Source organism: Vombatus ursinus, unplaced genomic scaffold (genome assembly GCF_900497805.2).
Source record: "Vombatus ursinus unplaced genomic scaffold, bare-nosed wombat genome assembly UNPS02014812.1, whole genome shotgun sequence".
NCBI lineage: Eukaryota > Metazoa > Chordata > Mammalia > Diprotodontia > Vombatidae > Vombatus > Vombatus ursinus.
The window spans coordinates 26,185,015-26,329,193 of record NW_020954590.1 but is presented as its reverse complement, the minus strand read 5'-3'; the positions used below and the strand labels follow the sequence as shown (position 1 = coordinate 26,329,193).

The 144,179-nt window shown below is 37.2% G+C and overlaps 1 protein-coding gene and 1 pseudogene across 1 annotated transcript; one reads left to right on the top strand and one right to left on the bottom strand.

Annotated features, from left to right (window-relative positions):
• The first annotated feature begins 33,137 nt into the window (after positions 1 to 33,137).
• On the top strand, positions 33,138 to 33,584 carry LOC114054259 (annotated as a pseudogene).
• A 19,469-nt stretch (positions 33,585 to 53,053) lies between these two features.
• Positions 53,054 to 127,614, bottom strand: LOC114054286 (cAMP-dependent protein kinase inhibitor alpha-like). Its single transcript, XM_027877480.1, has 3 exons — positions 127,550 to 127,614; positions 56,264 to 56,441; positions 53,054 to 53,805 (listed from the first exon to the last, which is right to left on the bottom strand). The coding sequence occupies exons 1-3, from the start codon at positions 127,562 to 127,564 to the stop codon at positions 53,726 to 53,728; spliced, it is 273 nt and encodes a 90-aa protein (XP_027733281.1). The 5' UTR covers positions 127,565 to 127,614; the 3' UTR covers positions 53,054 to 53,725.
• Between the last annotated feature and the right edge of the window lie 16,565 nt (positions 127,615 to 144,179).

Here is a 144,179-nt window from a genome sequence, read left to right as displayed (position 1 = left end):
TGGTGCAGACAAGTAGGAAGGAAACATCATTTAGTTCAAACCCTTCATTTTACAGATTAGGAAACTGAAGCCAAGACAGATTAAGTATTTTGTCCAGGGTGACACACAGGTAGTAAGTGTCTGAGACAGGATTTGAATCTTGATTTTACACCAAGCCAAACATTCCCTCTGTTATTTATTTGAATTGAACTGGAAGAGAGTATAATGAATCCAAAGGAGACAACCTTGAGGTGCATACACCCTAATAAGGTAGAAAGAAGACAATGAACTAACAAAAGAAACAGTACTTATTGAAGTAGGAAGAGAACTAAGAGTGTAGTGTCTCTGAAGCCCAGGGAAGGAAAAAGAATTTGGGAAGAAAGGAATAGCCAATAGTGCCAGATTCTATATAGAAGTCAATGAGGTTAAGTATCTTTGTCTTCCTTCTGGAAAAAAGAGGAAGAAAACAGAAAAAGAGAAAAAAATGTGGAAAGATCTAGACATTATATTATGTCTGCAGTATTTCTCTGATCCACCAACTTAGTAAGCCTTAAAGAAAAAGGGAATTAACTTAGAGGTTTAAAAATTTTTTTTGGCATGTTCTTAGTGTACTTATTTTAACTCTTCATCTGTTCTTCTGGGTTAGAGATTAATTGGACCATACATCAACAGCTGGAATCAACCTCAAACACCATCTAATCTAACTCTGTCATTTTACTGATGAAAAACCTGAAACCCAAAGTGTTAAGTAAGTGACTTGTCCAAAGTCACATAGGTTTATCCCAGGTTCTCTGACTGCAGAGATTTTCTTAAGAGTGCTAAGAAGCTCAGTTTCATTCTGAGACAAAATAAGATCTTGATCATATGATTAAGAGCCAATGCCAAAGAATAAACATGGACCTACATGCCATAAATGGAAGCATAAGTTACTCAGGAAGTAATCAGGAAGTGCCCCATAATAGTGGAAAGGCAACAGAGGTAAACTTATTGCAATGTGAATAAGACATGAATAGAAACTGCCTTGCCAAGGAGACAGATTAACTGACATGTTGCTTTGTGCTAGGAGGGTTCACTGACAATTTCTTCCTCCTTCCCTATCCAGAACCAAAAGCAAAGACTTAAAGTAGAATGGAAAGAGTAATAACTCTGGAGTGATATATACATATGCATACATATTTGTGTATTTATTCATGTGAACATATGTACATGGTTGTGTTTTATACATCATATGTATGTGTATATATACATATGTGTATATATGCATATATGTACATGTGTGTATATGTATAAAACTTATAAGTTTTTGAAGCATTTACATAGGATCACAGATCCAATGGAGCTGGATAAGACTTCCAAGGTCATTGAGTATAACTGCTTCATTTTAAAGTGAGAAAGTAACATTGCCATAGAAATATCAGAGATGATACACTGAATATAGCTCATCTGATTACACATTTTGCCCTGTATCATGCAAGTGCATATATTATATTATTTCTTTGAATACAAAACACTGTGAGGTAATTAGGTATTATGTGCATTATTGTCCCAATTTTATAAATAAGGAAACTGAACCTTGAAAAATTTTAGTGACTTGACCATGGACCCACAGCTAGTATGCATTCAAGGTGAGATTTAAACCAGACTACCTGAATTTAAGTCCAACACTCTATCCACTATGCCACAACATCTCTCCAAATCTCTAGATTTTACCCTTTCTGCTGTTCTCAAAATCAGTATAGCCATTTTCTGAAAATCAGGATAGTCACTTTCTTGATTTTTACCACTGGAGGGAGCACCTACATCAATGAACTCATGTAATCCATTAAAATAAATAAAGAACCTGATGTTTGGTGGTCAGGTTAAATTGAACATTGCTATGGCTCTTCTTGTTTCCCAAGGGTCCCTCACACACACACACACACGCGCGCACACACGCACACGCACATACACACACACACACTGAAGTGACTGTTTTCCCGGAAATGCTAATTTGTTTTGTGTATGTATGTGTATGTTATTATTCTTGTTAGTTTTTTTTTTTACCATTTTTATTATGTTATAAATGCTAATTAGAATTATTTTATTTTTCTAATGGTTATAGCAATTAATTTCAAAATACTTTGGCTTCTTTGGAATTATAGTTGGGTTGTTTTTTTTAAATACTGAATCCTATTTAAACAAGTGGGAAGTAACTTTGACTGAATAACATAATGTGAGAGCTGGAAGGGGCAATAGAAATCATCTAGCCCACCCTTTCTTTATTTCAAGTTTTTTTTAATGTTTTATACCTGTTTTTAAATATCACATTCATTTTCTATTGCATTGCATATCCCCCACCCACCTTTCCAAAAAATTATACCTAGAAACAGGGGGAAACAGGTTATTCATAGAATACTTATACATGGCGGTGTGTATCATTCTACACCTAAAGATTACCACCTCTCTACCATGAATAGAGCAGCATGTTTCATTATCTGTTCTATGGAATCAGTAATATCCAATGCCATTCTTCTGAGCTCTGATGCTTTTTCAATGGTGTTTTTCATTGCATTATACTATATATTGTTCTCCTGGTTCTGCTTTGTTTGCTCTATATAATTTCATACAAGTCTTGCCATGTTTTTCAGAATTCCTTGTAGTTTTTCATTTTTTAATATACAAATAAATTCTGTTTACATAGCAAAACTTGTTTAGCTATTTTCCAATCAATGAGCATCTTTGTTGTTTTCACTATTTTGTTCCCACAGAAATCAATCATGCAATATGTCAATCAGCAAGTATGTATTAAGCACCTACTATGTGCTAGGACCTGGTAGTACAAGTACAAAGAAGGAAATAATCCCTGGTACAATAATCTTACATTTTAGTGGATGAGACAAGTATGCATAAAAATATATAAAATATAAATATAAAGTTATAAACACATATATAGAAAATAGTTAAATACAAGGTAGTTTGAAAGAAAGTTCAATAGTAATTTGGAGGAATTGTGAAAGACTTCATGCAGAAGATAGTGTCTGATCTTTCTATTTAAAAAAGGAAGGGAATTATGAGAGATGAAAGTAAGGAGTAAGTAAATCTCACATATGACGGGACTTGCCAATGCAAAGGCAAAGAAATAGGCAATGGAATGTCTGTAATGAGGGGCCTAGAGAAGGCTAGAGATGCAGCTAGGTGGTGTAGTGGATAGAGTGCTAGGCCTAAAGTCAGAAAAATGAGTTCAAATTTGGCCTCAGACATTTACTACCTGTGTGGCACTGGGCAAGTCATTTAACCCTGTTTGCCTCAGTTTCCTCATCTGTAAAATGAGCTAGAGAAGGAAATAGAAAACCACTCCAGTATCTTTTCCTAGAAAACCCCAAATGGGGTCATGAAAAGTTGGACATGACTGAAACAACTCAACAACAACAACAAATAGAGAAGGCTAATTAGGCAGAGTGTGGAGAAAAAATGATATTCAATGAGACTGAAAAGATAAGCTGGATCTAAGTTGTACAGAATTTTAAAATTCTCTCTTAGCAGAGGTATTCATATATTATTGTAGAGGTAATAGGAAGCAACTGGTTTTGGTTGAGTAGGGGATTTGTGTGGTCAGATCAGTGCTTAAGGAAAATTACATAGGCAGCAGTGTGTGTGATGGACTGGAGAAGGGAGAGCTTTGGAATAGGGAGACTTTTTTTTAAGAGGATGTTATGATAATCTAGGCTGGAGATGATGGGGACCCAATCTAAAGTGGAGAAAAGACATTGGATATGTTGGGCAGAGCCAACATGGCAAAGTAAAGACAAGGATTTGCCTGAACTCTCCCAAATTCTCCTGCAAACAACTCTAAAACAATACCTCAAAACAAATTCTGGACCAACAGAGACAACAAAAGGATAGGGTGAAACAATTTTCTAGCCCAAGACAACTTAGAAGGTCAGGAGAAAAATTCTATATATAAGAACTACATGAAAAAAAAATTACAAAATGCTTTTCAAGCAAATAAAATCAGATTTGAACAATTGGAAAAATATTTATTGCTCATAGGTAGGCTGAGTCAATATAATAAAAATGACAATTCTACCTAAATTAATTTACTTATTCATTGTCATAACATTCAAACTACCAAAAATTATTTTTAAGAGCTAGTAAAAATAAAAAAAAATTATCTGGAAGAACAAAAGGTCAAGAATATCAGTAGAATCAAAGAAAAAATGTGAAGGAAGGTGTCTTTAAAAAGACAGTAGTACCCTTAACAGAAATATGGACATTTTGATAAGGAATGAGATAAGAGTTGAAAGAAAATGACTGCAGTTTTGGAAATGTGGAGTTTAGGATATCTCAAGTCATCCAGTCTGAAATATCCAATATGTAATAAGATATGCAGGATTTAAGTTCTCACTGAAGAGACTGGTGGTTGGATATGTACACCTTGAAGTCATCTTCCTAATTTGTTGTTGCTCAGTCCTTTCAGTCATGTCCAACTCTTCATGACCCCATTTGTGGTTTTCTTGGCAAAGATACTGGAGAGGTTTGCCATTTCCTTCTCCAGTTCATTTTTCAGATGAGGAAATTGAGGCAAACAGGGTTAAATGACTTGCCCAGGGTCACCCAGCTAGTAAGTGTTAGAGGCTGTATTTGAACTCAAGTTTTCCTACCTCCAGGTCTTACATTCTATCCAACACCATCTCACTGCCTCATCTTCCTAATAATGATAGTGGAACTTACATAGTTATTGAGAAAGAACAGAAGAAGAGAAGAAGGCCTAGGACTTAGGTATATATGGGACAATTTTTTCTGACCTTGACTTAATTAAAATTTATGTCTAGTAGCATTATAACCAGGTCAAAGAGTATGAAGTCTAGTGATTATTCTCTCATCATTCTAAATTATTTTTGAGAGTTGTTGAATCAATTCACTGCTCTACCAAGAGTGTATTATTAGCGTGCCTATATTTCTTACAGCCTCTTCAACATTGGTTACTTCTGTCTTTTATCATGTTTGTCAATGCTATGAATGTGAGATATAACCTCAGAGTTCTTTTAATTTACATTTCTCTTATTAATAGTGAATTGGAGATTTGGGGGAGGGGAAGTATAAGAGTGAGAGGTATGGTTATTGATCATTTTCATTTCTTATTTTGGCAATTAGACCAATGCAAAAACTTCTGTCCATAGTTTTCAATTGAGAAAATAAAATTTCACACTACATTAATTGTCAATGCAATTTCTTCTATCATTTTCTTTAGATTTATATACTTAGCTTTATATTTAGGTCCTAACATCTACTTCACTCTATTCTTCCTGGGCCTTTTCCCAGGAAACTGGTATTCTAGTGTTCATCCAATGCCATTGGAGAAGTGTGACAGAGTAGAAGGGCTTAAAGAGCTTTTTCTTCTTTCTAGTTTATTGCTTCATAGTTATAAGGCTGACAAACATAGCTTAGGGGCAAACAAGTATAAAGTTGGAAAGATGATTTAATGTCCTGTTTGGGAAAAAAAATATCATATAGTTCAAATACAACCTTATGTGATTAAAGGTTGTCCACATCCAGAATATCTCTTCACCCTAGTAATTCTCTAGGAATGACTGCCAGAGAACGCTACAAGATGTTTCCAGTTCCCCTAGGCCCATGATCCAACCAAGGAACTACTAATGTATCTACCCCAAGATTCTGTTTTCAGTTCCCTTATGTTTTGGTTTCATCTAAATATTATTTAAAGTTAACAGCTACCCATATCTATCTCAATCTACCTTGCTTTCAGGCTGGGGTTCCTTTGTGGGAAACCTTTGTCAAAATCCTATATTACGTAAATCTTTTAGAACCTGGGGAAAAGAACCACCCTCTTTCTGGCTTGCTCTCCTCTACCAAATAGCCCAATAAATTTATTTCTAAAATTATTTCAGTTTTGGGTGTCTGTTCTTGTGAACAACAATAACATTATAGGCTATAACATTTTCCCCTGTGTTTTAAAAAGCAAAGCCACACAAACACAGAGATAAAATAGTTTCACTGTTTTCTAAATTAAGTAAAATAATTTTACCTTATCTTAAGGAAGTTATGTGGTTCAATGCACAAATTATGGTTTTGTAATTAGAGGATCTAGGTTCTAATCTATTCAGAGCATTACAATTTACTACCTCTGTAAACTTGGGCAAGTCATTTCCCATCTTTGGACCTCAATTTTCTGCCTCTGTAAAATGAGAAGGTCAGATTAAATAACCTCCAAGTTCCATTCCAACTTTAGATCTCTAATAAAATACAATTTCTGCTTTTCTCCTTGATTTCTCAAAGATTGTTGACAATGATGCTAATTCTATATCTTCAAGCTCTTTCAGCAGGACTTGGGGCTCAAAATGCTTCCTATTCCAATTTGGCAGTCAAATAAAGAATAGAGTGTCAAATTTAGGGAGCCAAAATCCAAAACTGAGGGTCAAAATTGAAAGTCAAAACTCAGAACAGAAAGTCAAACACTTAAGACTTAAAGTGCTTCCCATCTAATAACAGCAATGAAATTTAGAATAGGGAGCCAAATTTAGAGAGTCAAAATTCAAAGCTGGGGGTCAAAATTTAGGCCTAATAGTCAAGCACTTGAGATCCCAAATGCTTCCTGTCTAAATCTGACGTTCAAATTTAGAATGAGACAATTTTAGGGAGTCAAAATTGAAAACTGGAGGACAAAATTGGGAATAAAAAACCAGGCTAGAGAGTGAAACATTTAAGATTCAAAATGCTTCTTTTTTCAATCTGGCAGTCAAGTTTAGAATGAGGAGTAAAATTTATAGTCAAAACTGAAAACTGGAAGTCAAAATTAGTAGTCAAAATTCAGGATGCCAAAAAAACCCAAAACCCTTATGACTTAAAAGACTTCCTGTCAAAATATGATGGTCACATTTAGAATGGTGAATCAAATTAAGACAAAATGACAGAGTAAATAGGTGACACAGTGACATGATGGCATGATGATAATGACATAAGGACAGGGACCATGGTGACAATGATAAAGTGACATGTTGACAATGACAAAGTGACATGAAAACAGTGTCACCAGGACATGGTGACTGTGAGAAGGTGACACAGTGACAAATTACCTGAAAGGGCAAAGTGACAATGACAAAAATTACAAAGAGACATAATGACATAGAATTTGTGACATGGTGGTCATGATGATGGTGACAATGATACAGTGACATGGCAACAGTGACAAAGTGACAAGGGGACATTGGCATGTCTTTAAAAACCATAGGAATGGTAAAGAGGTGGCACTTACCCTGGTAACTGTGGCAAAACAATCAAGTGACAAAGAGACGGAAAGCCTCCTTGCCAACATAGTTACAAAGTGAGAAAGAGACACAATGACATGGTGGCAGTGACCATAGTGACAATGACAAAGGGACATTTTGACAGTAACAAAGTGACATAAAAATGGCTCTGTTTAAATCAATCAGTCAAATTTAGAATGGGGAAGAGAATTTAAAGGGTCAAAATTCAAAGTCAAATTTGGGGATCAAAATTCAGGGTGAAGAGTCTAACACTTGAGACTCAAAATACTTCCTGTCCCAATTAGGCAGTCAGATTTGGAATGGAGAGGCAAATTTATAGAGACAAAATTCAAAATTGGAAGTCATAATTGGGAGTCAAATTTTAGATTATAGAGTCAAAAACTTAAGACACAAAATGTTTCCGGTCTAAATCTGGCAATCAGATTTAGAATGAGGAGTCAAATTTAGGGAGTTGAAATTCAAAATTGGCCATCAAAATTGGGAGTCAAAACTCAAGACAATCTGATGGTCAAAGTTAGAATGGGGAGTCAAATTTAGAGGGTCAAAATTCAAAACTGAGAATCAAAATTGGGAGCCAAAGTTCAGGCCAAAAAGTCAATCACTTAAGATTTAAAGTACTTCCTGTCTAAATCCAGCAGTGCAATTTAGAATGGGGAGTCGAATTTAGAGGGTCAAAATTAAAAACTAAGAATCAAAATTCAGGATTCAGAACCAAACCTTTATGACTTAAAATGATTCCTGTCCAAATCTGGTGGTCATATTCAGAATGTGGGGTCAAATTTAGACAAAATAACAGAAAGTCAGAGTGACCAGTTGACAATGACAATGTAACAAAGGGACATGATGGCATGTGACAATGACATAAAGATAGGACCATGGTGACAATGACAAAGTGACATAGGGACAGTTACAAGGTGACAGTGACTAAATTTTCTGTCAAATTGACAGGACAAGTTGACAATGAAAAAAATGACCTAGAGACACGATGACATGATGGCCATGATCATGGTGACAATGACACAGTGACACAGTGACAGTGGATAAAGTGACAAGGGGTCATTGGCATGTTGTCCAGAAAACCCATGAGGATCATTAAGAGGTGGCATTTACCCTGGAAACAGTGACAAAGTGATTGACAAAGTCATGGAAAGATAAAGTCACAAGGTGACAGTTACAAAGTGACACAAAAAGCAATGACATAGTAGGGTGACATGGTGGCAGTGACCATGCTGACAGTGACAAGTGACATAAAAATGGTTCTCTCTAAATCCAACTGTCAAATTTAGAACAGGAAGTAAATTTTAACAAGTGAAAATTCAAAAATTGGAATCAAAATTCAGGATGGAGAGTCCAACACTTGAGCCTCAAAACGTTTCCTGTCTCATTTTGGCAGTCAGATTTAGAATGGAGAGTCAAATATTAGATTGTCAAAATTGAAAACTGGGAGTCAAAATTGTGAGTCAAACTCTTTGAAATTGGTTTTGGGAGCATAGACTATTCCTAAGTTGTTGAAGATTTTTCTGGCCCAAGTCAGATAGTTGTCTGGGACAATGGATTTGAGTTGAGCCTCAGAGTTCACAGAAAAGACTTATTCTTAGCCTGGAGGCCCTCTAACTTTTTTGTTTTCATTTTACTGGGTTTGGTAGTTTACATCTTCTGATATGACTCAGACTTTTATCTCCATTCAGAGAGATAAAGGGCTGTGGGACTTAAGGTCCCAACAACCTTATGAAAACATACCATTAGAATTGTAGAACCAGAGTCAAGGCTCTGTTGTATTACAATGTTGAATTAGATAGGCCTATGAATGTTAGATGTACTCAAGAGAAGAATGTGGAGTTGGTGTGCCAGACACTGAATGAGACCAGACCAACTCCAGAAAATGAGGACAGGGTCTAGAACTGCAATCACCCCAAACTTTGAAGGCCCCAAGCCTGACCTCACCACCAACCATTCATGGATACTTTCCACCTAGATTCATAGGCATATAGAAGAAATGAAGGACTGAATATGTCTTGTCCTACTATGCTGGAGTGGATCTCAAGTGAAGGAGTACATTGAAGGAGCAGTGACTCCTCCATCACTAGAGTGAGGCCAGAAAAGTTTAACTTTGGTTGAACTCTCCTACAGTGGAAGAATGTAAGTTTTTTCTGAAGAAAAAGCTCAGCCTAAGGACTAGTGTTTTCTCACTGCATGAACAGAACCCACCCATCACTCCAGACATTACAAGAGCAATTTTGGAAGATTACTCTCTTTGAGATGAAGGACCTTTTAGTCAATAGCATCGTCACAGAGTCTAACAGTCTGTATATCTTGCCCTTAGTGATGGTGAGGAAGAGAACTGGGAAGATTTTGATGTGGTCAGATTATAGGACTTTGACCAAGAGATTTTCTAAAGTGAACCAGTACACCAAACCACAAATTCAAGACATGCCAAGCTGTTTCCTAGGCAATCAGTAGTTTTCAGTATTAAACTCATACAGTGAATATGATGGTTTTCCATGGCAAAGGAAAATGAGGAGAAAGTAACATTTATTTCTGCAGCAGGATTCTACCAATTTGTGCCCCTGAGGCACTTCAGGGGTACATACTGCTTTTTAATGACTTATAGAGGAGCAACCAAGAGAGTAGGGAAGGGAGAATAAGTATAACAAACACGGAGCTAAGAACTTTACAAATATCTCATTTGATCCTCACAATGACTGTAGGTAGGTGATATTATTATTCCAATTTTATAATTGAGGTAACTGAAGTAAACAAAGGTTAAGTGACTTACCCAGGTCACATAGCTAGTAAGTAAGGACAGCCCTGAATTCAGTCTTCTTGATTCCAGGCCCTGCACTCTATCCATTGCACAATCTAGCAACCTCTAGTGGAAAAATGAATTAGTTCTTTGAAAGTATTGATGTTCTTATATGATCACATTGTAATAGACATAGGAAAAATATAGGAAGTGCATAATAAAAAAAAGACCGATGAAGGTATTAGATCAGCTAGAAGACTCTGGTCTGAAGTTATAGATTGCCAGCACCAAGTTCTACAGAACCTCAGTAAGTATGGGATTCAAATTGTGTCTCAACAGGGAGTACTGTTCCAGAGAAGAGAGGAACACCAGACGGATACATCCAAAGAATTTTCAGGACAAAAGACTTTTATATGATTTGGAGACTGCATTTGAAAATCCATGAAGAATAATGCTAAACAACCATCCCCTATCTCCCTCTGATTGGAGAGAGTGGGAAGAGGACACCTAAGAGCACTTCCCTGATTCTCCTTCCCCAGGGAATGCTCCCCATCATTTCCTACCTGGTGACTTTTCTGGACTTCACCTCCAGAAACTCATCATTCTGCAAGATGAAATCAACTTCATTTCCTCAGATGTAGGACTTCATCATGCCCCTGCACCCAAGGAACTTCCTCTCCCCACTCCCTAACCTTCTCCCCCCGCTTTTCGGCTTTTTTTAACGTGTTGTCTGTCTCCTCCATTAGGTTGTAAGTACTTTCTGGATTAATCTTCCTAAATTAAAAATTATTTACTGGAGAAACAATATAGGGAGATGTTGAAGTTTTGCACTGGTCACTTCATTTCTGTCTACTAAAGTTCAGTGACTAGAAGGACTCCCCAGGATAAGGATAGGCTGACAACTCTTTAGACATGGCAGGGCCTATAAACCACCATACCCTGCTAAGGTCAGTCAGACAAAAGTAGGCAGACCAAATTGTCTTTGGACTTCCTATGCTTGGTGCCAGATTGAAGTATATTATCCCAAACAACTCTACAATTTAGGATTTTAAAAAGCCTTGTAACTGTCATTTAATTACTTATTGGATCATGGACCTGAATTTAAATACTACTTCTGTCATTTAGTTAGTCAACAAGCATTTATTAAGTGCCTACTGTGTGCCAGGCACAACATGTAAACAACTATGTAAAAACAAGCTATGTTCAGGATAAATTTGAAATAATAAAGAAAGGGAAGACACTAATATTAAGGAGATCAGGAGAGACTTCCTGTAGAGGGTGGAAATTCAGCTGGGACTTGAAAGAAACCAGGGAGGACAAGAGATGGAGAGGAGGTAAAGAATTCTAGAAATGGGGAAAAGAAGAGAAAGATGGAGTATCATATTCAAGAAGAAGTGGTGGGAGAATATAGGAAGGTTTCAAGGGAGGCAAATGAAGCTGTTCATGAGACTGATAAAAGAGAGTTTAAAAGAATGCAAAATTGGGGCAGCTAGGTGGCACAGTGGATAGAGCCCCAGCCCTGAAGTCAGGAGGACCTGAGTTCAAATCCAGCCTCAAACCAAACACTTGACACTTACTAGCTGTGTGACCCTGGGCAAGTCACTTAACCCCAATTGCCTCAAAAAAAATGTAAAATCTACAAACATACTATCCTGTGTCAAGTACTTTACAAATATTACCTCATTTTATTTTCATAACGATACTGGGAGGTAGGCATAACTATTATCTCCATTTTATAAATGAGGAAACTGAGGCAGATAGAGCTTAAATGATTTACTCATGGTCACATAGCTAATAAGTGTGTGAAGCTGGATTTGAACTCAGGTTTTTATGGCTCCAGGTCTAGAGCTCTATCCACTGCACCACCAAACTCAATTCTCAAAGCCTGTGTCTAGAAAGGACGAGCTCTCACAGTACTAGAGAGGTGTTTGATACTGTGGAAAGAGTGCTGGATTTGGAGTCATGGACTTGGATTCAAGTCCCAAGTACCCATAAGATCTTTGGTCATGTGACTTAATTGAACCTCTGTTTTCTTATTCTGTAAAATGAAGAGGTTGTTATAGAAGACTTTCAAAGTCCCTTCCAGCTCTAAATCTATGACCCTTGGTTCTCCAGGGCTAGAAAAGCTTTGGACATATTCCTCACAACAGAATCTATCACTTTTTCAAAGGCCAGTGTAACTATCTGCAGAGAGATTTATCATGAATGAAAAATGAAAATGAATGAATAGGGCTTACAGTGCCGGACACTTGGTAGTAAATTATATGGACAAAAAAGTATTCATTCATATGTGTCCTACTTCCATTTTGTGACTAATTATGGCAGTAGCAGAAAAGGGCAGGGAGGATGAGGAGGGAAGAAAGGTACTAAAAATCAGACATACTACACATATCCTACTTGTCCTGGTACTGGGGACTGTTTTTGACTTGGGTTTCAGCTAGAGGATATGGCCCATGGATAACATACATCTGTCCTAGGCAGTGAATCCAGCAGTACTAGAAGTGAAATGACCTTCCTTAAATCCCACACAAAGGCTGAATTGTGTAATGCCAGCCATCTGATCCATGTAGGGACTGACAGGACATTGTTTTCCTGAGAAAATTCTCTGGACCAAAGAGGAAGTGGTTTGATTGTTTTAACTACCAACAGAACTACATGGATTCTGTGAGTCCTGTTTCTGGCTCCATACAATTTACAGATGCTCCCAACTAACTCATAATACCTAGAAATAGAGAATATTTTAAGCTCAAAGGTAAAAAAATATGTAGATCATGGGACAAAATATGAGAATTTGTCAGTTGATTGATTAATCAATAATTATTATGATGTAGTCAATAAGAGTGTCAGGCTTCAAGTCAGTAGGATCCACTGAATGCTTTAGTTTTTCAAAATTTTTTAAATTAATTTATTTACTTTTAGTTTTCAACATTCACTTGCACAAGATTTTGAGTTCCAAATTTTCTCCCCATCTCTCCCCTCCTCCAATGCATGCATTCTGAATACCCCTTCCCCAAATCTGCCCTCCTTTCTACCACCATCCCCCTTCTCTTATCCCCTTCCCCTTCTATTTTCCTGTAGGGTAGGATAGATTTCTATACCCCATTGCCTGTATCTTATTTCCCAATTCCCAAAACAATTTTTAACATTTGTTTTTAAAACTTTGAGCTCCAAATTCTCTCCCTTCCTCCCTCCCCACCCACCCTCATTGAGATGGCAAGCAACTCGATACAGGTTATACATGTGTAGTCATGCAAAACACTTCCATAATAGTCATGTTGTGAAAAACTAAGTATATTGAGGGAAGTCTTCCTGAGCTCCTTTAAGGAACCCTTCTATATTGTCTAATAGGAGGCCTTTTCCTATGTGATAAGAGGTGACCTAGCAAGCAGTATGTCATACAAGATGTAGTACAATAAAGGCTTCCATGGTCCTGACTGTATATAATAGATGATTGGGAGTGGGGGACAGGGAGGAGTCATGGAATGAGGGAACCAGGTGATTAACAACTTACACTTGGCCAAGAATGTTAAGACATCTTCTACCCACACATTAAAGCCCCACATACTGTCAGTGAGCTAGGCAGATGACTCCATTTGTTGCCTGAGCTGCTACCAAAGTGACCACAAACATCATCAAGTCATCAGGCATTTGTTGCTACATACCTCTAGTCTGTTTTAAAGGAAAAGGGGTCTGCAATATGCCCAGGAGCCCTGATATTGTCTACTTCAAAGAGTTTCTTCAATGAATGGAATCAGGAAATACTATTGTATCCTTCACATGGTAGGGGATTAGAGAGGCTTGCAGCATATGGAGGAGAATAGAAGAATAATGAGGGTTGTTTGTTTTCTCCCAGTAAAATGTAAGCTCCTTGAGAGCAGGTTCTGTTGGTTCTGTTTGGTTTTGGTTTGGTATTCTCAGTATGTAGCATGATGCCAGACATATAGTAGGACTTAATAAGTGCATGTTGGAGGAATAAATAGGAAAAGAGGTCCAAGGTCTGAAAAAAGGTTCCGAATGAGTGAAAACTAACAGTCATGCTGGGTTGTAAACAGAATCTCTTTGTAATATCAATATCCAAATGCATAAGATGAAAATGGAAAGTTAGGTGAAGGAAGGAAAAAGTGTTCTGAGAAAACAATGGCAGAAGGGAAAATATAGTGAGTATCAATGAACTGAATATTTATATGGCTTAACTAATAGGCAAGTATTTTCCCCCAACAACTACTTATCAAGCTCCTCCTGCCAAGTATTATGTTACTACTATGTTAGTCACAGGAGAGGAATCAGAGGGGTAATAGTTAAACTTATGGAATATGATAATATTATCAAGAGAATAGAGGGAGAGTCTTAGAGGGAGAATTTTCCCTGTTGAAACTTCTACAACCTGGTATTCTGACATGCAGATATTTTACTGTGTTGGAAGAATATTAGTGTTCCTTCTTGTCCAGATAAATCAAAGGAGCTATGAGGATGGATAACCTAATCTAGCTCATGTTTCAGTAGCTCTCAATTTTGAGAATTCTAAAGTTCTATTATTCTCGTATTTCTGACAGAGGAGGGAAAGGGGATGTAAAAACTAAGCACATGACAGGAAAATCAATCAACTAACAAGCATATTGAGTAGCTGTATGTCCAACACTGTGTTAGACAGTAAGTGAGAAGCAAAAAGCAGCCAGGTGGCTCACTGAATAGAGTGCTATACTTTGAGTCAGGAAGACCTGAGTTCAAATCTAGCCTCACCTACTTCCTATCTCTGTGACCCTAGGCAAAAAAAAAAAAAAAAAAAAAAAGAGGAAAATAATGACATCTACCTCCCAGGATAGTTGTGAGGATAAAATGAAATCATGTTAAATGTTTTGTAAGCTTTAAAGTGTCATATAAATGCTATCTATTGTTGTTATTATTATTAAAAGCGGTATCTCATGTATGTAAGTTATTTGGCCAACATACCAGAAGTTATATAACCAAATAAATGTTGACTTTTCAAGATAATCACCTTGTTCACCTGTACACTTACTGTCTTAAATACTAGAAACATCTTAGGACTCCTAAATATTCTGGAAGGTTGTAGATCATCATTTTTATGAAGTGGTTGATTTGATTGTAGAAAAATCTCAAAATCAATTAAACGTATTTTTTGAATAAAAGGAGTAATCAAACTGTGTGATGCCATTGCTCAGCAAGAAGTATCAGGAAAATAATGGAACTGGTTTTCCAATGTGGTTCCAAACTGGATCTTAGGACAATTCCTAAAGAGAATTCCTAAAACTTAAACTCTGTTTGATTAAGAACAGTATCATTAGTGTATAGTTTCCCAAATAACTACTTTGAAAGATGTAATTCTTGCATATTTCTTAAAATCAAACAAAAGACACTGATGTTTTAGCAATAATGCTTATTTATTTTGTGAACCAGCCAGATCATGGTCATGAAATAAAAATGAATCTTTATATTTACATTTTATAGCTCCAACTGTTCCTAGGCTGAAGTGTTGTGGTATGACCAGTGCTATAAAATAATGCTTTTTGGTAATAAAATAACATGTTTGGAGATCATTCCAACATAATTGATTCATACCAGTGCCCTTAGTCTATACAGACTCCTTTTAACTTTGTAATAATGATGAATTTTTTTAAGAAATACAATTATCATTTTCCCATATAGAAATGTAAACTGTTCAACTTTATTGAGTTTCTCATGATTACAGTGTCATGTTTACCTTTTTGTGCTTCTCTTGACTCTTGTGTTTGAATGTCATATTTTGTATTCAGCTTTGGTTTTTTCATCAAGAAAGCTCAAAAGTCCTCTATTTCATTAAGTATCCATTTTTTCCCCTGAAGGATTACATTCAGTTTTGCTGAGTCCTTCTTGAATATCATATTCCATGCACTTTATTCCTTTTATATGGAAGCTGCTAAATCTTATGTGATCCTGACTGTGGCTCTACAATGTTTGAATTGTTTATTTTTAGCTACTTCCAATATTGTCTCCTTGACATAGAAATTCTGGAATTTGAAAATAATATTCCTGGGAGTTTTCATTTTGGGATTTCTTTTAGGAGGAGATCAGTGGATTCTTTCAATTTCTATTTTACCCTCTGGTTCTAGGATATCAGGGCAGTTTTTCTTGATAACTTCTCAAAATATGATGTCTAGGCTTTTTGTTTGATCATGGCTTTCAGGTGGTCCAATAATTCTCAAATTATCTCTCTTCAATCTGTTTTTATTACAATCAACAAGTCAGTTTATCAATGAGATATTTCATATTCTCTCCTATTTTTTTTTTCATTCTCTTGATTTTGTTTGATTGCTTTTTGATGTCTCATGGAGTCATTAGCTTTCACTTGCCCAGTTCTAATTTTTAAGGAATTATTTTCTTCAGTGAAATTTTATACCTCTTTTTCCATTTGGCCAATGCTGCTTTTTAAAGAGTTCTTTTCTTCAGTGAATTTTTGTGCCTCTTTTACCAAGCTGTTAATTCTCCTTTCATAATTTTCTTGCAGCATTCTCATTTCTTTCCTTAATTTTCATCTTTTTCTTTAACTGTTCCAGAAATTCTTATTAAACATGGGTTCAATTAGCATTTTTGAGGGTTTGTTTGTAGTTGTTTTCACATTGTTTTCTCTTGATTTGTGTCTTGGTCTTCTTTGCCACCATAGTAGTTTTATGGACAAGTTCTTTTTGTTTTTGTTTTTGCTCATTTTTCCAGCTTATTTCTCTACTTTGAACTATATGTAAAATTAGGTTCTATTCACCTGGATGTGGGGAGGCACTGTGCTAAACTTAAAGTTTTTTAATGATGCTGTTTTCAGAGATAGTTCTGGGGAATCTAAAGTTTTTGCTTCTAAGGTGCTATGATTCAGAGAAGGGTCACTTCTCTCCTTGTCTATGCTCTGGTCTTTACTCAGGAAGGCACTTCTTGGCCCTGGAACTGCCACCAGGTTCCCTGTTCTCACATGACAGACCACAGACCACAAGTGCTCCTCTTTATCCTAGAACTACCACTCAGAATTGCTTAGGGGCAATAGAGTTGCCAATCAGTGCCAGCTGCACCCAGTGCCAGCAAAGAGTCCCCTGTAATCTCATTCTGACCAATCATCCAAACCTCTTACCATCTCTGGGCTGAGAGCTCTTGAAGCTGCTATTCCAAGGCCCACAGCTAGTGCTGGGGCTGTGTGCTCTGCACTCCAAACAGGCCTCCATCCTGGTGTCCAAGACATCTCTTGCCGACCTCCTAAGTTGTCTTAGGCTGGAAAAAATGTCTCACTCTGACCTTTTGTTGACTCTGCTACTCCAAAATTTGATTTGAAGAGTTATTTTGAGGTTGTTTAAAGTGGAATGTTGGGGAAGTTTGGCTGGGTTGCTGCCTCTAATCTGCCAACTTGACTCCTCTCTTCTGTTATTTTTTCCTTCTTCCCCAGGAAATCCAATACTTTGTCTCTTCAATTATTTTAGATAAATCTACTTTAAGGCAATGCTGTTCCCATTGACTTTCTTCCCCTTTACCTGCAACCTCTTCCACACCTTTAATGCCCTTTATATGTATTCATTCCATCTTCTGTGAAAAGCATGCTTTTCTAGGCCTGTGAAGTGTTCTAGGCCAACAGCAATACTGATATCAAGTACCAGTACCTATAGTCTACCCACAAGGTGGCAAACATTACAAGTTTAGTTTCTATTTCTGCTATTTTATACTGTCTTCTTGGGTATAAAGAGAGGGTCTTAGAGTCAGGAAGACCTGTGTTCAAATCCTAATTATTTGACCCTTGGCAAGTCAATTAATCTGTCTATGTCCTAGAAAACTCTCTAAGATTATAAATTGCATCTTATTGTCCAATGAAATCATAGATCCATTCCTTATTCCTATCCTTTATTGCTTCATATTTCTGGAACTTACTTCTCTGTTCTACTTTGAGTTATCCCAAAGAGGTAGATGATAGTGCACAGGATAGAGGTGGATCTCAGATCTGGAAGACCTGAGCTTAAATTGGGTCTCATATACTTGCTAGCTGTGTGACTCTGGGCAAGTCACTTAACCTCTGTTTGCCTTGATTTCCTTAACTGTAAAATGATGATAATAATAGTATCTATCTTATAAAGGTGCTGTGAGGATCAAATGAGATGAAATTTATAAAAAATATTTAGCATAATGCCTGGCACATAGTAGGCATTACATTAATGCTTATTTCCTACCCTTCCTCTTCTCTATCCAGTGTTTTCATTGGCAAGGAAACAAGATGATATCCTTGCTTTATTTCTAAATGTATGCCATAGGGTCTTCGGGCATTAATCTTCATTTAATGAGGTGAGGAAGGAGGAAGACCCATGTCTCCAGACAAGGACCAACCTTGTAGAGTTATTATATGCTGCAAGTGTATGGAGCTCTTCCTACTCGCATGACCTTGCAGCTGGTTGCTTTACGTATAACACTTAGAATGAAACTCAGGAAGCCCTCACTTAGATTGAGCTCTGTCTTCATAATAATTGTCATGCCCTTTCCTATTATTTCCCTTGATGGAAAGAGGGAAAAACAAACATTTTGTCTACCAAAAATGATGATGATGATGATGATGTAATGTGTTAAAGTTTGTAAACTACTTCATGTATATTATCTCATTTGAGACTATAAAGAGATGAATGAGTAAGTAGATTTCTAGGATTTGATTCTGCCTAGTGTAAGGAATCACTCAGATTCCCAGAGTTCAGATAAATAATTCTTTAAACTAAAAAATGTATTCAACAACTCCCGAGTAAAAGCATACGTCAAGGTGGTAAAAAGTAGTCTGGGAAAATAAAACTCACAGGCAAGATTAAAAACAGTTGACAAGGAAGTTCCATGGTGTTTCAGGAGCTCTGAGAAAATTCTGAAATTTTGTATATCCTCCTCATCTAAAGGGCCCAATGGTTTGCTCCCAGATCATTCCACTTGAGGGCAAAGTTACTTCTATAGTCAACATAGGTCTGGTTGGTGTTGTGAGAGTGTGGGGCTTAATTCTTCTCCCCAGTTACACTATTATCCTGATCCATAACAGCATTTAAGACTCTCTATAAACTTGACCTTAATCCTATTTTGTAGACTTATCTTATATAGCTTCCTTTACTATACTATACAGCTTTGAAATAGGGCTACATTACTCTATGAGAAATAATCCATTTGGGTCTCTACTCAATTCCAATCAGTACTAATCAGTTTGATATTTTATATAAATCATGTAGGGATAATTAGATACATAAGGTCTTATAGTGGGCCTCAGACTTTAATGTAATGTTCACTACCTGTTTATCAAGTTATGATAACTTGTACAACCACAAGAATGCTGACAAAGATATCTCCATCTTGTTTTGCACAAATTCCATGCCCAAAAGCAGCATGGATGCTTTGGAAACACCCCCAACTTATTTTTTTTTTATCTCTGGACCATTTTTCCTTGTCCAGCTTGAGCAGGTGACCATCTTATGACCACTTAGTCAGTGGAGGTGCCCCTACTTCACCCAACCTGAGATCCCCCCTGCTAATATGTCATTTTTGGCCCTCAAGAGCAAGACCTATCAACCAGTGAGATTCTGTATTTTACCCTGCCTCTTTTGCATATTTGAGTATTAAACCCTATAAAAAAAACAAGGTCCTGGAGGAAGGAAGGATCTCAGATGATGAGGAAGATCTGAGGCCCACTTCATTAGAGGGGACCATGGCCCCTTTAATAAAGTGCCCTTGGCTCAGAGCTCTGTCTCTGTCTCTTTTATTGTAGGTTCAACCATTTTAATCGCCACAGTTCTCCAAATGCACCCCATACCTTTGGGCCTTTGTGCCTTTGCTCAGGCTGTTTTCCAGGGATAATAATCATATCTCTTATTTAGACAGCCTTTCAAGTTTCAGAAAATATCTTACAACAGTTCTGTGAGATAGGTAGTCCCAAAGATTACTCCCATTATACAAAATGAGAAAACCAAGGCCAAGAGAAATCAAGTGATTTGACTGATGGTCACATAACTACTAAGTTGTGGAACAAGACATTGAATATGGGTCTCCTTATTCCCAGTGCAGTGCAATTCTTACTACACTGAGCTGTCCCTACAGGGAAATACGTTTCTCTATCAGTTCCACCTGTCTCATTTTCACTCTTTCTTCAAAATCCAGTACAAGTGCCACCTCTTCCATGAAGCTTCCTTTGAGCCCTCCAAAATAGTCTCATGTTTACCATACTGGATTAGCATTTTGTATCTTTTACTATACTTTATGTTCTACATTGTTTCATAGCTTTTATGTGTATACATTTTATCTCCTTTACAAAATGATAAACTTTCTGGGAGTAGTGGTTCTTATCTGGTATTCTCCACAACACTTAGCATAGTGCTTTAAACATAGAGGGCAAGTGACAAAGAAAGAATGAAAGCATATAGCAAGAAGACAGGGCAAGAACAAGACCTTGAGGAATGCCTATATTTAGAGGATAACAGGAGAAAGAGGAAACAGTAAAAGAGACATAAAGCAAAGGTTCTGGGATTACAAAACATGGGTTCAAATTCTATCTCTGATACTTACATGGGCCCCAAATCCCTCATTTGTAAAATAAGGGGGTTGGACTAGATAGCCTCTAAAGTCCCGTCTGACCTCAGAGTATCTGTGACCTTATGATTCATTAGAGAGGAGGAAGGAAGCCAAGAAAAGAGAAAATTTCAAGGTTAAGTCAAATGTACAGAAAAGGCAGGAGGGAAGAAGGCTGAGATGCCAACATTGGATATAGCAATTAGGAGATTACCTTAATTACCTTCCCAGGGAGCAGTTTTTGTGAAATGGTGGAATAGATGCCAGACTGTAAGGGACTAAGGAGTGAGTAGGATTTGAGAAAAGTTTTGTAGAAAGTTTGTCTGCTAATTTAAGAAGTTTGGTGGAGGAGATGGAGCCAAGATGGCAGAGAAAAGCCAAGAAATTGCCTGAACTGTCTCCAGCTTGGAAACAACGTTAAATCAAGCTTCTAAACAAATGCTGGAGCAACAGAACCCACAAAAAAGATGGAGTGAAACAATTTTCAAGCTCAAGATAACTTAGAAGGACTTCAGGAAGGTCTGTTTCACTTGCTTAAAACGGGAGCCCAGCCCAGTGCAGGTAGTGTTTGGGTAAGCCTGGGGGAGGCTTTTAGCCACAGCACAGAGCAGCAACCAAGGCCCCACAGTCCTGGCTCAGCAGGCCAGTGGCACAGTGGGTCAGCTGTGAGGCCTCCAGTTCTAGTGAAGCAGGAAAACTGCCAGCCCCAGAAATTTGGGCACAGCAGATGTGAATAGTCCAAGCCACACTAGTACAGTGATCAAGTCACCAGCCCCTAAGGCCCCAGCACAGAAAGCCAGTGATCAGGACCCTGGAAGCTTGGGACAGTGGCCCTGCACCCCTGGAGCAGAGCTCAACTTTAAAAGTAATAAAACAGCCTAGAAAATGAGCATAAAATACCAACAACAAAAAAGAGCTCTAACCATAGAAAGTGACCACAGTAACAGGAACAATCAAAAAACAAACTTAGAAGAGGGCAACAATGTCAAAATGGATACATGCAAAGAAGCCTCAAAGAAGACTATGAATTAGTCTTAAGCCCCAAAAGCCTTCTTTGAAGAGCACAAAAAGAATTTTAAAAATCAAGTAAGAGAGATAGAAAAATATTTGGAAAAGAAATGAGAATCATGCAAAAGAATCACGAAAAAAGAAGTCAACAACTTGGAAAAAAGAAGCACAAAAATTGACTGAAGAAAACAATGCCTTAAAAAAATAGAATTAGCCAAATGGAAAGGAAAAATCCACAGAAGAAAACAACTTCTTAAAAACTAGAATTGGGCAAATGGAAAAGGAAAAAGCTAACTGAAGAAAATAATTCCTTAAAAATGAAAATCAAGCAAGTGGAAGCTAATGACTCTATGAGACATCAAGAATCAGTCAAACAAAATCAAAAGAATGAAAAAACAGAAGAAAATGTATTATATCTCACTAGAAAAACAACTGACCTGGAAAATAGATCCAGGAGAGATCATTTTAAAATTATTGGACTACCTAAAACCATGATCAAAAGAAAAAAAAAGAACCTGGACAGAATCTTTCAAGAAATTATCAAGGAAAACTGCCTTCATATCCTAAAACCAGAGGGTAAAAGAGTAGTTGAAAGAATTCACCAATTACCTCCTGAAAGAGATCCCAAAATGAAAATGCCAGGGAATATTGTAGTCAAATTCCAGAACTATCAGGTCAAAGAGAAAATATTGCAAGCAGCCAGAAAGAAACAATTTGAACATCAAGGAGCCACAGTAAAGATTACACAGGACTTAGCAGCTTCAATATTAAAGGGTCAGAGGACTTGAAATATGATCTTCTGCAAAGCAAAGGAGCTTAGATTACAACCAAGAATCAACTACTCAGCAAAAGTGAGCACAATCTTTCAGGGAAAATGGACATTCAATGAAATAGGGGACTTTCAAACTTTCCTGATGAAAAGATGAGCTCTGAACAGAAAATTTGATCATCAAATGCAAGACTCAAGAGAAGCATAAAAAGGTAATCGGGGGGAAAATGTTATTTAGCGAAGTTAAACTGTTTAAATCCCTACATAGGAATATAATATTTATATCTCTTAAGAACCCCACTTCTATCAGAATAGTTAAAAGGAGTATAGATAGACAGAGAGTGTGGACATAAGTTGACTTTGATGTGATAATATTAAAAAAATTAAAGGGTGAAAAAAGGATCATACTAGGAGAAGAGGAAAGGGGGAGGCAGAAAGGGCTAAGTTATATTACATGAAGAGGCATAAAATGCCTGTTACAATAGAGGGAAAGAAGAGAGCTCTTTAATTGTTTGAACCTTACTCTCATCAAAATTGGCTCAAAGTGGTAATAACATACACACTCAGTTGGGTAAAGAAATATATCTTACCCTATAGGGAAGTAGCAGGAGAAGTTTCTGCATCTATAAAATGAGGAGGTCGGACTAGATAATTTCCAATGTCTCTTCCAGTTCTAAATCCCATAATCTCCTATGAAATGACTGCTGAAGGAAACAGGCAAGGTAGGAAGTGAATGAAGCTTAAAGGCTGATTCACATTATATCTTCTGCTCCAAGTAGTGTACCTATTCCTCGCTTGTCCATCTTCTTGCTATGAATGGTCAGTTCAGTTATTTTTCAGTCATGTCTGACTCTTCATGATCCCATTTTGGGTTTTCTCGGCAAAGATATTAGAGTGGCTTGCCATTTCTTTACCCAGATCATTTTACAGATGAGGAAACTGAAGCAAACATGGTTAAGCGATTTGCAAAGGGTCACATAGCTAGTAAGTGTCTGAGGCTATTGTTGAACTCAGGTCTTCTTGACTTGAGAAGGCCCTGCTCTCTACCCACTGTACCACCTAGCTACCCTAGTTGCTATGAATGTAGCTTAAAACCAAACAGATAAAATCCTTTTTGATGTCATTAGGATTTTTCTCAAACTCCAGCTCACTCTAGATTTATAGTTTCTGACAACACTCTCAAGAGTCTGTGCCATTCATTTGTATTTGCTCCAGATTATATGGCCCTTTTTCTGTATTTTTTCTAAATGTTCTTTTATTATCTGATGCCCTCAGATAGCTCTCTGTACAGCCATATTGCTTTCTTTCAATATTTCTTGATTTTCTTCCTCAGTGGGATTATTATAATTGTACCATCAGAATTTCTTTCGTTTCTTTTTTCCTTTTAGAATCTCCAATTCCCTTTGTGCATTGTATTTTTCTGATTCTACTTGTGAAATTCCAAACAGGATTCCAACCTCTGGTTCATGTATTTCCATATGCTTCCTTACTCCCTGCACCTCAAAAGCAGTATGGCATAAGACAGGATTGGATTTGGAGTTAACCTGGTTCAAATCCTGCTACTGACCATGGTGCATGACCATGGCCAAATCATTAAATCTCTCTAAGGTTAGGGTTAGTCCAGAATCAGTGGGAGAGGGGACAAAGAAGATGGACTGCATGGCTGAGAAATGATAAGCAATCCTATTTCCAGGTAAGAGAAGTCAAAAGCTCATCTAGAGGAGCCCAGTGTCTCAGAGTCAGAATCTAGGATCCTGTGAGAGGAGAATGAAGAAGATGACTAGTGTACAGGGAGCATGGTTTAGAAATGTCTGGGTAATCTATTACTTAAAGTTTTTCTCTCCTAGCCCTGGCCCTGACTTCTAGATATCAAAACCACACTTCTACTGCTATATTATCCAAGAAATTATCTCAGCATTTGCAGTCTCCATGCCCTGGAACATCCAACCACTCCTGTGGACTTCTCAATCAGGAACATCACTCTGCAAGACCCCTCCCCTTCTCCCACTCGTGAGTTCTTTATGGCACTTGTATTTTGTGGAGGGGTCCAGGCTGACCTTTATTTCCCTCCTAGTCCTGTTCCTGGCTTTCAGACTTCAAAACCATAGCCCCTCACCAGGTGCCTTCTCTACCAATCCATCTCCCTTGCCCCCATTTTTTAGCGTCCTTTTGTGTCTTCCTCCATTAAATGAGCTGTGGGTACTCTTGTGGGTAAGGACTGTCTTTCTTTTTGCTTATATTTGTATCCCCAGTGATTAGCATACTACTTGACACATAGTAAAGGCTTAATAAATGCTTTTTTCATTCTTCTTTTGTTCCTTCCTTTATGTTTTTTTTTGGGGGGGTCCAGACAGTATAGACTTTTGATATAAGAAATGTGAAAAACTCCTTAAACTCCTTCCACTGATGTTTAGTGGTAACTCCTTGGCAAATTACAGTCAACACTTAGAACACTGAAAAGTTAAGTTACACAGTATGTGTTGAAGGCAGAATTTGAATACAAGTCATCCTGATTCAATGGCTGGCCCTCTATCCTTGCTACCTCTCTACTCAAGGTTATTAGTAATAATAGCTTTAATCACAATGGCCTCTCACAAGGAGCTACAAAGTATATATACCATATTGCTTCAATTTCAATGAAAGAAATTAAGATTTTCTCATGAAAGAAAAAATTCATTTTAGATTAATTTCAAAAAAAGAGATTTAGATAGCCTTGTGCATAGAAAAACCAAAAAAGGCTGGCCATGACCCACAGCTCTCCTTTCTACATTGTGATTTTCCCCATCATGGTTTTGACATATCATAGGTTAGCACAAGAAACTGCAGACAACAAGTAAAGATCAGCAGATGAGACAGAAAAAGTTTAGAAACTCAAAAATGCATAATATATGTATATTATATATGTATAATATTGTATACTATCAACCCAAATTTTACAATAAGGTACTATAAACACCCCATAAAAGAAAAAGAGAAAAAATTCAGACTTCTTCTTTGGTAAGAAGGGAGGGCCAAAAAACTTTACATTGATTTTCCAGATTCAACAATACCTGGGTTCAAATTCTGCTGCTGATGTATATAGGCTGTGTGACTTTTATAGTCACAACCTCTCAGTGCTATAGGAAATTCTCTATAATTATAACTTATAGAGAAGATGCCATCTTTTATTAGTAAAAGGAGATTTTTCACCTATGACTTCCCTATACCAGTGAAATCACGTCTCATCCCAATTCCCCATCTATTCCATCATTATCAACACTATAATGATGATTATAGGAATCAAAGTTAGGACTTAATACATTCTCAGGGCAGCTAAGTGGTGCAGCAGATAGAGCACCGGCCCTGGATTCAGGGAGACCTGAGTTCAAATCTAGCCTCAGACATATAATACTTACTAGCTGTGTGACCCTGGGCAAGTCACTTAACCCCATCGTCTAACAAAAAAAGAAAAGAAAGGACTTTATATATTCTCTAGTCCAATCCCTTCCTTTTGGGAAAACTGAAGCCCTAGATATGAAGTGACTTGTCAAAGGTTACACAAGTAGTAAATATCAGATCTCAGAGTTGAACCCAGGTCTTCTTATTCTAAAATCTATCACTCTTTTCACTACCACACTACTGAGAACAAAAATAATCAGTTATTTGAAAGAATGCATCATGAGCATTCCAGGAATGATTCTCCATTTTTGCAAGTGAATATATCTGATCATGTCAATTCGTGCAATACTACTTTCATGATGTAACCTACACTTGTCTAAGCATGCCCAGTTTGCTTAACATGGCGACTACTCTGTCTCCTTTTATATGGGTAGCCTCCTTGGATAGACTGCCTGCATCTTTAAAACTGTGAGACTGAGCCAGTCACCCTTTTTCCTCATTCAACCATTTTTATCTGCTGTGTCCATATGTGGATGAACTGGGATCTTTACCCTCTAGATACAGCAGGGGGGAAAAGGAGCAGAAAAAGAAAAAAAGACAACTGTTTCTGTCCCATCAGTTTTAAAGACACAGACAGCCAGTCAAAGGAGTATACTTTCTCTCATGTGGAAGGGGACACAGCAGCCTCTGTGTTAGACAACACAGTTAGGGCATGCTCAGACAAGCTCAGGTTAAAATGAGATACTGTGGTTAAATAAAAATGAACAAAAACATTAAAGTCTGGCAAAAATTATCATGGTTGTTTTTTTTTTAACAGTTTGAGGTTAAAAATATGTGATCTGTTGTAAAATCAGACATAAATAGGTCATGCTTTAGGCAGATCTCTGTGACTTATTTGAAATACTGGCACTTCCTCAGTTCAGGTAATGAAGAGCTTATTTCCTCCCCCAGGGTATGGCATACTGGAGGAAAAGAGGGAAGAATAATAAAGAGGGTGGTAAAGAAGTCTGAGAATAAAAAGATGACCAAAGGGAAAAAAAAGAGTAACACTGAATTCCAAGAAAGTGTTTTCAGATAATTTATGACCTGATTGCTCCAAAATGCAACACTTATCAGATATAACCCATAGCTCAGCACCCCAGAGTCTGGGTTTACACATACAGGTCTCAATCTTGGGGGTGATTCCAAGAATTATATTATTTGGCTTATTTTGTCTTCATTCAGAGTTTTTTGAAAAATGTTTAAGTATATTTCAATGTTGCTCTCATTTAAATGGGTAAAAGGGCCCACATCTCCTATAAAAGCATTCGAGGTAACAATGTACATATTGTGCATGGGAAAGGATCTATTTCACCCCATAGAAACCCATCCATCCATCTACCCATACATATATACATATATACATACATACATACATACATACAGGCATACATTAAACCTAGCAGGTTTAGCAAGTTTCCATAAATAATGCAAATTAAAAGCAAAAAAACAAAAACCCAAACATATAAAGACTCACAGTATCCTATGAATAACAAACACAGTTTTTCTTCCTTTCTGGTAAGCTCTCCAAACTCATACATTCTATGATTTGGTCTCTTCTTGGAAGAGAAATACACTTCAGGTTGCTAGACAGGTAATGCTCCAGAACAGTAGTGATTCCTACTTTGACCCTATAGAAAGAGATGCAGGCAGTCAACAAAGCTTGTGCTGCTATCCTGAAAACATAAACTCCCCCTGGAAAGAAGAATTGTTTGTTGTTGTTGTTATTGTTCAGTCATGCCCAACTCTTCCTGACCCCTTTTGGGGTTTTCTTGGCAAAGATACTGGAGTTGTTTACCATTTCTTTCTCCAGCTCATTTTACAGATGAGGAAACAGAGGTAAACAGGATAAAAGGACATGCTCAGAGTCACACAGCTAGTAAGTATCTGAGGTCAGATTTGAACTCAGGATGAGTCTTCCTGATTCCAGGCCCAGAACTCTAGCTACCAGAAAGAAAAATAGGAACTGCTAGCAGCACTGTCCTTTAGTCATTCCTGTAGTGTCTAAATAATGAGTAAAATATGATTGAGGATAAAGTTCAGATCTTTTGCTTCCTGATATTTAAGTTTTAGTCCCTCATTTATCCTCCAGTTCTGGCATTTCATGATGCAACCTACACTTGTCTAAGCACGCCCAGTTTGCCTAATATGGCAACTACTCTGTCTCCTTTCATATGGGTAGCATTGCCCCAGAACTCCCAACTCTGTCTAAACAGCTGGATTTAGGGTATCCTCGTCTTGCCCCAATAGTTAGGCACTGCTCACGAACCTAGATTGAGAAGTAGGAAACTTGTCAAGACCCAATAGCCTATATCAGAGATGGGATTTTTTACTATCTATAAAGGGAAAGTTGGGAAGCCATTTTATGGCTGTTATCCTGTGAAAGAGGCCTACCATTGTGCTGCAGGAGGACTAGATTTCTGGTTGGCATAGGACTTGAGAATTGCAAAGCCTGCTTACGGATATGTTTCATATGGGAAAGTATTTAAGAACCAGAAATCGTATTTGTTGCTTATTTGCTGCAGTATCTGAGGTCTGGTTATTTGTTATTCTAGATATGTGCCAATAGATTTATTTGGTGTCCCCAAATATTGTTCACACATGAATGGCCTTTCATTTCCTCGGCATGCTGACAGACTTTCTATAATCACTCATTTAGAGAGCATTTGCTACTTTCCAGTCTCTGAAAATAATCCCACCAAACCCAGAAAAACTTTTTATTGTACTTTTATGCTGTACCTTCTAGTACATTTTTTGTGTACCTGCTTTCTCTCATCAATTAGAATCGGATTTCCCAACTTGGAGTATGCATGTCTCCAGAGAGCATAAGAAGCTTGTCAAGGGGAAAGGGGAATATTTGATAAATAATTATATTCTGAAAGCAATTGTATTAGTGAAAAATGTGTAGCTTTGTTAAATCAATAAAAATTTAACAAATTTATGATGCTAAAAATGTTGCTATGTACTGAATACTTTCCTTTATGAATGTCAATTTATCTCTTAAATTCTTATATTCATATACATGACAAAGTATAGAATGTATTTCCTTTTATATTGAATAAGGGCTATACTGGAAAGATTTTAGTGAAAGTCTAGGGTTAAAGAGTCCTGGAAATATTAGTAACCCTTTCATTAGACAATAAGTTTCATAAAATCAGATATTTTGTCCTATAACACTAATAATAATAGTAGCTCACCTTCATGTTATACTTTACAATTTATAAAGCACTTTTCGAAAACTATAGCCTTTTAACGTAGGTAGTATAAATATTATTATCCCCATTTTCCAGATGAGGAAATAAGCTCAAGAGAGATTAAGTGACTTGGCAGTGGTGAATCAGAAAGTAAGAGACAGATCTGGAATTCTAGGTCCCTCAGTTCCAAATTCTGTTCTGTTTTTCTTCTTTAATTACTCCATACCACCTAACAGTGCTTTGCACATGGTAGACCCTTGGTAAATATTTATTGATATCAATTCATTGATGTGACTTTGATCAAGGCCTGAGTAGCATTATGTTTGTCTGTTGCCTGTTGCCTATCATTATCCTGGGTGCTAGAGTTACAAGTATAAGGGAGAAAAAACCCTACTTGCAAGGAACTTACATTCTAATGTGGGAAATAAGTGCATATAAAAATATATTTTGCAGAAATGTAATTTAAATAACTTTATATGCACCCAAATATTTATTCATAGCAGAAATTTTTGAAGTAGAAAAGAAATGGAAGCAAAGTAGATCCTTTTCAAACTGGGAATGACTTCATAAGATATGAGATATGAATGTAATGGAGTGGTACTATGCTATAAGAGTGATAAGTATGACTTACGAACTGATGTAAAAGGAAGGAAGCAGAATCAGAAAAAGGATCTACCAAATGACTATGACTACATAAATGGAAAGAACAAAAGGAGGAAAATTAATGAAAATGGATGCTGCTAAAATTTAAAGACCAAACCCCAAAGAAGAGATTTGAGAAACCACCCCTTCCACACACACTTTTTTAGCAGATATCAAGTGTGGTTATGGAAAGTTGCATATGTTGTTGCATCTTATCAGCAGGCAAATAAAGGAAAACCCATATACAGGACAACATCCCCCCAGCCTGAAGCTCCTATTAAAATATACAGTGATAAATGGCCATCTAAAATCTTATCCCTTAGGGAGAACCAAGATTTCAGATGAATCCAGTTCTGGGCAACACATTTTTGAAAGAACATTGACAACAGCCAAATCAATTAATCAATAAATTAATAAACATTTATTAAGCACCCACTATATGCCAGGCACTGTGCTAAATGTTGGGGATACAAAAAAGAGGCAAAACACACTCCTTGCCCTCAAGTGAGGGACACAACATGCAGGAGAAAATATGAGGATTGGTTTAAGAACCTAAGGGTACTTAAGCTAGACAACAGGAGACTTATGGAGGGATACGATTACTTTCTTCAAATGAAATTAAATTTAACAAAATACTTTTTTAATATTATATTCAAAGGTGCTGTGCCAGGTGCCAAGAATACAAAGATGCAAACAATACAGTCCTTGCTTTCGAGGACTTTATAGCTCAATAGAGGAGGTACAACATATGCACAAGTATGATATAGCACAGTACACAAAGACAAAAGGAGATGTATACCCAAAGTGCTGTGAAAGATGAGGGAGCACATAGATCATGGAAGCTCCATGGAAATTGTGGCTCCTGAACTAGAAGAATAGGATTTCAAGAGACAGAAATGAGGAAGGAATATTTGAAGCATTATTTTTATTAGACTAACGTTGCTTGGCTTCAGAGGAGAAAAGTAGGATCAATGTGTGGTGAGACCTGTCAGATCATCTGTTCTGACTTTAGTCGAGTGTGAGATAGAGGAGCATTTATAAAAGTTATTGTGGTTCCTTATGGCTAAACCATTCTTGGCACAGTAGGACAATTAATGCGGGTCCTTTAACTGTAGGGGATGTACTCTGCAAAGCTATGGGGACCACACAGTTTTATTAATGATTCAGTGAAACAAGAAAGAGTCTTAGCTGGTGCTTAAAAAAAAAAAAACCCAAGGAACTTTTATTCATACAATCATCCTATTGGGGCTGACTGACTTTCCTACTCTTTTTTAGACACACTTCTCCCTTTTTAAGGTACTCCCAATGTTCATTTTAGGTCACTTGGATAAAAAAGGTTACTGAAGAGAGGGAAAGAATGCGGTGTGACCTCCTCAAAGTCCTGGACCTCCCTAAAGCTGGCCCTGCCAACTGGTAAAGCTAACATGACCTATAGAAGATTAGCTCTGACATTGATGTCAAGGTGCAATTCTCAAATTTTCAAATCATCATAATCCCCTTAAATGTCTTTTACACATCTTCCACATTACTGGTGGAATAGCAAACTTTTGACGCAGCCATTTTCTTGGAAAACACGATACCCTGGTCAGTTACTCCACTCCACTAGAGCTGGGTCTGTATAGAATTGTTGGAATAGAGATTTCCTGCCCAAACTTTACTGCTCCTGACTGTCTATTTTTCTTCTTGTGGTAATTTTTAATAAAGGCTATGGCTGCATATCAGACCACCCTTTCTCCCTGGTGTCAGCTGCCACAAGGGAATGACATTGGACCCTGTTCATTGACCTGAATCTGGTATGGATATTAGGACTGGAATATGCCAAAAAGTGTCTTATTTCTTGTAACAACAGCAGACAACTGTGGAGCAGCTGGGATACAAGTTTAAAGCTTGTTAAGAATAGCTGTAGTATTTTGAATCCCAGCATCATATAGCCACTTGTGGGTTTGTTAGGAATAGAAATCAAGTCAACTCAAGCCCTTGGATTCTTGGAATGAGTGGAAACCAATCCTCCTGTCCCCTCTCTCTTTGGAATGCCAATATGTGCAATGTGTGCAGATTCAAGTATTTTCAAAAGCTCTAAACCCAAGCATTGACGTAAGCACTTGAAAAAGAGAAGCTATTTCAGCAGCAAAGCAGTGTCCAGTTTCTCATCTTTGGGTGAGGCATACATAGCATAAGTTCAGTGACATGTGAGAATTAGTCATAGCTCTTAGGCTAGCATATCTGCCTAGGTGTCATGATTGTCAGTATATTACATAGACTGCAATAATGGATGAATGGACATTAATATTTCTAAGGAGTGAAGGCATAACTTCAGTGGACTTGGCAGAGGTGATAGATGAGGGAGACCATGAATTACTAGCAACCGCATTAAAATGATATTATTTTTCAGTCCTTAAATCTAAAAATACAGATCTGAGCTACAGGTATATGAGTTTTGTGTCCTAGAATTTTAGCTGTATCCATGTCTATCAGTTATCAAGCTAACTAATGGCACAAACAGTCACAGAAATTGCCATCACTGATTTGTTTTCAATTTAAAAAATCAGACAATTTTGAGTGCCATGAAAACCTTGGAACAAGATGCTTCCTAGATTGTCATATAAGTCTTCCTCAAGTTAGGCCCTGTATTCTATCTACCCTGCCAGATTGTCTCTACCGTTGGAAATAAAGACTATAATAATTTACATACCTCTGCCAAGTCATGACCTATGCCAGGCACTCACTTCCTTGTAGCACTGTCTACAAATTATGTACCATACATTCTCTTTTTCATCATTCAAATAGCTCCTAGAATCCTACTTCCCTCAAGAACTTTTCATAATTTGTCATGAAGTATTAATATCACTGAAATTCCATTTCTATAATTTTGAAGTAAATGGCTTAATTTAATTCAACAAGCATTTTAGAGTGCCTATTATGTGCCAAGTATTGAGGATACAAAGAGAAAAAAAAATGTTTATTGCCATCAAGTAGCTTACAGTCTTCTGGAGGATACAGGATGTATACAGATAAGTAATTACAAGCTGGAGAGGTTGTTAATAACTGTGGGGGAAGGGGAGAGGAAAGGATTTATGTGCTCTAAGTCTATGAATCCATTGTAGCAAGATACTATGTGATACGATCAACTTCAGCAACTCTCAGCATGTCACTTAATTGATTGTTGTATTAATTTTATTTCTCATACCATAAGGCATTCCAGAGGCATGAATGTTTCATTTCTTTTTAATTAATGCACATATTCTTTTTTCATAAATAATGAATTAGTTGGTTTGGATTCTTACCCCAGTTTTTAGACAGCACTTTGAAAATAAACCAGAGAAACCATTGCTGTCAGTATTAGTTACTCATATACAACTAATTTATAAATAAAATCAACAATAAAGCAAGGCCATATAATGATTTACAATATTTTTGCCAGGAGAACATTTGTAAGCCATAGTCACCTCAGAGTCTCATCATAACAGGAGATGCTTTTCTTCACTCCCATCAACATAATTTCACTATTAAATTTACTCCAGATTCTGATTAAAGTCTCTTAAGAATTTTTATGTTCTGTCTTCCATGGTGGCTCTGAGGTCAAAATGAAGTTCAATCCCTTTGTGATCTCTGACTGAAGCAAGAACTGCAAGAGGTATTTCAATGCCCCTTTCCACATATGGAGGAAAATTATGTCTTCTCCTCTTTCTAAGGAGTTGAAACAGAAGCACAATGTTCGCTCCATGCCTATTTGAAAAGATGATGAAGTCCAGGTTGTTCAAGGACATTACAAAGGACAGAAAATTGGCAAGGCAGTCCAGGTTTCCAAAAAGAAACAGGTGATCTACATTGAGCGTGTGCAGTGGAAGAAGCCTAATGGTACAACTGTCCATGTGGGCATTCATCCCAGCAAGGTGGTTATTACAAGGCTAAAACTGGGCAAAGATCGCAAAAAGATCCTTGAGCAAAAAGCCAAATCTCACCAAGTAGGAAAGGAAAAGAGCAAATATAAGGAAGAAATTATTGAGAAAATGCAAGAGTAAAAAATTACATGGCTGTAATTAAATTTCTAGAATAAAAAAAAAGAATTTTCAGGTTCTCATGAAGAATAAGAAGCAAATATGAGGATATTTTACCTGACATAATAGTTAGGAAACTCTTCTTTGTCCTCTCTACAGCCATCAGATAAAGTAGTCTTTCCAGGATACATACTATAAACTGCCAGTTTCTTGCAAACTCCTCATAGAATTATTTTTATAATTTTTCTTTATAACACTACAGCCATAAAAACCATTTTGACAAGGAAGAAATTTTTCTACTTTTTTGTCTTCTATACATATAGATCATACATCCTCATAGATAAAAGATAAAATACCCACATGACTCCAGAGAAACATTTCATAGCAATTTGTTTTCAACTGAATTCAAAACTCTCATATCTGACTGCTTTTCTCAATATTCCATTTGAATCTGAAAGATATAATTACAGTATCTATACTCTCTATGTGAGCCTAGTAAAAGAAGTGTTGTACTACGAAAACTAATAAGCAGATGTTGGGATAAAGATGTTAATGTAGTTGTTTGATACATTACTAAATGACTCACTCATATACTTAGAAAATGGCAAATTTTTGCCATTTACATTGGTCAGATTAGCAACCTGCTATTTCAAAATATAAGATTCTTGCTTAAAGAGTGACTAGTTTGTCTGTTTCTTAGGGCAGCCAAACCACAGAATCTTTGTTGTCTTTTTTTTTTATCAGAAAAGTGATTTGATCATACAAAAATCCTCTTCTGCTTAATGTTTTTGGGAACAAGACCTGTGATTTCATTGATAAAGAGCAGAGATTCTCAAACTTTCAGCTCAGAACTCCTTTACACACTTAAAACTTATTGAACACCCCAAAGAGCTTTTGTTTGTGTGGGTTCTATCTATCAATATTTATCACATTAGAAGTTAAAACTGATAAATTTAAAAATATTCATTCATTTAAAAATAATAGTGAACTCATAACATGTTAATACAATAGCATATTTTATTAAAATAGTTGTATTTATTACAATAAAAATTCATAATGAGTAAGTAGTATTGCTTTACATTGTTTTTCCAAATCTCTTTAAATATCTGGTTTAATTAAAGCAGCTGGATTCTCATAGATGCTTCTGAATTCTACCTATTGTGATATGTTGTTTTGGTTGAAGTATATGAAGAAAATCCAGCCTCACACAGATATGTGGTTGGAAAAGAAAGAAGGATATTAGTAGGCAAATAATAGCTCTAGTATTATTATGAAAACAATTTTGACCACATGGACCCTCCAAAAGGGTCTCAGGGACCCCATAGGAATCCAGGAACCACACTTTGAATATTATTGGTAAAGAGAATTCTTGATGAGGAAATTTCCTTTCCAGTGAGAACAGCAACTGCTCTAGAACAGGTCTTAGTGCCTAGGGGCACTAAGGTAAACCACTTGCTCAAAGTCACATGAACAATACATGTCAGAAGCAGGACTTAACTGCCTAGTCTTTCTGACTCTGACACTAGTTCTCACTCTAGTAGCCTACGTTGCCTCTTCCATTTAATTTTCATGACCTAATTGCTATAATCTCACCAAAAGATGAACTATGGACTATTTTCTTTGCTGCACTTCATTTCACAAGCACCATCTCAAAAAAAAAAGGTCAAATTCAAGGTTCAGTTACATTCATACCATACATATATTTTCACTTCCTGTCTAAATATGATTCAAGCTATAGATAAAAAAAGTTCCAAAGGGTGATGCCCAAAGGAAATAACTAAATTCATATTTGCAAAATGAAGTCTAAATTTTTAAAATGTTGTTTCTATCTTTTTTTAGCTACAAGAGAAACACTTCAAAAATTAGCAACCATCTGATGTCACTAGTTGGAATAATTTTATTAGTTAATTATGCCTCAGGGAATTAGTATTTCAGCAGCATCTCTGGCATTTACATGATAGTAAATAAAGTAGCTAATGCAGTTTTCCCTGTCAGAGCATGTTTGAAACTACCCAGAAGGTTTTAATTTAAAACCAAATAGGGGCCTTATTCACAAAGAATGTCTCAAAGTTTCTGTTTTTCTTTTTGTGTATGGACTTGTGATTTCATCAGTACATGGAAGTCCCACTGTAGAAATTTTTTCGGCAATATGTTGTCCACTCAGGACACTGAGAGGTTATGTGACTTGCCCATGGTCATACAGCTAGAATGTCTAAGAGGGAGTGTAATAGGGGTCTGATGCAATCCCTCACATGGAAGACACTAGGGAGCCTGGTTCTAGAAAGTTATGATGGTGTGTTATGGAAGATCTCTGCTTTCCAATTTGGAGCATAAAGATGTTATGTATGAAACAAGAAAATGATAAATGTTGGAGAAGATGTGGGAAAATTGAAACACTAATGCATTGTTGATATTGTGAAATGATCCAACCATTTGGGAGAGCAATTTGGAACTATGCCCAAAGGGCTATCAAAATGTGCATACCCTTTGACCCAGTAATAGCATTTCTAGGGCTATATCCCAAAGAGATCACACAAATGGGAAAAGGACCCATATGTACAAAAATATTCATAGCAGCTCTTTTTGTGGTGGCAAAGAATAGGAAATTGAGAGGATGCCCATTGATTGGGGAATGGCTGAACAAGTGGTAAATGAATGTAGTGGAATACTATTGTGCTATAAGAAATGATGAACAGGTTGACTTCAGAAAAACCTGGAAAGACTTGCATGGTCTGATGCTGAGTGAAGTGAGCAGAACCAGGAGAACATTATACACAATAACAGCCACGTTGTGCAGTGACTAATATTGATAAACTTAACCTTTCCCCAGCAATGCAAGGATCTAAGACATCTTCAAAGGCCTTGTGATGGAAAATGCTATCCACATCCAAAGAAAGAACTATGGAGTTGGAATGCAGATCGAGGCATACTATTTGCTATTTTTTTTTCTTCTGTTGAGTTTTGTTTCCTCTTTCTGGTGGTTCCTCCTATTGGTTCTAATTCTTACTTACAACATCACTAATGTGAAAATATGTTTAATCGGAATGTATATGTATAGCCTATATCAGATTGTGTGCCATCTTGGGGAGGGTGGAAGGGAGGGAGAGGGAGAAAAAATTTAAACTCAAAAGCATATGGAAGTGATTGTTAATAAATAAAAATAAATTAATAAAAAACACTGGGAAAAAATGATGTTATGTAATTGGTTTTGCTCTGTTAGTCACATGATTGAGAGAAAGCTTTTTAATTGGTTTTAAAACAAAAGCTTTATGATTGGCTATAGAGCTGGAACTAGGGTGAATTTAAAAGGCTCTAGTAAGGACCTGTCCCTTTATCTGGTTCTTCCATTCCAATGAGAGATACAATAATGAAATGGACAGGCCTCTGGCCCTGTCTGTCTGATGTCAGTGTGGGGCCCATCAATATGTCACCTTAGTCCTTTACTTCTGCATTTATTCTTTCCTATTGTAGGTAAAAAAAAAAAAAGATTGCTCAGCAATCAATCGATAAACATTTATTAAGTGCCTATTATGTATCAGGAATTGTACTATGACTCTTTGAAAGGTCAGAAAGGGGAAAACCACCAGCATCTGAGCCCTAGAGTCTCTATTGGGATTTTCTGAAAGCCAGAGGAGTGAAGTCCTAAATGACCTGACTGTCCCAATTTAACAGCAGTAGAGATGCAGATTTATCTACCCATTGGATGTGCTGTATTTGGAAGCTAATTTGCTATATAGAAACCACATTGAGTCTGATTTTACTCTTTCCAGGGACTAAGATGGTATAGAGGAGAGTGTAATTCTAGTTGTTGAAGGGAACTTCTTGTTCTTGTTGTACTTCTTGAAGTGTCTTCTCAGTAAATGTGTGTGTGTGTGTGTGTGTGTGCATGAAGAATGTGATCAGGACATTCATTACATAATCCCTGTAACTATCCTAAATCCAGTCTACCAGGTTGCCACTACTTCTCTATTATCTGCATTCAAACATTTTACAAAATCTCAGAGCAGATATTTTTTATTAGAATTTTAAAAGTTCTTTTCTTATTTGAGTATTTGCTTATAGGCTCTAGAAGAGGTGATCATTCTTACTGAAGAAGTCACCCTAATATTCAACATTAATCTGCTCTAAGAGAAGCAATACTTTTAAGTCTCCTAGTTAAAGCAATATCAGCCTGGCCAACCAGACCCTTACAAGCCAGGAGTAGTGAAGTAACCTAAGTTTGTGGATAACGGACAGTAATAATAATGAACTACAAAATCATATAGAACACCCAGGCCAATTGGGTGGCAGAGGTGATATTTGTAACTAATTAGCCAGGAATCTTTGAAAGGGCTGTCAAGTAGAAAAATGATTCTTCTCTTTTCCCTTGACCTCAGAAGGTAGCTAGGATTAATAGGGAGTAGATGGAGAGAGGAAGATTTCAGCTTAGCACAAAGAAAAACTTCTTAATAATTATAGATGTCCAAAAGGAGAGAGCAGACTAACTTGGTGGCTAGATAATGAGCTCCTTATTCTAGAAGTTGTTTAAGAGGTGGCTGGAGGACCACTTGTTGAAGAAATCATGACAGGCGTAGGGGATTCCTGTTCGGGTATAGATTGGATTGGGAGACCTCTGAAGTCCTTTCTCACTGTGAGATTCTTTCATTTTAAGGTCAAATTTATCCAGTGTTTTCGTGTGTGTGTGTGTGTGTGTGTGTGTGTGTGTGTGTGTGAAAGCTCCATTGGAGGTCAAATTAGTTAACATATCCTGAGAGATAAATAATCTGTTGTAATAAAGAAAGGATTGTAGAAATACCAAAAGTCTTCTCCTGCACATTGAATGCCCCCCTCCCCGGAGGATTTATGGGAGAACATGGACAAGAATTGCATAGAGTTGAGAAGGCAGAGACAGGTTGTGTTCAGCATTGTGCAGGGAATGCTTACTTGGGGATCCATTGGAGTATGAACCATGCAGTATTCAGTAATGCCCCTGTCATTGAATTGGCTGCTACTGTCGGCTTTTTTCATTCTCTGACCAATACAAAACTACATCTCATCTGTAAAGAACTTTAGTCTAAGTTTATCAGGCAAGTTTGAAAACAAGAGGTATAGATTGCATCTACTTACAGAACTAAAGATGGCCACCAGGAGGCAGATATATATTGCTTGATATTATCACTATTTCTAGAAATAGAATCACAGAATTTTACATATGTTGGAACCTCTGAAATTATCTAGTGAAAATTCTGTCTTTTGCAGATGGTAAAATCAAGACCTGGAGAGGTTATGGAACTGGTCTTAGATTCTATATACTATGATATTCTGTTGGAAATTGATGAAAGATTCAATTATTTTTAAGTTGGTACAGTGAATAGATCACCACACCTGGAGTCAGGAATACCTGAGTTAAAATCTGACTTCATATACTTCTTAGCTGTGTGACCCTGGGGAAGGGTCACTTAACCACTTAGCTGGGCAAGTCACTTAACCCTGTTTGCCTCAGTTCTTCATCTATAAATGAACTGGACAAGGAAATAGCAAACCACTCCAGTATCTTTGCTAAGAAAATCCCAAATGGGATCATGAAGAATTGAACATGACTGAACAACAACAAAATGACTTGAATTTCACAAATGATTGAGACATTTATACAGTTTTAATAAGGAGTTTTATTTTGCTATAGGGCAAATGATGTTGAAACTTTCACTAAACCAAATTCTTAATGAAGCATTTCAGTTGACAATATCTTTTTAGTTGAAGGCTAAGCAGAAAATCATTTTCTATTTCCGTTTTTACTACTAGAAGTAATATGTCAGTATATTTTCCTGCTTTAGTAAGTACAGTATATATATTAACTAAAACATTTCTCTGATGTTTCAGGACTTATATCTACCTTTGAGTCATTATTTTGAACATTATTTAGGATTGACCAGTACTACAGGTACAAAAAGAATGCAAGATTTAGTTGAATATGTAATGATCTAATAATGTACTCCCCATTTCTTTTTTTTTCCACTGAAATTATTTTCAGCTTGTTTTTGTTATGATTTACTTGTTTCCCTCTAAAGTGAATTGAAAAGCAAAAAATCTCAAATATTGAGGGTTTTGTGTAGTTGCATTTTAGTTAATCCAGATCTTGCTGTAAGTAATTTGCAGGTAACTATTCAGGGGGGAAAGTTCTATTTTTTCCTCCATGCTTTCTCAGTTATTTCAACAAGTACTTATTTTTTGTTGACATTTGTTGATTTAAAACAAAGCTATATCAAGGCAAAGCCTGCAAAATGTTTCTCCAATGCTTTTTAGCATTAATGCCATTAACTTATCATAAGCAAATCTCCACCAATGAAACTCTACTGCAATACTGATTTAGCTGAATGACAGCCTACTCCTGCTCAATGCTCTCCTCTGTAGCTCTCCTCTACTCAGCACAGACTCAGTTGCCATTGTGAGCCTTCATTCCTCATTCCTCAGTTGAAGGTATAGTTCGAGACTTCTCCATATCTGGAGAAAATGATTGCTGCTTCCTAAAAATGATTCCACTTATTGCAAATAGCTACAGAAACACACACACACACACACACATACACACACACACATCTTCCACAGAAAGACACTGTGTGGGTTGCAGTTTTGCCATTATAATGTGAATATTGTGAAAGACTCCCATGTGACATGAAGGGCAGAGGGTATGCTTTGGGGGATTTCTTGTTTCTCTTTCTCATTACTCTCAAACAGGCAATCTATCACTGCTGACTCTCATTGAAAGCACACAGGCTCACAAGGACCAAACAATGATGAGGTTTATTTACAGATCAAAGAAAACCCATAGAGTTTAAAACAGAGCTTATCACGAACCAGCCCTCACCCAGAAAGTCTGCTTATGGAGATCCCTGGGTCCTAAATCTAGACATATAAAGGACCTTCTTGATTACTGTATCTAGTTCAAGCCCCTCATTTTAAAAAGGAGGAAAAGGAAAGCTCAGTTAGGCTAATTGACCTGCCTAATATCACATAAGCAGTGAGTGTTCCTTCCCACTGTTCCGCAAACACCCTTCATTGTTTCTCAATCATGACCTGGGTGAGGATTCCCAGTGATGTGACCTGTAGTTTGGTTTCTCAGCAATACATCCTACTGAGATTCTTGCAAACCTCGAAAGGGAGCTCCTCATTGGAACAGTAAAGTACAGCCTTTTCCCTGCTTAAAGACTCTGCTCTTCCTTCAGCCCTCCACAGTTCTCAGCAGGTGATACTTGTCCCTTTCTTCCACAGCTCTGTCAGTGGGGCCCAAGAAGTATGGTATAACTCCTTAGGCAAAAGCTCTCTTCAGAGACAAGGGATATTTCTCAACTCCCTTTCCTTATCTAGAGACAACTGAACTCTCTGCATCTGTCTTTAATGCAAGGCCAAAAAAGAAACCCCACTCTAGCTGTTCCCTTGTGCTAAAAAGTTCCTGCCAGGCTCTGGCCTGAGATAAACTTGCCTAGATATCAGGAGCACACTTTCTTTTTCATTTCATAAGCTGGTTTCTGCGGTCAGTAGCAGGTGGGGTAGGGTAAACTTCATACCTGGCATCTCCTCTCCCCTAGGTCCTGAGTGGTACATTTTCCAGCTACTATCAGCATCACTCAGGATCTAGAGATCAGTAGAACTCTTCATTTCTACACTCATTGTTCCTGGGACACACTGGGTTGGTGTATTCTAATGACAATAATTAAGTAAAGTCACTACAATGTTTTATTTTATTTTTTTAAATTACAGAGATGATAGAATCACAGATTTTAGAACCAGAAGAAACTTCTGAGGCCATTAAATCTAACTCATTCATTTTATGGACAGAAAAAGAAGCATAGGAAGATGCACAGAAGTACCAGAGATGATGATAAGTGCTAGGTGGGGTTGGGGTATCCTTTTTTTTGAAATAGATGCATGTTAGGATATTGTTTGCCAGGGTTTCCAAAGGACCAAATAAAGAACCCTATTCAGGTTCAATCTGGGACATACAAGAAAATGAGGTCCTTCTGGACTGTTTCTTCACATCCAGTTCAATTCTGAAGTTAAGAAGACCAGTCCTAATATGGCTTCAGTTTGGAGAAACTCTAGCTAACAGTGGTAGCTTAGGGCTGTAAAAGCTGCATGTTGATCTCAGAGTTTCTAGAATCCACATGGCCTCCTGAGGGCAGGGTGAGTTGGTGAGGATAGAGCCTTAGTGGGTAGCTCTTGTAGCAGCAGTAAGCATTGGGGAAGAAGGTATGCAGACCTCTGGGTTTCGCCATTATTGTGGGAGAAAATCTAGCCCAAATTGTTGAGAGGTTTCTAGGCTCCCCAAGGGGAAGGTTGTGGGGCAATACTGTTGATGTTCTCTAAAATTTCCATCCTGTGCCCCAACTCTATCACCCCTTTTGTAGTTATAATTCTGGATAAGCCTAAAAATAGTCTACATATGGTAGATATGTTCTTGGCATGGTCACTAGTTTGATGCTGTTCAGACCTGTTGAGTGGTCCTGGCAATTCCAGCTTTGAAAGGGGTAGGTTGGAAGCATCACATACTATAAAAATACAAGCCATCTGATCCCTTTGGAGCTAGAACACTGACCAATCCCCAACAGAACAGCTGCTAGGATGACCTCTCTTTCCCCCGACATGGAATCCAAGAAGCTTAGCCTTTAAATGTATTACCATACACTTTCAAAGAATGAGCAGTGAATCATGCATCATATACCATGTCTTTGCTATTGCTATTGCTGTTCTACTTTCCAAACTAGAACACCAGAGATCAAGTCTGGGAAGAGCTAAGCCATATGACCTTGTACTCCTTGGGGCCATGAAATCCTATCTTAACCTCAGTCATTTTCTGACTTGCTCCAGGCCTATTGTTCCACTCACTACCTTAGTGAACTCCCAGATCATAACTCCCTTCCTTGGTCAACACTTGTTCTGTATGTGTTGTCTCTCCCATCAGAATTAATTTTCTTGAGGGCACTCTTGCTTTTGTATTTGTATCTTCAGCACTTACACAGTGCTTGGCACACAGTAAATGCTTTAAAATGCATTTTATTCATAGACACAACAGAAATAATTTCTTGTATCTGGCAAACAATATGCTAACATGCCTCCATTTCAAGATAAAGGGATACACCATGGGCTGCTTTGAGGGGCTCTTGTTTTATGAGAACATGTAACATCCCTTCTGGGATTACTTCTCAACTCCTATTCATGGTCTGGCATGTAGTAGGTGCTTAACAAATGCTTTTTGACATAAATGCTTGTTGACTTGAAAATAGGAAAACAAAATAAAATCATATTTAAATGCTTTCTTGTTTTTCTTTCTTTTTTCCTTTGGTGAGGCAACTGGGGTTAAGTGACTTGCCCAAAGTCACACAGCTAGTGAGTGTTATGTGTCTGAGGTTGGGTTTGAACTCAGGTCCTCCTGACTCCAGGGCCAGAGCTCTATCCACTGCGCCACCTAGCTGCTCCTGTCTTCTTGTTTTTGTCTGCCTTCTCTTTCTTTATCTGATTATTTAGTGAAGTCACCTAACTTTTTATTATAGAAATAAGAGCCTTTCTAATCCAGAACCTCTTCAATCTTTTTTTTGCCTCATGGACCTCTTTGGAGATCTAGTATCTTTCTGGAGGCAACTAAGTGGTACAGTAGCTATAGCACAGGGCCTAGGGAGAGGAAGATTTGAATTCAAATCCATTTTCAGACATTTCCTAGCTCTGTGACCCTGGGTGATTTGCTTAACCTCTGTCTCCCTCAGTTTCTTCAATTGTAAAATGGGATAATAATAATAATATGTGTCTCCCAGGGTCGTTGGGAGGATCAAATGGTATAATATTTTTAAAATGTTTAGCATAGTGCCTGGCACATAGTGCATGTGCCGGCCACACAAACACATAGTAGATATTTGGTAAATGGTCTTCCTTCCTTGTTTCCTCCTTCCTTCCTTTTTTCTCCCTTCTTTCCCTCTCTCCCTCCTTCCTTCCTTCCCTCCCACCCTCCTTCCTTCCTTTCTTCCTTCTTCCTTCTCAGAATGTCTTTTAAGTCATAAAACAAAATACATTAGATTACAAAGGAAACAAATCTATATTGAAATATAGAAGTTCCATCTCTCTTTCTCTCTCAGTTCAAGAACTTCAGGTTAAGAACTTTTGTTCTAGTTTCTCAGTCCATGATGCTGTGCAGAATTAGCTCTGGGAGAGCCTTTTGTAATGAGGTTATATAGGTCAAAATTGTTTCCATGGAAATAATTTGGTGCAGTATTACCAAGCAGTATTTTGATTTCATCACAGGCTCAACAATGAGGATAAAAAAGTCCTCAAAAATAAAATCTTTTCAAATAACATCTTTTTTGAACAATCAAGTGGGAATAAGAAGTATAAACCAAAGAACATAGAAAGTAAATGTATTAAATGTTTGTTATAATCTGATTATTACAACAATAAAAATGAACAAACATTTATCACTATGCTACTCAAGAAGTTAGTCAACATTCTTTTATTAAAGACCTATTGTATGGTAGGCAGTGTGCTGGGTGCTAGGAAGTTTATATTCTATGGGGGTAGGGGCAACACGCACATATATAGCTATATTAAAATGCAAAGCAGATATAATGTATCATAACTTAGATTGGGCTAGAATGAGGTGAATATGAAATTGGTTGACTGGCCATACACAAATAGTCGTTATTGGTTTGATATCAACTTGGAAGGAGGTTTTCAGTGGAGTGGACTATAGATCTCTACCTGGTCCTGAATTATTTAACAATTTTATCAATGAGTTGGAAAAAAAAAAAAGGCCTAGATGATACACTTCTCAGATTTCCAGATGATGCAAAGCGAGGAGGAAAAATTAACACATTGGATGAATTTCAGGATCCAGAAAGATTTCAACAGGTTAACATATTGAAGACATTTACTATAGCTGTATATCTGAGTTTTCTTTTTTCTGCAGGGTCAACTGAGAAACACCAGGAAACTTCAAATAGGTGTTCACCCTAGGGCCAGGGCCCAAAGCTAAATGCTGAAAGGAGTACCAGAGGCAGCATGGGATAATGGAAAGGATTTGTAATCAGAAAAATTTAGTTTCAACCCTTGAATTTGTTCCTTATTTTTGGTGTGACCTTGACTAGGTCATCCTCTCAATTTCAATTGCCTCATCCATAAAATGAGAATGGTCAAATGGTCTCTAAAATCTCTTTAAACTGCAATTTCTGTGACTCTAGTTTTGTTTTCCTGTTCCTTTCTTACCTTATACCGGCTTTTTAAACTTTTTCTACTCTCAACCTCTTCAGAACTTAAACTGTGGGTCTCGACCCACTGCTCTGAGCTCATCTCTAGCATGTTTTAAGCTTCCCTCTTCCCAGACCTACACCCAACCCCTTCAAATAAATATCTTATCTCTTAAACACCATTTAACTTTCATAGTATTTAAAGTAACAGCATAATTTGACAATCTTATCTAAGCAGCGAGAGGTTTCTTTGAGAAGGTTACATAACTATGCCATGTTCTCTTTTCTTCCCAGGTAATGAGTGTATTTTAACAGTGTTTCCATGGAGACAATATTCCTGATCTTGTCTGACCAGATTAATGATGGCAGAACTTCAGACCAGATGGGAGGAAAAGGCTATATAGCAAGCAAGATGATGAGGAGTACTGGGTGGGGTTGGTGTATCCCTTTTTCTTGAAGTGGATGCATATTAGGATATTGTTTGCCAGGATTTCCAAAGGACCAAGTAAACAACCCCATTCAGGTTCAATCTGGGACATACAAGAAAATGAGATCCTTCTGAACTGTTTCTTCACATCCAGTTCAATTCTGAAGTTAAGAAGACCAGTCCTAATATGGCTTCAGTTTGGAGAAACTCTAGCTAACAGTGGTAGCTTAGGGCTGTAAAAGCTGCATGTTGATCTCAGAGTTTCTAGAATCCACATGGCCTCCTGAGGGCAGGGTGAGTTGGTGAGGATAGAACCTTAGTGGGTAGCTCCTGTAGCAGCAGTAAGCATTGGGGAAGAAGGTATGCAGACCTCTGGGTTTCGCCATTGTTGTGGGAGAAAATCTAGCCCAAATTGTTGAGAGGTTTCTAGGCTCCCCAAGGGGAAGGTTGTGGGGCAATACTGTTGATGTTCTCTAAAATTTCCATCCTATGCCCCAATTCTATCAGCCCTTTTGTAGTTATAGTTCTGGATAAGCCTAAAAATAATCTACATATTCTGGGTAGATATGTTCTTGGCATGGTCACTAGTTTGATGCTGTTCAGACCTGTTGAGTGGTCATAACAACCCTCAAATCATGTTTTTTAGGCAGCCACCTACTCCACCTACATATAGGGCTAACCCTGTCAAGATATTTGGAGACACACACCCTGTTTCCCAGAGCTAAGGCCCAACAAGCAGGCTGTGCCCTGAGCTTGGCACAATAACAATCCTTTGCTCTCTGGATGATCTTACCTTCTGGCAAAGTTTATTGCTTTGACCAGCACCAGGTGTTCACTAAGGGATTTATGATTTTCATATTAAATCACTAACTGTTTAGATTTGTTGGAGTTCCCCCTATTTTCCAGGGACCTGAGAGCCAGAAGTAGGTGGTCTGCTGCAGCCTAAAGCTGCGACATGCTCACAATCCCCGTTTCTTGTAAATGCCAAGTGAACTGAACCAGGTACTACACTCCTGTTGCTGCCACACTAACTCTGGTTCTGTACCCCACTGAACAATTACAAGGCTCAATGACCCTTATGCAACTTAGAGTACTGTTCCCACAGGACACAAGAAATCCTGTATTGTCCCAAGAAATGACAACCAAGGGAACTGCTACTCAGGACTTAAGAATGATTGTGTTCTGGTCCAGCCCCCTTGTGGTTTTCATGGATAAAATCCCTACCCCTGTCCCAGCTATTTAAGTCCTTCTACTTAGGGGGCATTTCACTTATAAGAGTTTTTCTCATTCTGAAATTAATTAGACTGCTACTTGACTCCTGACACACCTGCCTTTGACCTGTTTTGGTTGGCTCTGGCCATTCACAGGTTAAAGGCCAATTCCAGTCTGGTTAACAATCCCATATCTGCCTTTTCCTTTCCATCTTCACTGCCTCTATTATTATTCAGGCCTTTGTTTCCACTCAGTTGAATTATAGCTATCATCCATGTCTAGTATCTCCTCATTTGAATCCATTCTATACAATGCCACCAGATTAATTAGCCTAATATACAACTGTAACTCTGTCACTCTGGTTCAAACATCTTCATTGGCTTTCTATTGCTTCCCAGTAAAATACTACATGTTCAAGGCCTGATCTATCTTTGTAGGCTTATCTTTCTCTATTTTCCTGACTATTCCATGCTCCAGTCAAACCAGATTACTCACCTTTCCCTGAACATTGATCTTGTTTTCTTGCTTCCAAACCTTAATCCAGACTATTCAAACACATTGGAACCCACTTCCTTCACCTTTGTTGAAATTCTATCCCTATTCTAGATTTCTCAAATGGTGCTCCTCAAAACCAGACTGAGTTCTCTGATACATTCCTCTCCCTCCATATGACTTTGGACCTCTCTCATGTTGTTTACCAGTCTACTTTTTTATTTTCAGGGAGTTAAAAAAGGGGATTTCCTTGATCATCTTGTATGTTTTACAGGATGGTGAGGCTTTGGAACCCTGATTTTATGTCACCATTTGGAGATCAACTGATTGGCTTGGACTGTTGTAAATTGATTGGGGGCTGAACTGTTTGGCCCAAACTGATGTAGATTGGAGCCACCCATTTGTGCTGGCCCATGAAAAGGTCAGTGGAAAATTTGGCCCTTTTGCTTTGTGTTGGTTCTTGTTAACCTCAAGGGGAACTTATATATTGGCATTAGCTCCACTCTCCCCAATTCTTAGTACTCTTAACAACCAAACAAAATCTACCCCAGAGGTCACAGGGATTATAAATCCAGATCTGGAAGCAGATAGGAGCAGCCAGGGTGATAGTGTGGAATATCCAGGGTTTCTGCACCCCAAATATCCCTGTATTCTGAATGACTGAACCCCATCTTGGAGAGTGTTAGAGGCATGTAGCAGGAGAGTACTCATTATTATCATAAGTGTTTATATAGGAACTGAGGACCCTTTTATCTATATCTGTGAAGAATATGACATGAGCTATACTAGAACTGTATTTGCCAATGTCCCATAGGGAGTTGTGGTTGGTGAGAAAGTATTTTTCTATAAAACGCCTGCCCCTCTTTAACATTTCTGAGCTGCCCTGTCACATGGAATGAGGATGGATCCAGGAATTCCAGTCCCCAAACCTGGGTGGAGTGGTGAGAATGTGGTGGGATGGACTAAATCCAGATGGTGCCCTCTCACTGGATTATTGTGGATTCACTCTTCATACGGTATCCTGAAAATCATCCCATTTGAGGTTCTGGCAATATCCCTGGCTGAATCTCTTCCTTCCTCTTCTTTCCCATTCTGCTTGGGAGTTGGCTGCAGCCCCAGTTGCAGGGTGGGAGAGGTTGCTATCCTTGTAGTCTCCTTTTGCATCTGCCTCTCCTCCCATGCTTTCACTCTTGGGTGCTTCAAGTTAAGTCACAGTGTGTGTGTGTGTGTGTGTGTGTGTGTGTGAAAACATTCCCAGTGAAGGTCTATTACTTTCAGCATCAGATGTCAGGTCTAATTAAAAAAAAAAAATTAAGCCTTCCCTTACATCCTGCTGCTTATAGCACTACCTTCTCATGATACTCTTCTCTTTTCCAACTTTGACACTCAGACTTTTACCCTGCTAGAGTTAAAAAAAAAAAAAAAAAGATCCTTAGGCTTCTGGTGATAAGCCTCTGTCAATTTGAGAGAATGAGACTTTGAAAACAGATAGCAGTTTCTTCCATCTTGGTAGGACCTGTCCTTCTAAAGTTTATGTTCTATTGGCAAAGAACTCTGCCTCCTCCAGGATCGTCTTCAAGCCACAAGATGGTACCAGAAGAGAACTTTAGTGGAAGAAATGAGGACAGGGGGTGTCAAAATCAGAAGTGATACAGGACAGTATTCCAAACCTATCACTGTACTCAAGGAGTGCTTAATGAGAGTGAATCATTGTTGCTAAAGCAGAAAAATATATTCTAACATGTTATCTGGTAACCACCCAGCCACACCAATTTCTCAGATTTAGAATCAGACTGTGTTGCAAAACAAAATGCTTGTTAGTGTTTTTGTTTTTGTATATGCCCAGTGTTAAGGGTTTTGTATTTTTGGGGAGGTGATGATAACAGGGTCGTCTGATTAATCCTCTGCCTGTATTCACCAAAGTTACCATTACAAAGGTAAAAACAGTAAAATGGTATGGGGGATATCTTTTGCCAGAACTCAGTGTTTGGGAGGTTCTGAAGGAAAGTATGGGAGAGAAAAGGTATTAGACTACCAAACAGAAGGTCTACAGAGCCATTATACCGACCTCATTGTTACATGCCTGTGAAACCTGGACAGTATACCAGCACCATTTCCAGGAAACAGAATTGCTTCCATTTGAATTGTCTTAGGAAGATTCTGAAAATCACCCGGAAGGATAAGGTATCAGACACTGAAGTTCTTTATTGAACAAACTGCCAAGCATTAAAGCTCAGAGAGGACAACTCTGATGAGTTGGCCACATTGTTCGAATGCCAAATATGTGTTTGCCTAAAAGACTGTTTTACAGAGAATTCATATATGGAAAGTGTTCATATGGAGGTCAGAAGTGATACAAGGATACTCTCAAGGTCTTTTCTGAAGAACTTTGGAATTGATTGCATGACATAGGACATACTCGCACAGCATGGGAGACAAACCCAGCATGGTGTGCTCGCATCAGATAGCACTATGTTCTATGATCAAAGTAGAATTTTGCAGTATCTCAAAAGAAACATGAGATGCACAAGTTTAGAGACATCAGTCCAAATGTTCATGTGGACTATTTGTGCCTAACCTGTGGTAGAGTCTTTGAAAACACTACCTGGAAAGTATAATTCCTGAAAAGTATACTGCTGAGATCAGTGAACTTATCTAAATCATTCAATATTTCTCCATTTGCCATAACCAATGATTCCATGCGGTGCTGGCTGCTGGAGAATCTGTATTTTCTTAGTGTTAATTGTTAGGCCAAAATTAGCACAAGCAGCAGAGAATCGATTCAAACTTGCAAACAAAAAGTTGTGCACAGAAAGTTGCACACCAACTCTCTCTCCACTTTAGTCTTGGCCTGTAGCTTTTTCAAGTTAAATACCTTATTTTTTTTTTTTAAATCACGGAAGCAGAGGAGTTGCAAAGCTTATCTCTGACAGAAGCATCTAGGAGCTGATAGGAAACCCGTAACTTTTTATATGTGTTGTGTGTTTTTTACCACCTACAAATTAGTTGACTAATCAGTTTTAGGAGTTCACACTTATTGGTGTTGACCTAAATAAATGAAACCTTTAATTTCTCCTGATTATTTAAAAATGGGAGTTATTCAGAGCATCTAACTTCCAAGCTATGCTCAGGCCTTCATTTGCTTCCCAGAATAATTAATCTGCATAGAATGAATCATTTTTGGGACAGTATACCCTGTGAAAGAAATAAAATCTGAGCTGTGAAAACAAAAATCTTGCTCCTCACACACAAGAATTTGCTAACTGATTACTCTGAGGACTAAAGAATTCAAATCCATGAGCTGGAATTATTTGTGATTCAAAATAAAATCCTTTGGGGACAACATCAGGTTTTTCTTTTGGCTAAATATGTAGGAAATGAAGGTATTATTGAATAATTTTCTTTTTCTAATCTGGGATCTAACATCAGATAGGAATCAAGAGCATAAAATACAGGATGGGATCTTCAGGTGATGGGAGATCACAATCAATCTGCAATGTAGATTTTTTAAAAAAAATCTTGCAACACACCATAGTGAATCTGAAATGTTAATTTTGAAAAAAAAATGGCACCACATATGATCCTCACTTCATCCCTGTTATAGGCACTTAAGGCCAGTTCTTGGCTTTATAACTTGAAATATGTAGAGATCTTGAAGTAATTCAAAAGAAAGCCATGGAGGTGATTAATGGGCATATATGCTCTAGGCAATCTTACAAGATTGTACTCATAAATACACACACCATAGCCCCCTCCATTTGAAAACTGTGTTCCCTCTGGGACACTGTCTTTTAGAGGATTTGAACCTTTACTCTAAAAGGGTAGAAAATCTGAGTCCAAAGGCTTCTGTTTCCTTCTGCTAGCCTACTGGTCAAGGGCAGCTGCAAAAGCCCTGGAGAGTAAGTTAGATTTAAAGTAAAAAGAACTGAGTTCTCCCACTCGAGCTGCTCTCTAGCACATGGTATCAGAATAGCAGCACAGCTGAAGAGGCTGCAGAGCTGAAGACCAGCAGATAGTTGTATATACTCAGGAGACATCCAACACTGAATGTGTCCACGAAAGGGTATAGAAACAACAAAGGCCTCTGATTAAGCAAAGATATCCCAAATGATTTGGAATATCAGAAGTATGAATTATCCCAGCCACATGTGTGCCCTGGCCAGTGTGCCCTCCCCTTTGGTGCTATGGTAAGCTGTAGGGTGACAAATCTTTATTGATTAAATGTCTTTTGCTTTGAAATAACATTCTATTGGGTAGCTGGTAAAATAAACACTGTCGTGGTGGCTTGTAAACTATGGTATTAGGTGGATAATTGACACCCAAAATGTGATTTGAGCCTGGGGTAGTAGTATTTAGGGGTTGGAGCCCTTGGTTCTTTGCAACTATACAAAGGTTAAAAATTGTCCCTCACTGTTACTTTCCCCTCTTCATCTTGTCAATATATTATGACCCTCAGTGGCCAATAATCTTACTAATCTATCCCTGCAGCTGGCTGTTTTTATGCTTCTTTTAATCTAGAAATAGTCTTATAGTAATAAAGGTGGCTTATAATAAATAATAAGTTGTACTAAATGGTGACTCCACAAATTCCTTTCTATGTATTGAAGTACAGATTATTTTTGAACTTCAGATTTACCTATTTAGTTTTTGTTATTTCCTTTCTTTTTTTATTCATTCATTCATTAAGACTCCCTCTCTTGCCTGGACTGGAAACGTAGTGGTCACTCATGAGCCTAATCTGTCCTCTACTGATTTGTATGGAAGTTTTGAACCGCTGTTCCTATCCTGGGTTGGTATGCCCCACTGTAAGCAAGCTGGTGTCTCCCCATCCCTAGGGGCTCACCATATTGGTGCTAGGCTTATTATACCCAGTTGGCTGAGCTCTACTGCAGCTCAGAACTCCCGAGCTCAAGTAATCCACCAGCCTTAGCCTCCCCAGTAGCAGGGTTTATAGGCATGTACTACCACACTTGTCAAATTGACTTTTTGAAAGACATGCTGTGTTGTATGTTTTCCCCAGTTATATGAGGGTTTAAAAAAAAAAAAAAAAGACAAGACCTTTACCCACACCCCCTCCCCCGTCATTTGGAAAATACCATGAAGAGAAATGTGTATATACTTCTCTTTTCCCTGACATATCCATGTTAACAGATAAATCGTCCTTTAGGAAGAGAACTACCTACTATACTCAGCAGTGAAGTGAAGGTTAAATAGATTTTTTATTGATACAGTACTTCCAGCTGCCTGTCATTTTTTCCAGTCATTCATGAACCAGAGTCATACTGCTGGTTTCTTATTTATTACCACTAATAAATGATTGTATAATACTGACCAGAAGGGTTACACATCTCACAGAAAACTTCCATGACAAGCACCATGATATGTACTGTAGAAACACAGCAGGGGCCATAAACAGTATTAAAGAAGTTTTGTTAACCAATAATGATGATTATTACATACCAGAAAGCAATCACACTAGTTATTAGTAAAAGTTTACAAACATTAAAAAGTGCATAATAACATCTGGAGCCATTGAGGCCTGAAAAAAAGACACCACTTTATCTTAACAATTTAAAAATCAAAACAAAACCAAAAAGAAAAAAACCCAAACAAACCCCAAACAGCAGGGCTTTACTTATGTGATTAGTGTCCACATGATTATGATGGGATCATTTCTCCACTCTTTTTCATCCTTACACTGGGAGGTGGGTTTCCCCCCAAAAATCAAAGAAGTAGCACAAATCTATACTTTAGCAACAGAAAATTAGGTCCTCCAGAAAGACACATTTCCAACTCTTGGAATGACTTTTTCCCCTCTCTTTTTCCCCCTCAAAAGTTTAAAAGTGATCCAAAAAAACTGAAGTTTTAAAAGCTCCTGAACCTGGGAAAAAAACATGAATTGACATATTGATTCCCAATTCCTGAAGAAACAGCTAGCAAGGGGCAGGCAAAGTGGCTATTTCAAACATGATAGGGGCACCCACATACATTGAATTTTAAGATAATATTCACCTTAATTAATCACTTAGGAGGCCTGTGTAACAACGTAAAAATACAGTGAAGTGTTGATGAGTTAGTATTAGGCCCAATCAATTTAGGAGGTGACATTTTAATCCATCATGTGTACACCACCACATTATACTTGGGGGGGGGGAATAAAAGGGGTAGGGAGAGACAGGAAAGGAGAGAGGGAGGGAGGGGGAGAGGGAGAGAAAGTCTTTTCAAAAATAAGTGGTAGAAAAATTCACAGTAACATAAATTTTTTTTTCTCCATAAGCAAAGGGGGCAGTGTTGAGCATCTAAATCATATAATACAACAACATTGTAAATAACAGCTGTAAAACATAAATACATGGTTCTAAAAACAGTGCTTTCTTTATGATTCTTTTTTTTTTACTGGGAGAATACTTTGGCCAGAGATTTTTTTTTTTGAGCTCTGAGGATCACTTTAACCCTTTGCAAATAAACACAATTAAATCCTCTGACATTATGAGGGGCCATTTTACTACAGGAAGAATCATCATCTGTTCGTGCTACTCTCTACAAGCATTTCATCATGGGATCAGGTGAAAGGATCCATCCGATGGAGATGTCCCAAGCTTAGCCATGCCAATTCAACCACTGCTAATGACAGAGGTAGAGAAAAGTCTGTCTGCAGCTGCTTTAGCCTGTGTACCTATTTTTAATAGGACAATGAGCAGGTTTCAGCAATGCAGAACAGCCATTTTTTTCTTTCCTCTCCTCTTACTTATGGAAATACATGCATTCCAGTCAGGCCTTGAAGGGTGAGAACGTCAGCAGCTGTGTCTGTAGGGCCAGGGGAGACATTAGCTATCTTGCTTGGGCGCTCCCCCCTGGTTCCCCCCAGTTTGCTCTGGTGGGTTTTTCTGCCCATCGCCTTCTCCTTCTGTAAGAGACAATGATCAAGGAAGAAAGGGACAGTTAAAAAATGCGGGCAACATTTATTGGCAATTAAGACAAGATACGGTATGACCCTTCCCTCCAAGACCTGGAAGAACATTGTATTCTTTTTAAGTGCTTATGTTCCATTTGCTATGGATATTGTATCATGTTTTATATTTACTTACTAGAGTGGAAGCTTCTGGAGGGCAGGGACTTTTTTCCCCTCAAGCCCCAATCATAGTGTGCTCTTCACCTGGCAACCTTTTAATTAATGGCTGCTGAACTGAATTGAAAAGCAGCAGAAACCAGGGAAAAACAAAACACACTGTGCTGGGAGATAAACTGAGAAGACTTCAAATCCTCAATTCTAGTCATGGTACTTTTGCTTGGTGAGCAGCCAATCACAAAGACAATGGCTTAAATGTTTCAAGGACTGGCTGGTTCTGATATTGTGAAATGTGCCATGAGCTCTGGACATCCTCATTAAAAAAAAAAGGCTATAATTAACTTCCATCTTGGAGTGATCTTTCTTTGTGCATATCTATATCTATATATCTATATCTATATCTATATATCTATAGATATCCATATCTATATCTATAGATATATCTATATATCTATATATATCCATATCTATATCTATAGATATATCTATATACATATATACATATACTATATATCCATATATATATGTGTATATATATATATATGACACATGGTGTGGGTAAACAGGAAACCGAAGAATTACTTTATGAGACACCTAAATAGATATCTTCACTTTTCCCCAATCTATGGTCATGTTTTCTAAGCATATAAGAAGGCAAGTGATGTCTGACTTGATGTCTTATTTTTAGAAGTATAGTGAAAAAAAAAAATCTATAGAATACGGTGTTAATCCACCAGTGAGATTCCTTTATAGTATCAAGGAAAAATGGATCTCAGTACAGTATTTAAGAATAGAAGGTAGAGTATTTGCCTACATACAGTCACAGCACAGAGGTCTTATTACTTCAACTTTAAAGACAAACAGCAAAGCTAATAGGACATGATCACATGACAGCTGGCCACAGACTTGCATGAAATGGGCTGTGATTTCAATTCAGCTCCCAAAGGACAAATGCACAGCCACTTGAACAGCCTCCATGGCAACTGGCACCCTCAACAGCAATTTTAGCTAATGACTTAAGAGCTTTAGACATTAAATAATTCTCTCTCCAAGGCAAGGGCATCATAGTACTGGCTAAAAACTAAAGGACTGTATTGTTCCATATAAAGAATCTATCTTTTCCAGACATTTTGCTGGTGTTAAAACTCAGTCTGTATCAGTACTTCTTTACAAATAAATTTGCAAATAAAATTTTACCTTTGATCAGATTGTATTTGGGGAAGGCAGCTGTGTTTATATTCAGACTGATAGTGTTAAGTGGAATGGAAATGAAAAGTGACCCTGGGTAAGTCACAGCTTCTGAGTTACCCAGTTTCCTCATTTGTAAAAATGGGGATAACAGGAGTTAAATCTTCTACGTAAATGATTTAGAAGACCATTCGTGACCATACAATGAGGCTCAGAAATTAGTATGACCATGGGAAAATGCTTCCATAGGTGACTGGAGTAAAGGAGGTTAATGACAAAAATAAAGGCTCCATATGACCTAAAATATTTGTAGCAGTGAAGAACTGGGGGAAAAATGTAGATATCCAACAAATTGGGATTGGCTAAACCAATCTCTAACATTCATGTAATAGAAACATGAATGTACTAAACTTAAAAAACGATGACCACAATGAATAGAGAAGCACAAGAAAATTTATATGAGCTGTTGCAAAGTGACTTAAGTAGAATCAGGGAAACAATACCCTATACTCAAATGACAACTAAAATGAAAAGAACAACAAAACAAAGGAAACTGAAGGCTATTAAAGAGTTAATTAACAAGTTTAGCTCCAAAGCAGATGTAAGAAAATACCTTCCCACTGCTTCTCCACATACATTGGGAACCACAGATGTGGTACATTGCACAAAAAATGAAACTTTTTTGGGGGGGCTAAATTGTTATTTTTTCCTCTTTGTTATAACAGATGGTTCTCTGGGAAGGTGAGGGGAAAAGAAAACATTGGGAAATGTTAAGTGATATAAGAAAAAAAATACCAAAATCTATTTTAAAAAGAGTAATAATGACTAAGAAGTCAAAACTGGATACTTACCTTTGCCCAGAATCATAAAAACACAAACAGAACTCTTTCATCCAAGGTTATGTTCACATGTTGCTTTTCACATTCAACAAAGTCCTATGAGGCATATTTCAATTATCCCATGAACAAACATGTATCTGAGCTGGCCTGACGATGACCATTACCAAATTCCTCAACTCCCCAACCTCCAGAAAAGATTCTCTTCCTCCCAAAAGCGCACACACACACACACACACACACACACACACACACACACACACACCACTCACCAGGCTTGTTGATATCAAGGTCCGATAGCTTGAGGGACACATCAGAGGTGTTGGTGGTCGAAGAAGTCACGATGATATCGTGGATGGCATTCCTTCTACCGGTTCTTCCTGAAGCAATAAAATCTGCATACGTAGTTTCCACATCCGTCATTGCTAACAAATATCCACATAGCAGTGCCTATAGAAGACAACAGTGAAGATGAGGTGAGTACATAAAAGGCAGTCACATGTTCAACTACTGTCCTACAGCAACATTAGCTAAAAAAATTCTTCTTATTTTAAGTCTGTTGTAAGACTTAAAAGCTGCTTGCAAATTTGGCCTTTTTGCTAAGGATTGAATGATTAGATCATAAAACTTTTGACTTCCTCTCTGACCTCAGTTTCCTTACCTATAAAATGGACTAGATGTTCTCTAAGTTCCCCTCCAGCTCTAAATCTTATGATTCTAAGGGAAAAAAATGCACAAAATTTTCAAAGTAATATCTATTATTTTTTTTTGAGAAAAAAGTAATAGGATGTGGTAGAAATGTCACTGGACTTGGAATCGGAAGACTTCGGTTACAATGGCAGTTTTCATGTTTACCAACACTATGATTTCAGAGAAATCCTTTAACCTCTTGGAGCTTCAGATTTCCTCATATGTAAGTAAAATGGAGACAATGATACCTGCCATAGAGTTAGTAGTAGAACCAGTATTACATTCTAGGTCTCCTGATTTTCATCCTGATGCTCTTTCCACTAAACCAGGGGGTCAACAAAACTCAACCTCTAGGTCAAATCTAGCTGGCTTCCTTTTCGTAGGCCCTCTGGCTAAGAGTGTTTTTTTTTTTTTAATTTAAATAAAGTTTTATTGTATTAAAAAATGTAAGAATCATTCTTGCCTCCAGGGCTGTACAAAAATAGGCAAAAAGCCCTTGGTACATTGTAGTTTGCTGACCCACGCATTAAACCAATTAAACAATGTACTTTCTATCTTAGGATTTGGGTAAGGGTGTAAGCCTCGTTCTTCTGATTTGTGATTTGTTCACTCGAGTGAATATCAAGAATACTTTTATTACTAACTTACAATATAAAATAACATTTTTATCACTGTATTCCCAGGCATAATAGCACAATAACTTGCATACAGTACAGGTTTAATAAATATACACTAAATTTGAGTTTCCGAGACCACAAATGTATACCTGAGGCAAACGCAATAGGTTTCTTACACCAACGCTCTCAGGAACACTAGGAAGGGAAAGGAACAGTAGTAAATTACAGGATCATAGGACTGTAGCTGGAAGGGCCCTCTGAAGCCATCAAGTCCAATCTCCTTATTTCATAAACAAGGAAACTGAGACCCAAGGAGATTAAGTGATTTTCCCAAAGTCACTAAGTAGTGAGAATCAGAGGTGAAACTTGTTTCTTAGGGATTTTCCCCCCATTAGTTCTGCTCTTGCCTACTGGTCCTGAGCTCATAGACCAGTGTTATTTCTGTAGCTACTTTATCATTTTATATGGTGATAGTAAGATTTCTTGGCATTTCACATCATCCCAGTATGTAGTAGAAAGAAGGAAAACATGTTCGTTAAGGGTAAATGAATTAAACTGCAAGAGAGGGTATAGAAATTAGAAAGCTATCTTGGTGTATATTCATGTGGTATATCTGAAGGACAAAATTCTAAAAAGAAATCGTATATCTAGAGCTGGAAGGTGCCTCAGAGGTCATCTAAACCCAGGCCTCTTATTAGGCTAAGGGAACCTAATATCATAGAGGTAAGAAGTAGTCAGTCAGCTGATTAGCATTTATTAGGTATCTACTATGTGCCAAACTAGGTGGCTCAATGGATGGAATGCCAGGCCTGGGGTCAGGAAGACTCATTTTCCTGAATTCAAATTTGGGCTGTGTGACCCTAGGCAAGTCATTTAACTCTGCCTACCAAAATTTTTCATCCGTAAAATGAGCTAGAGAAAGAAATGACAAACCACCCCATTATCTCTGCCAAGAAAATCCCAAATGGGATCACAGAAATTCAGACACAACTGAAAAACGACTTAACAATAACAAACAAACATGTTAAGCACAGCCATAATTTGAACTCCAAACTAGCACCTTTCATACTGCACCACAATTCCCCATCACATGTCGAGATCAAATTTTAGCACAGGAAAGAACCTCAAGATCATCTCATTCAGCTTCTTTCCCATCTCATCTTGAACTATATTAGCAGCACAGGAAGAAACTTTTAAGATCATCTTATCCAACTTTCCTGTTTTTCAAATGAACAAAACTGAGGCTCAAAGAGGTAAGTTGGTTTAACCAAAGCCAGACACAATGAGGTAGAGGTAGAGCTGAGTTTAGAACCCAGGTTGGACCCATGTCCAGTGTTTTCCATTCATTATACTTTATTGTAATGCACTAGCTTCAGTAGCATCATTTAGGAAATGTTACATTCTGAAAGAGACACCTCAAAAGTGTGAGAAAAATTAATACCAAAAAACTTGATCCTTTCTCATAAAATGAATGAATAAAGCATTTATTAAGTACTTAACGTGATGAATATGTGCAAAAGCATTGTATTAAGCTCTGGGGATACGAAAAGTAAGGATAGTCTCTGCTCTCAAGGAGCTTACATTCTAGTGAAGGGGAAAACATATATGGAAGGTTTCAGCTCCAAATCAGTCAGAAATGTCTCATAGTCCTCAAGTCCAGTGACAAAGCAGATGTTAATGTCTCTCCCTTGATGTCATTTGCACTGATAAAATCAGATTAGTTGCTAATCTGGAACCATAAGACAGCACCAAGGACTTTGATGGAAAGAACTTTCTTTTCTGGGTTTCTAGTAGCTGTGACTCTAGGGCCTGCAGGATACATCTCCACTGAGGCTGCTTCTCAGGATGATGGCTGGGGTTACTGGTCTGGAAGTACTGATATTCCCAAGGCCCCTACTCTCAGGGTCCTTGTCTGTCCCCATCAAGATCCTTGGGGAGATGGCGGTCAAAATGGTGGTGATGGTTTGACTTGTCTGGCACATGCTGCTTCCCATGTCTCCATCAAGATGCTTGTTGATTCAGCTAAGCTGGCTATCCTCTCCTGTTGTTTGGAAGTTGGGGGGGGGATGGCTGGCCTCTTCTCTATAGAAGTTGCTTCCCTTGATGATGTCTGTGAGGGCTGGACTGGGACCAATTAGGCATAGTGGATGGAGTGCTTGTTTCAGAGTCAGGAGGACCTGGATTCAAGTCCTGCCTTAAGCAACTCCTCAGCACAATGAAGTTGCAGGGCAGGTGTTGATCTCCCTTGCCAGGAGCCCCTTATACTGATGAAATCACAAGTTTGACCAAATATTATAAACGTGCATGCCCACTCAACACACACAATTCACAGCCCCAACTCTAAATGAATTCTCTAAGCATAATGGTGTGAATGACTCCATCAGGACACACTGGCATTAGTCACATCCTGCCCCCATTTCTACAACTTTGTGCCCCAAAAAAAGCAAAAATGCAAATTACTCTCTTCTCACTGACTTACATAATTTTTAGCCCCCAAATACCCAAGTCATAACCGAGAACACCTGCTTCTAACTCAATCTCCTTAATGTAAAATGTCACCGTTGTTTCTTCTGTGTACTTGGCATTTCACATCACCCCCAAACCAAGTGAACACCCCTTGTATCTGAATTAAAAGATGATTATGAAACAGGTAAAGGAACTTAGAATTATAGACTGAGGTAAAGAAAAAAGAATATATGGAAGAAAGCTTGGGACAATGACAAGTCTCAAAATTACCTACAACTACATAGTTTCTTTGGCCAAGAATCAGCTCTATAACTAGCTGTAACTTCTTCTGAGGCAAATATGTTTGGGTATGTAAGGGTAAGTAGAGAATGTGGCAGCTGTAAGGCCGAGTCCAATCCAAACTCAAATTAAATGGAACTGGGGAGGGGCATTGGTTGGGTAGCCTGATAAACTGGTCCCTCACCCTTTTCCTTTAATTCTCCTACATTTGTTCTAATGTGCCTTTTGAGACCTTCACTCTATTCTAAATAAATAAATGATAAACAAAACAAAAAACCCCACAGTCCTCAAACTTTTTCTTTGTGCATTCCTCCCACATCTTCACATTCACAGAAGCTGGGATTAAATTCTAAACATAACTTTCATGTGCTTTGCCTACATGAGCAATGAACTAGCTGGTGACACAGAATGGTTGATGCCACATAAATTAGCATTATCCGTGTGAATGGGGGAAGAAACGAATCAGAATGGATAAGCCAAACATTCATATTTGGTTTCAGAGCACAGACCACCCCCAACACACTTTTTTTATGCAACATAGTGATGAATCTCTTCCAATCACGTTCTACTGTGAATGAACTGGAGGGATAGACACAGCCAAATTTGTGTTGCTATGAACAACACACAGTTAACTTTCCTTTTCATCTCCTCTCATAGGCAAAACATATCAATTATTGGACCAGTATTTACCTTACTGATAGCTTTCTGGGTGGTCACTTCTCTTTCCCATTCCCCTCAGTGAAGTGTACCCTAAAATGACTTCATTATTGTTCAGTTTTTTTATGTATCTTTTTCTCCTAAGTTTATGGTGGGTTTGATATACGTGGTAATAGTACTTTCCAAACTATTCCATTTAATTTTTAGTCAAAGAGATAAGTCCCAGTTCTTTTAGTCAAATGCACGATCACTAGAGATCCTGGTATAAGAGTGGCTCCAACTGTGTATTTGGAAGGTGGACTGCAAGTACGTAGGTATAAAAAGAGCCTTAAGAGATTCATTTCCTGTTGGTTTCACAAAACAATAAATACTATATTCAATGAAACCAAAGGAGTGCAATAAATAGGTTGAGCTAAAGGAAAATTTAGAGGTTTCATTTTAAGAGTAGCAATGGACAGATTTCAGTACCCCATATAAAGAACCTAATAAGGATGCATTTAGGTAAATGAAGTTAAATTTATATGCTAAATACATATCAAATCTTTCCATTTGATTATCTAACTGAAAAATGAAGTCTAAATACATCTTAAAATGGAAACAATGTTTAAACACATTTATTTTGTACATGAGATAGAAAAGATTATATATAAGTATTTAGTCTGATAGAAAAGAGAAAAACTTGATTCTTTAAAAATAAAACTATTTTGGATGCAATTTTTCATAAATCACAAATCTCCCCAAATTACAATCTAAAACTCTGATTAAAATTCAAGATTAAAAAAAAAACTCCTTAAACTCCTGTTTTCATTCTATTAAGTTGTCCTGCACCACCCCCCCCCAAGTCCCATGAACCAACCTGAGAATCTGTGTTGTTCAGGAGTCTCCTTCCGTTTTATGAGGAATTTTTTGTCTTGTCTTCATAATTCCTATCCAATCCTTAACCAGTCTATCCCTTCCTCAGACCCTTACTTCAGTTAGCTTAGAGGACAGCTAAGGTTTGGATTAGCAGTATCTATATATTAGTATTGTCAAAAGAAGCTAGGAAAAAGGAAGCCTGTACACTTGTCTCCTAAATATAGCATGTTGAGCATTTTGGCATAGATATCTCCAAGACCTTCAGGCCTATGAACATTCTAAAAAGAGTTACTGTAGTGACAACTGGTCATATGCTAAATGCTGATTGGATGACAGGCTAATTCTGCTTCAGAAATGGAAACAAATGAAATGAGACACGCACTTAGAAGGAATGGATAGAATGCAACCAGCCTGCATTAAAAGTTTCTGTAATAAGTGTCATGCCTTTTGATCAACAAAAACTCTCCTGCCCCATTACTATATTTGCCAATGTATTGTTCCCAATCCTTACTTGATGAAGTCCTATTAATTATTTTCTCATTGTAGGTAATCTTTGAAGAATTTACCTTGTTTGTTGCTTGGTCTTGCCTTGCACTTAGTAGGGACACAACATTTATTGATCTAGAATTCAATATAACTCTTTTTTAGAATGCCAAATCCGTATAATATTTTATAGGCAATAAATGAAAATGGTGTGAAATAAAAAATGGGTGATTATCAAAGTACTCATTGGAAATGTCTTGTAGAATCAGAAACCAGAATAGAATTACAGGATCCAAAAGCTGAGAGAGATCCCAGAGATCATCTAGCCCAATCCTTAACAAAAGTAGGAATCATCCCTGGTAGCAATCCAACCTATACTTGAATGTCTCCCTCCTCACATGATTTGTGTCACAATGAGGCTCCAACGAGTATGAATACAGGGTAGATAAATCCCTTTAGAAAACTTTTGCCTAGCAAAAAGATGTCAACATCTCAGCTAATAATAAGCCTCTTTAAGTAGAATCTGCTGCCATAAAATTCTAATGACGACAACTTGACTCTCTTCTAGAATTCTTTGTGGGGAGATTTTCTGTAGATACTCAGATACCTATAATTGGTGCCTCCCCTCTCCCCCAATTAAAAAAAAATGTCAATATGCTTTTTACCCCTGACTCTGCCTAGACTTTTAAAATATTTAAGTTATGAAAAGTGCCAGTACTTGGCACAGATAAATAGTTCTCCATCTTCTCTCATTACTCACCAACTGGGCCCCTCATGACTTTGCTCATGCTGTCTCCCATACATCATATTCTCTCCTGCTCTTCCTATCAATTAATGAATAACCATTACCTCTTTTAAGACTTGGCTCAGTGTACTTATGTTGGATCTCACTTACTTTCAGGAACTTTATATTCCATATGACTCAAGACAAGTTAATTCTCTCTTTCTAAAGGAGCTAAAATCTTACAAATGTAAGCTTGGGCCCATAAAACAACAACAATAACGACAAATACCTGCCATTTGTATAGTAGTTGATAATACAAAGAGTTTTATATTCATAACTTGTTTAATCATTATAGCAACTCTGTGAGGATTGGGGAAGCTATTATTATTAACCTTTTACAGTTATGGAAACAATTTTAGAGAGATGAAGTGATTTGTCAAAGATCACAAAGCTAGAAAGTGGAGCTGGAACTCAAAACTCCATCTCATGTCTCTAGGTCTTGATGTCTTTCTGGCATAGTATGTTATCTCAAGAGCTAACATATCCAAGAGGACTCCAAACCTCACTTCAGCAAAGAACTGCCCAGCTCTAACAGACGTACTTCTCTGACTACATTCACATCAACACTCTTTGCTCTGGTACCCTTAAACTAACACACAAATGTCTTGATCTTCAGAGCACAAAATGCTTTAATTAGGACTTTAGAGATAATCTAGTCTAGTTCTTTTATTTTATAAATAAGGAAACTGAGGAACAAAGAAATGACTTAACTACTAGCAAAAAGCTAGTGTAACATAATTAGGAGTTAGCTGCAGAGCCAAGACCCATAATTCAAGTCTCTTACTCCGAGTCTACTACTCTCTACACTATATAAAGAATTTTTATTTATAAGACAAAGATGGTCATTAAAAAAGATACCCCACTTTCTTCTTTCACTGTGAAAATATCAAAGGATCTTAGAATTGGTTGTAATCTCAGGTCTAATTTTATCCCATACAATCCAAGCGTTTTTTAAGCACCTATTTTATATCTCTACTGGCTAGCATTATGCCTTACACAAGGACAAAAGGAAATCCAGCCCCTGCATTGGTTTATATTAGAAAGGGCAGATACCACATTAACACAGATAAGTATACATATGATAATTTGAAAAGAAAGGAGAAAGAACTAATAACTAAGGAGGAATCATTAAGGAAAAGTCTTTCTTCTCCAAAGAAGTGGAACATGAGTTGAGTTTTAAAGGAAGCTAAGAATCCTAAGAGGAAATGGGTGAAGGGAAAATGCATTTCAGGCATGGGGGTAGCCTGTGCAAAGTCACAGAAATAGAAGACTGAATACTTCTATTAATGTAATAGAGAAACTGTTAATTCCATTAGTGAAGAGAATTTTTATGCCTATATCAAAAAAATCACAGATCTGGATAAAAACAAAAAGATTGCAACTAAGATGGCAATAACTTTTTGGTCAGCTGTATCACAATGTTTTATATTGATCTTGAATAAATGTCAATTATGATTATTAGTACTTATCATGTATATGGCTCAATAACTTTGGATTTAATTCACATGACAATCTTTGCATTTCTCTGAAAATGATACTTATCAGATGTATCAGCAGTATCGAAACAATACCTTGCTGTATGACTAGGGGTGGCCATTTCCTCATCTGGAAAATGAAAAGGCTAGATTAGCTAATCCTCAAGGTTCCCAATAGTAGTGACATCCTATGAGTCTAGGTTAAATAGTTTAATGCAATTATTATCTTAGAATGATATTTTTTAAATTCCAGAATTCTCACATTCACTTCAATGAGGACTATTTCTCACTTTTCTTTGAAAGTTTCCATCATCTATTTAAGGCCTATTTAGCAGATAAACTCATGGAGCTACCTGATGTCTCACTCTTTTAAAGATTTTTTTTTTAACATCATCTATTTAATATTTCAAAGAGTTCTTAAATAATTGATCAGCTAATCCTTGCAACACCCCTGCCAGGTCAGTCAATTAGCAGAAAGAATACTGCTGGTCGGCAAGTGACAAGCAATATTACTTGAACATTACAAATGAAGAAACTAAAGCAGAGTGAGGTTTATCGACTTGATCAATGTCTCACACAGTCAGTGGCAGGTCTGATGTCAGAACTGAAGTCTGGCTTTATCACCATTATCATTAAAAGAACATTAAGTACTATAGACACTTAGTACTTTAGGACTGCCAGGGAACTGCCATAAGAGATCAAACAGTCCATTGCCCTCATTTTACAGATGACTAGATCAGTGGTCTCAAACAGCAGATTTGTTTTACACTTATATCCCTATTCTAGTACCCTATCATCTAGGTTTTTGTCACGGTCTACAAAGACTCATTAGTGTGATTACATCATCTGAACAAGGGGACAAAGGGCTGCATAATATGTTTTGGAAGTTCCAAATGACCAACACTGGGAGGGTTTGAGATGGCTAAGCCTCCTCCAAGAGTGCTGAAATCTGACAGTATATGAATTTTTTGAGAACAACTCTCCCAGAAACACGATTCTTTCTCTTGTTGATGTTAAATGCAGTGTCTAAAATGACTAATTTCCTGGGAGTTCGTTTGAATTAAACTTCTACTATGTGGCAAGGGGCCATGCTAGGAGCTGGGGTAATAGAGATGTAGTACAGTCAGCCCTCAAGTGGCTTATAGTCTAACAGGAGAGGGTGAAGGAGACACAATGAACGTGCAAAAAAAAAGTACGAGGCAAGGTTGTATGTGATAAGAGGCAAAGATGTTATCCAAAGTGTTATGAGAAAAGCTGAGGAAAGAGAAATTATTTTTCAGGTGGGGGGACTGAGAAAGGATTAATGGAGGAAAAGAGTACCTGAGCAGAGTTTGAGTGAAGCGAAAGCACTTCGACAGGCCAAGATGAGGAAGGAGAACTTTTCAAGCATGAGGGAGTCTGTAGGCAGGGTAATTCAGGATGAGATGGCAGAATGGCTAACAATCCACTTTGGCTATAATGTGCTTTAAGGGGAATCTTATGAAATAAGGTTGGGATAATGGAGGATTATAGGCCTCTATACATTTTTAAGCTGAAAAGAACTTGAGAGGCCATCTGGTCCAACTCCTTCATTTTACAAATGAGGAACTGCAGCCCCAAAGGGGGAAGTGACTTGCTTAGTTTCACACAGCTAATAAGTGTGCAAGGTAGGTTCTGAAGCTAGGTACTCCCGATTCCATGTCATACCCTCTTATCTACTATACCATTATTGCCTTTAGAGGGGGAAGTAGTCTTACAGCAGGCCTGTACAACATCTTCTACATTTTTTTGTGGGCTGTCCAAAATCCTTTGGCGTGCCTGTGGGCCACAGGTCGTGCAGGCCTGCCTCAGAAGTTCATCTTGTTCCACTCTCTTTTTAGAAGAAACTGAGGCCCTGAAGGGTAAGTAATGTGTCCAAGAACACACAGGTAGTAAAAAACAGAAAGAGGATTGGAACATAGGTCTTCTGACTTCAAATTTAGTGTTTACTGCATTATTTCCACATGCTTTGATGTCATAACCCTTAGGCAATGGAGTTTACATTTGATCTTATAGGCAACCAGGAATTAAGGAGTGATACAATCAGATCTTAAAGACAGCTTCATGGAAATCAAGCAAGGACAATGGCCTCTGAAGCAAAAAAAGACATTTAGATGGTGATAGTAATACTTGCATTGCTTATCTCACAGGGTTGTGAGGAGAGAGTTTGTAAACCTTTAAGTGTTATGTAAGCATTAACTGCCAATAATATTACCAATAGGACAGCAAGCAGTTCTAGACACGAGTGGAAGAAAGTTGGTGGAGATGCTAGCCAGGGACTGAGAATCATCCCCAGGGATGGCATGTAGCCAGGGTTGTAATTAGGGTGAGGTAATTGGGGCTCTGCCCTTCGGAGGCAAATCTGGAGAGTGCTTAAAGCACCTGGAGTCCTTTAGCAACAAGGAAACAATGATGCTTGTCATACTTCTTTCTCCACTGGGGACAAAGAACAGCTGTATGCCTCTGTGTTTTCAGTCTCTGTGTTTAGGGTGTTATTGGGTTTCAGGATGTGGCGGCATCAGCAGGCTGTGTGTTGCTACTCCTGAGAGCCTGGGATGTTGGCAACAGGAGGTAAAGGAGTCTGATATCTTTTCCCACTCACTTATCTGCCTCTATCCTCCATCTAACATAGGCGAGTTTGTATACCTATTTCCACTGCTTGCTAATGGCCAGTGAGGCTTGACCCCAGGCAGGAAGTACTAAAGGCCAAGGGTCCTTTGCCAGAGTACGGATATGTTGCGTGTGGGTGCTTACAGTAGTATCACTAACCCAAGCTAAAAGCACATCCTGCCCTGCTGACTCATTCTTCCAATGAAAAGAAAGAATCACCATGCACCAATATGTCCTCAATCCACTGTGTGCATGGGAGGAAGAGGGCATCTGCTCATTTGGGTGCTGGAGCTGTCACGGTAAGCACTGCTGCCCTCCAGTTAAAAAAGCCGATTTAAGGGCTCATTTGCTGAAGCTTGTTTCTTTCCTTCCCTATAGCAGGAATTCTTATGCCACCTTGACCTTCCCAGAATTCAGTTGAATACTGATAGAAAGAAATGAACAGTGTATTATTATTCATTTTTATCACCTATTTACTTGTAACCCCTAGTTTAAAACTTGTATTTGGTGCCTCTCTTTTCTGTTTCTGACTGGTCAGTCATCATGCTTTTGTGCCATGAGGACATAAGGCTAAGATCAGATTAGTATGGGTCCAGAGTAGGAAATTATCCATGGTGTTAATTTCTTCATATAGTTAATTGTCATCAAAATTTTACCATTTCTTCATAAAGCTAAAGGTTATCAAATCTTTCCTCTACAAAAGGGAAGCTATTGTTTCTGGAGATCAATTAACTTGATAACTTAGAAAATTCCATATCCTAGTGGAGATGTCTGTATTCAAGTTGGTGGTTGAAGTATAGGTGAAAAGTTAGAACTTATACTATAGAAGAGATAGTTAAAGCTAAGCGAGTGTATAAGCTCTACAAGGAAGAAAATATAAGAAGAAGCAGGCAAGAGTCAAGAATTCCTGGGGAATCATACATAGTTTAGATAGAGGAAAAAGGGAAGAGAAATTAGTAAACAAGATATGGGGAAAATGGTTAGGATGCAGATTATGTTCTGGACAACATATACTGGGCTTGCTGGGTCTAGGGATGGTTTGGGAACTAGAATGGAATCCACCAAGAAGATGAACCAAATCACATCTTCAGGTAGTGAGGCTCAAGAAAGCAGTACTAAGACAGTCTAGATAAACACAGGAGTGCTAAATTAAGCGCAGGAAGAAGTGCCAATTACTCGGTCTATGGTATCAGTACTTGGATTGGATTCCTATCAAGATGCCAACCTGGCTCATTCCTTGGTCACCTCAGTGAGATATAATGACTCAGTCTTATAGTTGCCTGTATATTTAAAGAGAAAAGAAAATCAGGAAAATATTTTGCCATGAGAGAAAAATATTTTTCAAGAAGCGACTGGCCAATCTGCAGTACAGGCTACATAAGTTTGGGCAGCCTAACCACTAACAAAAGGTTATTGCCAAACTCTGAGAGAGCGATTCTAATCACGTAGTAGGGACAGAAGCCAGATTTCAGGAGTCATTAGGGGAATGGATGGATTGAAGTAGAAGCTGTGGGTTCAGCAGAGCTATTTTAAGAGTTTGGCAGTAAAGGGAAGAAAAGAAATTGAGTAACAGCTGGGAATGCTGGTATTTCGAGGGAAGCCTTGAGCATATTAAAACATGAAAGGGAAAGATTACATGGAAAGATATGAAAGGGGTGAGAAAGAAGGAGGTGAAGGAGGAAGAGAGAGAGAAAGGAAAGGAGAGGGAGAGAAGAAGACGGAGGAAAAAAGAAAGAGAGAAAGAGAGAGAGAAAGAGAGACAGATATTAATTCTGGGAATAAAGACCCAGGGGAGATAAGAAAATGTTTAGCTCTAGAGAGGGACAGTGAATCCTCTCTCTGAGACCAGAGGAAGAGATGAAAGGATAGATTTGAAGACAATAATGTGCCAAAGGGAAAGAGGTCCAAAAGGAAAAGTGTAGAGTTTTAACCTTCTCTGCAAAGTAGGAGACAAGGTCATCTGCTGACTTGTGTGTGTGTGTGTGTGTGTGTGTGTGTGTGTGTGTGTTTGATGGGGCTAAAGATTTAGGACTGTAAAGAAAAAAAAAGTCTAGAAGGAAGGCTAGCAGGAACTTATTAAGGACAACAGAATCAATAAATATCACTGAGATACAAGTTCAAGTCTGATGGCAAGAAACAGTAAAGGTCAAGTTCTTTGCTGGACAGTATCTTACTCTGGCAGTGATTTGCATCCTAGAAATGGGGAGAGAGGATAATAGGGGCGGCCAAGGACTGGGGATTGGCTAAACAAGCTAAGTCAAAGTTCAATGGAAATATAAGATTCCAGGAGGCTGGAAATGGAATGCTGAAACATAGAGTTGTATGTGTAGTCTAGGAAATGGAAAAAATCCAGTGTAGCCAAGGTATGGCAAAAGGAATGGGCAAAGTTGGAAGGAAGAGAGTCACTCTGAAAGAAGTCATCGCTAAAAGAATGTTATGTAAGTCTTGTGGGTATGACAAGACGAACTAGAAAAATGGAAGATAAGGAGGTTGTGTTTGGAGATAGGGAAGGAGTGAGTCAAGAGATAGCAGATTTTGAGCTGTACCTTATAACAAAATCCAAGGTGTGGATATGTTGGTATGGAGCAAAAAAAGCATCCACTCAAGATATGTGAGGTCAAGGAATCTTAATAAAGATGCTGAAGTGATTGTGGATGGTGGTCAGGGATATGTTATGGGAGGCTATAAGTCTTTGAGGTCTTTCAGGAAGATGAAATAATGACCTTCTGAACTGCTTGACATATATCTAGGTGGATAGCTAAGACTTCAAATTACACACAAATAGCTTCTACTGTTTCAAATTAATTCTTTGTCTAGAATTTGGAATATAACATGAAGTAATGAGACTATTGTTCATTCCATATAACTCGAAGCCTTGGATTATTGGAATTTTCTATTAAATACTGTAAACTGTACCACAAAACATGGAGAGTTGTTAGTAGAGTTGTAAGTACAATCAAGAAGTTTCCCATCCTGTGAGAAATTCCTACACTCTAGAACAGAAAGAAGGAATGAAATATATTAATTTCCTCAAGGGAAGGAACTTATTTTTTGTTTTATGTTTCCAACACCTTGGTTATTGCCTTGTACATTTCTGAGAGGAACAGGTCTATAATTTCACTGGTACATAGGTAGATGGCGGGAACTTCAAATCACTCCCAGTGAGGAAAATCCCTCTCACAATTCAGGCTGGCATCTGTTCAGCAATTTATAGGCTTTGAGTGTTGCCTGTGGCTCTGAGAGATTGTGACTTGCCCGGGGTCACATAAGAGACAAAAGTCTATCCATTACCATAGACTGCCTCTATCAATATAAATATTACCAAATAACCCCTCTATTAAAATAAGTACATGCAAAATAAATACAAAGCAAGTTGTATTTAAACATGGCTATACTTTAGATATTGTAATAATAGCACTTGACATCTGAGGGGGAGTGAGAGGGGAGGGAGAGAGGATAGCATTTTTCAGCACTCTTCTAGCTCCAGGATCTTGTGCCGTTCAATTCAATTCAAACATACATTTGTTAAGTGTGCACTCTGTGTAAGGCATGTAATCATAACAGAGGTTTAATTTTTTTAAATACTGGGGAAAGGAAGCATTTGAAGAGTGAATGTGGCTCACTTTCTTGAAACCTCGACTATAAGTATATTTCTGTAATGCCAACTGCGCTTTCTCCAAGATTTCCAGAATGAGATGTTCCAAAGAATAATTCTTCAAGAGAATGAGTCACATACTTTTGGTGGTAAATAACTAGTATGACAATCAAGTCTGATGTAACAAAATGGTATAATCTAACAAAACAATCAGCCACCAAGCATTTAAGTGCCAAAAACATTCCAACATTGCTTTAGGTGCTAGTAATATAATGACAAAAATGAAATAGTCCCTGTCTCCAGAGCTTACAATCTATCAGGGAAAATAACATGCACATGAATAATAATAATGATAATGTATCTTTTTTTAATTTTTGTTTGTTTTTTTAGTTGGGCAATGGGGGTTAAGTGACTTGCCCAGGGTCACACAGCTAGTTAAGTGTTATGTGTCTGAGGCCACATTTGAACTCAGGTCCTCCTGAATCCAGGGCCGGTGCTCTATCCACTGCGCCACCTAGCAGCCCCCCACAATAATGATAATGTAAAGCACCATGCAAATTATTTTATCTGAACCTCATGACCTTTTTTTGAGGGAGATGCTAGTATTATCTTCATTTTACAGATAAAACAGAGGTTAAAAGAGATTAAGGGACTTGCTCTCCAACAATTCCTCTGCCAGTTTCCTAGTTAAATCACCTCCTCAATTGTGTACAAGAAGATACTAAAATCATTAGTTTTCATTGACTTGGTGAATTTTCCTTAATTGATATCTTCTACTGAGGAAAGCCTATCCTTGTAATTTGACTGACAAGCATTATTTAGTTCTTCCCTATCACTAAATACTGATCCTTCCTGTGAACATTTAGAAGCATACCTCTCCATTCTACGTTCCAGTAATACTACATGGATTTGTTTGGTTGTGTTCCAGAATCTCAGTGATGTCACTTCCAACATTTCTGATTATTTCTTTTTTTATCTTAGCCCCAACAAGGCACAGTATGGGTATGCTGAAAACCAGCCTCAGACTATACAGATGCATCGTGTCTTCTTTTACCACCCACGCTGCTCAGACATGGTGACTCACGCGGGAGAATCATCATCCTCTCCCTCCCTTAAATGCTCTTCTCTCCTACCTCCCATCATCAAGATGTAGCCAGAGAGGTTTTTGGGGGGAAGGTAAAAGGAGGGGTGACTTTTAAAAGAAGTTAACATCATATTCCACTTGGACTTTTAAGTACTACCTGTCAATGAATAAATGTATAACACAGAATACTGTGATCAGAAGAAAATGCAACATTTTCATAATTGTCCATCTCTCTAACACACTGACTCTGACAGGAACATTAATCAAATAGTTGCTCTCTTGAGGTTGAAATACTTGCACAGAATCAAAACCTCTTCTCCCAGAACTGGATGTTATTACATGCATAAATGATAAGCAACTAGCACAACCACCCTTTTGGATACTGATGCCTCTTTCTGAGAACTCTAAGACTTTAGTTGTAATAATTTCCCTCCCACCTTCCCCCCCATCCCGCCCTTCCTTCTGCTTTTCCATTCCTATGATAAAAGAAAAGTAAGTAAATGAAACACGAGAGGAAAAACCCAGTTGGGTCTAGATGGAAGTGGGTGGGATGGAGGCGGAACACATCTATTTGGAATTGGCACTCTTTTCAAGCAGTGATAAAGAACATTTCTCAATTGCACATCAAGATAATGCAATACTGTATTTAATTGAAATTAGGCAATGCTTTCTTTCTCTTTAAGGATAAAAACAGGTCATCAATTTAAAACATGCACACACAACTGCACACATCCTTGAGCCTTTTTGTCTCTTTATCCTCTAAGACAGCAAGCATTTCCAATTCTCCCCTAGTGTGTTAACATTTATTTCACTCTAAATATTGCCTGTTGAAAATTCTTTATTAAAACCTTCCAATATAGCTCTTCCCAGCCAAAGGGAGGAACAGGTGCTATGACTGTGTTTTCTACATATCTCTAGTATATATTTCCCAACTGCTGATTTATCTACTTTGTAGATGCCAGTTCCCTACACTGTATTTAAGCAACTCCCTCAATTGTCAAAATGCCAGCGGCATGCCTTTTTTCCTTCTCCCATTCACATATATTGCTGTAACTGTGTTTTTGCACATTACTTTATTTTGGACAATATTAAGACTTCTAACTTTCTTTTAAGGAGCTTGCATGAGCCTGAATTCATTTTCTGGGCTCAGACTAAAAGCTCTTATTGATCAGTCAACAAGCTTTGCTCCAGAAAGAAGGAATCATTTAAGCATACAATGGAAGATACCCTAGTTTTAGCCGCTATGAATTCTACAAACACATAGAATCATTTTGTTCACTTTACATTAATTGATAAATAGCTCTCAAAAGGGAGTCAAGAAATTTGTCCTAAAAGTAAAAATCCAAGGATGAGTTGAGGAGCAACTAACATGATAGCTATACTCTTAGGAAAGATACATTGACAGACAAAACATTTCTGGCCCACAGACAAAAAGCTCCGTTGGCCAATGAAACCAACAGCCAAGAATCTGCAGTCATTTTAGGTACTGCCTTTAGAACAAAGAAGATCAGTAATGTGCTTCTGGGAGAGATGTTCTAATAGAAACTCCTATTTCTAGGATGTCAGAGCCTTTAAAGGGAGCTGTGAAATTAGACTCCAGAGAGCTAACACCCCCTCAGTGTCAGCCACCACAGTCCTATTACACGTACCTCTGTCTCTTTGTTCAGGTAATGTACTCAAATTAATAACGTTATGAACAAAAGCAAAGACGTATATAGCAATACAAACACAGAGGTGACATATACTTAAAACAAATATAATCCAGTCATTTTATCTGTAAAGGTGAAGAAGCTGAGGTCCAAGAGAGACCAAATTCATTCAGGCAAGGACTTATTAAGTATCTTCCACAGGCAAGGCACCATGATAGGTGATAGAGACACAAAAGAAAAAATGAAAAACCACTTCTGCACTCAGGAAACTTACATGCCACTAGACTATACAACATGTAAACAGTGAAGAAAGAGAAAGCAATCTTAAGAAGGAGAGAGAACTAACTAGAGGTATCAAGAAGGCTTTGCATGGGGAATGGCACCAAAGCTAAACCCCAAGGAAAGCTAAGAATTCCAGGAGATGGAGGTGAAGGTGGAGTATGGGAAAGCCTATACAATGCATGGAGGTGAGAGACAGAATTGCAAGCGCAGAGAACAATAAAGTAAGACAGTTTAGTCAGGTGTTTGAATAAGTGAAGAAGGGTACATGAATTAAGACTGGAAAAGTAGACCAGAAGTAGTCTGAGAATGTCTTTCAACACTAATATGAGGAGTTTCTATTTTATCTTATGGAAAATAGGAAGCCAATGAACATTGTCGGACAAGAGCGACAAGGTTAGACCTAGGTCACTTGGGCAGATGTGCAGGACTTCGTGTGATCAGTTAATAACAAAGTAGGGACCAGAACTCAGATCTTGTGACTGGTTCTTTTAAACTAACCTGTAGTAGATTAAGGGAGCTCAGATGAAAGAACTTCATGGACAAGAGTTTTCCCAAGTATATCTCAGTGTTAAGACCTTTGTTGAGTCGTTGATCCCTAACAATTGTTTGACAAACATATAAATGACAAAGTATCTTAAAGATCTGAAATTCACATACAATATACAATGATGTCAATCAGTAGTGAAGGAATTAGACTTTATATTAGAATTTATAATCAGAAGTCTCTTTCACCTCTTTTTTTACTCATTTTTATTAAATAATGCCTTAAGCAATTCTGGGCTGGAACTATACACGTGGAAGAAAATAAGCTGAAATGCCCTTGGGAATCTGAGTTTTCACCCTCTGCCAAAGTGCTGCAGAGCAAACAATCAGTGACAGAAAAGCTTAGTAATAATGAACTCTTTTGTTTTTACTATTGAATAAATCACAGCGTAAGGGCTAGAAAACTCTTAATGGAATTACAATGAAAATAATGCAAAATACTGTATTTTCTTAACTCCTCTAGGCAGCAACTAAATGAACATATAGCAAAAATAAAATCTTGTGTTAAAATTAGTGAGAAACAGTTTATTGAATTAGCTGCAGAGATACATCACAATTTATCTTTGCCCTCCCTCCAAAACTATCTTGTATTGAACTACTTTGTATATATTTGTATTTATTGTCATGTATTAATTTATGTTGTATATACTTATGTCCTCACTATCTCTTCCACTGGAAAAGAAGTTAGTGAGCAGGGATCTTTTCATTCTCCGTACTTGTATCTGCAAGACCTAACAGAGTCTGCACATAGTAAACTTTTGATACGTATGGATTGACTGAAATTGCATTCCTCTCCCTATTTCATTATAGAGCAGGAGTGGGGAATCTCTAGGAGTGGGCCCTCTAGGTCCTAAAGTGCAGCCCTTTGACTGAATCCAAACGGCCAAAGGTCCTCACTTGATGTGAATTTTCAGTATATAAATTTGACTTTACACAAAAAATTATTATTATTATTTTTAGGCAATTGGGGTTAAGTGCTTTTTGGTGATTTACACAGGTACAAATGATACTGCCAGAAGGAATCAGAAATCATTGCAAAGGATTATGAAGTCCTATGCAAGAAAATGACAACCTTAAGAACATCCATGGTATTTGCAGCAATGCTTTAAATGAAATACAAAAGCTTTAGAAGAGAATGACACTTTTGGGAAGTGAGCAAGAAGATAAGATGAATTTGATAAAATGAAATAATATCCAAGAACAGGATTTGGATTTCTGGATCACAGCTTAAATATAGGAAGGACAGGCTCTTGACCAGAAATGGCATGCACCTAAAATAAAGGGCTACTGAAAAAAAGAAGAAAAAAGGATTTGCCTGGATTCTTGAAAGTTGACTCAAAAAGGGGTTTCAACTGAAAAAGAAAGAGAAAATTTTCCAAGTATATCAACAAAACCAAGTATCATAGAGAAAAGAAACTACAATGTAGGAAAAATAGCACAGGTGCTCAGAAAAAATGACAGGAAACAAAAAAATCCAAGAAATGATGCAGCAATAAAACCTATCGTTTCAAAGTCTTCAAAAGCCTACATCTAGACGCAACAAAGATGTACAAGAAACAAGATGAACTAGAGAGATCCTAGCTCCAAAAGACAGATTTGACTTCATAAGTGTCACTGAGACTTGGTAGGAAAGTATCTGTGATTGTAATATGACTCTGGAAATAAAGCTGATAAAGAAAGAACAGGATAGATAAAAGCTAGGTAGAGTGGAGTTTCGTTGTACACAAATCCATTTACATAGCACCTGTAGGGTCAATATCTGCCTCATTACAGAAACAAGCTAATCTCACTTCTGGTTTCTGTAACCCTTTTGCCTTGTGCTATTGAGCTCACGCCAGGATGCTGGCAAACCTGGCACTAAAGGTGGTTCACTTGGAATACTTACGATTACTACCTTCTGGCCTTTACTTATATGAGACAACCAAGCCAGGTCTGGGTTATTCTATCCTTGAGTAACATAGAAAATGCCCGTTTAAAAATGATAAACGGATGAAAAACTGGGCAAATTACAAATGTATTTTCTTAAATGCCTCATTACTAAGGAGTGAGGCTTAGCAAGCAAAAATGGCAAGCAGCTAAAAATGGAAAATGGAATCTTTCTCTTATTGCACCTGTGTGTATCTCTCTCTCCCTCTCCCCCAGGATGTTCCCTTACAAGTACTTCAACCTCACTGGGAATTTTCCTCAGTTTTCTAGAGAAGAGGTGGATAGTACATGGGTAGGCCTCCTCATACATACACATACAGGGCCACTATATTTAAAGTATTTTGAGATGTGAAGCTGTAATCAGACATTTCTGAAACCTTGCGTAGGGTAGTTGGCTATACTTGGATTTCATATTAGAATGGGTCCTGATGACCAAACTTTGGCATACCTAATTTAGAAGTTTAGAAACTTCTGAAAAGTTTGGACACTGAGGCAGAGATGGAAAAGGATGCAGAAAGAGGGCAGGGGAGAGAAGGTAAATGGGGATTATTTGAAAGATGAATGGAAGACTAGACCTGGAGTTAGAAAGACCTAAGTTCAAATCTACCTTAAGATTCTTACCAGATGCGTGATACTAGGCAAGTTGCTCAATCTCTTTGATTTAGTTTCCTCAACTACAAAATGGAGATGACAGTACCTCCTTCGAAGGTTTGTTGTGAGGATTAAATGACATAATATTTGTAAAAAAACAAAACAAAACTCTTAGCACAGTGTCTGGTATATAGTAGGTGATATATAAGCGCTTATTCTCTCCCCCTTCCCACCCTTTCCAGTATTCATGATACCTTTAAAGAAGCCTGCCAAAAATCAGTCTCATTACTTTATATTTTAAGTAGCAATTCATAGTACTATTTCCTTTTTTTGTTGTCAGTATCTAACCACCATATATACAGGGTGTCCCAAAGTCTCAGCACAGTTTTAAGCTTTAATAGCTTTTATTTATGTAATTTACTACTTATTTTTATATTTTCATGTATTAATTACTTAATTCTAAATTTAATTAATTTTATTTATTTGAAAGCTTTAATAGCTTAAAAGCTTAAAACTGCACTAAGACTTTTGGGACACCCTTGTGGTACAGTATAACCTCTCATTTGCCAAAATGATGGCTGTGGGGATGAAGTGATCACCCTCTCATATACTTGACTCCAAAACACAAGAATCACCTATACTGGGGCCCACTAGGCACAATGCTCAAGGAAGTATTAGATATAATTGCTGATAAAAGCTTAAAGCTTTATTCCTTCTAGAGTGTATTTCCAAAGAAATGCATTTAATGGTGGAATTAAGTTGCGTCTGAGAGAATCTGGTAGAGGTGACCAGGGGAAGGAAAGGGATGGGTGGGAGTGGGAAGAATTGAGGCAGAAGCTCCTTCCTGATGTGGTTCAAATAACAATAGTAAAAGATAGTACTTACTTAGGGCTTAAGGTTTGTAAAGGTTTTACATGTTATTTCACTTGATTTTCACAACAACTTTGAGGTAGCGAAGTAGCAGATAATTCTTGTACTGCATTTGTCAATTACTCATTGGCTTTAAGGACTCTACCTGAATTCAAGAAGAGCCAATCAGAAAGCTTCCAGGACTTAATTCTAGGTTTTATATAGTTAGGTAAAATCTCCTTTCTATAACATGAGAGAATATCACATACTAGTTGTGGAAAATCAAACTAAAATAACAGAAAGTAGGGAAACAATAATATAGAAATTGGGCTATTTTCACATATCTTTCTACCAGGATGTTTTCCTGGTCCAGAGGTGGAAGCTATTATTATTCCCCTACTTCCTTAACCCTTTGACTTGAGTCAGTTGAAGCATTCCAATTACTGTTCTCCCTCCTGAAGTTATATATGATTTATTTATCTACTTAAATGTATACTACCAGGATAAGGTGAGTTCCTTGAGGGCACCGATTGTTTCACGACTTTGTTTTCCTTCCCATAGTTCCTAGAAGAATGTCCTGAACATATTAATTAATAAATATATGTTCAGCTGAATTGAATTGATACATTTAAGTCCTGGTCATTTTTCAGAAATTAGTAGGACAATATTAGTAATAATATAGATGATCTCATTTTATCTGTTTTGTTTTTTGTATCCCTAAATGTACTAGTGTCTAGCACATAGTATGCACTTAATACAGTTTAGAACCAGAGCTTTTTATCTTAGGATAAAATTTTGTTTTAAATCAGATTTTCATTGAACATTGGACCAAAGTAAAATTTTTACATTCTGTACAAACTTTCTAAGTAAACATGATGCAGTAAAATTGTAGTGTAAACATTATTTTTCCTTCACACCCCATCTGTTTTTTTCCTATGTATTCTCTGCAGGTTATCATCCTTCCTAACAGACTCCTACAGTTATTATGCATGTTTGTAAGTTGTCACAATTGAGAGGTGTGATGAAATCAATGAGAAAACTAAGATTATATCATCAAAAGCTTTAATGAGACAGAAATGAGTTTCAAATGAGAACTGGCTTTAAAAGAAAAAAAAGTGATGCAAGAAGAAGCCAAAAAAAGGTTTTTTTTCTGTATAAAGTGTTCTTTTGGTGTGAAAAATGCCTATTTGTATTTATCCTCATTTACATTTTCATGATTAATTTAAAATGCAATAGCAGACTCAAAATGATAAAGTAATTTTGACTTCAGTCAGTACTGGGATTTCTATTCAAATTCCCTTTGCTTGAGCTATAATGAGATGACTCACTTACCATGTTCGTAAGATTCTCCTTTAGTTTTAAAATAATAACTCAAATATATAAGATCTTGCAATTCACTTGCACTAAACAGGAAAAATGAGTCTTGTTAGATTTACTATCTCAATGAAAAAAAATGCCAATATAATAATAAAAGCAGAAAGTCAAAAATGTGTCAATTATCAGAAATGTTTGGAAGCATAACCCCCAAATGTTGTTACCTTTTTACTAGTTTATTGTATTCTCCTGGAAAGCCAAATTCACATGACCTAGCCAATTGAAAAAGGAAAAACAGGAAATAATAGGAACATATGACTTAGATCTGGTAGGAACTACTTCCATCATGTAGCCTAACCTGCACAATTTGCAGATGAGTAAACTAAGGCAAGGAGAGGTTAGATGATTATCATCACAAGGTCATATAGTAAATAGCTGAGCCAGGATTCAAACCTATGTTCTCTAATTCCAAGATCCAGTATTCTTGCAATAATATATTGTTTCTAAGTTATCATCCAAATGTGCATATGGGATTACTAAAGGACTCATCTTAACATACTAGCAACGTACATTTGTGATAAATTTAGACTGAACACCTGTTGATGATGATTGCAACAGGGAAGAGTGACAGGAATTAGGGTCTTGTTTACAATTCTATTTTTAAGTCTAAATAAATTGTTCGTTTGGAATATGTTAGTCTGTCTTGATTTTGGTCATACAGCAATGAATAAATTAAATTGTAAGCGAGTGAGAGTGTTTGGTCATCACCTATAACATAACACTTTCAAAAAGGTCACATTAAACTATTAAGCAGATACAGAATCATAAGCCTGATGCTGATTCCCAGTGAAATTACAGAATGGATTATTAATAGGACCGAATATTTAAAGAGGGAGAAAATGAATGCTAAATGGCATATGGGTTCATTAAGAAGCCATTAATTAGATTTCCTCTTTTGATTAAGTTTCCACATTAATAAATGGAGAAAAGAAGGGAAATACACAATGATATAATATTTCTGGATTTCAAAAGGACATTTGATAAAGATGTACTATGCTTCTGAACAACATAGAGATGTTGAGTGAATGACAACATGGTTAGAATTTCAAAAAGACAATTGACAAAGATACACTATATCCTTCTGGAAAATATAGAAAGAGATGTCTAAATGACAGTATACTTAGTAGTTTGGAACTGATTAAATGGCCAAATGTAGTGTTGGCCAATGAACTCAATTCAATTCAACAAGCATTCATTATGTCTGAATTAAACTAATTATGTACTATGCTACAGATTGGGGATACACAGACAAGGCAAAACAACCCTTCTGCTCAAACATGGATAGCTTACATTCTATTGGAAATCTATTTTTACATTACCCTCATGACTACTTCTGACTTTCTGGACTTCAAAACCATCCTTCACTTTGAACCCATCGCCTCTCTGTTAGAATAGCCATCACCAACTCAATATGTAAAAAGTCTACATAAGATTCAACTACTTCTAGGGTTAGAATTGATGGCAGCTCACCTGATGGTTGAATCTTCACCTATACCACTTGGTTACCTAGAAGACACTACTCCATCCCTCTCTCAACACAGAACCATGCTTTCATTAAAATTCTAGTCAAAATTCAACTCTTCTAAGAAGCTTTTCATGACCAATTTAATGTAACTTTGACTACTTAATAATCTTCTTTCTCTCCTGAACATCAGGCATTTACTACATTTTTTTTTCTTGCAAACATCTACCAAGCAATATTTTACTCTCATACATGTATGTTCTACTTCCTCAAGTTAGAAAGAAAAGCTTTAGGGACCTGTCTCTTTTCCTACTTCCCTGGAGAGCCAAGGGTAGCATCTTGCATAGAGCAGACAGTATATACTGACTGATTCTGGATTAGTCTCTGAATTCTTCTGGCCATGATCTGTTACTGTGATTTGCCATTAACACTATATTATTGTAAGACTGGCTTCAGGGCATTCATCAAGTCTTCCCTATAAGCTGGCTCAATACCATCTCTTTCACTAGTGCTTTCTATGCTACACCTATCATCTATCACAAAACCTCTGGATATATCTTGTCTGCCAAAGAGACTTGTGTGGCTATGAAGTGACTAGCACAGCCCTGCAGGAATAATTAGATTAGATTTTAGTAATATAAAATCACTGGATTTAGAGCTGAATGGGGTCTTCGCAATCATCTAAAGCCCCTCATCCTGCAGGTAAGGAACCTGAGACCCAGAGAAGTGATGACTTGTCCAAAGCCATGTGGACAGTTTAAGTATCAGAAGTGGAACTCAAACTTTTTTTTGGGGTCTTCCAACACCAAAATCCTATTCTCCACACCATGGCACAATGTGCATTGCCAAACATTTCTTCCAAAGATGGATGTACACACAGAAATTTTTCAGTGGAGTAATCCAAAGTGAAGCCTAGCAGCACACAGGAGGTGTTTAATAAATATCTGTTGGTTGTTACCATATCTGCCTCTAGCTATATATTTTACTTAGGCTCAGAAATAAAAAAGGACTCTCTTCATACACATATATACAACCCTGTGAGAGTATATACACACGTACTATCAACCTCATCGGGTTACTGAGAGTATTCTGTAAACCTTAAAATGTATAAATATTCAGTTTTATTACCATAAAATCCCCTCTGATGTCATATCATAGCATAGAGGTGACCCCGATTCATTAAATTCTACGTCAATAAATTGGGAGCTACCACTAAACTACAAAGGCTTTGGTTTCAAGTCCAATGACATATTATGAGTCTGTCCCCTAAAAGATCAGTCTAAAGATTTCTGTCTGAAGTAACTTATAAAGGCATCAAGTAATTGTCATTTGTGTCAGTTAAGGAAAGAACCATATTGGTTAAATTACTCATCTTTCAAGTACTGAAATACAGAAAGGAAATGTAGGCAGCTTATTAACTTTTGAAAATGAAGGCCAAAGTTGGGGCTTGGACCATCGGTGGCAATCACCAGTAATCTAGTCTTCTGGCCAGTTTCTTACCCAGGTTGGTGAATTAATCCCTCTATAGTCTATAATAAGTAATTAAATAACACAAAAGGTAAATGACACCAATAAAAGATTAGCAAATAGTATGTGAAAGCAGTTTTTTCTTATGTTTAATACTCAAGCTGCAAAAGAGTACATGAAAGTATATTTCAGGAAGTTATGTACTCACATTAATCAGGAAGTTATGTACTTCACATTAAATTATGCAGCACACTCATTAAAAAAACTCCTTAGTTGATTTTTTTTGAAGAAACACAAAAAAGGACTTTTGCCTTTGTAATCTCTTCACTGTAGCCAGAAAAAAAGGAACAGCTTTAAAAAAAAAAAAAGATCTGTTCTTTTGTGTGAGCAACCCTCTAATCATATTCAGAATTGTTAAGAATAATTTCTCAAATCAAACCATCTGACAGGATAAGTAATTTTAAGTGCTTAATGCCATGGTATCTTACAAGATCAGAATACTGAATAAAAAGAAATTGATCCTTGAAGTTTGAAAATCATTAGCAATGATCAAAAACCTTACAATAGTACTTTTTTTCAATCTCTCTAGAAAAATACTTCTCAAGGGCTCACAACTTCCTATATAATCCTTTTTGTTCTTTGTATATACATATGAAAAGGCCTGTGTTTGGTGAAGATTAAATTCATACTAAGAAAGAAAAGTTAAAAATCAATAGTGCCTCTGAACTGACAGACCATGAGTATTTGTTTTGTGTGAAAAAGTACTCTTTTGTATATTAATTTATCTGTTGTGTTTCATCAAGGGATGAAGCATCAAGTGTACCATCCATTCTCAGAATAAACAAGATAAAAATATATAATAGAATGAATAGATCTGATTAGTCTAAGATCATTAAAATTTACATAACTGCTAAATGGCGCATAGCTATTTAGTAATAAAAATATAGTTCTGACTTTAGTCATAACATTTTTCACAATATCAGTTTCTTGTCAATTAAAAATAAACTGTTAGCTTAAACACTTAATTTAAGATGACCTATAGATCTTCTATGGGTATAGTCCCCTTGAAGGCCAGAGCCATGAAATATTAATAGTTTATTGGAAGAAGTAAATTTGCCCCATGATTCACAGTGAAAAGAAGTGACTCATCTTTAACATTAAATGATGATGCTTATATTCTCAGAGAGAACCAGTAAACCCTTGGATTAAGCAGAATTTTAATCCTTTACCTCAGTGACAGTAGCCAGTAGTAGTGCATAAATATGCACATACCCTCTTTGAACAGCCAGAGGAAACTTAATTACTAGGCTGGCTTCTTTGCCTCTCCCCAATCTGGGATGCTTCTAGCCCACTTACTCCCAGTTCACCTAGTTTGTATATAGGGCACAAAGCGCAATTTTAACATAAGTATGGGTAAAATTTAGCAAGAAATGTACCATCAGCTACAAAGTTACAACACATTTGAGTCAAGAAATGACACCTAAACAAACTGTTTTTTGTTTTTTTTTTTAACTTACAGGTAAGATCTCTTCCAACTTCGAGAGTCTGTATTAGTAGGAATGATGTGAGCACAATTTTGAATAATGAAAGGGCTGGATATCTGAGAGTGAACGAGAGAGGGAAGAGATATCACCAAGATACAGTTCAATTAAACTTTACTTTTTTGTCTAGCTGATCATTTACTTTGGGAAAATTGAGGTCAGGTTATTAGAGGAGATCAACAATAACGCTGAAGTTTGAAGATACTAGCCAGAAATGAGAGAAAGAGTCTATATCCAGCTACACTAACTAAAGTTACTGGGAAATTGGAGGGGAATGATATGATTAAATAACTATAGAAAAAATGGGAAGAGGATAGTATATATAGATGGCTTGGGCTTCAAAAGACGAATGAAAGGTCATTAAGGCAGAAAAAAGTCTAGAAGTAGCTGTGGAACATGACCCTGTGAGTCAGAAGAAGTAGGAAGAATGTCCTCTAGTGCAGAAGGGTGCAAGAGATGAGATATCCTTTAGGAGAGGGCCACATTTCTGTTCAAGTACTGAGGTGAAAGGAATATCAATCTTTGTTGTTTTTTTTTTTTTTAGGCAATTGGGGTTAAGTGACTTGCCCAGGGTCACACAGCTAGTAAGTTTCAAGTGTCTGAGGCTGCATTTGAACTCAGGTTCTCCTGACTCCAGGTTGGTGCTCTATCCACTGCGCCACCTAGCTGCTCCAAGGAATATCAATCTTAAGAGTTTAAGAATAATGATGTAGGGGCAGCTAGGTGGCGCAGTGGATAGAGCACCGGCCCTGGGGTCAGGAGGATCTGAGTTGAAATCCAGCCTCAGATTCATGATACTATAATACTTACTAGCTGTGTGACTCTGGGCAAGTCACTTAACCCCAATTGCCTCACCAAAAATAAATAAAGAAAAAACAAGAATGTAGGGGAGTTTGTATTGAAGCAGGAAGGGGATTACAGAGGGCACAGAAGGCTAGGCTACAAGATGGATACAACAGGTAGAAAGCCTGGGGACAGGCCACGCTGATTAGAATATACACAAAGGCTTGAGACAGGCACACTATCTGAAGGTAAGGTGAAAAACCTGGGTGAGGGAGATAGGGAAACCAGTATAATAGGAAATAAGTTGGTATGCCATTTGGCAGAACCTTTCCAGTAGAGGACTCAAAAATTTCATGTACTCCTCAACTCAAGAATATTCAACAGATGAATATTTTTTATTTATGACTCTGAGAGCTTGTTCCTGAACATGCAGTTGTCCCCCAGCTGTCCTCCTACTTTTCCTGGTGAAAACAGACTTTCCTTTACCCATGCAGAACAGCACCAACAGAAAGCTAATTTCATGCAAAGACCTTTGTTAAGTATAACCTTTGGATATGCTGCTCTAATTTTCTCTTAATGGAAATGGGTCCTCCACATAACATTCAGTTCAGAGGAATTGTGATGGTGAACAGCCTGTATTGCTAAAGAGTTTGTCTAGACATTTAATGTTAAAATAGGTTACAAGACAGACAAAGTGGCGAAGAGTGGGCTTCACGAAGAGTAGGACGGTTAGACAGGGCTGGGAGTCTGGAATAAGATAGCATAGGTCAATCACACTTACAGCTTAGGCAAAGCAAGTGAATGAAGGAGATTGGCGAATCAGAAGTTAGAATGGTGTGGCCTGCTCTACAGAAACAACCTAACCAGCAGAAGACTTGCAAAGCTTGTCTTATAGGCAAAGCCGATGAACATATTGCTCAAGAGGCTAGAAATGCCATCTCTAATGGATGTGATTTCCAAGCACAAAAGGCTAGGGACTAGCTCTGTTTGAAAGACATTCATTTATATTTGGAGTTGGAGTCACCTTGTTGCTATAGTACATTTTCTACCAGTCTACTAAAGGATATGCAAAAGAGCCAGATGCTGTGTGATCGAAAACAATGCTTTTGCTGAAGTGACACCTACACATTACGTGTACACCTGGAAATTCAACTTTCAGAGGATGAAGTCAGCAGGCAAAGAATATGCTCAGCCACATGGAAGAACCTTGAGGCTGATGATTGAAGTTATTCTGTTGAGAACTCATAAAATACTTGTAAATGGAATTTAGTATTTTTTTATAATTGAACAAATTTGTTGTGCTTAGATGGACTTTTGGTATCAAAACAGTCAATTCAGCAAAAAGAATTATATTATAAAAAAAATTGCATTTTAATATAAAATAATCATATTAGAAACAACAACAACAATGTATTGGTTAAACAATGAGGTAGCTATGTGGCACTGTGGACAGAGCCCTGGACTTGGAGTCAGGAAGACCCGAATTCAAATCCTGCCTCAAACACTTATTAGCGACACAACTCTAAACAAGTATCTAACCTTGGTCAGTCTCGGTTTCTTCATCTATAATATGTGGGTAATAATAGTTCTACCTCCTAGGACTGTTGTGGGGATAAAATGCAATATTATTTGTAAAATACTTTGCAAGGCACATAGAAATGCTAGTTATTATTATTATTCATTCTCATCTGACTTGTCATGAAATTTACAGGGACCCATGCTGATTTTAAAAATAAAAATGAGAAAATAGAGAATTAAAGAATCTCAGAATTCTAAAGATAATGTATTTAAATTTGTATCTGAGAGAGAATGTTTTCTAAAGATACCTAAAAGAGGTTAGTAGGACTTTGGTGGCTCCCATAAGACAAAATACAAACTCCTCTGCCTTTTAAAGCTCTTCAAAATATGGCTCCAGCCTACGTATCTAGGTTTACACAGGGGTGAGGAACCTGAGACCTCAAGGCCACAAGCGGCCCTCTAGGTCCTCAAGTGGTACCCTTTGACTAAATCCAAACCTCACAGAACAAATCCCCTTAATAAAAGGATTTCTTGGACTCAATCAAAAGGCCACACAAAAGGACCTAGAAGGCCACACCCAAGAACCTAGAAGGTTACATGTGACCTCGAGGCCACAGGATCTTTCTTACTGTTCTTCATAGACAACATTCCATGTCCTATCTCTAGGCCTATACAGAGGAATTCCTCTAAGCCTTGGATGCAGTGCTTTCTTACCTCCGCTTCTTAGAATCCCCTGCATCCTTCAAAAGCTCAGTCCAAGGGTCACCTCTTAGAGCATAGCTTCTAAATCTGAGGTCTGTGAATCTGTTTTTTAAAAATATATATGGGGGCAGCTAGGTGCCAAAGTGGATAGAGCACCGGCCCTGAAGTCAGGAGGACCTCAGTTCAAATCTAGCCTCAGACAAATGATACTCACTAGCTGTGTGACCTGGGCAAGTCGCCTAACCCTGACTGTCTCGCTAAAAAATAAATAAAATTTAAAAAAAAAAAAATATATATATATGCATATATTTTTACAAGTATATCTCAATATAATTGGTCTTCTTCATTATTTAACTACGTATTTTATTTTGTGAATTTAAAACATTGCTCTTAAAAGAGGTCCCCAACACAGATACAAACACACACACACACACACACACCTGTCCTAGAAGAAGCCTAGCTTGACCTCTACTCCAAGCTGCTAGTCTGCTCTCTCAAGAACTAATTTTGCATCTATTTTGTATTTTACTTAATTTTTATGAAATATATTAACATATTTTTAAATTTTATGAGTATATAGTAATACATGTGTGCATTTTTGTACATATATAGATGTATGCACACACATATATAGTGATACACATGCACATACACACCGTTCCCCCAAATACAAAGCAAGCTCCTTGAGCACAGAGATTTTTTTTCATTATCTTTCTTTAGTGCCTAAAACAGTGCTTGGCACATAGGCACTTGATAAATGCTTGCTTAGTTTTTATTGGAAAGACTTTCAAGAGGGAGAGGCAGCACATTATCTTCTTAAGTAGCCTATTCCCCTCTTTGGGTTGCTCTAATTAGGAAATTTTCCTTCTATCAACTTCTAAAGCCGCTTACAACTCTAAATCTATGATCCTATCATCTGAAGCCTACACTTGCCTCTGCCACTGTCACTGCAAAACAGAATGTTTCTAATCTCCTTTCCTTTAAATACACAGCTATTTCATCCTCTTCCATTTCCCCACCCCTAGTCTTCTCTTCTCTAAGCAAAATATACCCAGTTCCTTTAGCCAGTTCTCATGTGGCATGATCTTGAGACCCACTGACATCCTGGTTGCCTTCCTTGAGGCATTCTCCAGTCTATCAACAACATATCTGAATGTGTTACCCACACAATAAAACATAGCCTGAACTGGGGAGAATACAATGAAGTTATCATATCCCTGGTCCTAAATACTAATTATTCCTTTCTTATTGCCTTCTAAGATTATTTTAGCTAAGGGTTTGTCCAGTCCAACTAACCCATTATAAAGATGTGTAAACTGAGGCCCAAGAAGAGTTAGAGTTCTGTCAAAGGTTGCAAAGTTTGCTAGTGGCAAAGCTGGGGCTAGATGGGCCCCAGGTCATCAGAAAATCCATTCAGTGGCAGCCATGGTCTTTAAGTGCTACTTCTTCCCCATTCCACTAGCATAAGAAGGAAGTCCATTCCCTTTTCCAACATTTTACAATAATCAGAATCCCACTAAGCAGCTGAGTCAAAATATTAAATCTAATAACCTTACATAAAGCACAGAAGAATAGTGAAGGTTCCAGGAAACACTAACAATACAAAGTACAAGAAAAACCTTTACTTAGTGTTTAATTATATATGTTTATTCTTCTCAGCCCCATTTGGACTGCTCCATCCTTGTAAGCTTCTTAGTACTTGCCACAGAAGAGAAGCCAGTAAAGTGAGCAGGGCTAAACCCTACCATTCTTGAAAGAACTGAAGGGTTATGGGATTTAGGACTGATTTCTCAACATTGTTTCTTGGAACCCCTTAGTGCAAGGGTCAGCTCAAGTGTTACCTCCCTTCAAGAGTACTTACCTGATTCTTCCTTTCCCAGTTTTCAATATAGCTGGTCTCCTTTATTAAATTATTTATCTTATGCATTTAAAAATATTTTTCTGAGAAGACATTCCAACACAAAAAATGTTAAGATCCTCTATCTTAGAGGAAGCCTAGTTCAATCTCCACCAGGTTGCTAATGCCCTCCTTCCAGAAATAATGTTGCCCGAATAGTATTTTATATTTCATTTCCTAGGGGCCCCTCCCCATTACCAATTGCTTTGTATTTATTTTGAAAATATCCTGAATTTACTTCTCTGTAAAGATGCTGTATCCCCCAATAGGATATAAGCCTCTCAAAGGCCAGGACTTTTTTTTTTTTGTTCTTGCGTCCCTAGTGTACAGCATAGTGGCTGGTACCTGGAGGTACTTTAATAAATGCTTACTCATGATTGACATGACAACTTGAGGGCAGGGTGCTTGTAATTACACAAATACTTTTATTGATGAAATATTCACTGAATTCTTCCAAGCAGCCCTCTCTCTAGGTCTTTTGTGGCATCAAATACATTACCATGACAACCTAAAATTCCCTCTACGTATCCAAGCTGACCCATGACTACTTAAGAATCTATTTAAGCAGACCAGACAATACAGACACACTGGGGGTGCAGCTTCCTTCTTATCTCAGTATTCCACAGAAAACATTCAATGTTTAAATACAAAACAGTGCTGTAAAGCATATAAAATCAAGATCTATACTTACATTAAAAGCTTCTTTCTCTAAATACTTTATTGCCTTTTCACACAGCTCTGGAGAAGATAATTTTGCATTTTCACGGTTTCATTTGTGTTCCTCTTCTTTGTTCCTAGACTGGTTAATGCTAAGACCGCCAGATTCTGTAACTAGGCAACCCTGCAGCCTCTGTGGGGCTTCATGATGCACTAATAATTTCTCTGCAGTGCATTCCATTTAAATGCAGTCCCTTATTAGAACACCCTGCTGCCTTTGTACAAGAGGTCAGTAGAGAATTCTTCACATTAACATACATTTCTGGAGTAAAGTTAGAAAAAAAATTAAAAGGATTTTGAGGGGGAAGAAAGGTTGGAGAGAAGCCAGCAACCACTAGACAGAAAAATAAAGAAAGCCCTCTCTGCTCCCATCACTGTATTATATTCATACTTTTCTGGAGGGATAGCATCAGATAGATGAAAATGAAATTGAATCCTCTGAAGAAAAAAAAAAAAGATAGGGGCAAATAAGTCTTCCTGCCTTTTCTAAAAATCAACAAACTTGCTTCTACTCCTGACTGCGAAGAAGAGGAGGTACAGTATACCAGTTTAATGAGAAGTCATACAAAAACCTGAAGTAGGTATATAAATTATTTTGGAGTACTATGCCAATTTTAATTTCAATTCTGCCTAAACTTCCCCAGACATCTCTGAATAGGTCAAAACAATACAAGCTTCTAAGCAGAATCTGGAAGACTATTTATTAGGTGAGCTGTAAAAGGTATTCGTGCTTCAACTAAGGATTGGCTTAATTCATTTCAACAAGAATTTATTGATGCAGCTAATTGGCCACAGTGGATGGAGTCCTGCACTTGATGTTAAGAACTGAGTTCAGCTACTGCTTCAGATCCTGTCTGCCTCAGTTTCCTCATTGGTAAAATGAGGTTTTTGGACTTTGATGACTTCAGGGTCCCTTCTGGCTTTAAATCTATGATCCTATGACCTATTCAATATAAAGCACAGCTCCAGGTGGAGCTGTCAAAAATAAAACAGCCCCTTCCCTCAAGGAACTTAATTTCATTGGTTAGGGGAGGGGAAGGGAAACAAAATAATCATGGCCAAATACATAAAAAATATGTGCAGAATAAATGAAAAGTAATTTTTTGGTTGGGGTTAAGAACAACTGAGATGAGGAAAGTCTTCATGTAGATGTCCTTTTCAGTCCCTCAAATGCTGAGATGCAATAATCTTTGAACAGTCCAAATCCCCTGAGTTGTTACACGAGATAATTATTTCCTTGATTCATGTATTTGACTGTGAGCTTCTTAAGAACAGGGAAAGCCTTTTGTCTTTCTTTTTATCTACTGTGCTTATCACAGTGCCCCACCCCTAGTAGGTGCTTACTAAATTCTAGTTCCGATAAATGTTAGAAGGCAAGAGGAATTCTATCTCCTATCCATCCAGTACTTAGTAGGAACTATTAAACTCCACCTAAGAACTGAAAGGAAAACATTCTCTCCCTTAAATACCCAGTAAACACAAATGTCTTCCATTATTCAAGAATGAAACAGAGAAAAAGCTACAAATACTTAAGAATTAACATACTGGAAAACAATGATGCCAGCAATGTGGCTGACAGTGATATGAAGGGACAGTGTGAAAGGATTTGGTGGTTCCTTCTAATGCTGATCTCAATAAGCTAGAAATTTACCTCATAGCATCCCTAAATTTCCCTTATGAACTCATCTTGGACCTCTCAGACACAAATTCACCTCAACCTCTTCATGACCTCATTTAAAGATCTCATTTAATACTGTATTTTGTGAAAAAGTCTGTGTGTTTACACTGTCTTTATATTCCATAATCTTAGAAGTTTTATAATTTTCCTTTCTCAGTTTTTATCTTCCTAGTCCAGGGATTCTTAACTGGAATCTGTGAGATTAAAAAAAAAAGTACCCAAAATTTTGATAATTGTATTTCAATATAATGGGTTTCTTTTTTTAATCCCATCCCTTTTATTTTACAGATCTAAAATAATATTATGGAAAGGGACCTACAGGCATATCTAGATTGCCAATAGGGATATAAAAAAAGTTAATAACTTACATCCAAGGCTTAAAGATATCTCTTGTCATTTTTCTAAAAAGTATATCTAAAGTAGTGTGGTGTAATGGATAGAGAACCAATGTCTTAGTAAGACTTAGATTCAAGACCTGTCTCTGACACATAATGGCAGTATGACCCTGGGCAAATAGCTTTACCTCTCAGCACTCCAGGGCACTATTCCTCATTGGTTACATTAAAAAAAAAAAGTTGGTACTCTCAATGAAAGAAGATAATTTATTTAAAATTACTTCACATTACCTTTTAAGTTACATGTGCATGTGGAGGTGAGGGTGTTTGTTTTTTTTAATGGCTTAAGACACTTAACTCTTCCATCATAGTCCTACTTGGATACATGTCTCATTATAGTATGGAAGTCTTTCTAGGTACCTGAAAGTTGTGACAATGGTATAAGCTCTGGCAGGTCCTACCAAGCTACAAAGACTTTGAGTATGGGCTGGTAACAGATTGTGTTGGGGTATCACCATCACCACCATGTTTGCCATGACAATTCACAAAACTAAGGTGGGGGGGAGGTGGATGTGTGTGTGCGAATATGTGCGGAGTAGAAATCTGCACTGGTGGAGGAGATACCTACATAGATGAAACAGCAATTCTTTTGAAATGTTAAAGAAATTAGTTAATTTTAATTTCTATAAAACGCAAAACCCAACTAAACTTCACACTTCATTGGCCTCAAACTGACTACTGATTTGCCCTGATTATTCTTTTTTTTTCTTTTTGGTGAGGCAGTCTCATAGTTAAGCGACTTGCCCAGGGTCACACAGCTAGTAAGTGTCAAGTGTCTGAGGCTGCATTTGAACTCTGGTCCTCCTGACTCCAAGGCTGGAGCTCTATCTACTGTGCCACCTAGATGCCCCTGCCCTGATTATTCTTTAAAGAAATCAGTAACGGTGAAGGATGTGAAAGACATTACATAACCAAGTCAAGTGAAGGAGTTAGCCACGAAGTTAAAACATAAGATGCACAGATGTATAACTTTGGACAAGTTTTCTGGTATAAAACAATCATTTCCCAGTAGTCATAAAGATGGATACTGGCTGTGCTTGAAATTACTGTATTCTCTCTTTTAATTGTAGCTTCTCCTTAATCATTTTACTTACTTTACTCTGGACTTTCTTCTTTTTGATTACCACAAATAAAAACCTAGGTTCAGATGCAACATGGTTTTCTATAAGCATTTGAGAATTTATTTCCCCTTTTATTTTTTAGGTAAGTCCTGATATTTTTAGGCTACAGAAACATTAGGCTATGATCTGGTGGGAAGTCTATCCTGACCCTGAAGACGTTCTTAGCCACAGTTTACAGTGATTATTATCTTATAAATATAATTATCTTATGACTATAATGAGAATACATTCACATAGACTTGTCCATATTAAGGTTCATCTGTTTTTCTTTCTCTGCCTATTCACACTCTCTTTGTAAAATCTCTCTCCAGCTTGGGTCCATCTGTTTGGCATTTTAAAACTGAAAAGAGCTTAGTATCAACAGCAAAACTTGAGAGATTTCAGTGCTCAGTTCCTGCCCCCTACCCCCACCTTTCCAAATCATTTACAAAACTGCCAACCATAGGATTTTTGTGGTCCCAAATAAGAAATTTAAGTCATCAGATTAGGAACACAACTGGTAATTTTTATTACTTCTGACAGTTAAAGATTGCCCCTTATCTGTGTAACATCTTTAACAGTGATTTAAATACTTGAGTATTTATCAAATGTGTAGAGGACATAAAATAAGGAGATAGAGCTAATTCACTAAGTTAACAAAATCAGGATCCAAAACAGTATTAATAGTTTAGAACGATGAACCAAATCTAACAGATAAAATGTATAGGGATAAATAGAAAGCAGTTTACAAAAATCATACTGTGATGTCTCATATCATGGTATGGTAGTGACCTTGAGTTCTCGAAGCCTCTGTGCCAGCAGGGTAAATGCCCTAGAAGATTTTCTGAATTTGGAAAGACTTTGAGCACAATTCCAGCATCAACAATCCAGCTAAAATCTTAATGGCACCAGGCTGGCCACTGGGTGGCAAAATTTCTTGCCACAGTAACCCATTAAAAAGGGGGGGATGGTCAAATTTCATTTAGACCCCTCCAAAATTAACTGTGTACTTAACACAGTAAGAAAACGAAACTGAGATTTTAGATGAATGAAAACTCAAGTTAGTGTGACATGGCAACCAAAAAAAAGTGAAAATGATTTTAATCTTTAATGGATTGGTGATTTCATTAAGTGGGTGTTCAAACAGAAAAGAGAAAGGTGAAATAGGGGTGAAATAAGATGGGTTCATATAGCTGGAAGGAACCTTAGATGCCATCAAGTGCAACTCTCTCACTTTACAAATGAGGAAACTAAGGCTTAGTTTAAGTTGTCTTATTCCTTTGCTTTGATCGTGATAGAAGTTTGTGGGCTTATTATATTGATAAGAACCTGAGATCATTTTTTTTTAAAATAGCTATCTCTTTTCTCTATTGCCTCTCTGAATCACTGGTCATTGAAGCATCTTGGACACACTGCCATAAAAAACACCAAATGAGAAGGTAAATGTTCTAGCTGGAAAACAGAGGCATTAATTAGCTAGCATTTTATTAGTGCTGAAAGATAGATTTTTTTGGAGGGGGGAAAGGGGGCAGTATGACTGGGAGTTGCCATTATTTGTGTTGACAGTTCACAACAACCTTTCCCTGGACAATAAATGTGAAGCACTCTTGATTTCTTCACCAAAATGTTTTCCTTTTCCTTAGGATCCATAGCAACCCTTCATTCTAGCCATATTTGTATTTATGATATTACTCCCAACCCGTTGAGTTCCTATTGGATCCCAATTCTCATCTAATGATTTATCTGTTTTACTAATGTGTAATCTGCAACTGATAAGTATGCCACATCTGCTTTCATCCAAGTTACTGATAAAATTGCTAAGGGGGGGCAGCTACATGGCACAGTGGATAGAGCACTGGTCCTGGAGTCAGGTGGACCTGAGTTCAAATCTGGTCTCAGATACTTACTAGCCATGTGACCCTGGGCAAGTCACTTAACCCCATATGCCTCCAAAAAAAAGTTAAATATGATAGGATTTCTTGGGTACTTCAGAGTCCTCTTTCCAAATGATATGAAACCATTTAATGACTATTACTTGTTGGGTCCATCATGTCTAATTCCATCTAAATGTATAGTGTCCTATTTTTTAGTCTACATCCTCTCCCCCCATTTGGTCCATAAGAATAACGCAAGAGGCTGGCAAATGCTTAGCCAAAATCTAGGTGAGTAATATTTTCAGTATTCTCTGATCTAGTGATCTAATAACAGTGTCAAGAAGTGTTCCTGAGGCCATGCTGGCTCTTTGGAATCATCACTTCCTTTTCTATACTTAGCTCTTAAAAGTCCACATGTTTTTGCTCTTTGGCGTGAGGAGTTTAAACATGTATGCATTCTGTCCCTCATCATCTTTTGGAAAAAATGTCATTTGAAGAAAAGGACTTTCAGAATTCACTATAATCCTAAATTTAGGAATCATGGAATACTAGAGTTAGAAGGCACTTTAGTAGTCATGTGGTCCAAATTTTTTACTATGGGCAACTATTTCCAACACATTTACCCAACATACTACTTGAATATTTCTAGTTAAGTACCCTTAAGACCTCTGGTGATAGAGAACTCATTACTATTATACATATTTTTAAGGATAACTAACAAACTGGTGGGTAGAGATTATTCTATTATAATACAATAGCACCATTTTACAAGAGATCATTAGGATGAATATGATTATTCATATTTGATTATTCTTTTATAAATATATGTCATGGAGAGTAGATAGAAGGTTCCAAACTAGATAGATTAGCTGTGCACCAACATCAAGAAAAAGTAGTAAAAAGGCAGCACAGAGATTGGATTTGAAGTCAGAGTATCTGGATTTGAATCCTGTCTCTGACACTTATCAATCCACAAATGTTTATTTAGCACCTACTATGTGCCAGACAACATACTAAGTGCTTCAGCTACAAGGACAGTGAGTGAATGAAACTGTGTAGACATAATCTGGAGCAAGTCAACTTGGCCAAATCAATCTCTTTGGACCTTGTCTATAAAATGGGACTGTAAAATGAGGGAACTGGACTAGACCTCTAGCTTTAAATCCTATGATTTAAGAAGTTCAGGAAAATCAATAAGTATTTATTAAGTAATTACTATTATGCAAGGCACTGGAAATACATATATAAAGAATGAAAAAAATCCATATTCACAAATAGGTTACATTCTAATGAGATAACAAGCACATAAAAATAAATAAATAAATACAGATATCTCCAAAATAAAGACAAGGCAGTTTGGAAAAACACTGACATCAAGACATTGAAACCTGAACTACCTACTTCTAACAACTGAACAAATAACCCACACAGTAAGAATGGATTACTTGTAGTCACTAAAAGATGTCTTGTAGATAAGCTGCAATGCGATATTGTAGTCATTTTATTGAAAGGATTTTAAGGAAGCAGCCAATAAGTCAGGAACCTAGAAATCATATAAAAGGTTTTGAAAGCATGCTAAGAATACTGTGCAATGAATAACTTTGATAGACTTAGTTCTTCTCAGCAATGCAATGGTCTAAGACAATTCCAAAAGACTCATAATAGAAAATGCTGTCCACATCCAGAAAAAGAACTATGGAGTCTGAGTGCAGATCGAAGCATACTAATTTCTCTCTCTCTTTTTCTTTTTTTGGTTTTTTTCTTTCTTGTGTTTTTTCCCTTTTGTTCTGATTCTTCTTTCACAACATGGCTAATGTGGAAATATGTTTAATACATGTACATGTACAGCCTATATCAGATTGCTTGCTGTCTTGGGGAGGGAGAAGAGGAAGGAGGGAGAGAGAAAAAAATTTGGAATTCAAATCTTGGAGAAGTGAATTTTGAAAACTATCTTTATATGTAATTGGAAGAAATAAAATGCTATTAAGTGGGGGAAAAAAGAAAGCATGCTGAGGTGAAGAAAGTAATGTATAGACAAATGTAACTTAAAGAGAGGGTCATCCTGGAGACTTGGGGAAAGTTTCAGATAGTGAAGAAGAAATAACCTGTGCCCTGAGCACCTGACACAAGCTTAGGTACCCTCCCATCACATTTTTACCTGTCAACAATTTAATGCTAGCTAATTGACACCTATGTTTCACAATCAGAACTTTTATCCACTCAGTTGAAAGTTTTGACAAAAGGGTGCTCCAAGATGATCCACAGGGTAATGACTCAGGGGGGAAACAATGAAAAAAGAAAGAAAGTGAGAGGAGGCAGCTGTCATTTCAAAAAAAAAAAAAAAAGCCCGAATTTTTCATCCACATTATCACAGTCCATAAATAACTACTACCATTTCTTAGGCAAAGGACTTTGATTTTCTTCCTTCCACTCCCCCCTCACACCCCCCCAATCCCTGTCTGGTCTCCTGCTCCAAACCTCTTAGGTATATCCAATCTAGAATATTGCTTTGTTGCTTCTTTTCCCCTACATCAATCTTTGGAAATATTACCTATTTCTCAAGGCTCAGATTAAATGCTGCTGCTCTTTGGACAGACATTCCATGATTCTCTCCCCTAGCCATTGGTAGCCTCTCACAGGACTCCCACAGCACTGGGTATCTTTTATAATACTTAACTCTTTGTAAATTCTATTTAGGTGATTGTATTCCTGGTTTGTTTCTGAATATGCCTTGAGAGAGGATACTATCGGACATAGTAAATAATCACTTAAATTTTGCTGAAACTTGTTCCAATCTCTTGGGGGTAGAGTAAATAAAGGATGAAGACAATAATCATTTTCAAAAGACTTTTAAATTTTCCAAATTTGCATGAATAAAGGCCTTAATGAATCCTTCAGAGATTTTTGAGTGGCTTGCAAACATATTTTTAAAAAGACAGTTCTCAAATCTGGAAGCAGTTCTAAGAATAATGAGATACTTTTGAATGTCTCTCATAACCCACCCCCACTTAATCTTGTCTTTCTCTTGTCAATTTCCCCCTGTAAGTCTTCCACAGGTGACCCACCAAACAGCTGGAGGCTTCATGGAGAACATTATGTAAGTACCAATTATAGCACCTTCATTATTGCTCCTCAATATTAAGAATCAAGTAAAACACAAGTTTAAATTTCCTTCAGACAACATATCTAAACATTAGTCATCCAAATCAACCCCCTAAAGCCTTATTATCACCACCTCTTAATTTGGACCTCCCTGTTTCCAATTTCTCTCTCTAAAGCATCATTTCCAACCACATAACTGCCAAAATAATTTTGCTAAAACTGTTGAAGAATCTTCAGTGAATACCCATTTTTCTATAAAAAAGAATGCAAATTCAGCATCAGAGCCTGCCTTTAGCCTACCTTGTCAGGCTTACTTCATATCTCTCTCTCATGTACTCTACGTTCCAGCTAATTTGGCTTACTTACTGCTTACCTGGACTTGCCATCCCACTTCCTGCCTCTATGCTCATTCAGAAGCTGTGGCTTATGCTGGGACCTCCCCCCTTGCCTCAGAATCCCTTGCTTCTTTCTTCTAATCCTCAGCTCACATGGCACCTCGTAACATGTTATGGGAGGATAAGATAAAGGAAATGGAGATGTTTAACCTGGAAAAGACAAGATTTGGTGGAGGGTCTACATAACTCCAAGAATATGAAACGCAGCCCTGTGGAAAAGAGATGTGATTTGTTTTACTTGGTCCCAGAGCACAAAACTAGGAGCATAGAAGTTGCAGATAAATTTCTGACATGCTGAAAGCAAACGTTAACAATCACAGCTATCTAAAAATGTGGAATGAGTTGCCTTTGGAAGACAATGATTTTCTCAACCCTGAGGGGTCTTTAGGTGAAGGTTTAATGACCACTTCCAGGGATAACATAAAAGGAATTCCCTGTTCCTATGCACCAGAAAATATTTGTAGTTCCTTCTAATATGTTAGCATAAGCCAAAAGACTTAGTCCAAGTTTTAACTGAGTGAAGAAACAAATGTTCTTTCTCTAAGTTCCATTCAGAATAATCTAACGGGACTTAGCAAGAGCTTTGCTGTTATTGGAAAGTATAAAATTCCTGCCATGAGCCTGGATTCTTGGTTTGTTACTATGTATCAGTTTATTATGAATAAAGCTTCTTGGTCAGTCCACCCCAAACAGTCATTAATCAAGTATCTGGACTATCATCTAATTACTTTTTAGCCTTAAAATTAGATGCACATGTAGAATGACCTTGCTGAAAATCATAGTGTTAGTTTGCCAAGGATATTTTTGGGAAAAAAAAAAAAAAAGACTTAAATTGATACTGTCCTCCACCCATTTTCTTGTAACAAGAAATTAATAGAGCAGCATTTTAGTCTCATTGCTTATTTTTAACATAGTGAAGTCATAATTATTTTGGAATCACGATCACAGTATTAAAAGAACTTAATTTTTTAAACCAAATAACAGGCCTTTTCTCTGCAGTTTTGTTTTTCTCAAGTTTTGCTATTTCTTGAGTTACTCCCATCCTCCCCACTGCCCAAACAATACAAGTTTAAATCCAGAACATATATCTATAGCATACTGTAACAGTTCTCAAATCCTTCTTTGGGGCTCATGACATGTAAAATTTCTGGGGGTGATGGCCCCAAAAGGATGACAACACAGAGGATAGCAGTCAGCAATTCAACTGCCTTGTAGGTGATTAAAAAACAGCTTTGTTTAGCAGAGTGAATAGAGTACAGTACTTGGGAGTCGATAAGACCTGGGTCTTCTTCAAGTTCCATCTCTGATATTTATGAGAGTTCTTCAGTTCTTAGGCACTCACTTTAAATTGAATCATCCACCAAGTTTAAGGCAATTTTAGCGTCATGGAAAACAGACCAGGAAATGTTTTTTGAAAAGGTTATGGTATGTGCTTAACATACATTGAGAAGTAGGGGGAAGGAGGCCCTACTTTGGAGTAATTATTACATGCTCATCCCAGTGAGAGGCCTTGCTGCAAACTTGAACCCACACAGAGCTTAATTTTATGTTCACTGTGCGACGCTGCCCACACAGCAGCACTAAGAACTACCTATTGAGGCATTAGGCCTGACAGGTGGTTTGGTTTTTTTTTTTTTCCAATTTTAAATGCAGGTTCATCTTATGACAGCAAATGAAGCTTAAGCCAGAGCTAGGACTTGATGTACTAATGAAAAAATATTATGCTTTAGGCAGCTGGGTATTTATAAAGAACACAGTGCTTTGCATGAGTTTACTTCAAATTGAAAAAGAGGAGGGGGAACCTCATTAAAATTTCAGCATAAACTTAATTATTGTCAATCACTCCCTCCTCAAGCCATATGGCAGCATTTTCTATGCAGTCGTTTAGGAAGACAGGAATGTGAGCCATCTAGAAGCAGTTTTCTAAAAGAGAAACAAAGAACCAGCTTACAGTACAGGCACAAATGCTAAATTAGCAATTTCATTGTGTTAAACAAAGCCTGTGGATTTTACTCACTAACTATTCAGAAAGAAAATTCATTGTATAAACAAAATGATCCATGGAGCTATTATTGTGGACCAGTAGAAGATTCTGCAAACAGATTAAAAAAAAAGAAACCACACACGCAACTGACAATTTACATTGGTAGAGTTTGAACTTTTACTATTTACACTCTACCTTCCCATATATTATCTCATTTGATCTTCACACCAACCTTGAGTTGGCATAGGAACGTCAAGAACTATCGTTCTTATTTTAAAAGCTCATGGGACTATAGATTTAATAGTAAAGATCACCTGGTACAATTCCTTCATTTTGCACATAAGGAAATTGAGGTCTAGAGTGGTTAAGGGATTTGCCAAAGGTCACAGTCAGTCAATGGCAGAGCTAGAACCCAAACCCAGGTCTGACTATAATTTAAGGGTTCTGTCCACTACATTCTACTGACTTTCCTTAAAACAAAACAAAAATAAAACTATTGTAGAAGCCATCTTTAAGACTGGACAAAACCCAGTCTACCAATATGCCTACTCTGCTTCTAAGAATCTGCTTGGACCACAGGATGCTCTTAGGAGAGTAATGTTTAATAAAGTTAGAAAAGTTGGTTGGGTCCAAGTCGTAAAGGGATGTAAATGCCAACCAGAGGTGTTATTTGGTTCTTGAGGGAACAAGGAGCAAATAGAATTTACTGAATAGGGGGAATAACATAATCATATCTGAGAGTTAGGAAAAACTACTTAGGCAACTGTGTGGAGAACACATGACTGGAAAGAAATATGATGCAGAGAGATTAATTAGGAGGCTACTGCAATAGTCTAGAACCAAAGATGATGAAGGCCTGAACTAATAAGGTGATAGCTGTATGAGTAAAGGAGACAGATGTGACAGATGACATGGAGAAAAAAATCAATATGATTTTACAAGGGAGTGCATGCGAGGTGGAGGAGAATAAAGGCTTGATGAAGCTAGATGACTAGGAGGATGGTGGTACCATTCACAGATAGAGGGAAGTCTGGGCCAGGGGTGAGCTGAGGATGGAAGTGGTAAGGAAGAAAACAAATCTAATTAAGTTCAGAGAGGCTTATCACCAGGAGGCTGGACATTAGGTGATGAATTTTTTGGCCACAACAACTAATAAAATTGTCTACAATGTGCATCTGTACAGAGAGTACTCATGCAAAGGGCACCATGGGTGATACCAAAGTTGAAAACACAAAGTGCATACTTTAATATTTCACTAGCTATTCTCTTTCTTCTCAGAGATAGTCAGAAGAGGAGAAAACAAACAGATAGTGTGGGTTACTCAGAGCCAAGGATTAGCAGAATGAGCATCACAGAAGGCCAAGCAGTTGAGAAATTCTGGGCTATTGGTAAATGCATTACTGAAGCAGCTGGCGATGGCATCCAGGATAGGTAAGAAAGCAAATAAAGCCAGGGTGTTAGTAATGGATTTGGGGAAAGAAAGAGATTAAAGAGTAGAAGATCATGATGGGAAAGATCAATTCTCAGGAAGAATGAAGGAATAGAAGGCAGAGAAGGAAATTTTGGAGTGAGGGTCTTGGAGGTAGTTCCATTCTTAGTGATTATGAGTTTTAGAATGTGTTTATGTCAGTAAGTGGCTTGGAGAAGGAAGGAAGTCACTAAAAAAGGAACTGTGACACCAGAGTGCAAGATGTATACTGAAGTTGCTGAGAAGGATTCTATGGTCCTAAAAGGCAAAAAGGACTACAAAGTAGATGCAGAGGTAATCATATCCTGGAATTAACAGAAGCAAATATTTGGAGGTGGTAGGGACTCAGCCCATCTTTTTATATCTGATGTAACTGAGGCCCAGGAGGTGAAGTAACTTGTTCAAAGTCACACAAGGCATAAGCATCAGAGGCAGGATTTAAACCTAGGTCCTTTGACACCAAAGCCAAGTGTTCTTTCTACCTGTTTTTCTGGTGTATTCTCCACTCAGCATAATGGCCATCTTTCAAAGTGCTCTATAAAAAGATGATGCTTCTGGAGTGAAAAAGTTCCTCAGACTCCTACCATCACCTTCCAGTACACAAATGAATGGTATCTTTTCCCTTACAGAATAAAAGAAAAGGATAATACAATTAACCTTAATTAAGGCATCCAGAGGACAAAAAGAAATCGAATAAGACCTATGTGAACTAATGGGAGGCAAGGAAACCTAGAACCAGGGGACCAAAGTACAGCCTGACTGGACTATAAAGGAAAAATGTGTACTTTGATCAGCTAGGGATGCATGGCCAAAAAAAGAAAGTGAAAGCAGAGAGTGAAGGAATAATTGATAAGCTACCACAGACATTTAAGCGATTTAAATTAATTTACTCAAATGCAACAGAGGGGAAAACTGTTAAATTGGTTTTGTGAGTGTAGATAGTTAAGTAATGAAGCTTCTTACACAAATCTTACAATAAGTTGATTAAAGTATACTAAAAATAACTCATCCTACCCATCTTCCACAAGGTCATAAACTCAGATTCAGAGATGGGAAGAGGCCTGAAGAATCATCTGGTTCAATCCCCTTATTTTATGTGTGAAGAAACTAAAACCCAAATTTGGCAGGTGACTTGCTCAATGTCATGTTATTGTGGCTATATGATATATGTGAAAATGCTAATAGTAATAATTATTTACACAATAATATATACTCAAATTCGGGGAAGATCTGTGATCTCATCAGTAGAAAGAGCTCCCCCCAGAGGTAGAGATCTAAACCCATCCATGGCTTAGTAGCTAAGACCCTAGAAAATGACCTGAAACACAAAGAGGTTAAGGGGACTCATCCAGAATCATGTAATCGATCAGTCAAAAAAAGCAGGACTTGAATAAAATTCCTGATGCCTCTAGTTTGCTCTATCAAAAAATCAGGATATTTTAAATCACTTGTTAAAAAAAAAAAAAAGAACCTAGAGTTGGAAGGGAAACAACTATTTGTTGTTGAAAACAACTATTTTATTTCACAGATGATGAAAATTAAGTCATACGAAGGACTTGCTAAAGTCATACCGGAGCTAAGTGGCAGTGGCAGAATTCAAATCTGGGTCCTCATATTTCAAATACAGATTATTTCACTACCCATGTTGCCTCTTCAGGTTATATTATTTCCTATCCATCTTTGATGACATTTCTAATCCAGGCCACTTTAGCTCTTACCTAGAGTGAACTCAATTACCACATTTGCTGGGTATCTTTGTGCAATGGATTTTTATTTCAAATAGTAATCATCTAACAACTCTCACAAAACAGCAAATAACTATGTTCCGAAACAAATGAGTTCCTATAAACAAAAGATGACATTGATAGAGTGGGGGATGGTGACCAATTATTTTACATACATATTCTCATTTCAGTCTCAGAACAAACCTGCACAGTAGGTAGTAAAAACATCCATTTTCTGGATGAGAAAGCAATCAGAAAAGCTAAATAACTTGCCTAAGGCAGCCAAGCTATTTAGCAGCAGAAAGCAGTCAGTCCAGTCAATAAGCATTTATTAATCACCTACTACATGTCAGGTACTGTGAACTAAGGGTAGAAATTGAGGTTTGCTGTTTTTTTATTTCCCCCTGAAATCTAGTCCAGTACTCTTTCACTATACCATAAATGTAGGTAGAGCAAGTCAGAACGAACAGAATATAAATGTTTATCCAGAAAGAAAAATCTCACTTTCTAACAAGCAAATTAATCTCCTTACTTTTTTTACATACTTCAAAAAAAAGGGGGCTCTCTCAATAATGGTTTAACACTGAAATGTCAGAAATCATTCAGTGAATGAGCAATATCTTTTATTTTTCATTATTAAGTTTTTTATTTGGTTCCTTATACATGATTCTTTGTCCCATACGTCACAACAGTTATTTCCAATGTTTTCTTCTCTTCCCCAACACTCTACCAACATTCCCTCCCCCCACCCCCATACTCTATACATTACCACATTTGAAATGGTTCAATTCCTCCAGTATTTTGCCCACTCATTTGTTGCTGGTCAAAGCTCTCACACTTACCAGCAGCAAAATTAAAATTAATAGATGCATTAAAAGTGTGATTATTAGCATTCTCCACTCCATTTTTTGCTTTTCTGCCACTGTCACTGTAGAAGTGGCAAGGGGCTACAAAGGACTCAAGGCCTTTTTAAAAAAAAAATTAATTCCTTTGCTCCAACTATTTCCATGGCAAAAGATTTCACTGCCTCTGAAGCACTACACAAATGCCTATGATTATGTGTTTACTCTAACACTTTTTTCAAGGGTGGAAGGTTGTTTTTTCAACTTAATGCTTCTTCAGTAGACAAATCTTATTGCATGTCATAAATTTGATAGGTCATTTCATCTTATGAATGACTAATGCAGGAATTCAGAAAAACAGGTACTTTGCATTTTCTGCTTAAATAGTACCTTCTGTCCCAAATGTCAAAATACTCAACAAGCAATCAAAATAAATACCTCTCACTAAATTTCCTAGCACCTTTTAGAGTAGGCAGCCAACACATTATCATGTTTATCCGTAATTCTAGGACCAACAAAGTTTAAGTAGTCTGCTCAATGTTGTTGACTAAGTAGGGAATAAAATTTTGATTCTTTATTATTTTCTATTCTAACTCCTCACCCATCCTGCTTTTCATAGGACTTCATGCACTTCAACATTCCCTAGTCAGACTTCTATCATTACAACCTTAAGAAGCAATGAATGAAACTTCAACTGAGGCAAACTTCTAAAGCAGATTTTTGGAGTTCCTTTAGGCTGTTTCTGGTATTATCTGATCTTTGAAGAGGAAGGGCCACTGAGGTATATACCTCAATTCCTATCACCCATGGCCTTGTGGGGAACTTGCTGCTCCAGCAACTGGGAGTGGTAGAACACAGGTACTTTCAGTGCCTAAACAACCTGTTCCGGGGAGGCAGAGAGGGAGACATAGTGGGGGTATGGGATAAATCTAACCTTTCAATACAGACTCTCGACCAACTACCTGACTGAGTGCTGAGTAATACTACATACACTCCTCCTGATTCAATTTCACTCAAGCACTTACTGTGTTTAATAGAGGGTGTTCTAAAAATCTCAGTGGAATTTCAAGCTTTAAGAGCTTAAAACTTTTCAGCGATTGAAACTTTCCAACATTTTAGGGTACCCTATATGTGTACTGTATGGCTCTAGATGCTCTTGATATAAAGACGAAAACAAGCAAAACATTCCATGCCCTCAGAGAGCTTACATTTTACCGGGGGCATAGGATAAGCACCCAAATGAATGCCGATAACACTGAGTAGTTTTGGGATTGGAATTCTGATTATCTTTCGATTAGAACCTCCCACTGACTCAAGGAAACTCATCCTTTCCAGTCACTTCTTAGATCACTCCTGATCACAAGGCCAATATGAAATGTTATCAACTGTTTGGGAGGCATATAATAACAATAAACATTTAGATTGTACCTACTGTGTGCCAAGCACTGTGCTAAGCACTTCGAAAATATTATCTCATTTGATCCTTACAACAACCCTGGAAGGAAGGTGCTATTATTATCCTTATTTTATACTTGAGGAAACTTAAGACAGTAGAGGTTAGGTGACTTGCCCAGGGTCACACAGCTAGTAAGGGTCTGAGTCTCTATTAGAACTCGGATCTTCCTCACTTTAGGCTCAGCACTGTGGCACCTAGTTGCCTATATAGGTACATGAGAATGAGAGTTTTTTTAAGTGCCAATTATAATACATGATGTCTTCAAAAATATTGATTTGCTATGAGTCTAGGATTTTTTAAATAATCAGAAAATGTACAGTATAATATTCAAAATCTTCCGTCGTAAAACATCTTAAAGTCCAGCTGAAATCCAGGCAAGTAAGTGTGGGATCAGAGGATTTTAGATTAAAATAATAATAATAATAATAATAATAATAATAATAATAATAATAATAATATTAATCTGTGTTATAGTTCAAGGGTAGAGAGGAGCACCTTTGGTCCCGAGGCATAGGAAGCCCTGAGGAACAGTATCAGTTTGGTCACAAGGGATCTAGGACCTGGAGGAATAGCATCACTTCAGATCCCAAGGGATCAGGAACCTTTCTGGACAATTAGATGGACACATAGCCCATGAACAGTTAAATCTATTAAGGCTTTTAGTTTTTCTACCTGTACAACAGATATCTTCAATGACTAACTCCAGTTACATGTCAAGGACGAAGCAACCTGTTAACATCGGTGAGATGTCCAGAAACACAACTGCCAACTTTTTTGTAAAATCTTTTAATTGTAATGGAGTAGAAATAGTGGACATTTTGCTTATACCTTGTCTGCATCCAAAAAAGACTTGAGGCAAATAATGGAAGAAGATGAATTCCCTAAGCTGCCATTTTGGTTTTTCTAATGCCAAGAGATGGTAAAAATATCTACCAAAAGAAATGAACAGTGTTTAGGAGGAGTCATAAGTAACTACTGTGCATTTGGAATTCAACCTACAAAAGATGACTCATTCTCAGAGCAGAAGGCAAAAATTGCCAAGCTCCCCACCCCCTGGTTTTATATACCAGTAGAAGGTACGAAAAGGAGAATGAGATAGGATTCAGTCCAATTTAAAGATCAGGTTATAGTGGTGATATATTAAAGACTCAATAAAGCAAGGTAATCTTTGTACATGACTCATCTTAATCATGATCAACAGAAATTTATGTAAGTACTAAAAATGCTCTTGTGAAGATGCAGTTATAATAGTGAATTTACAGTGATTTTAATACTCCTTTATGAAATGATTAGTCATATTGAGACAGGTGTAAGACAAATGTCAATTGTTTAGTTGTCCTATATATGTGCAATATTCAGGGGTGCTATTATGGGAAGATATTAGAATTACATGTAGCAATAAGGTTCACTCAACTCAAGGGATATAATTTTGAAAATATCAAAACCATAGAATCCAAATTAGACATATCTATCTATCTATCTATCTAAATATATATATATATATATATCATCATCATCATCATCTCTTCACAAATTGACCACTCACTCTATGTATGTACTTTGAGAGTAAAAACTTAAAAAGCAATGAGGTATGGTCCCTATCTTTGCAAAATAGTAGACAGGAAAAAATAAATATTTGTAAAAACACAAATGACAATTGACAGGGGAGATGAGAGGGGAAGAAAAGAGATTTTTAATGGAAAATATAGTGAAACAAAGCAAAAGAAATATTCACTCAAAAAATGAAATTAAATGTATAGTTTGAAAAAAACCTAGGAAGATTTATATAAACTGATGCAAAATGAAGCTGAGTAGAACCAAGAGAACAATGTATACAATAACACTATAAAACAAAACAAAAAACTTTGAAAAACTTAAGAACTCTTATCAATGCAATTGCCAACCATGATTCCAAAGGTCCTATGATGAAGAATATCAGCCATCTCCTGATAGAGAGGTGGTAGACTCAAAATGCAGAATGAATCATAAATTTTTGGACATGACCAATGTAGGAATTTTTTTTTGCTTGACTGTGAATATGTGTTAATAAGGTTTAATTTTTATTTTTTTCTTTCTCAATGAAGGCAGAGGTGGGAAACAGAGAAAACTTTCTTAATTTAAAAAATTAAATAAAAATCAATGACAAGTGTATTTGTGAATAATTGTGACAAAGGTAAAGAATTTAGACTACATCTTCATAATTATGCCACAAATCATCTGTCTGCCAGACCCCTCATTTCTTTATGTAGTTAGCTGTGAACCATTAAGATTTATGTAGTTAGATGTGAACCATTAAGATTATTTGGCCTGAACCTAAGGCAGTGGTGCCCAATAAACAGGATAGAAGATTCAAAATCTTTTAAGACAACCACCTTAGTTGCTGCCATATCTTCTTTTACATTTACTATATACCTCCTTTTCTCTGTAGTTGAACAGGATTCCCAATGGGGAGCTTTCCTTTCCTATTTCTCTCAGGGTCTCTACTCTCAGGGAAAGAGAAACAGCTAGAATACCTAAGGATACCATTAGGTGCAGCCCATACATAACACTGATGGAATTCTACCAAACCCTATGGGTTTCTCCTTAACTGGCTAGGTCTGCTTACTTTAGAGACTAAGTTCCAGCTCCCTTTGTCTAACTCAACATAAAGTCTCAAAGAACCCAATACTCTTCCTACTTCCAGCTAGGTAGCATTATAGATAGAGCATTGGTCCTGGAATCAGGGAGACCCGAGTTCAAATCCATCCTTGGACACTTACTAGTTTTAAGGATCAGATGAGATAACATTTGTCCCTTGCACATAGTTGAGGCTATATAAATGCTTATTCCTTTCCTTCCTTCCCACCTCATATACCCAGGAGGAGCTTGCAAAGTTCTGGGCAAGGCTTGTTTGCTGCCTGGGATGATCACATTTGTTCATTCAGCACCAGAAACAAAACCCAGGTGACAGGGAGTCAAAAATGCACCCTCACTGTTTTTTGTTTATGTGTTATTAATAAACCCCAAATTATATCAAGAGTATGAGGTTCTGTCTCTGTATTTTGGATAGGAGGAACATGTTTTTAACACATGAATATACTGAGAAGACTATCCTACACACCTAATTTTCAGATTGGCTACACACCAAAATAATTAATTTGACATTGACAACTTTGGACATTAAATTTTCAGAACTGGAAAGGACTTCAAAGAGATCATTTAGTTCAAATTGTTCTCTTTTATGATTTAGGAAACTGGGACGCTAAGAAATAAAGTGACTTGCCCAAGGTCACCCTAGTTAGTAGCATAGCTAAGATGACAAATCAGGCCTAATTTTTTTTTTCTTTAAAACATAAAGAAATTGTTGCCCTTTCTGGAAGGCTGGCTAAGAAATGTCAATGGCTTAGGGGCACTGTTTGTGGGGTGAAAATCATGTTTAAAACTTAAAGGATGACTTTTGAAATGGGGTAGCATACCACAATTGTCAATTATAAGCCACTAGAAATCCCCAGATAATTTACTTGCCTTGAAAGCAAAAGCCAGAAAAGAAATGAGTTTCTATTTTAAAGAACCTAATAGCTGGATTTTAAAATTAAAAGCACCTCTCAGCAAATAAACTAGATTACTTACAAATCCCTATTTTGGAGGGACTTCTTGACCAAAAAAAAAAAAAAAAGAAAAGAAAGAAAGAAAGAGAAAAAGCCATAATCACACTGGTTTTTATCCTATTATTGCCACAGACCATCTGAGTAAAAACCTAACAGGTTTTTTCCTTATATGTAGTGCCATCATTCTTCATACTCACAAAAAGTCTTTTGTTTTGCAAGGAAGCCTTGATACCTTTTTAAGGAAAACAGGTTTTCATTTAAGCAGTCCTTTTCAAAAGGACAATAATACCACAGGTAAAAAGGGGGTAAAAAACTCAGAACATCCTCTGTGGGCAGTCTGAACAAAGACTGTTAGGGGTGCAGTGGATAGAGTGCTGGGCCCAGAGTTAGCAAGACTTCACTTCAAATACAGCCTCAGACACTTACTGTGTGACCCAGGGCAAGTCACTTAACCTTCACAGGCTACAGTTACTTTAACTGTAAAATGGGAACAATAACATCACCTACAGGATCAAATGAGATAACATTTTTTGAAGTGCTTAACACAGTATCTGGCACAGAGTAAGGCCTATATTAATTCTTACTCCCTTCACCATTGATAAAAAGAAAAGGAATACTATCCTAAAATTGAAAAACAATTATTGCCCTATATATGGATAACTTGAGGGGTCAATTCAAAAACATACTTAGATTTATTTTGTGCATCACTCTTTCCCTGGATGAAGGCTGGAAAACTTGGCACAAAGAGCCAAAAAGCAAATTACACAAGGAAGGATAACTCAGAAATCAGATCAATGATTCAAATAGCCCTAATAGGACTACTTTTGCAATTGACATGTAACTATCCATGATCAATTATTTCTGATAGATTGAGCTTTCAAAGTCTCAAATAGGAAATTAGCTGTGGAACTAAGAACAGCATAAACATGCAAAAGCAATCCTTAAAGCAATCAACCTTAAATTTTAATCCAAACTACTCAAGAACAGGTTCACTTAATTTGATTAAAGTTTATTAACATAATATAATTTTTGTTAAATCTTGTCAACTTATTGATTCATGAACAAATTATTCAGGTCTATCTTTTTTTTCCTTTTTCTTTTTAGGCAACTGGGGTTAAGTGATTTGCCCAGAGTCACACAGCTAGTAAGTGTCAAGTGTTTGGTCTGAGGCTGAATTTGAACTCAGGTCCTCCTGACTTCAAGGCCAGCGCTCTATCCACTGTGCACCTAGCTGCCTCTATTCAGGTCTCTAAATAACCAGTTACGAACTTCACTCAGTCTATCTTTTTCCCTACTTCTGGCCTTTATGCTATTCTTTGATATTCCATGTAAATTCTAGAATTACCTGTTAATTCATTTTAACTCAATGAATTGCTAGACAATTTTCTATATGTATTTTAGGGGAACAAGAAGAATAGAAGAATCTCAGCTCTCATATAATTTTAAAATGCTATAAAATTGTCTTTTGGAGTTATAAACCTAAAACATATTAATAATTTACTAGAAAATATAAGTAATTATGGATTGGTTCTCACTTCATTTTCTCGTCATGTGTTATGACTCATTCACATTACCTTAAAAATCACAAAAATTTTAGTGCTACAAAGTTCATCAGAAAACATCTGAGTAAACCTCCTCCTTTCATAGATGAGGAAACTGCAGCCCTGAATGTTGCTAGTTAGAGGCAAAGCCTAGACTGGAACCCAGTTCCCTGAACTCTTGGTTTACAATTCTTTTTACTATAATATGATGCTGTTGAATGGTTAAGAAATAAATTATTTACTGTCAACCATTTTTGCTAAAGTCCTATTTATATATGACTTTATATATATTTATATAGTTCAATGAGTTCTGGCTTTTGCCAATTTAAAGTACCTTATAGCTTTCTTTCTGAAATTTTTTTTTTCCAAAAACAAGCATTTCTCTCCCTTCCACCTGAAAACAAACAAAAAACAATCCTTTGCAACAAAATAAACTAAAATCTTTTCCAGTTAAGTTCAGAGGTAAAATGAGAATGCCCTTGTCACCGCAGCATAGTTTTTTGGTGAGATGGTGTATGTGTGGGTCCAAATTTTAGGATTTTATCTGTGTAAGGCACTCTCCAGGAGAAATTTCCCTCTATAAATGCAGGTAAGTATTTGTTCTAGTTGTAGAGATGCCTGAGGCAATAAGAAGTTTAAAGTCTTGCTAAGGGTCAGTCACAAAATAGGCCTCAGAGATGAGCCATGAGCCTGAGTCTTCCAGACTCGGAAGCAATTTTATCCACACTGTGCCATGTTGCCTCATATCAAGAATCCAACAGTCTAAGTATTCCAATGATAAATACCCTTTTTTTTCTACCTAAGTCACCATTTGGAAGTACTGTGATAAGAAAGAAAGAGGTAAATCTGACAGACTGCGGTTGGTATTTTTAGTCACAAAAAATTATAGTCAGTATGTTCTTTGAGCTGCGACAAGGAAACTAAGACTTCATTCTTCCAAAAAATCTGAGTTTGCTTTAAGAGATTTATCACTTTTTAGGTATTTTATAAGCATGAAAAGGAGCAAAGATATTGTAATTCCATGATTTGATCTATGGTGACACCACCCTTAAAATGCCCAATCTTGTTTGATCTTGGAAGCTAAGAAGGGTCAGGCCTGGTTAGTATTTGGATGAGAGACCACCTGGGAATAGCAGGTGTGTAGACTTAAAGGTGGCAGCTAGGTGGTTCAGTGAATAGAGAATTGAGTGTGGAGCCAAGTAAGACCTGATATCAAATCCAGTCTCAGACGCTAGTTGTATTACCCTGGTTAAGTCACTTAAGCTCTGTTTGCCTCAATCCACTGGAGAAGGAAATGGCAAACCACTCCATTATCTTTGCCAAGAAAATCCCATGGACAGGACTAGCCCTGGCCATTTCCCACTTTTAATTTCATCTAGACCCCTTCCACCTAGCCCAGGTCCCTGGCATTGGCAGGGGCCCCCAGCCCTTCTGGGTCCTTCTCTGTTACCTCCCAGTCACCCGAGACTACTTGGCCACTCCTAGGTCACATTCAGATCTTCTCAGTCTTTCTGTATAAAAGGTCCATCTTGCCTCCATTAAAGTACTCAGACTCCTTAAGAGTCTGGCCCTATTCTATTGGCGATATAATAAACCTTGTCTCTGCTCAGATTCTTAAAATCTAGCCAATAGTGCAGACTCACTAGGAATCTTGCTCACCCCAAGAGGTGTTTTAATAAACCGTCTCTGAAAGAAGGCTTGAGTCAAATTCTTTCGAGGCAGGACCCATGTCTTTTGCCCCTGAATTTTGGGATTCCCAGCACCCTTAGACCTCAATATTTTGATTACCTAAGCTGACAGTTCAAAATGGGCAAATCTCTATTCTGAATGCTGAACTCTGTGCAAATGAGGGCCTGTATACCATGTTACTTTTATATCACTCTAGAAAGCTACTACACAAAGTTTTGAGTATATAATAGAATTGCACATTAGCTGGACATACAAAACAGTCACACAAATCATAATAGTTTAGAATCTAGCTCTAAATCTATGACTTAGGAAGAAAAGGGGATTGGGGGAAGAACAAAAAACACAAATGGAATCTGTTATCTTTTTTCAGAATATGGGCACATTTCCATCTGAGAGATAATTCAACTTCTTCCCCACAGACTCTGTTTCACTGGCTCATACTATCAGAGTTAAAAATAAATCAAAGGAAATCACATACAAATATCAACATGTACCGAACATGTTAACATTAAGGCAGGGTTTTTAGAGAATAAAATCATCCACAAAGACCTTGGAAAAGAAACACATTCAAATAATGAGTTTCCTCTCAAAATGAATTACTTTCAACTGGAACTGCTTTGAAAAATCCCCTTCCTACTTGTACGTACTTTAAAAATGTAATTTTTCTTTAACCCAGTATTTAAGGTAGGAGAGCTCCAGTGGTATTTACAGGACTTTACTTTTAACATAAAAAGCAGCACGTACTTTTCCGTGTGTGCCAATCCTTACAAAACAGGAAGAGACTAAGAAGCTAAGCTTGAGGACATTTGATACAGACTAATGAATTCAGAATTCAGAAGGATTAGCAGTAATTTTGGCTTAGACCTCTAGAGCAAGCTCACTTCCACCCACTCCACTGAATTCTGAACCATAACAATACAATTATATCATTTTTAGGCTGAAAATGAACAAAGTCTGCCAATCACAATATATTATACTAAATTCAGCAAGATGTCTTGAATAGGACTTGACTATACCATTAAACCATAACTACAGTATTACTGTGACTTAGATGTTGAACAAGAATCCAGAGATAAAATTATGTTCCATCCCATACTCTATAGTTTAAATCACTATTTCCTTCATGTCATGCCTCTAAAGGAAATTCATAGATGGATAAAAAAAAATGTGTCCCTTAAATAACAATTACTGTGTATGAGTTAAATAAAATTATAAATACTAAATATCCATCACAAGGTACCAGTGCTTATCTTTTTTGTCCAAAGGAAGGAAAAGGAGGTTGCTTTAAAACTTTACATGGTTAATAGTTCCTTGTAATGAACACATGTCAATCAATTTGATAACACAATGAGGCAGTGGCATAACCTTTAGAGAGTCACTCTTGGGGTCAGGAAGAACTGGGTTCAAAGTCTTGCCTTTAACACATATTTGCTGTATGACCACAAACAAGCCACTTAACCCAGGAGATTCTCTAAGAATATAAAATTGCAGTGAGTTACTGATCTCCACTGGTTGAGGACCATACCTGAATATTCCTCCATATATGAAATTTTGGGATGTGAAATGATCCACCCAAATTATGAATCCTCTATGAAAAATAAAATTAACATGCAATAAAGATACTTTTATAGGTCAGTATGATGAATTATTAATTTCCTTTTCTGAAAAATCTAGCAATGCACCTCATAGTCAATAGGATACTTAACATCTGAATACATAAAGTTACCTTTTCAGGTAACTGCTTTGATCTATTGGCATAGAATGTCACACCAATGAAAAACTAAAATCACTTTCAAGACTGAGTTTGGAGGGCTTCCCAGTGACTTAGTATCAATAGCTGCAACTGTTTTCAAATGCTTTCACTAGATGATGTGAATGTCAAAGGACTTTTGTAAAATAAGGCTACTGTCTCCTTAAAAAAAAGTCTCTACCTGCATAGCTGAGAAGGCACAAACTGTCTCCCTAGATTAAAAGGAGAGCATTTCACAATGTATTTTTTTTTTACTTCAAAGAAATCAATACAATCTATACTCTTATTAAACCTCAGTAATACCATTTCTGGGAATAAATTAGCAGGTAAAAAGAGAAAACTGGTAGAAAGAGAAAGACATAGCTGGTGAATCTAAGAAAAATCAAAATAAATATATATTCATGCATGTATGTATTTTTGTATGTATACACACATATGTATCTATGTATTAAATTGACTGCTTCTGGATCACATAATTATTCAAAGAAAAGTTAAAAACAAAAATTGAGTTTTCTAACTCTTACTCCCATTCACCAGATCAAAGTCTGGCAACTTTGTATTACAGAGAAAAGGCCAATCCTTCACTGAGGCCTTGTGTGTGAGTGTGTGTGTGTGTGTGTGTGTTCGTTTGTTTTCAATTCTCAAAGAGGATCACAACATCGGGGAGATGATGACATGACTTGCAATTGACTTTGATTTGAGTGAGAGAGGGCTGTGCAAAGTCACCAGCCTCACTTTCTCCTCTAGAGCCATCTGGGTCCAGTGGCCAGATATCGATCAGGACAACTGGAGACAGTCTAGGATGCAGTGGGAGACCTTGGTCCTCTTATTAGCATAAGGTCTTTTCAGGTTCTCACTTTGAGTGAGGCAATGCCCATTTAGTGAATGGGCCTCTTTAAGGAGTGAGTCAAGGGATTGCCCCTTTAATCAAAAAAATCAAATCAAATGAAACTGACAGGGGAAGATCCTCAAGGTTGCTGGCCAAAAAGAGAAAGTTACTATTTACATTCACTCTGAGCCAGGAGGGCCTAAAAAATAACCATTAAGTAGTGCTTGGGCAGGGACCTAATGTTATCCCACCCATGAGATCCAGAGTGAATCAGGTTTAAAGCTTGTTTTTTGAGAAAAAAATACAGAAAAGGAAGGAAGGATAACAGCAAGAACTCAGACAAAAGGCTGTGTAAGGAGCATCATTGGATACATGGTTACGATAAAGGGAAGTAGTAGGGGATAAAAATGGCAAATAGAATACAAAAAATGTGAGAAGAACCTAACAGTTGAAAAAGCTTTCAAAGTGATAGCTTTGTATTTGTTTGGGAAAATGACAAAAACCCATATAACTAGAAATAATTAAAAGCTATTTATCATTCTAATATAAAGGGGGGAAAAGCATGTTCAGGGATTATCTCAAATTGCTTTGGTATTTCCCAAGTTTATCTCATCATTAATGGCATATTTCTGTACCAATTCAGTTTGCTTCTGATTCTGTACATTTCCAGGAATTAAAAAATACATTTAGCCAGCCATTCTGCTTTAGCAGTGGCACCATTTCTTAGTGCATTAAAGCTTTCCTAATGAAATGAAAAACCTTTAAAAAAAATCAGATTCAATAGGATGCCCTCTATCAAACTATCCAGTTTTTAGATTCACTTATAGTAAAACAATGACTTTTGAAAGATAGATCCACACTGATATATTGGTTTGTTCTCTTTGGAAACTAAAGTGGAGGTAGGTCAAATTCCATTTGAACAGATCCAGAATTTGCTTTTTCTCTTTCACTAGCTCCCTCCATCACAGTGAAATAGGATTAAAAAAAAAAGTTCAAGGAAGGCTACTCAATATTTTAATTAAAAAAGCCTGCACTTTTCACTGTAAACTTCTCAGAAAAAAAGCTAAAGCAGTGAAATCACTGTAAGTCAAGCAGCAAGGCTGCCTCCACTAGCTTCTATCACCTACTAGGCAGCTGAATTCCTTCACTTATAAAGACCCACCTAATTTATACAAACTCCTTTTAAGTCCAATCTTGCTTTATCCTAAGGCTCAGTTTTAATGGAGACTCCAACTGGAAGAGGGCAATCTGGGAAAGGGTTAAGGAAACGATTAGTGTGGTGGAGTCCTAGGCAAGGGATTCACTCTGTGAAAGAGGCTAGAGTTTTATTCCTTTCCTGGAACATACCAATGTCAGCCTCAAGTCCTCCAACACTCATCCTTTTATCTCTTGCAAAGAAAATCTGTCTCTTTTTCAAGATGTTTAGTTTCCTCATTCACAGGGATTGAGGTGCCATGAAAAACTGCAGCTTAAGTTTTAGAAGGATTTCTTGCTAAACAAACTTCTGGACATTTTCTCCCACCCTCTCCCCCTATAGTTTGTGTTGTACTCAGCCCTAATCTCTCTCCTGAGTTCTAGTCCTTTATCACCATTCACCCATCAGACATTTCAAACTGGATATCCCAGAGGCAGCACAAACTCAACATGACTAAAACAGAAGGATCACCACCACAGTTCAGGTCACCTAAGTTTGTCACTTCAATGTCATCCTTGACTCCTCACTCTCCCCACCCCAGCGGTATACCCAGTCATTTGCCACGTCTCCTTTCTATCTCCCTTGGCTATAGATAACACCCTAGTTTCAGGCCCTCAACACCCTCAGTATGCCTCATAATTGGTCTCCCTACCTCAAATATACCTCCTCACCACGAATTTATCCTCCACAAAGTTATCAAAGTAATTGTCCTAAAGTACAGACCTGCTCACATCACTCCCCCTCCTGCTTTATAAACTCCAATAGGTCCCAATTCTCTGTAAGATCATATATAAATTAGTTTAGTACCTAAAGCTCTTCACAACCTAGCCCCTTTACTATCTTTCTAGTTTTCTAAAATGTAACCACCCAACACCCACTCTGCAGTCTAACCACATTGGCTTACTTGCAGTTTCTCAGAGATGACATTCCATCTCTGCACCTCTACACAGGCTGACTTTCATGGCTGAAATGATCAGAAACCTAAGGCTACCCTCCACATAGTCTGAATGTACCAATATGTGTACATGAAATCTCCTCCACTAGAATATAAGCTCTTTGAAGGCAGGAGCTCTTTTCTTTTGTATTCCTACTACTCAGGTACAGGGTCTGGCACATATTAAGCCTCTAATAATGTTTGCTGATTTTTATAAGAAATAGTAAATAGGCATTGTGGATGTACAGTCAAAAGAAGAATGCCCCTACTTTACCTTCAAATCTAACTTTCTTTAGCAAAGTAACTAATTCCAAATAGTGTTTCGGTTTTCAAAGCACTGATAGGCTGCATTTTTAGTCCTAAGTGCTTTTTTTTTACTAACCTTAAATATTTCCATGTTAAAGGATACAATTTGGACCTTAAATTTCTCTAATACAGAAATGAAAAAAGTTAAACGTAGTTTGGTTTATAACCTAAAGGGAGGTTTTTAAGCAGACTGGATGATTCCCTGCTGAATCAGTTAGATGTCACAGTGGATAGAATTTGAGGCCTGGGGTCAGGAAGACCTAAATTCAAATCAGGCCTCAGATATTTACTAAGACACTTAACTACTCTGACTCAGTTTTTCCATCTATGAAATGGGATGATGATAATAGCACCTATCTCCCAGAGTTTTTGTGAGCTCAAATGAGAAATTTGTGAAGTACATAAAAACCATGCCTGGCACACAGGAGGCACTTAATTAAATTCTTGATCCTGTTCCTCATAGTAAGAATTCTTCAGATATTGGCTGGACCAAAAAGCCACTAAGATTATACCTGATTTAGCATTATGTTAGTATCTTATTCATTTCTTGCAAAGGTGTCATGAAAAAAAAAAAAGTTCTAATGGGGCCACTACAAAATACACAAAGAATATATTATTCTCTAATAAGTAATACTTTCTAACTAAGAATTCAAGGCAGAATTTTGCTTTTACAGGACTCAAATCTGCCTCCAGAACAGGTTAGTTTAGAAATCTGACTGTCCTTAAAATAGTACTGGATTTGGGCAAATCTGTCAAGTTTTCCTATATGGTTACATTGGGTGTCAGGCTCATGTATAACATTATTTCTGCTGGCCCCAACAGGATCAAATTTAGAAAATGGGTAAATCACTAGGTGCAATTAAGCTCTAAATCTCCAAGTTGGTTGTTTTTGGTATATTTCAATTATTGAAGAAACAAGATGTGATACAAGAAGGATCAAATGTCCAATAAAATTTTTGTGCTATTCTCAATCATATATACAGGGGAAGAAGGTCACACAACAGCTTATGTCGCTGCTATTTAATGACAACAACACTTATGCCAGAATCCTATTCCTGTCCTGCCTGGCCAATATAGCACATTGTTAAAGCTGGTATTACGTTATTATTCATCTAAGAGATGGGAGGGCTTATAAGTTTTCTGTCTGTTTTTTGAGAGAAGCTAACTTTTATTATGAAATGATGAAGTAAAAGGCAAAACACACATAAGGTGATAGTACGTGTGTGTGTGTGTATGAGATTCAGGAAAAAGAGAACATCTCTTGAAATACTGCCCTGACTTTATAAAGTCAGCCTAATAAGATTTTCTAAATGTTTACTGGGGGGGGGGAATTGGCCATAAGACAGGATTTGTCCCTGCCTTTATTAATATGTTTAGGTTCTAATTAGCACAAATATCATATACGTGAACATGTCAAGTCCCCCCTTTCCTAATGACAAAAAAAGACCAGTTGTGCTCACCTTAGGAGGCTTAACATCTTATAGCTCGATCTCTTCCCAGAATATTTCAAATGGTTTTAGACTTTGGCTTACATAAGACATATTCATTTATGGATGGGGTTGAGCTCATTCTGATTCTGGATGAAGCAGGGCTGGGACTATATTTCATTTAGGCCTTTCATTCTCAGTACCCAGCACAATGCCTTGGCCATATTAAGGACCCTGTTATGTGCAGGTTGAATTGAATCGAATGAGAAAAATCAGCAAAGAATATGGTTAAGATATGACTTGACAGTTGGAAAATTGTCATGTTGGATTAGATGACTTGCCCAGTTTTGGAACTATAGTAAAATCTGCTATAGGAGAAGTTCTTTATCTAGAAACCAAAGATATCCAAGAAGTCCATGAACTTGGATGAGAGAAGAATTACATTTTAATTTTCACTAACCTTTAAGTAAAATCGAGCATTTCTTGCCTTCTCTTCCCCATGCTCACCTCCCTCAAAAAAACACCACACACATTGTTGGTACAGTATTTGCCTGCCAACAATATGGTAGAGTAGAATGAGCAGGTACTAGAGTTTGAGAACCTAGGTTCAAATCCTACCTCAGGCACACAAGGTATTTAATTTCCCTTCAGTGTCCTCATCTGGAAAATGAGTATGTTTGACTAGATGGCTTCCTGAGACTCCTTCTAGCTCTATGTACTATGAACTCCAACTGTGAATTACAACATCATTTCTTGAAATCTGTACTAGGTGATGGCTTAGGCCTTTCAAACCTTACGTGCATTAAAGGGGAAAGACAAGAATTCTGCCTTGTAGAGAACTTAAAAAGTGTCCCCAAATTATTTTAATTTAGAAAGATATTTTTAAAAATACATTTTAAAATATTTCAATGATATCTGATTTCATAGGTGTAAAATTCATGTAGACCAAACGACAACATCACAGAAAGTGTACAAAGGTTGCTATGCTTGAAAATACTAACACCTTGCAGTCAGTCTTTTTTATAAGGCTCTTTGAAATTAACTAGGCTATTTCTTGGAGAAAAGTCATATTCCCAATTTCCAGGTCTATAATCCAAAGCCTGTTCATCTTGTTAGAATCTGCCACAGCTGGTGATCCACCTTGGAATTGCCAGCAATCCCAATAGATATTGGCAATTTCAGATCAATTAGGAAATTTTTTTAAAAGCATCTAAATACGTACATATATACATACACATACATTCATATATTATAACTATTTTAGAAAATGGGGAGTGCAGAGCATCCTACAATTATCTTCATTTTGGAAAATTTTCATATTGGCTATTGTACATCTGACATCAGCTTTGTGGCAGATAGGATAAAATACTGAAAGAGTGAAGTAATGCTATTCAGATCATTCTTGTGTAAACACCGTTCTGTATTCACCAGTAACTTTGAGTGCTGGCAATCCTTTAATACCTTTTATATGAGTACACTGAATTGGAAAATTTGACCTTTCAGAATTTCTGAGATGCAGAGAACTTTCTGGAATACTCCATCCTACCTCTTTGCTTTTACTAGCCCTTATTTCCTAGTGACATTAGAAGCCTTTGCATTTATAAAAATTTCATGGTGTTTCCTAGAGCACAGCCAAAGAAGTTCCTTATATAATAGGTCTGTGAATACATCTGAAAAAGATGAAAATATATTTAGAATTCAATGGCTCATGATAAATTGATAAGAATGAAAGGATTCTCATATGTTGTTAATTTATCATTAAGATATTATTTATCATTGTGAAAGAGACTGCTTTGCTTGTGTGTGTCTGTGTGTGTTCATGTGTTTTAAACAGTTCACTGATGGAGGCTGCTAAATGTTGCAGTGAATTGAGCACTGGGTTACGAGTCAGGAAAACCAAAGTTCAAATTTTGGCTCAGACACTTAGTAGCTGTGTAATCCTGGCGCAGATCACTTAACCTCTCAGCTTGTTTCCTAATCTATAAAACTGGGATAATAGAAGGACCTATTTCCCAGAGTTTTGTGAGGTTCAAATAAGATAACAGGTACAGTGTTTTGCATACCTTCAAGAACTATGTAAATGCTAGCATCATTATTATCTATTAAAGAGCTAACTGATGGAAGCAACGGTAATACTGGGTCTAAATGGTTAGGAAGGGCAGAGAACAGCATAAATGTAATTTGCTGAAATTGCTCCATGTTCCCAAATTTTCCCTTGTAGCCTATATAACTAAAATAGTCACTTCTGTAATGCAGAGGAAAACCAAACAAGGAGGTGTTTATGACTAAGAGGTTTGAGCTGCCCTTGTATTTTCTGTTTTAAAAGGAAAAAAAACCCTGATATTCTTCTACATGACCCTCATCACCAACATTGGCACATATATTATAGTTTTCTATGCTTTACTTTCTCTACACTCACTTCCTGAAATATTGTTTAACCCTTCCCCAACCCAGTTCCTACCCCACCATTCCTTTTCACCTCCTGAAATCCTATTTGTTAATGTCTAGTTAAAATGTTACTTCCACCATGAAGTCTTACCTGATCTTCTGTCACCAGAAGTGATCTCTCCTTCCTCTGAATTTCTATTGCTCCTTGTCCAAGACAAACATCCACATGACATTTGTCATACATAGCCTTGTATTTATTTGTATGCTTTTTATTGCACATCCCTAAGAAATCTACCAGATAGGATACCTGAGGACAGGGATGGCTTTCATTCATTTTAATGGCTCACAGTCTAGCATAATGCCAAGCACTTAAGACATGTTCAGTAAATATTTGACTGCATGAAAGTAATCTCTAATGGGTAGAAAATTCATAAGACTTAAATAGATAAAACTTTTCAAGGTCCCTCTCCCCACCCCCCAAATCCCCAAAGCAAAGACAAAGACATTTAGTGGAATAGCATAGTAAAAACATTTACCCTGGAACATTCCTATTATCATAAATTTAGAATATGCCTTCCCACAAATATTAGCCCCAACTTTGATTATTCCAAGCAGACACTCTCACCCCATTTTCTTACTTCCACTTAACCCCATAAATGCATACTCAGGCCAGAACAAAATGAGTAACAGCATTTTAAAAAAACTGTTGACTCCTATTATAAAATGTGAGTCAATTTCATTAATTTTCTTCAAATTCTGGGCTTCAAGAGAGGCCCCCTTCATGGTAGTTAGTCATCAGTAAAAGAGCACTAGACTGAAATCAGGAGGTATCTGGTTTACAATCCTGACTGTGATACTTAGTAGCTGTAGGACCAGGGGAAGGCCACCTAATCTTTGAATCCGTTTCCTCAACTGTAAAACAGGGATATTAAGGACTACCTAGATTACAAGGTTGCTATAAGGCAAGTGCTTTTTAAACCTTAAAGCAGTACTTTTTTTTTTTTTTTGGTGAGGCAATTGGGGTTAAGTGACTTGCCCAGAATCACGCAGCTAGTGAGCTTAAAGCAGTATTAAACGTGACTACTTCTCTCAAACGGCTTTGAACAAATCACTTAAATACTCACCTAAAATGAATGAGAGCAGTATCTCTAAAGATCCATTCCCTTCCAAATCTAAAATATTAAGTTTTTTAGAATTGAAAGGGAACTTGGAGAACATCCACTCCAAGAATCTCATTTTGCAGATAAGGAAAAACTAAGGTCCCGAACAGAAATAACAGCTGTCATTGATCTAGTGCTTTATATACATAAAAGTTATATATGTATGTATGTGTGTGTATATACACATATGCATTGTTTTAGTTCCATCTCATGTGATATATAAGGCCTTAAGCTGAGTGTGGGAAAGGAATAAAACAGGGGAAACTTTCCTGATTATATAATTGAAAGATTGTGCCATTTCAAAAATAATCCCCCACCCAGACTCAGAGAAATATCAAAGAATCACAATGATATAAGACAAGCATATCACCCAAAGTAAATCTTTCCTTGCCTTCTGATAGGCTTAATCTGGAAAATGCCCAAGAGTCAAAAGAATTACAACTGTTCTTCAAAAAATTAACCTCAGTTTGTAACATATTCTAATCTATGGGTTTACAAAGCTTTTTGTTAATAAATTATCCTTCAGGAGCAGCTAGGTGATGTAGTGGATACTGGATAGAGATCCAGCCTTGGAGTGAGGACCTGAGTTCAAATGTGGCCACAGACACTTGACACTTACTGTGTGACCCTGGGCAAGTCACTTACCCTGATTGCCTCACCAAAAAAAAAGTTATCTTTAAAAAAAAAAATCCCTCCCATCAATAGGTATTTATGCAAAGTACCAATGAATAATATGTATAAAACATGCACCTTACCTCAAAAAGCTTAAAATCTATTCCAGGAGAGAAGACTAATTCACAGGTACTAGCAGCAAACAATACAAGATAATATATGATTAGGTGCTAAATAACGTGACAAAGACTATATATCAATAAGCATCAAGTGCCTACAATGTGATGCAAGGCACTGCCCATAGTCAGCTTGGCAGGGAAAGCTTCATGGAATCCCCAATTTGATTTCTCCCACCCTCATCTTTCCAGCCCCAGTTACTAATACATGACCATAAAGACAAAATTTTGGCATACAGGCCCTTGTAGTAATTCAAAACAAGGCAAAGATGACTAGGTTGGCAGCACAGAATGGAGTAAGGGAAAAGATACCAGAGATTTTCATCCATATAGCAAATCTGAATCTTTCCAGTTGAAATTCCAGTTGTTTTCTTCTATGCCCAATTCTCAGTGATGGCTGAAGACATATTGGTCTATATTGGTCTAAATGGAGGCCACACCCCTAAAATGAGATCTTTTGAAAGGAAAAAATATAGGTAGATATGGAAAAGTAACACCAGTTACAAATCTCCCTCTAGGTTTCATACAAGCCAAATTTAAATTCATATATTCATAATATGTGAAGCACCTACTATGCACAGGGCTCTGTGCTGCATACTTGAGAAACAAAGAATTAAAAAATGAGCTAGTCTTTGCCCTCAAGGAGCTTACATTTTATTGGGGGCTACAACATGTACATAGATAAGGTAATTCAAGGGGGGAAATGCACACTTCACATTTGGAATAAGTAGTAAGCGAATTACCAATCCTTTTATTCATCAAATAAATTGAAATTTCTTTTCTACTCTTTATAAACTCTGCTTATTTCAATGTCATTTAGTAGCATGAATGGCAGTACTAAAGGATGTTCCGATTTTGAACAGATCATTTTGATTCTTGCTCTTGTGCTCTTTAATTTCTTGACATCATTTATAATTTATTAAGCTAGATCATGAATGTATTTCATACATTTTTTTCTAATCATCAACTGTGACTTCATAGGTTTAGGTATATAACTTAAAAATTTCATACCATAAATAAACTTCCATACCCTATCAACAACCTGCCTACTTATCTTTTAGCAGCCTTTACTAACATTGTTTTATCTCTACCACTAGTTTTTGGGTTTTTTTTGTTTTTTGCCAGGCAATGGGGTTAAGTGACTTGCCCAGGGTCACACAGCTAGTAAGTATCAAGTGTCTGAGGCCAGATTTGAACTCAGGTCCTCCTGACTCCAGAGCCTGTGCTCTATCCACTGCGCCACTTAGCTACCCCTTCTACCACTATTTTTGAAGACCTCTATTAGGTCTAACAATAAATTAAATTTTATGACTGCCCTAGGATGTATACCAGCAAAAGTAGTAAAGTGGTTAAACTAATATTCTTTTTTGCCTCCCATGACCTGAATTCAGACCCATTTCTCAAGAACGGACAATTTTTAAGAGAGCTGCATTGATGAATTCTACTAAATGTAGAAAAACATTAAGCTCATTCCCAAATCAACACTAGGTTTTCTTCTCTTTTCCCTCTTGTCAAGTGTTTACATGACCCCATCAATGATGTTCTTTCTCTCCCTCCCACCTCAAACACCTGTAAAATAACTACACCAGTACTGATGGCTATCAATGCCAGCAAATCAAATTTATTTCTTGTTGAAAGGTCACATTTTCTTTAGGAAGTTATTTCTATAAAGAAGACTTCTACACACACACCGCCCCAACCTCAGCACTACCTTATCCAAAGAAAGATGTCTTGACATTTAAGATATATAGCTCAAAAAATTCTGTTAAGATCAAAACACAAACCCAAAGACTTCACAACTCTGTGGGTTAGATTTCTGAAGATTCTAGATGTCACATTTTATTTACTACCAGATAAAATAACAGTCTTCAGAAAATACCACCCCAAGGTAAAACTTGTTAGGAATGTAGGGAAGAAGACTAGTAAAGAATTGCATGTTCCTATTACCTTCTCTAAACTATATTTTAGTTATACTTTTATTTCTTCAAGCATTTTGGGAGTCAAAATCCTCAAAGCAATAATATGCATATATAATATACATCACATGCTACTTAAATTCTATTTGTTGATTAAAATTAACTGATTCCCAATGCACATTAAACTTAAACCATAAAGAATATATTCACCAAAACCTTATTAATATCCTCTAATTTTTCAAGATATGGCAATTCTATCAAACAGCTCACTTGGGACTGCCATCACTTCTTGGTTCTATAAATCCATATTTGATTCTTTAAATTCTCATTTGCAAACAGATATAAAAAGGAAGAGAGAGTTTCTTCAAGGTCTTTTTTCTGGTCAAACACAATGAGATATACTAAATTTTACAAAGTGTTTTGGTGTTTTTTTTTTTGTTTGTTTGTTTTAGAGCCAAATACACATCAGGAAGCTAATGAAGAGAACAAAATAACTTTCCTCTATTGTTTCTGCTAAAATAAAATTGCACAACTGTTGAAAGTCTCTTATATTGCAAGTTTAAAGATAATAGAGTTGGTTCAAGCAGAATACCACTCCTGCACACACACTGGCATAAAACAAATCTTACTGTCTGTTAAGTAGCATATTCCTAAGTCTTGTTACAGCAATATTATCCACTTTGTAGCATTTTTAAACAAATGTTTGTCATTGAGAGGCAATGAAGGCAAGGAATAAATAAGGTAGGGTATCAATCTTACAATTTTGGCTGGAAAAATTATAAAGAAATAACAAATCTCCAGGTTAAAGAGGAGACATGCTTAAGTACTTTGCATTAACACAGATTGGAATGCCCCAAGAGACAATACTATGACTAGCACAAAAAAAAAAAAAAAAAAAAAGGTAACGCAGTGAAAACTGGGACTGAAGGAATACAAAGACCAAAATATGATGCCTGAATGCTTTTTTATGCACCACATTTAATGAAGTTTAAAGGGGAATCCTGGGTTGACACACTTGCTTCTCTGGAAAGGCTTTCCCATAAAGCTAACAGATGGGGAGGGATGGGGAGGGAGGAGGAGGGCGGGCAGGGGATGTAGAGAAATAAAGGAACAGTATGAGATTCTGATTGAGTCACTGTCTATACCCAGGGCACCAAATATCTTGGTTAACACTGCATATACAATACCCGCACTCAATTCAATCCTTCTGGCAGCTACAGTGATTACAACTGAGCTGTGAAAAACCATGTTTGTAGTGGGCTAAAAGCAGGGTTTTCCTCAGCACTGCCTCGGAAGGCGCCACGCAGACAACAGCTGCACAAGGTTGCCTGTTTCAATAGGATAGAGAGCTTGCAATTAACCACGTACTGCAATACCCTTCCTAGGTCCTTGAAACAATTAGATATAGAAAAAGTGTGTAAGCAGAAGAAAACATGTCTGGGTTACCATCACCCCTGGCAAAGTCCAATCAAAATAAATTACTAACGTGGAGGAGGGAGACATTGCACACATCTACAGCAGGCACTTAATAAATACTTGATTGATACACTTCAGTAAAAAACAATCACACTGAAAAGTGGGACGCGCTTTGCAAAGGCATTGGGCGCAGTACATTCTTCAAATAGGAAATCTTCTTAAAGAGTCAATGGAGAGAGCTTTAGTTTGGAAAATAGGTACAGAGTAGATACCTGCTATCTAGGATAGAAGAGGGAGGGGTGGAAAAAGAGGAGAGAGAGTTCAGATAGCTTTTCCCAGTTGGGAATGCAACACTCTGCTTGAGAAACCTGCTGCTCTACGGATACCGCATATCGCAGGAGGTGGGAGGACGCAGGCAGAATAAAGGCTCTAAGGATTCAAAGCCCTGGACCCTCCCTTCTCCAAAAGCAGAGAAAACGTGGCTGATTTTGTTTTTCCATTAAAAAAAATCCTTTTCCCTCGCCTACAGCTCTCAAATCAATCCTTTGCAAAATAAATAAATACCGATGCCAGCCAGCCCTTGCTCCTGCCTCGCCTTTCGCAGTGCAGGGCACCCCCGTAGTGTAAGGCACCCCCGTAGTGTAAAGCCGCAATCGCCCCTAGGGCAAACCACCTTCCTATTAATACAGAGAGCGCAGCCAGCGACAGCAGTGGCTGCAGCACCAAGCAGCGGCAGCGGCAACCGCCCCCCCCTCCGCCCCTCCCAGCCCGCTTACCTTCCCCAAGACCCACTCAGTGCATTTTCCTCCTCCCGCGGCTCCCAGAGACCTGCTGCAGCAAGTCACTCCCCTGCTCCAGCGGGGACTGGGGGGTGGGGTAGGGTGGGGAATTTGGTTGGTGTCCTAGCCCCCCCCCCCACCTTGGCCCGAACCTCCTCCCTCCAACCTTAACTGTCACCGCGCCCCCCTTCTCCCTATTCCCCTCCTCCCGTGCTCCCGCTGCGGCAGCTGCTCCACTCACCCAGCTCGGGCTGTGCATGAAGTCATCTCCCCCCGCCACCCCCCCCCTCCTCACTCCATTCCTCGGCATGGATCACCACACTCAGCTGCCAGCCACAGGGGGGAGACCAAACCTTTTCAGGCCCCCGGGAGTGCGCTCCCCCGGAGAGCCTGCGCGTTCCGACGTGGTTTACCCCCAATTTATACCCCCTTAAAAATAAAGCTGCAGGACTGGAGAAGAAAGGGCGACGGCTGAGAAAGATTTCTCTCTATAAAGAAGCATTTTTCTCCCCGAGCCCTCCCCTGGCATTCCCGATGGATGGATAGCTCCATCAGGCTGGAGTTTGGCTGGTCCTGGGCTCACTCTCTCGTACCCCGATCTTTATTAATGTTATGGGTTTTTCCCCCCACTTGGATTTTGAAATTAAGCGTTCTTTCCAGACCTTTCCGATAAATGCACAAAACATGCATCCGATTCCAAATGTATTTATAAAGAAAAGGTCCAAATGTTCTCCTACCCCACAAAAAACTCAAATCTTACCCACTCCCATTCCTTACCCTTCCCGACTCCAAATCTTTCATTTGCAACCCCCCACCCCATCCTAAATTCTATTCCTACCCTCAACAACTAAAACAATAAAAACAAAAACAAACAAAAAGAAAAAAAAAACAAACAGAAAAAACCTTTCCCAAGCCACTCACGGTAGCGAAATCCATCCTGCAACAGCCAGGCGTGAGTCTGCTGCTGGTAACTGCAGAGCCGCAAAGAGGCGGGGAACAGAACAGAGAGAGAGAGCAACCTGGAGAGCTGCCCTAAGCAGAATGGGACGGGCTTCTTCTGCTAGAGGGGGACCTGCAGAAGCAGGGTGGGGCCTTTTTGCAGCCTGACAAGCCGCAAGTGATGGGAGTTTCCCTTGCTGGTGTCCCTAGCATTTGGCAGCCCAGAGGTCTGCACCACCTCCTTCCCAACTGAACATTCGGGAAGCTTAGAGCCGCATAGGAAAGGGCAGGGGAGGAGAGGAGGGGGGCTGGAACCGGGTGGGGGTAGCTAGCCCCTTTGTCAAGGGGGTGGGTGGAGTTAGGAATTGATTGTTTGCATCGATGAGCCTTTGCTGTCGGTAAACTGCAGCAGGAGAAGCTAATGCTTCCAAGTTAATTGGAAGTATCCCAAAACACCAACAGCAAGGGGCAGGGGGGTACGGGGAGGAAAACCTGTGGGAATAGTTTTGCCCTAACCTTTACTGATGAAAGATGCCTAAAGGCACAAAATCCCTTTCCCATTTCCAGCAGCTGTTGTCAGGATTGCCGGTACTCTGGGTCCTTGGTTACCAAGGATTTGATGGGAAGATGAATAGGGGTCTCTAATTCTACATTGCACTTGCTTTGGTGAGGTTTCATATAGAGTCGACCATCACTGGATCAAATTGGCTTTCCGCCTCAGATTGCAGCCTAAGCAAAATCTAGGAAGAAGTAATAAAAAGGGAAGTGTGATTCAAAAAATCCTCCAAATGCATAAAATTCCTGGGAATCAATTAACCAATTTATGCTCAAAATCTATATAGACCCAATTACAAAAGCCTCTTTAAATAAACAGTGATTTCAGTAACTGGAGGAATAGTCAGGGCTAGTGGCTGGACCATACCAATAAGATTTTTTTAAAAATGACGACACTATCTAAATGAATCCACAAGTTTAGTGCCGTGCCAATTAAACTACCCAACAGATACTTTACAGAGCTTGACAAAATAATTACAAAAAGGCCATTTTAATATAGGAAGGATGTTCTTAAAAATCGAAAGCTAGTATTACTTACAATGGAAAGTACTAGAAGCTTTCGTCATTGCAGGGGAAAGCTGACATCAAGGGACTGCAGAAGGACCAGCTGATAAAATAAACACCTCCTCCACCTAGCTGGCTAATACCTGAAACGCAAAAAATTGTAGAATCACAAAAACTGAGAGTTAGAAATGATCTCAGAGGTCACTTAATACCACCTATACCTGAACAGAAATTTCCTTTACCCCATCCCAGTCATCCAACCTCAGTATGGAGCGGGTTAATCCTGGGAACCCACTCCCACCTGAGGTAAATTTGAAAAGGCACTCCCTAGCAGAAGCTTAAGGTTGATGAATCTTTTTAAAATGAAAACATCCCTTTGAGAGAGAACACACAAAATCCCACTTTATGTCTCAATTACGTCTCAGTGTAAATGGACCGACCACAAAATCTTCCAGTTAATTTAGATCCCAGAAAGAGCATTAAAGGCCAGGGTGTCTGAAAGGGGAAGAAGAGGAATTCTCTGCCTGGGGCAACAGCAGTAAGATTCTTTTTATTTAAGGTCTTTCTTACAGAAATAGGGACATCCCTATCACGGTGTTTTAAGCAAAAACGGGGTGACTCGTTGCTCGAGATTGCAGAGATTCGTATTTAATGTAAAGGTTGTATTAAATCTATGGTTTGATTTGTACAGCTTTAGACTTGGGACTTCCCAGGAAAGCTTCTAGAACAAGTAGGTTATATTTGCTGATGAATAAAGTATCCATAGGATGCTTTTCCTTGCAACTTCATGCTCCTCAAACTTTTGTAATCCATCTCTTGGTCCCATGACTGTCCTGAAACGATTCTCTCCAAGATCACCAATGATCTCTGAAATTCTAAAGCATAGCCCTCATACTCCTTGACCTTTCCTTATTATAATAAAGAACTTTGAGTCTTAATTCAAACAAATGTCTTACCTTTGTGAGAGGTGGTGAGGCCCCAAAGCTTTCTACAGGAGAAACTGAGTCATCAGGACATTGGAAGAATAGCTGCCCAAGTACATGCTTAAGGTGGGTGTGAACTGATAATTGTACTCTTTCATTTTCCTGGTAAGCTTATTTGTAATATGTGCATGTATTTTTTTTCATTTCCCTTAAGATTTTGTTAACCTTTTGTTATTTCAAAATTTTTCATTATTATTTTCTCTAGTTCTATAAACTATTCCCTTGGTAATTTGGTATAACACTAAATTTGTGAATTGGTTTAAGTAGTATTGTCATTTTTATTATATTGGCATGACCCAACTATGAGCAATAAGTATCCCTCCAATTATTTGTCATCCTTTATTTTTAAAGGGTTCTTTGCAATTGTATTTGTATGAGTCTTGAGCATACCCTGATAGATCTACTCCTAGATATTTTATGCATTGATTTATGTTATTTTGTATAGGACTACCTTTTCTTTTTTCCTATATTTTGTGATATTCATATATATTTAATGTGTATACTATATAGAAATACTATTTACTTTTATGGGTTTATTTTGTGTCCTACTACTTTACTAACAGTACTTATCAGTTTCTTTGTTGATTTTTTGGGGTTTCCTAAATAAATCATCATGTCATCAGCAATCATGAATAATTTTGTCTCTTCTTTGTCTATATTTATAACTTTAATTTCTATTAGCATTTCTAAAATTATCCCAAGTAATAGCCAAAAAAGGCAATATTTGTTTTACTCCAAATTTATTGGGAAAGCTTCTAGTGTTTCCTTATTGGAAATGATGTAGATTTTTACATACATATGCACATATACATATATGTATGTATTATGTGTGTATACATATAGGTTTATCATATTAAAATGTCTTTTTGTTTTGATTTTGTCAAGCTCCATAATGCTCTATATCCCTTAGGTAGTATAGCACTAATTCTGTTAACTTAGTTATCATTTTTATTATACTGGCAAGGCCCAGCATGAGCACTTATTATCCTTTAATTTTTTGGTCATTCTTTATTTCTTTAAAGAATATTTTGTAAGTGAATATAGGTAGAGTGTGCCTTAGTATATTGAGTCACAGATACTTTATGCATTTTGAATGGAACTTCCTATTTTATTATTTCTTTTTTCATATAATTATAGTTTTAGGTATATATATGTATATTTATGTGTGTATGTATTTTAAAGGTTCTAAACCTGCTTTGTAGGATCTTTACTACATATACTTTGGCAAAAGCCCTTTCTACATCTATTGATATAATCATTTGGTTTGGGATGTTTTTGCTTTGAATATGATTTAATTATGTTATTTTCTCAACATTGAACTATTCTTGCATACCCATTATAAGTCCAATTTGGTTAAAATGAATAATTATTTGTTATGTTATTGTCTTTTTCTAGTAATTATTTAAAAATTTGCACTCAGTATTCAACATGCATGAGTCTCCAAACAGGGCTGAATAGTAGTACACATGTTAAATTCTAACTCTAGTAATAGAGAATGCTAAGTGAGTGATACTAATTGTTTTGCTTGAACCAACGTAGACTCATCTTTAAATATATTCAAAACCATGTCAAAGCAGGTACTAAGGCCTTATTTTTTTTAGCCTTGAGAGGGCAGGATTTCCAATTATTTGTCATCCTTTATTTTTAAAGGGTACTTTACAATTGTATAAGTTTTAAGCATACCCTGATAGATAGACCTGCTCCTAAACATTTTATGCATTGGTTAATGTTATTTTGAGTAGGGCTACCTTTTTCTATTACTTTCTCCTATATTTTGTCATATTCATATATATGTATATATATGTATTATGTTTCGTACAAAGAAATACTTTTTATTTTTATGGGTTTATTTTGTATCTGATGATTGCAGTCCTCAAATATTTGAAGGATTATTACAGAAAAAAAAATTACTCATTTTCTTGGTCCACAGGCAAAACCTGTATCAGTGGATTTGTTATATGAAGTTATCCGGCTCTGCAAGAAAGAGAATATCTGAGCAACCAGAGCCACCCCAAAATGAAATGCATTTATTTCATGTGGTGATTTTTCTGTCACTGGAGGAATTGAGTGTGCAAAACCACTTTTAGGGGATGTTGTAGAAGTATTCATGTTTCAAGTATGGATTAATCTAGAGACTTTTGAGATCCTTTTGTATTCTGAGTTCCTGTGATTCTATTATTATAGTTACCACTCTGGATTTTTCTAACTCTTAATATCAGGGTACAATTTTTCACAAGGCAAGGTGAATTATTTCAGGGAGGCATTGTTGAATCCCTGGACCACAAGTACATTAAGAAAGCATATGGGAGAAAACCAGGTGATTTCATAAACTGACTAAAAACAGCTGAGGTTTATATACATCAGCTAATAATTATCTTCAATGATCAAAACAAAACTGTAATTCCAGGCACTGTGCTTAGTATACAAAGTCAAACAGTCCCCATTCTTACATAGGAGGTGGGGGTGGGGTAAAACAACATGACATAAGAATATATACAATGTGTATAATATTAATTTTCAGTGGGAGTGAGTGGGAGGTTATTCGCAATTGTAGGGATCGGAATAGGCCCTGTATAGGCAGTCCTCAAGTGAGCTGAGCCTTGAAAGAAGCTAAAGACTAAGAGGCGAATGAGGATAGAGTGCATTCTAGGCATGAGGTAACAGCTTTGAAAAGGAACATAGAGTGGATCTAGAATACTCTATTTAAGCAATAGAAAATTTGGCTGGAATGTAGAGCATGTGAAGGGGAGTAATAGGAAATATATCTGGAAAGGAAGGGTAGAACCAGACTGAGAAGGTCTTTAAAAGACAAATAGAGGAGTTTGTACTTTATTTTAGAAGCAAAGGGAGACATTGAAATTGCTTGGGCAAGGAAGTGACAGACCTGTGCTTTATGAATGTCAATTTGGTGGCTTTGTAGAGGCTTTGGAGGGGAGACTTGATCCAGGGAGGCCAATTTGGAGGCAAGTTCAGTAGTCCAGGTGAAGACTGGTGAAGGCCTGAGCTAGGGTGGTTGTGACAAGAAAGGTATTGGTTATGGTGGGTGGATCATAGATTTAGAGTTGGAAGGGCTCACTGAGGTCATCATGCCCAACCAACTCCCCCCCCCCTTTCGCTTTACAAATGAGAAAACTGACTCCCAGAGAGAAGTAAGAGAGAAGAGTGGAAGATATTGACAAGATTACAAGTCTAGGGGATGAGAAAAGTGGCAGTACCCTCAATAGAAATAGTGGAGGTAAGAAGAAGAGAGGATTTGTTTGGGGGGAGGAGAGAAAGGAGATACCTATTTCAGTTTTAGACGTGTTAAGTTTAAGATTTACTTATTAGGAAGCTCAATTGGAAATATCTGAGAGTTAGTGAGGTCAGTCTGGAGCTCAGGCAAGAGACTAGGAACAGAGGGATGGATCTGGGAGTCAACTGCATCTACCAAATTCACCATGTAGGCTACATGATGTCCTTTCATGACTTCTCCTTTTCAAAGCTGTCCTTGATGAGGATATTCAATGTGATTTGCCCTGCTCCCCACATCTTTATGGGGATTTCCCAGATTTTGAAGAATTTCAAGCAAGCTAAAGGTATTCATGTACTGTGGCTTTCTGTGAAAAGAGGCTGGGGCTATAAGATGTTTCTAGTCTCCTGATGACATCCATCAGTTGATTTTGAAGGTGGGATGTGGGGTTGGAGCAGCTTAAGTTTTATTACTTACAATAATTAATGAAACACTCACTTTGATTATGAATACTTCAGGGTCAAACCTTTGATGAGATCAGCACTTTAAAATCAGTGGTCAGGGCCAGCATATAGATGTATGTGTGTAGATGAAATTCCTAGCACTAGACTTGCCCTTTTAGTTTAAGGGATTCCTTCCAAAAGTCTCCATTAAAATGCAAATCTAAGTAGTGTCCATTAGCTACATTGGATCATAGATTTAGAGTTGGAAGGGCTCATGAAGGTCATCATACCCAACTAATTCCCCCTCCCCCTCATTCACTTTACAAATGAGGAAACCGACTCCCAGAGAGAAGTGCTTTTACCCAAGGACACAGAGTTTTAAAGTGGTTGAGTTCACATTCAAACATATGTCCTCCAAGTCCTTAGGTCATCAAAGGATGCAATTATTAAGCACCCTATAAGGTGCTGTGTTGGGGACACAAAGAAGATCAAAAGCACTCCCTGTTTTCAAGGATCTCATTTGTAAACAACTATGTACAAACAAGATATATACAAACTAAATTGGAGATAATTTCAGAGGGAAATGCTAATTATTAATGAATTAATGCTAATTAAGGAGGATCATGAAAGACTTCTTGCAGAAGCTAGGATCTTAGCTGACACTTGAAGAAAACCAGGCAAGTCAGGAGGTGGAGACAAGGAGGGAGAACGTTCAGGCATGCAGGTCAGTAAGTGAAAATTCATGAAGTGAGAAGATGGAATGTCTTATTCTGGGAACAACAAGTAGATAAAGAGTGGACTTAAAGTAGTCTATCACCTATTGATGAATGGGAAATCTGCCCCTTTTCTCCCTCTTACCACTCCAAGAGTACTTACCCCTGCAAGTTGGAGGGTACTTACTGCCTGAGATGAGAGATATTAAAAGGTTTATGACAGATGTCCTAAAGACAGTATTTACCTGTTTTACAATTTAAGGTCTCCAGGAAGAAATGGTAAATATCTGCCTGTTGAATTTTACTTGATCATACATGTCTTTTAAAAAGCCTTTCATTTTCCTGATGTTAGACCTGATTTCCTAAAGAGGTTAAGCTCCACCTCTTTTTCCTCATTTTGGTGCATTTAAAAAAAAAGTTTAATTGATCTATTTTGTTTTCTCATTACAAAATTTACTTAATAAGAGTACTGTTACTTAGTGAGAGGGCTCTTGTATAAAAACAAAACAGTTAAGTAAACCTCATCTGAAAATGCATGCAACATGAACCAGGGAATGAGAATCTAGAGTAAGCAGGATGGACAATGGAGAAAGTGAAAGAACTCTTTCTGGAGAGGGAACAAAAATTAAATTTAATAAACTAATGAACAGGACTAGTTGGAGGAAAGGAAGAGGGAATCTACTTGACTAACTGAGAAGGGAAAAAAAGGAGGGAAGAATTAACCAGATAAAAGCAGGAAAGAAAAAGGAAAATTAATAAGCAAAACCCCCAAGGGAAAGGAATACTAAAAGAGAAGAGGAAATTTGGGGAGAGGAGAGGACCTTAAATTAGGTTAATAGAGCTATCTTTAAGAAACGTTAAGGTGACGTAGCTAGAGGAACATATTATTGTATTTACAGTAGAAGTGGGGAAAATATAACTCAAAAAAACATTATAGACAAATGGAGGAAAGTAGAAACCTGATCCTCATAACTTTAAATATGAATGAATTAAACAATTCAATAAAATGAAAATGAGTGACAGATTAAACAAGAAAACAAAATCCTCTGTTGCTTGCAAGATATATTTAAAAAACATGGTCACACAAAATAAAACTGAGAGAATGGGAAAGAAAATTTACTTTGCATCAAGTGAATCCAAAAAAGCAGGAGTTGTAATCATGATATTCAACAATATAAAGGGATCGACAAGGAAACTGCATTGCCCTGAAAGGAACATCGACAACAAATTAATATCAGTAATAAATTTGTGCACTTTGAAAACATACTCCAAAAAGACATAAACAGTAACACAATAATCACAGGAAACTTCAATATTTCTCTCTCAATTTTGGATAAATCTTGCAGAAAGATAAAAGTAAAAATATGGGAACTAAATAAATTGCTGGAGAAGCTAGAGTTAAAAGATTTATGGTGTCTTCTAAAATGAGACTTCAAAAGAATATACATATTTCTCAATACCACATGAAACTTTAACAAAAATTGACCATGTATTATTGCAAACAATTGTAAAGAGGAAAGATAGGTAATCCATACTTTACAGACCATAGCACAATAAAAATAGTCATTGGTTCTGGGACCACAAACAAAATGATACAGATGTAAATGGAGACTGAACAATGAAATTCTAATTAATAAGTGGATCAAAGAACAAATTATAGAAACAATAACTGTATGAAAGAAAATGATGATAAAAAACACATCAAAATTTTTGGGACACAGCTAAAGCATTTCTCAGATAAAAACCCGTATCCCTACAAATATATATTAACCAAATAGGAAAAAGAGAGGATCAATGAACTGAAAATGCATTTACAAAAAAAATTAGAAAGCCAACAAATAAACCAAACTAAAGTGAGCACAAAAGTGAGTATACTAAAAAATAGAGGAGTAATAGAGAAATCAGAAACAAGGAAAAAGATAAAACTAAAAGTTGGTTCTTCAAAAAGAATAATAAAATTGACAAACCTTTAGCTAATCTCATTAAAAAGAAAAGGACAAAAAATAAAATCAATAAAATACCAAATGAGAAAGGTGAAATTAAAACAAAACTGGAAGAAATAAAAATAATTAGAATGTATTATGCAGTTATATATTAACAAAACTAAGAGCACAAAAAAAACCTTAAAGGAATACTTTCAAAAATATAGGATACCCAAATCATTAGAAGACCAGATAGAGATATTAAATAAGTATCTCCCAGAAACAGAAATAAATCTAGCTTTGAAAGCACTACTAACGGGGAAAAAATTCTCCTGGTCCAGATTTACAAGAGAATTCTATCAAACTTTAAAAGATAAACTAGTGCCTATACTTCATAAATTATTCTTAAAAACTTTGAAATTGAGAAAGAAGTCATCCTACCAAAATCCTTTTATGAGATAAATATAATCCTAATACCTAATATCAGTGATAGAAAAAAAAAACTTTACGGACAAATATCATTAATGGATATTAACTCAAAAGTTTTAAACAAAATCTTGTCAAACAGACTGCAGTGATTTATCCAAGAAATCATTCATTATGACCAAGTAGGATTTATACCAGGGATGCATAGATGATTCCATATTAGGGAGAAAAATCAACCAAATTAATCATATTAAAAACCAAAACATCTAAAACCACATGATCATTTCAATAAATGCAAACATCAAAAATAGCCTTTGATAAAATACAGCACTGCTCTTTGCTAAAAATCCTACAAAGTATAGGCATAGAAGGACCTTTTTAAAATATCATAAAAAGCATATATCTAAATCCAAAAGCAAGCATCATATATAATGAAGATACACTAGAATGTTTTTTAGTAAATACAGGAATGAAGCCAGGAAATTCATTCTCCCAATTATCATTTGATATAGTTCTTGAAATGCTAGCAACAACAATAAGATGAGAAAGAAATTAAAAGACTGCAATAGGTAAAAAGGAAATAAAACTATCTCTATTTGCTTGGATATTAGCAAAGATATAAATTGAGACTATAGCTTCAGCAAAGTTGTGAACTACCAAATAGCAATAGTTAATGTTGGAGGGTTTATGGAATGATAGGGATACTAGTACGTTGGTGGTGAAGCTGTGAAATGATACAACCAATTTGGAAATATGTAAAATATCTGGGACTCAATCTGCCAAAAGGATACAGAGGTCTTGTATAGATTCAACTAGAAAATGTTTTTTAAAGAAATAAAGAACAACTTAAATAGCTGGAGGAATATTCAATGCTCATGGCTAGGCCATGCCAATATAATGAAAGTGACAGTACTATCAAAATTAATTTATATTTTTAATGTAACACCTATCAAATTTCCAAGGGGATACTTTATAGGACTTGATTAAATAATAACAAAATTAATTAAAAAAACAAAATAACTAGAATATCAAGGAAAATGATGAAAAGAAATAGGGATGGAGGAATAGCATTTCCAGACTTCAAATTATAAAGCATCAGTCATCAAATCCATCTGTCATTGGTTAAAAGATAGAGAGGCAGATCAGTGGAACAGATTAGGCAAGGGACAATCACAAACAGTGGGATGCAATAATCTGGTGTTTGATAAAGTGGAAAATATAAATTTTCCAGGAAAAAAAATCTCTTTATTTTATTAAAAAAAAAAAAACTGCTGAGAAAACTGGAAAGCAGTCTGGCAGAAATAAGGCTTAAACTAACAACTTCCATGCTCTTCCACAATACATTCTGAATGGCTATGTGTCCTTAATATTAAATATCATATTACAAAAAAAATAGAAGAGAATAACAGGTCACTTCTCCTAGGTACTGAGAGGAGATGTATTCTTAAGCAAACAAGAGACAGAAGCAATTGCCAAAGAAAATAGATAACTTTGATTCCATGAAACTGAAAAACTACTGCCAAGACAAAGTTAATGCATCTAGGATAAGAAGGAAAGTGCTCAAATGAAAAAAAAATAATCTTTGTATCAAGTTTCTTTGAGGGTTTGGTATTTAAGTCATATAAACTCTCTTTTTCTCTCTCTTCTCTCTCTCTATATATAATATATATAATATACATAATAGCCTTTTCCTAATAGACAATTGATCAAAAGATATAAACAATTCTCAAGAGAAGAATTAAAAAGTATTTACAACCACATGAAAGAATACTCTAAATTATTAATAATAAGCAAAAATGCAAATAAAAACAACCTTGAGGTTTCACATCACACTCTGCAAATTGGCAAAGATGGCAAGAAATGGCAACAGTCAACATTGAGGAGATAAAATTATCTCTATTTGCTGATGATATAATTGTATACTTGGAAAATTCTAGTATATGAGAAAAGATATTAATTGAGACAATAGCTTCAGCAAAGTTGTAAACTGCCAAATGGCAATATGCAATGTTGAAGGGTTTAAGGAATTATAGGCATACTAATACATATTTGGTGGAGCTGTGAAATTGTATAATTTGGAAAGAAATTTAGTATCATGCAAGTAAAGTGATTAGAATGTTCATACCCTTTGACCCAAATACTCTATTACTAGGCGCATACCCCCAAGGAAGCTATTGATAAGAAGAAAGTTTCCATAGATGTTACTAAAATATTTATGTCAGCACTTTTTGTGATAGCAAAGAATTGGGAACAAAGTAAATGTGCATCAATTGAGGATGGCTGCAGGCATTGTGGTACATGAATGGAATGGAATATTACAATGCTGTAAAGAAATTTTACATATATGTATGTGTATATGTATATATATGTATATATACATATATGTATATGTGTATATATGTATACATACATATGTGTATATGTGTATATATGTATATATACATATATGTATATGTATATATACATATATATGTATGTGTGTATATATGTGTATATATACATATATATGATGACTATAGAGCAGCATGGAAAGATCCACATGAATTGATGAATAGAGGAGTAAGCAGAGCCAAGAAAACAATATATACACTAACTACAATAATGTAAATGGACAGAATAACCACACACCAAAAAATCAAAAATGAATATAGCAAAATTTTAAAGATCAAGGATGACTCAAATGAAGAGATATGAGGGGATACCCCCAACCCACCTTTTTTGTGGAGGTGGAAAATTCACAGGTGACACATTGCTCGTGATTTTGAACTTTTTAAAGGTATCAATCAGTTGTACCAACCCCCCCATTCATAAAATATGATTTACTATATTATTGTGGTTTCATTGTGTGTTGTGGGGTCGTCTCAAAGAATTCAGACTCGGACCACCTCCAATCCAAGTGAAGGCATTTATTGAGAGTTACTCCTCTCATGAAGGGGGCTGGATTCCAAGAAGAATCAGTAACTTAGTAAGACGAGACAGGCAGTTTTGTAGAGTAATGATACTGATTACATAATAGAAATTAGGAATATTAAAAGGGCAGGAGGGGTTTGTTAAGGCATTAGGTAATAGAGGAGGAAGTCCCAGCCTTGGTGGAACTCTGCATGTGATTACCCACAATGCATACAGAAAAACTCATTGGTGGACATTAATATATGATAATGATATTATAATAAGCCTCTCCATATCATAAGCTCACCTAAAGCACAGCTTTTGCTATTACTGCACAGGTGTCTACTTAGGGAAAGTCCCTTCTATTGTTTTGGGGTCCACATCCTGCTCAGGCATCCTGGTGGTGCTGCTTTCTGATTGGCTGGCTATTGCGGTCCTGTCTGAGATTAGATGGATGTGGTTGTGGTTGAGGGCATGGACACACCTGCTGTTTCTGTGGGAGATATGAAGAATAGGTCTGGGGGAAGTGGCTACCTAGAGGCAGTGGCTACCATTCTATCACATGGATGTCCCTGCTGTTCTAGTGAGGCAGTGAGGCATATGTGAGGAAGTTAGGATATTGAGTCGGGGTTGGGGGGGTGGGGCAGTGGCTAGGTAGAGGCAATTGGCCTGCTGTTCAGTGAAGCCTGTGATTGAGTCTGGGGGGCCTGTGGTGTGGGTAAGTCCAGATTGTGTAGTTAAATCAGGACATGTCTGCTATTCAGTGAGCCCCATAAGGAAGTTAGAATATTGTGACTGGGGGCAGCTTTATTAGGATTCCATCAATATGGGATGTCACTCTGAGAGTAGAGGTGGAAGAACACTAGAACTATGATCATGTGAGAAACAGATGACATCAATAAAAACTTATTTTTAAAAGTATATGAACCATTTCACATCTGTAGCATTACCCCTACTTTTTTTTAAATTAACAGAAATCTGTTTTCTGTCTTTCTAACCTCCCCCCACTTCATTGAAAATAAATCAATTTCATCTAACAAATATGTAATTAAGGAAAAATTTGTCCACAGTGGTCATATACAAGAATGTGTGTGTGTTTGTGTGTGTGCCCCATTCTGTACCCTGACTCTTTCATGTAGCTTTAATGGACAATGTATGTCATCGTCAATCCTCTGGAATCATGAATGGTCATAGTTCTTACAGCCTTCAGATTTGTTTATTTTTACAGTGGCATTGGAATTGTAAAAAAATGTTTTCCTGGTTCTGCTCATTGCATTCTATTTTTCACTGGAAATTCTAGAAAATATTTTGCCAGCTGATACAGCAAATCTCAGCCTACCGGGGTTAAGACAACTCTTTTGAGATCAGGCTGCTTATCTCTCCGCTCTTATATTTGCAGGATAGTAGGGTGACTGTGGTGGGAGAACCCTTCTTGGAATTTCCTCTTAGCTATGATTTTGCCCTCTTCCCCATTTAATTAATTAGCTTTCAAGTTTTTTTTGTTTATTTTATTTTTTTTTATGGAGTAGGGCTGAGTGGGTGGGAAGGGGAAACAGTAGATAGGAACATAGAATAAATTTTTGATTTGATACTCCTTTGCTTGTCAAGATGCCTACTCTGGTTTTCTTGCTATCTGACTTGAGTTAAATGCCTCTAACAGTTATTCTTCCTTTGCCCTCCTTCAGCATGGTTTATTCATGCTAATCTAATGTTGCTTTTGGTAGTGTACATGCATGCCCCTCCTCTGACTAGTTTTGGAAATTTGTCCACAAGGTTTTTATGGCAACAAAATAGCTCAGGACAAAATGTGTCCCTAGCACTTTGTACTGTGGCTACCATTTGTTCAGGATATTGACCACTGGAGAGAGTTAATAAACTTGAGACTTCTGCCTCTCTCCCAATAACATGATCAAAATATAGGGTAATGTTGTTAAATAATTTTTCAGTCTTGTCCAACTCTCTGTTGTGATCCCATTTGGGGTTTTCTTGGCAAAGATACTGGAGGGATATGCCATTTGCTTCTCCCACTTATTTTACAGATGAAGAACTGAGGCAAACAGGGGTAAGTGACTTGCTCATTCAGCTAGTAAGTATCTGAGGCCAGATTTGAACTCAAGGAGGTGAGACTTCCTGACTCCAGGCTCTGCACTTTATCCACTATGCCACTTGGTTGCCCTTAGGTGACACCAGGTACCAATTATTAATTATATTCCAACAATAAAAATGCTGATGAGCATGTTGCTGTGAGTAATTAAAGTGGAGGTGGGAGTCAGATCCACTGAATAATACCAGATGATTGTTAGGGAGAACTTATCTGGTCCTTCTCTGGCAGTCCATAGCAACCACCTCCCTCAGATCTCACACTTTATTTTGCAACTCTAATGCACGTGTGATATTACATATTTTTGTTTTGTCTGTCTTTTCTCCCTATTAGACTATGAGTATCATAAAGGTGGGTGAATCTTCCTAGGACCTAGTACATTGCTTTCACATCTGAAGCTCTTAGTAAATGTTGAATGAATGGAACTGATGCAATCTCTTAGGGTGAAAGAAATTCACATTGGTTTCTTACTCCTCTCAATGCCTTTAGGATTTAGACTTTGTGCCATTCATGTTAACTCTTAACCTTATTCTGTCTTGTATTGTTACCTGTGAATGTGTTCTCTGTCTCTTAATGGAGTTGTAAACTTTGGTTAGGCAGGAAATGTATCATACTTTTTTAAATCCTCCACAATCCTTAGAAGAGTTCTGAGCACAAAATCGGCACTTAATACATACTAATTGAATTGACTCATAAAAAAGAGCTGGATAGAAACACTTGAGAAAACAGGGAACCCTTTATACATGTTTCACATTTGTGTCTTTGAAGTACTTTGTAATTAGTGTGGGTTAAGCCTCCGCCTAATTGTCTCTTTTCAGTTCTGTGATGTAATGTGCCCTATTGGACATATCGCTCTTAAATTCTCTAAAGACAAGCATAAAAGCATGTGGCATATGCTTTCAAGCCACCAAGGAGGCCGGGAATTAGGAGAGGGTCACAGGGGTCTACAGGCAGTCAACAAACAAAGGGAGTGGACAATAGTTGAGTGAAAATGATTTAACATCTGCAGATAGTTCTATGGCTCTCACATCAGAATATTCTTACAATAATCATTTCTTAATAAATAAGCCAAAACAAGATTGGCAATTCAACTTCCTTCTTTCTATCTTCATTATTTTTTTTTTTTAGTTTTTTCTGAACTCTGAAGTCCAATTTATAAATCATATCTGAGGACCCATTAAACTTGAAGGCATTATTTACCGACAACCTAGTTTAGGAATTTGTCTTTCTTTTAAGTGTTTTAAGAAACAGATTTTAGATTTTTAAAGAAACTTTTTAAAGAAAAAGTTGCAGTGGATTGAGTGCTGGGTTTAAGACTCAGAAAGATCTGAATTCAGATCCTGCCTCAGACACTTACTTGGTATGTGACCCTGGGCAAGTTAAACTCTTTTGGCCTTAGTTTCCTCAACTATAAAATGAGGATAAAAATAGCACCTACTTTCTAAGGTTGTTATGAGGAACAAATGACATGATATTTGTGAAGTACTTAGCTTAGTGCCTGGTAACTAAAAAGTGCTTAATAGATGCTTGTTTCCTTCCTTAAGAACAATGAGTTTATTTTCCTGTCATATGTATTACCAGAAAAATGCATTCCCTTGTTAGTCTTTCAATCAAATATAAACTGAGTGACTACTTTATTCTTTTATTGTAGGGGCTCTTAAACTAGGACACATGAACTTAAAAAAATTATAGCTTTATTTCAAAATAATGACTTCCTTTTTTAACTCTATGTATTTTATTTTATACATTCTAATATGTTATTCTGGGGGGGGGGGGTCTAGAGGATTCACCAGACTGCCAGAGGGATCCATGACACACAAAGGTAGAAAATTCCTGTTTTACTTCTATTGGAAAGGAAAAATGAACAGTGATTTATTATATTTGTTGCATATTCTTGTCATTTCATTTATTCAACAAAATATATTTCGTACCTACTGTGTACTTTCAGGCATTATACTGGGTATTGGCGAAGAGACTTCCATGAACCTGGTGTCTTAGCATTCACACCTCGCCATGCAGATCACAATCCATCTCCTTCTTACCTTCTGAATAAATCACATCTTGCCCCAATTTGTCCAACATCCTGGGGGCCCCTAGGCCTCATGACATTACATGGAAACCCAGGTACGGTTTAGCTGTTTATCCCTTACACTCTCTTCATGACTACTCCATTTCCTTTTCCCTTTATCCCTCTCTCTGCTGATATTATTGTTTGGTTTTTCCTGTCCTGGTCTTTGTTGGTAATTTTTTGCAGTTTCCTTGTGACCAATATGCCCTTCTTTAGGTATCTCTTAACTCTGCTCTTCTATGACTCAAGATGATAAATCACCATCTGAAATATGCTGCTGTTAAAAAGATTGTTCTCTGTTTCACACAAATGCTTGGTGACCTTGAACAATAAAAATTCTTCATCAACTTATTTTTTCTGTGGATTACTCAGCTGAACTCTTTTGAGTTCATGAGATTGTGTTTTTTTTTTTTTGAGTTTTATGTTTATTTAGTTATGAGATTTTGAATCTCATTTAGGAAACTCGGTAGTATTTTGGACTTTTCTCTATTGAGCCTGATAGAACATGCAAACAAGAACATCCGGAACACCTTATATATAGAGAATCCCTAGTCTATTTGAATTCAGTGCTCGATGTATTCTATACTAGTGGCAAACATCTTTAGTAAACATGTTTTCTTTTATGTTAAAATTTGTACCTTGGTAGTAAAAACTTCTAGAGCTTAGGGTCACTTGTATGGCATGATGAGCAATCAAATAGAGATTTTAATGGAGGGGGATAAAGGTATAACCAAACCATTTAAAATGGTGTAGTTCTACTGTGTTTGATGCATCTGTGG

Coding starts and splice junctions, on each gene's coding strand:
- LOC114054286 (XM_027877480.1), bottom strand. Junction 53,806..56,263: donor CCTTGATATCAACAAGCCTG/GTGAGTGGTGTG, acceptor TGTCTCTTACAG/AAGGAGAAGGCGATGGGCAG.